Below are 144,179 nucleotides of genomic sequence, written 5' to 3' on the forward strand. Positions count from 1 at the left end.
TTCTAAAATGTTCCAAGTGGCATTTATGGTAAGTGGAATGGAATAAAGGAACTTCAAGCACTTGGTAAAAAAACAGGCTACTTAGGCTATCTCTGCAAGCATGTCACATCTCTGCCTGCCAGTAGTGTCTGCTTAAAAAGACACAATTGTGGCTGTCTGGAAGATCAAGGATAATAATGGCAATGTAAATGAATCTGTGTTGGCCTGCAAAGGGATATGCAGGGTTTTTTGCTTGAGCCAATAATAAAGTTAGGCCAGTAAATCCCCAAAGTGAATTGATGCACAGACAAATAACATCTTGGACAACTTTTGATAACCTCATGGGGCCAGCTCCTCTCCTGACACCTCTCCTCCTGCCACAGTGCTTATTGAGTACAGCTCAGCTTTGTCAGGCTAGTCAGACTGAAGGGAGTTTACTCAGTCCTTGAGGAAAGCTTTAGTTCTTTGCTCTGGGTTTATGGTTGCTGTGGTTACAGACACTTGAGCTGGGAAGTGTAAAAGGAGTTCAGATATGTTTATGTGAACTCTTATGATGTGCATAGGTAAATGCATATTCTTTAGAAGGAGAACAATAATCACAATAGAAGGGCATGTTGATGTGTTGGCTGCATTGTGGTGGATAAGTTTTTTCCTGTGAAAATATCAGATTTGATTGGAAAGGTTAAAGAAAAGAGGGATGCAACAAGAAATGCAGGAATAAAAGTTCCTGTAACACTGCCTTCTACCCCATGGAGGAAAAGATAGTGAGGTGTATGCATGGCTGCATTAGCTAGTCAGGAGTGTGTAGACAGGATCAGAATATTTTGTTTGGACAAGGCTAGAGGTAGTTTTATGTAAGTGAATGTTGAGTGCATCTTAGCTATTTGAGCATGTGATTTTATTTTCCTTTTGTTTTGTTGAGGTCTTAAAACTCTCTGCTACCCTTTGGAGAATGTTCAAAAGGCACTAAAGAGAGAAGATACGAGAAAGGACATTTTTGATGCCTATTTCCATGGCATGACCTTGTTGCCCAAGAGGAAGGAGAGGACCATGAGCAGAACAGAGCATGAAAGAGCTTTTCTTTGGGTAATAACAGTGTGAGGTGAAATCTTTGTCATCTCCTCCATCCAGAGTTTTGTTGTACTCATTTTCTGTATTTGCTTCAGCTCATTACTTGAAGGGACTGAAGACTGTAACTTGTCCTAGCAAAAAAACTCTCTAAGATGCTTCAGGTAAGTCCTTATAAGATCTTACCAGGCAGTTTATCTAACTGTTCTGATCAGTGTCTTCCTCAGTCTAAAGAGAAACATTAATGTCTTTCCCACTGAGGTAAAGTGCTCTCTGACTCTGCAGATCAAAACAGATCTATGACTCCTCCAGCATTTTCTTCATGACTGCCATTCCTACTTTGCAGCACACCTGCCATCTGAACATGCACTGGAAGATGGTGAGTTTTTGTGACCTTTTTGAGTGTTTGTGACTCTTAATAAGTTATGGATGTAACTGCAGACTTGCACAGTGCATACTTTCATGAAGGAAAGCCACTGGGTGTCCACATTTTTGCATCATAAGAAATGATATCCATTATGCCTTTTACAACACTTCTAGAAAAACAAATATATGAGTGGAGGATTTTTTCTTGTTTGTTTCACTTTGGTTGGGGCTTGTTTGTTGGTTTTACTTTGTTGTTTATTCTTTCTGCTTAATTTCAAAAGCCTAATTTAAAATGCCTGATCTGCGGTAGTCTTACACATATGGGACACCACAGAAGTGTCATTAGCTATGAAAAATAACAAAGATTTCTATTTGATTGATTAGTAATTAGCTTATGCAACTTCTTTTTCAGAAATTGTCTGACAGGCATGTTGCCAATGAAGATGCTCAGTTTCAATACCAACCTGTTTGTGTGTGGAACTCAGCTATGACAAGACAGTACAAACTATATGTTACACAATTAAAAATTTGTTGAAATTACCAGTCTATTATTCTTAGCATTTTTTCCAAAAATTAAACTAAATTGGCATGTTCTTGCATTTGATAAACTAGTCACTTCTATATTTATTGGAGCAATAATTTAGAAAGAGGCAGTGCTTATTTTAATCCATTTGAAAAATATCTTGCCTATGGCTCCTTTTCTGAGTGTCTTGAACAGCATGTCTGTCTCACAACTATTTTTCCATGGTTTGCCTTTCCTTGAGTATTAGTAGCTATATCTTCAGTTTCAAAGTAACTTCTTAATCTCTGGCTGTTTACCAAGCACAGGTGACATAATTGTCATGGGGAGAATGGGAAAAAAACAACCTGATTTGTCTAAAATCAGATGGGGAGTCCTGCCAGGCATAACTGTACCATATTCCCAGAAATTGTGTTGAGTACCTCTTTCCCTTGATTATCTATTTATTTACTTTTATTTTCCTGCTTTTCTTCCCAATCCCATCTGCAGAATGCTTTTATAAAAATAAATAAATGAAAATCCATTAAAGGATTAGGTTTCCACGATGTATTGTTAGGTGCATGTAATATGATCAAAAATCAATTTTAGAAAGTAACTTCTTGGTATGATTTTACTGTAGTTTTGCATTCCTTGAATAATGTTGTATATATCACGGCAGAATGGACCATGGATTTGTTCTAATTAATCATAAAGCTCTCTTCTCTAGTCTTTCATTTTTCTTCGTATCTCAGAGGCTGGCAGAGAAAGGGAAGAAAAACTGCTTCACTGTTAGGAAAGTTATGCAATTTAGTGGCTTTTATGGGAGTCCTTGTGGACACTGGCATAAGAAATATGAGAAGGGACAGGAAAAAGGTAGATGGTTGGCTTTTGAACAGGGAGAGGTGAGCTTTCAATGGCTTCCTCCAAAGTTTTTTAGATTTCTCTTTCTCAGTGTAACACTCAGCTGCCTTACAAGTTATGTCCTGAGCCTTGTTGGTCTGAGACTGAAACAAGCAAAATAACTCAAGGGTTTTGATTTGAAGGTCAGTTCTCATTCCTTCACGCAGGTGTACCATCTTTGTAATGCATTCTCACAACAAAATGTCTGCAATCTGGCAAAATTAGTAGAAGCTTTTGCATGGACACTGAACATAGCAGAGAGAGAGCTCTTTGTCAGCATCCCTGTCCCGCCAGTTCAAGGAACATGGCAGCCCATGATCTCCTAGAGTGTGATGATTCACTAATGAAGAAATAGGAAAATTATATGAGAGAGAGCTATTTATATATCTGTGTCACCACATGCTGCTGGGATAAAGAGTCTGTCTCTTTCACGTTCAAAGTGTAAACCAGCAGGTACTCAAGCCTACACCGAAAATCTTATTTTTTCTTACCCTTGCAGATGTTGTGCAGTACATGGCATGTGGAGATGACACAGGCATCTACATCTTCATTAGCAGCAAAGAGTTACCACAGGCTATATTGGTTTATCTTTGATTGCCTCATTAACTTACTTGTTTCTAAAAGCCCAAAACAAACTTTTAATCAGGTAAAATCCTGGTTGATTGTTCTGATTCGGAAATGGTATAACATGTACTAGTATCTTATTGTTATTGATCTTCCTACTGCAAGCCCTTCTGGTGGATTGCACCACAGCATGCACCTGTCATCTTGGCCAACTATAGCCTAACCAGCACTGTGCAGGTGTTCTGCAAAGTTAACATTCACTTCTTTGTTGACCTTTGGTTGTCATGTGTTTTTATTTTTCTTAATGATACATGTTAGAATCCTTTTGTAGTCATGGAGTTCCTACTCTCTAAAAGGAGCTTATGTTTCTACACATGTTTATGCATCCAGTTCAAGGATAAGGCAGTGATTAATAACAGCATGCTGTTCTCGTCCAGGAACAGCAAACAGGTCCTATAGCCCTCCAGCATCCTATAAAGATTGACACTTCCTTTAGCATTGTCTGAGTTCCTACAGGATAAAACTTTTGCTCCCATCAGTGTTAGTAATGCATAGAGGTAAAATTTGACTTACAAAAGATTTAAAACAGTTGGTAGATAGCATCTGAATTAGAATTCTCAGCTGTGCAAAGCTGAAAGATGTAGTCTCCAGAACAGCCACTGTCCGGCTCTTTTTTCCAGACACAGTTTTCAGACATGGGGCAGACTAAAATGAAAAATCTGCTGATACAAGGTTATGATTTTTGGGAACAGGCTGGCCAGGTGTACCTTGGTTTTCTCATTATGTTCAGTCAGGCTTCTTTGGCTGACTGCAATGCACTTTTTGTGGGTTATTTAATTTTCCTTCCTGGTATAGATTGAGTTGCAATCAGCCTGCATTCAAGCAATACACTCTGAGGAGGTGAATCACTACCAGTATTCATTTGAAAAGCCCAGTGTGTATATAATAAAGTACATTATATAATATGTGTTTGCATGTATTTTAAGTTTATTTGTATATACAGTATATTCTACATGTGTTGTGTTCAGGAAGAAAGTTTAAAATGTACACATGTAGTAGAATATATATATTACATATGTATATTACAGACGTATAACACCATGACACTGCTTCTATTAAACATCCCCTTTAATTACATTTTTCATACACTTAATATTATTTCTTATACTTTTGTAACAGTCATTATTCACCCTACTTTTGTGGCACCTTCTTCCTTCACTCCTGCCTAGCATCAATCTCAGAGGCAAAACAACTTTCTATGGACATAATGGTTTTAATATTTTTACTTGAGATAGGTGGGTTTACATGGAAAATTCTCTATCTGAATAGCTTTGTCATATTTGCAAGAGTTCATCAAATTCACTATTGTTCAAATGTCAAAACTGGAACCCAACATGTAGGTCAATACGTGGCTATTGAAACAGGCTGACGTGACGGTAGCGGAGTACGCTGTGGTGTGTTTGTGGTGCCAAGAAGCCATGCAAACCCAGCAGTGACTATTCACTTCTGTACAGTCACCTGCGGTGACTGTGTCCCCAGATGGAGGGGGAAACCTCCCTGCAAAACTCAGCTCATCAAGAGAGATATGAGCAGGACTGAGTCATCTTCTCACTGTGTCCACAGAAAAGTTGATGATACATGTCTGAGGAAGAATTCCTTTGTGGTGTGGAAACTGCTCCTGGAAAGTCACTACCAGCATTACACAAGGGGCCATTCATGGTGTTCTGGAGGAGACCTGGGCAGAAAAATTATCAGAAATCCTCAGCTAAATGAAAGGCACTATTCTGGCTCAGAGGATTAGAAGAAGAAGCAATATTTTCTGCATCAAGCAGTAAGAAAAGTCTGAAAATAACTCCAACGGAAAATGAGAAGGGGCATAGAGGGCCCTTTTTTTGCCAATCCAGCTGCTCAACACAGTGCTGTGATGGCTGTGGGAGACTCGCCATGTGCAACAGAATCTGCCTCAGACAGGTTTGGCAGTTCTGATTCAGAGCACCAGTACAAGTGCACAGGCAAACCAGGTGCTCTCCAGAAAAGCAAAGCTTGCAAACAAAATCTGGGTTACCCTGTCATCTCTCTTCAAAGCTGGTGTGCAGATATCTGTTGGTGTTCTTGGGATGACTGCCTTGAACTGTGTCAGTGAAAGCAGCTAACACTGTTGCTGGAGTAGGGAGTGGTTCCAGTGGTTCTCCTGCTGACCAGCTGTTCAAGGCTTCAAATACAGCCCCAGCGAGTGCTTGTCTCTAAAAGACTCTTAAAGGGTATAAGCTACTTGGATTCTAGTAAGACAAAAAAATATAAGGTAAAGCACTGGCTGTCACTATTCATGGCAAGCACAGTTCTTCATTCATCATACACTAGTAGTTGTGTCTTTACCATCTTGTAAATCCATTGGGCTCTCTCCAGAGTCTACGTTTATCTCCTGTCCTATTCTTGGATGGCGCATGTAGTGAACTTAATAGATTACTTAAATTTACAGTAAATATCATGTGCAGCTCTCACATGCTAAGAGCTGAGAAGCTGCTAGCTCCTCTTTTACAATGTAAATGTCTCTGTCTCTTGGTTTTCTTTGTGTGTGTAGGGCACAGCTGTCTCCTTCATGCTGCCTTTTTCCTGATGCATGTTAATGATTTACCTGCCCTGAACAGGTCAACCATTATTTCTGTCCTCCCCCAACACTCACAAACTTGCTTGATGGTTCAAATTACCTTTGCTCCTGAAGTGCATGGAAAAGCAAGGATTCTTACTGTCTTTATGGGCTCCAAAGAAAGAAAAGCTGTTGATGCTAACACTGTTGGCATCAAATGTGTTAGAGCTGTTAGTTTGCATCTGGTTGTTGTTTTTTGGCTTGCTTTTCTTTTTTGCATTAATGACAACAGCTGTGTATTTTTGAAGCCACCGGGTAACCTACTTTTTATCGCTTTGAACCCCAGTGTCACATTTTTTCTTAGCCAAGGCAGCCCTATCAGGCAGGGCAAAACAGATTTTGCAACAGAGGAGGAGTATTAGTTGCTGGCTAAGCCACATCCCTCTGGACAAAGTTAAGACTTACTACCCTTGAGGCTCCCAAGAACTCTGTCTGAGCAGGGATGTGGTGGTTCCTAAAGTTTGTTTTTTGTTTTTCTTGCCCAATATTTTAGACAAAAAAATGGGTTTGAACCAAGAAATAAAAAATGGTTCTAACTTCTGATTGCCAAAGGGAAAAGGGGATGATTTAATTTTGTTATGTGATTGTTCCCCTCCTAGGTGAGACATACAGTATTGCTCAATGGTTTATCATATTTTGACATATCCCTTTTGGCCAAACCCAATGATCTTATTAAGACGCTCTTTCAAAAGCCCAGGGATTTCATAATCTGTTATAATCCTTACAATTCCAATAGAAGCGTGAAGCAAATCCTAAAGGAAAAGATCCTCTTCCTACTCCCCACCCTAATCAATCACTCAGTGTTATGGAGCTTCTGCAGGATCTCTGTTACAAACTGTATTCCACATCCCGCCATCTATTTGTCAGCTTCTCATAATGTTTCCACACTTTTAACAAGCTTTCTGTGGTGGTTCTGCCTCTTGTTATCACAAACTTCAGGTTTGAGCTTTGAGCTTCTTGTTGTCCTCCAACTCAGAGACTCCTTATGCATCTTTGCATTGACATTGACCATGCATTCATTTCACAGCATTAGCTCACAGACCCTTCATCTTGTGCATTTCTGCACATCTCAAATGAGTTTGCCTCTTTTCTTCAAGTTGCCTTCATATTCTCTCCCTCCTCACTGTTTTTGCAGTCTTTTGACTCAAGCAATCATCTCCATGCTTACCATCTCAAAAAGCTATATTTTCTAGCCTTTTGTGGACTAAAATGATAGACCAACTTAAATGGAGCACCTGTTTACACACTAGAAATTCCCAGTTACCTTTCTTTGTGCCCCATACTTGTCTAGATGGGAGTCACTGGGGACAGTTACTGTCATGCTGAACATCCTCTAAGAGAGGAGTATATTTTGGGGTGGGAGTGTTCCCAAAAGCAGCGAGCCAAACCTGACTGGTTGTGGTTTTTTTTTTTTAAAAAGGAATTTTTACACTTTCCTGGTGTTGCCTTGGGTGACACTTAGCTGCCATGGATCCCAAAGCAACGCCAAGAAGCCAGTTTTCCTTCCTCCATGGTAGTGAGATTGAGATCTAAGGGCATTTGGAGAACCCCTTAACACCACACCAGTGGGTACCACAACAGTTGGAAAAGCAGCTGTCACAGGACCACCAAACAGTTTAGCTTGGAAGGGTCCTTGAAGAACCTATTTCCAGCCACCTTTCTGTGGGGAAGGACAGCATTCCCTAGACAAGGTTGTTCAGAAGTCCTCTCCAGGCTGGCCTTGAACACTGTCTGGAATGGAACATCCACACCTTCTCTAGGCAACCTGTGCCAGTGCCTCAACACCCTCACAATGGAGAACTTATTCCTAATATCCAATCTAAACTTACCCTCTTTCAGTTTAAAGCCATTTCCCCCTTATCATATCACTACACGCCCTTGTTAAAAGTCCCTTCCCATCTTTCCTATAGCCCCGCTGAGGCAGTAAAAGGTACTATAAGATCTCCCTGAAGACTTCTCTTCAGGCTGAACAGCCCAAATTCCCTCTGCTTTTGCTCACAGGGGAAGTTCTCCAACTCTCGGATCGCACTTGAGGCTGCTCTGGTCTCGCTCACGATGGTTCCCAACCCCTAGCCCTGAGCCTCGATCGAGTGAGAGGCGCCGGGCGGGCCGGGGCGGAGCGGAGCGGTGCAGGGGGCGGTGCAGGGGGCGGTGCAGGGGGAGGTGCAGGGGGCGGTGCAGGGGGCGGTGCAGGGGCGGTGCAGGGGGCGGTGCAGGGGCGGTGCAGGGGGCGGTGCAGGGGGCGGTGCCGGGGCGGTGCGGGCCGCCCCCTCGGCGCCCTCCCGCGGGCCGCGCGGTGTCGCCGCGCAGTTGCCGCCCGGCGGTGCGGGGACAGGTGGGGCGCGCTGCTGCCACGTGAGTGGGTCCGGCGGGAGCGGGAAAGCGGAGCGCGGCGCAGCGCGGCGATCTTGGGAGCAGGAGCCTTCGGCGTTCTTCCGCAGGGTCTGTCCCGCGCTGGGCGTGCAGGGCTGGGCGGGACGGGACGGGTCCGGGGCTGCCTCCTGCCTACCTTCCTTTGAAACTCCCTGGTTGCTCCCGTGTACCTCTTCTCTCTTCCGCAACCCCTGGCTGCTCCGCGCTGAGCTTTTTTGCTCCGCACCTTCGTCCTCTGGGTGCGCCTGCATCCCTGGTCCCTCTCCCTCTCCGCACCCTCTATGCCATACTTCCAGACTCTCAGGCTCCCTGTGGTGCTTCCTCCTCCAACCCCACTGAGTGTGCTTCACCCTGCGGTGCCTTGCCTCCAAGCATTCTCACTGTGCCCTACGCCGCACCGCGTCTGTGCTCCTAAACCCTTTCACCCGGTCTGGCACCAAGCAGTTCTTGTTCCTTCAAACCCTCTGGCTGTGCCCCACACCTCCCGGTGCCTGTCTCTCAAGGACCTGTGGCTGTGCCTCCCATGAACAGAACTCTCCTTCCTGTCATGAACAAGTTATATCGAGGCACGTGCATGATCCCACTGCATCAGGGACCTTATTGTTGAAAAATGCTGTTTCTTCCCACAGCTTTTGATCCCAAAGGGTGATCCCAGGCAGCAAGAAACGGAGGTTTTTCTCTTCAAGGGTGAAGGTTGGAGACAGTCAGGGGAGAGGTGTGGCCCATGTGCTTAAGAAGGTGATATTAAAATGTAGGGCTGGAGGGGTGATGTCTAGCCAGGGGTTGTCTGGCAAGCTGGAAGGGTGGCTATCTGGCTTGCTGCCTTCTTCGTCTTTGGAGACAGGTCACCTTTGCTGCCATGTGGGGCAGGTCTGTCCTTAAGGACTGGCCACATAGGCAGTGAGGCCAGGAGCCAAGGAGGCAGGTCCGCGCCAGCTGGGGGGGGGTTGATGAGGCTACATTGGAGCTGCCTCTTAGATTTACTTGTCCTTTGCAACTGTAGCTGTCATGTACATTGTTATAGAATTGTAAGTTTGTGGATACTTCATTTGTGAATACGTTTTGAATTGAAACTTTGGTTGGGTCTTGGGTGTCGCTATCACCAAGACAAAATAGTGTGATGCTTGAAAAGTCATAGTGAGGCAGCAAACCAGCTCTTACAGATTTTTTTTTTTTTTTTGCTTGCATAGGAAATCAAGGTATGTTAATTAAAGGTATTCAGACAAACCAGAAAACTTACAGGCATGTATGGATACTCTCTTACTTCATTGTAATTCAGTTCTTCCCAGACCCATGTGTAGGTCTGTACTGAGCCCTACTACCATGTGGGAGAAGTTCCAACAAGTTTTTCTGGTTGTTGGGAGCAGCCTGGGAACATGCTGCCTGATTTATTCTGCTGCTCAACACTTGGGGTGCTGCCCGGAACGCACTCGAGCTGCCTTGGAGCTGCCTCAGGTAGAGGTGGAATCATGGTGTATTGACATGGCATTAGGCAGCATGGATGTACCCTGGAAACACTTCCCTGAGGAGTGGGAGTGCTTGTGCTCACAGGTTTACCTGAAGAAAATGTACAAAGACCTAGAATTTGAAAACCTAGAGAAACATAGGCTTAAAGTGAGGCACTGGAAGAGTTTGCCCAGAGAAGCTGTGGATGCCCCAGCCTTGGAAGGCCCAGGCTGGATGAAGCTCTGAACAGCGTGGTCCAGTGAAAGGTGTCCCTGGCCATGGCAGGAGTTTGGAGCTAGGTGATCTTTCCAACCCAGGCCATTCTATGATTCTTTGAAATTCTTGCTAAGCAGCACCTCTGTTGATAATACAGAATAATGCAAATTTATGGTATTTCAATACAATGTGATCTTTCTATTTAGAACTTATTGGTAGAGCAAGACAGGTTCTGGTACAGGAAGCAATATTCATGGAATGTGTTGGGAAAGATGCCACAGCATTAGTCAAGTAATACAAGCCAAATAGGATTTAACTCATTATGAAACTCAGGAAATACCATGAAATGCCTATCAACTAGTGGCATATCAGTAAAAGAACTAATCAGGGGCATTTTTGTATTTTGACATGACTTGATGGCATTTGCCAAGTGTGAACCCCATGCCTTTCCAGACTTTGTTTCTCGCTGCTGCAATAAACTGGCAAACTTCCCCCCACCCCCACTGTGGACTTCTGCTCTTCTTCTTGAAACTGCTTCTGCACAGTGTGTCTGTTTCCTCTGGCGTGCCCGTATCTGGTTGCCTAACACACAAATTTCTGGAGGTGTGGGCAGCTGCAGAGTGAGGCAGAGGCACAAGCAGCACATGGGATGGGCATGGGAGGCATGTGTGGGGTGAGGGAAGTGGGTGAATGTCACCTCTGTGCCATGTTCAAGGTCAGGAGGTGGAAGGGAGCCAAGATCCCTTTATGGATCTTCATTAGCTGCTTGTGAAATTGTGTTTGTTGTACTGTGGATCTAGCTTGGCAGACTTCATGTGGCATCTCTCCCCCTGATGACTGCCTCGGCATGGCTGTCAGAGGCTGCTGCCCATAATTTTCCTGGTGAAGGCTGGTGTGCTGAAATAAGATGGTGTAGATATCAGTTATGGGTTTAGACCAACTGTGTTTTTTTGCCTGGAGTGGCTCAAGGACAACTTGTAAAATAGGGATAGTAGAGCTATAGTACATAGGCAAATATGAATTGGTAGGATGTTGACATCTTTAGTGGCACAACATATTTTATACAAATAATGTCATAGCCCAACATTCATATTCTCTTCAGGCTAATGGATGCCTGAAACTTTAAGCTGCTTCTCAAAGCCTGGGCAACTGGAAAGGAAGAAATACTTGTTCCCCTCACTATTCCTCTGTCCCTCACTGCAGCTCTTCACTATTCTGGTTTTCTTTCATGAAGTCACAGCATGTGACACATGGGCAGTGTGTCACATGGGCAGTGTTTTTATCAGTTTCTTGTTGCCCAAGTATGTGTTAAATTCAAGAAATGGCAGACTTAGGTGTGTTTTTGTCTACTGCAGTTTATGGATTGTTAACTTCAAACAGCAGTTTTGGTAGGCCTGAGTACTTAAAGGGAAGTTGGTCTTTGCTTGAAAGCTGCCCTGAAAGCTGAGTGGTTATTCTGCATTTTTCCACAGTGCTAGGGAGCAAGTCCCATGTGCTTGCCCTGGGACCTCACCCAATACTGAGGCTCATTGCTGCATGTAAAGAGCAAATACGGCCTCAAGGGTGGAAACAAAACGTTTTACTCCTCAAAAAGATGAGATTATTAGAACAAAAGAATTAATAAATCTAGTAGTTAATTTTGTAAGCCAATTGTACTTTTTTTAAACAGCTCAGTTTAAAGGGTACCTCTAAAGCTAGAAGGACATGCAGTAATTTAAGTGCCTCTTGTCACATTTCCAATTTTCCAAAAGTTTGGCAAAGTTGCCAGTGATGTAGCAATTAAAATTTTTTTTTCCATGTATATGACATTTAGTTGAAATCCAAAACATAAAAAGTTAAATATGTGAGTTTACACTGATGAGAGACACCAGAATAACTTAGGTGTTTCTTATCTTTACTTGTCTTTGGTTTCAGTGTTTAATGCTGACCATTGACATGCAAATATTGAATAGTTAGTTGGTTTTCATTTTGCTTTTTGGTCATCTTTTTCTATTTTTAATCAATTCACAAAGTAAAATGCTTTCAATGTGTCTGTCAAGATGTCTTTTTTTTTCTTCTGCATGTTTTTTGTTTTTTCATTCTGTCTGCTTATGATGGCTACACAAAGCAATTTATCACTGAAGATGTTGATTAGAAAACACCTATAAGTGATTCGTGAATGGAGTAATGTGAGATGAATAAACAGTTTAGAGAACCACAGATTTAAGTGTCTTTAAGTGTTATCTTGGTTCTCGATGAGAGTCAGAGGAATTGAATTTCAGTAGCATTTAATTTCAAAATCCTGAGGTAGCAGGATCTTTCAAAATCTCTTAAAAACTACTTGTGAAGCTTATCCAGTCCAAAGCAAACTCTGGCTTCCACCTGCAGAGAGGCACACATGTCACAAGGAGGACAAATACAGGTGTCAGTAAACTCTATGAATCACCTTATTTGCTAGGAGCAATGGTATTCGGATTGCCCCTTTACAGGGTAAAAGCAGCAAACACATGAACCCTTATCTCCACTCCACTTATGATACCTACTTGGGCTGATGCTGCAGTTTCCCCAACATTTCTCTTATTCCACCTGCTTTTCTTTGCATATGCTTCTTGTGTCACTTTTGTTTTGGACTGGAGTATTTATTGGTGAAAGCTGGTACTAAGAAGCACTGAGGAAACAGTCTGGGTTAAAAAAGACCCTTTCTTTTTCTGTGAGGCTTGCTCTCCTGTGCTGAGTCTGTTTCTCAATCTGTTTTATTATGCAGCCAGAAAAATGGTTGTTCCAGCAGAAGTCAAGGGTGACATAGGAGCAGGTATGAGTAATGGGGAGAGAGGTTGATTAAAATTACATTGCTACTATTAAAAGTGCTCTTATAATTGCAAACTTACCCTGTAAACAGCCAGACTTGCTCTGCTTGAGCAGGCTGTGCTCAAGAGAAGCTGCTTGTAGCAGCTTTATGAATTCCTACATGCTGCCTGCCTGTGTTTAATTGTATTGTGAAATTCTTTGTAGTTTGGATTATGTTTTATATTGATATGGGCCTTGCACTTTGGGCTCTGTGCCTGGAACCTCTATTCAAAGACTTTTTTTTTTTTTTTTTTTTAAAGCAATGCCTCACTGAATGCATGTGAATATGAGCATAAGTTTGTCTAGTGCACTGCAAAACCCTGTGCAAAGAAATAGGATGTACTGTGTGAAAAGCTGCTAAGTTTCAACAGGCATCTCATGGGCTGGAATTCAAGAGAATGCTCCTATCCCAGTGATGGCATTCAGGGTTTATGGCTATGCCTGAGATAAAAATATAGCTTACTCTATTCCTTTTTTTCTTTGTTTTCTAACAAAAGAAGGGGACGACTCTTGCTGGACTCTGACTCACAAAGATCAGTTTGTTGATTTGGAAATAATTTGCATTGTATCATCAGTCCTGAAATGACTTAAAGCCAAGTCACAAAAACCTGATTCAGTGGTTCTCTGTATGCTTTTAGAGTATGGGAATGGTTCACATTGGTACTGTGTTCTTTCTTTTAGGAAAGTTGTGGTGTTATGAATAGATGGAGATGGGCCTGTGGAAATGTCTGTAGTCAGTTCAGAGAAGTGGTAGCTGGCAAGGTTTCCTTTTGTACAGGTGAAAATTACTTGGATTCAAGTATATTGCAAGAGAACAGTGTGTTTTACAGTATTTGCATTCTTTACATCCACAATAATCCCTTTTGTATTTGTTTAAATGTACAGTTGGAAAAATCTAGATAAAATACATTCTTTATCATTTTGTAGTCAGAGTTCTAGCTTGTTTGTTCCGTGCTGAAGAAAAAAAAATCACTTTTTAGTCTTTAGCTCTACAGAAGGGGTGTGACAAGCTTAATGAAATTATTATAACTACTATTATTATTACTTTGGATGTGTCCTTGTCCCCTTTTGTCTCTTGTGAATGAGAATTGTAGAATATACAACTGATCAAAGCCAAGAGGATAATGAAGCAAACTCAAATGTTCACTGTCGACTTGGAAATGAAACCTTTCATAAAATTATTTGTAAGGTACTTCTTGAAAGTCTTGTTACAATCACTCTCATTATTTCTGCTGTGCTGACAATATTGTTTCTGCAGCACCTGTTGTTCTGTAACAAGTCAGGTTGTTTGGGAGTTTGCTTAAGTTTGTTTTTACATGAAAAAGGAAAACAACCTTTTAAGACAAGACTGTAAATAGCCTTGTGCCATAGCCCTTAGATATTTAGGAAGTCAACTCAGTTTAACTTCTAACTAGGAGCATGGCAGATTTTCGAAAGAGAGGAGGGAATGAAAAATACAGGTGCCATTAGAATACTCTGTGGCTCTCTTCAACTAGTCCTTTAATAACTGCTTGAAATCTTAAGGGGTAAGTATTCTCCATCTGAATTTCAGATCATCCTGAAACAGCTTTTTGTAAACTGAAGCGATCCACTTAATCAGTTAGGGAAGCTTATCAGAAAGTTGTGGAGAAAATGTTCCTGAACATTGACTGGACCATGTTGAGTTCTGATTTGCTCTGAAGTTTTTTCCAGTTTTGAAATGAGGTTGCTATTTTATTTTAAAACTGAACATCTCATATACCCCATTTGAACTGCATTTAAAAGTATGGAATGGAAAATTGCCTCTGGAGGTGTGGAAATTGTGCAATCTGGTGTTCTTGCTTTTATCCTGTAGAGAGTTTACGCATATTGTTGTAAAATGTGATATTTCATCAGTTGCTTTCATCCAAGGTGCTGAAGCATCACCCTTGATTGAATCTAAAAAGACTTCTGTGATAAGTGAGGGAGTCACTTTTAGACACCATGAAATTATATGACCTTGGCTCATTCTTTGAGATGACTGCAGCGGGAAGAGATCCAGTCTTCCTTTCCAGTCAGTGGGATGGCATCACACTTTTTGGATATGGTCAGCTGGTTGAACCTGCACCTGAATAATGTATATATAAGACAAAGAATATGTGCAAAAGCAAATTGTTTGGCTTAAGTGTGAGCAATAGAGTCATTGCGAAGTGAGGCAGAAGAAGAGTAGAAGCAAACCAGGTTTGCTTTCATGATGAGGGCTGTGGTGTGGCTTTAGGTTCAGAAAAGGGGGTGTGGCCCACTAGTTTTGCATATTAACTGGAGTATTGAACGAGCACACAACACTTTGGTTTTGTTTACAGCTTTGCTGTGTTAATTGGTAGCAGACATGCCCCTTTTTCTCTGGGGGCTGAGAACTTCATACAGAGAGTGAACCAAACCCACTGACGGATCTCTCCTGCAAGGCTTTGAAACTTGTATGTCAAAATACTATTTTTGATAACTTAAATGCATAGCTATACATAAGTCTAATTTTCTTTTGTATTGGAGACAGTCCAGTTTTATCCTGTTATACTGCTGTAGCATGCTGAGTAGACTGTTAGACACTTGTCTGTTTCTAGTATACTGGTGTTTTAAAGGAGCATTAGTATTAGGCTGAGTACTCTGCTGCTTGCCAAGCTTCTTTATTGGAAGTATTATTGTCTCCTGTGTTATTCTGATGTTGCATATCCATTGTTTAATGCACTTTGTTGATGGGATCTCTTTTTTTTTTTTAAGCTATTTGTATTTGGCAAACTTTCAGGATCGAAAAGAGGACAAAAAATGTGCAGTTGCCTTGCCCAGAGATAGCTGGTTCATCCCTACATGCTGTCTGGATGAACTGTTGTATTTTAAACTGCAGAGATGTCTTGTGATCCTGGATTGTCTCCAAGTGATTGGAAAGATAGTTAAAAGTACATTCTGTTGTGGTAGTGGAAAATATTGATAGAAGATGGAAAAATTCTTACATACCTGTGATCAAACTTGTGCTTGGATGTGTTGTTTGATTCTGCTTCTCTGTGAAGTTACTGTTTGGTGTTCCAGGCTGATTTTAAAAAGCTCTGAGTTACAAACTCATGGCCTGCACAGTGCTGCTTTTTGTGCCATTCTTGAGCTTCCAGGAGGTGCAAAATAATGAAGACTTTTAGAAATCCCTATTAGCAAAGGAACTAAGGTCTAGATAACTAGATCTGGAGCTGAGTATGCCTTCACAGCTGTGTATTTTTATTAATGTATCTTTGCCCATAATATCAACCTCTATTTTGTGTTTTGTTCTGTAAACTCTTGCATATTGATTTCTTGGAATTTGAATGAAAAATGTATATATTTTAAAGCTGAATTTTCATAACAAGGTCTGGTTTTAAAAAATCTTTGCAGATCAAACCAGTTAATGCTTTTAGGTAATGGATGATTTTGCTTTCATGAGAGCTCTTGAGGTTAGGCTGTCTTCTGAATACTGTCCATGCAACATTGTGTTGCCCACACAGCCTTTTTCTTTAGTTCCTACAGGCCTTTGCCTGCTCTGGGTCACTGTGTCTGGATGTTTCCTCACTCCAGTACTTATAGGCAAACATGAATATTCCTATTCCATACTGTTTCTTGAGTTCTGACCTCCAAGTCTGTCACAAGAACCCTTTCAAAGTCCAGCACTTCCATAGTCCTTAGAAGCTTTTCCATAGCAAGTGGAAAAGAGTATTTTTGGAACTGCTGCTAGCACCGTATGAAAGCAAAGGTGCTCCCATTCTAGTGTTCACCCCATGTGCCCAAGCTGCCAAACTGGATCTGCCTCCAACGGGTGAGTCATCCCAAAAACAAAAGGTACTGGGGAAAGTTATCAGGCAAGTAGTGTAAGCAACATGCAGGATGGCTGGAGTGGTACCCAAAAACTTACTCAAATTTTGAATAGAATCAAGTGGGGGCTCATAATGTATTAATTTCCATGCATTCATCTCTGGATTCAACATATAATCACAATGCAAGTGGCTTTGACTTCAGGATGAGCGTGTGGGGTAATTTCCTCCAGTTATCCTTAAACTTCAGATACCTATCTGCTGTCCATTTCCATTCTCCACCCCATTGTGATTCCTCCATTGAGTATAAGATATATTAGAAATATCTGGCTTTTCCATTTCAGAAACTTGTATTTCACTTTTTCCCTTCCACAGTAACTCTAGTCATGTGCAAGTGTAAGCTAATTACCTATTTATTGGGGGTTTTTTTAAGTGGAGCTCTTCTTTGGGATGTAGAAATAAAAAATTGAGTGCCATGAGAAATTGACTTTACTGCTCTGTTTAGTTGTTCTGCTTGAGAGGCCTGTGTCTCCAAACAGTGGTATAATGTGCCTTCATGGGTTGCCTGATACTAATACTCATGAGTGTGCTTCATAGTGATTAACCAAACCTTTCATCATGCTGAAGAATGTTAATTTAAACAACAACAACCTAACGCCTGTATACCTCCCTGCAAACCCTCAGTGATTTGAAACTTCCAGCTGCAGCTGTATAAATTACCAGCTCTGGACTGGGAGGATTTAGGATGTGGCAGTTGCTTCCTGGAGTGCTCCAAAAACTACATGTGCCAAGACTGGACATGGGAGCGGCAGCTTTTTAACGATACTGTCAGCATGCTTTCTTGGGTAGGAGGAGTGTTCTGAGACCTTAGTTTAAAAAGCACTTAGGACATTTCCTTTAAAGTGGCTTTTGTCCCCCCAAAGTTCTGCCACCACCTGTCACTGTGGCCGTGTCACACGTCCCCGAGCTGACGTTGCGCTGTGCGGGTCACTGCCAAAGGTGCTAGCACAGCTGGTTCCCCCTCTCTCGGAAGAGCCTCCCAGGGAGGGTGCAGTTGCTGATGTTTACAATGCTCAGCAGCATGTCCACTATGGTGCATGGAAGCTTAAAAAGAGGGGGGAGGGAAGGGAGGGTGTCAGTTCTAGGTCAGCTGCCTTTAAAATTTATGCCTGCCTACTGCAATGCAAGCAAAATAGGAGCAGAAGGAATGCATTATTTTGCTGCCTAGGATATCAGCCCAGGACCCAGAGGGTGGGTAGGTTGAGCAAGTGCAAGGCAGTGGGAAACAATGGTAAAGCAAATTAGCTCACGTCAGCATGGGAGAGTGGTGTGGGAGCAGTTCAACTACTGTAAATTGCTGCGTTAGAGGGTGTACAAAATAGTATGTTGCAACTCTGCACGGGTGTTATCAGTGTTACTACTTACTAATATTCTGGACCCAGCAAGGGTAGAGCTGGTGCAATAAAAATTCCATAAAATGGCATTGATTTTGCAATGTTGTTTTGCTATGGCAACTACAGTGACAAGAGCTGAGTGTATGCTATACACAAGATGTAACTGTGGAAAAACACCTCTTCCTTTAATAATTATGAATATTTTTCACTTTAGTTGCTTACCTCTTCTTTCTTAAGGTGAATATTGTGTTCTTAAGGTAATTATTTACTTTTCTTTTTCCATCTCCTCTTCCTATGAAACTCTTTTCTGATGTATTTTCGTGTTACAAAGACAGCTCCATCTACCTGTCTTTGTCTACTGTAAGTGAAAATTATGGTCTAATTTTTTTTCCCCTAGTGCTGAATACCAACTGGTATATTACCCTTGATTACTTGGTTATGACATGTCTTTGGAAATAAAAAAGCTTGTCTACTTTTTTTTGCATTGGCATTGGCTAGGTTAGCAAGTTGCTACCTATGAGAGGAGTCCTGTTCCCTTTATTTTTAAGGAGTCTTCTCTGGAAGCTGAAGTCTAGCTCTGCTTTTCTGTTTCTGTTTAGCTTCCATGGAGTGACCCCCACTGTGACTATTTAATGACAATTTATGCTGTTGTTCTGCTAAGAGGTGGGTAAACACAAACCAAGTCCTTGGTAGCAAACTGCTTCTATTGTGATTCATTCAATATATGAGAGCCTTATATTAAGGTAATTCTTATGCTATTCAGTTAATTTTTATGCATTAACTCTTAACTGTAAATTAGGGTAGATGATATGGTGGAGTGACTCAGTGACTCAGCTTGCTGCTAAGCGAAGGGGACACTCTCAGACATTAGACATCTTTGATCCCTTTCATTCAAAGTATTTAGTTGGCACTTGCACTCCCTCTCTCTTTTTTAGAGCTTACCTATAAACTGAGTATTAAAAATGTGCTTCTGAGGCAGCTTAAAAAAATTCAGTGTTATCTTTCGCAGTGCAGGTAAATAGCAGTCCTTACCCCTCTAGTTCAGTACAGAGCTCTATATTCTGTTTTGCTTGGTTACTAATGATGTGTATGCACTTTAGAAACACCACAGCTCTAAATAATTCTTACATATCCTTATCAGAACTGTCTCTACTATAGCTGTTTGTAGAGGAAAAACAAACAGAATGGGTAAGAGCTCTGTATGTTAGGAACATGTTGGCTTGTAGATGAACGAGCAGGGAGTGCAGGGGGTATGAGTTAGCATGGTTGCACAGCACGGCTGAAAATACTAGATTGTGTTACTGCTTTCTAGCCTTTAGTTCATGTTTTGTGAAAGTTTGCTTAAAATGACCTAAAGCTTAGTTGATGTGGTCTTTCAAGTAATTCTGAAATGGTGCTTTCCTAGTTGTACAATAAGGTAAGGAGGAAGCAGGCGAGTCTAAATCCTTTGGGAAAGGAGGATATTAACCTGGGTTGAATATAGCCCAGCTACTGAATCAATGCATTACCAAAGGCCTTTGATAAGGTTAATGATATACCACTATCTAACGGAAGTGAGGTTGCATTAGCAACCTTATTTTGACTTCTAAGTGAAGGTTGTCATGCTGTGTGTGCCTCAGGAGTCACTGTGTATGCAGGTCTAGGTGACATTGTGAGCTGGTATCACAATGAGCTAGAACAAACTCAAAACAGCCAAGGGTAAGTAGTGCACTGGGGCACCAAGGAGAAGAGCTGCTGCTCTAAGGTCTGTGAGGAGCCACTCACTGCAGTAGAGTAGGGAGGTGAGACTGGTTGGCTGAAGGATGGCTGACATTTAAATGCTCAATAAAGAGCTTTTGTTAAAGGCAGGGGAGCACTGAAAGCAAGTTGGAATCTTAGGAACTTTACATCTGCTAATGTTGTTTGTTTTCTCTGAAACATTGAAAGTATGGGGAGAGAAAGTTGGTGAAGATACAGTGATGTCCATGGTGCTCAAGTCCTAAATGAAACTGAGAACTTTTTCAGGGATGTGCCCAGAGTGTCATACTTGATTTAACCTGATAAGTAGATTCAGAATTGCAAAGAAACTTCTTTCCAGGCTATAGTTGCAAGAACTATTTAGACTTGAAAAGTCTTTCTATTGATGTAGAAGATTAGTCCCTAGGATAATTTCACATGCATCCCTGCAACCTCAGGTGATATGTTTTAGATATGTAAGATACTGGTGATGACAGATCTTTTCCTGCCTTACTGTAGCACAATGTAATTTTTGTGGTTTCACATCTCATCTTGTAGAGTGTCCTGGTGGACAGTGGGATGACTTTTTGAGGTGGAGCATGTGAAGTGTTTGACTATCAATCAAATCCAGGATTGTCTATGAGTAGGTGGGACTGGATGATGATGTGGTCTCCCTACAGGACTTCATTATCAGCTTAAAGGGATCTATGACAGGGCTGTTATTCCTACTTTTCTCCCTTTCTATGGCATTTCAATTTGTGAGTTTTAATGTTTCCTTTGCACAAGCCAGTGCAGCCTTTCAAGTCTGAGTTGACTGAGAAATAATAACTTTTTTTTTCATTCTCAAAGCCTAAGCTTTAATTTGGATTGGTGAACAGCTGTGGCTTATCTTGCAGCTGCCTGGAGCAGCCCCACTGGCAGTGATGCTGTGGGACTGGACTGCACAGGGGGCCTTCCTCATTCAGACACTGGTGACTGACAAAGCAGGGCTATACTCCTGAAATTGTTCCCATAAGAAGGGGATTTTCCATGCCTGTTGTTGCTGTTCAGCTTTGCCATGAAGTTTTCAGCATCTGTTCCTTTAACTATTTATAGAGAGGTGTGGAAGCAAATACAAACTGGTCTTTATTTTACGCAGCAGCAGAGTGGAAAATGCATTGGACAGACAAAAAACCAGTGAAAAGTGTAGTTGAAATTAAACCTGTTTTCACTAGTTGTGCTACTTAAAGTACTTTTGTCACATAGGTGAATAACAGATTTGATGCTAGTTTAAAAAGCAAAGGATTAAATAATGAGGTGCTATGTAAAAAGATCAGTAAGAGTGACTATACAAGATAAGCATTAGATATCTTATTGTATAGTTCCAATGAGGAATTTTAGAAAATGTTCTAATAAAGCTTCTTAAGCCTCAGAAATCTGGTTTTAGGATGTTCACTGTCATCTAGCAGGGGCAGTGTTTATAAGTGAGTTTATCAAAGAGGAAAAAGCCATATAATTTAAAGCAGGATGTAGCAAAATGCATGTGAGGTGAATCTCACAAACTGGGCTGAATATGAAGGCATAAAAATGGAAAAGGTGACAGAAACTTTTCTCAGCAAAATCCATAACAAGAGGTGACACCCAGCTGAAGTTTAAAACTTTGTTGCAGAACATGGGTGAGTAATCCATGTAATATAATAGGCAGTTTGTAGTTGCTTGCCATGTGACATAAGGGAGTAGTGTAGTTAAAATAACTGCAATTATGTAACACACAGCCTTGGGAAATAGGAAGGGCAGAGCTGGTATTTCCCAGGTAAATCTTAAGATACCATCTGCAAAACGTCCTAATTTAATTACCTTCTGAACTTCAAGAGCAGAATTAACAACAGTATACAAAGTGATTCTGAAACATGAAAGTTTCATAATTGTGCCTGAATATGTAAGCCAGTATTACTGCCATTTCTTAAGCTATAATTTTGAAATCAGACCTGCATGTGTCAATGTTGCTGTAGGCTCTCCCTCTCTTCTAGTGGGGTCTGCAGGGTGGATGATCCTCCAGTCATCATGGGCTAGGTGTGATACTCCAGAAGCTTTGTTTTTGAGACCCATCTTGGGTGTAAATTAGACCACTGAATTCTGCCCTGGGTTGTCATAATCTCCAGACATTTTCTAAAGGTTCACTGTAAAAGTATCTTGTCTGTCTTTTTAGAAATAAGCTTTTTTCTCTCTAATGTTTATTTTTAATGTTAAGTGTTTAAGTTCATGTGAATTGAAAATTGTTTTTTTGGAGTGACAGAGCTTATATTAGATTGTTTCATTCTGAGGGGGTTTTTTGTTTGTTTTTTTTTTTTGTGTGTGTATTTTTTTGTGAAGTTCTTTTATGTGCGTATTTTGTTTAGTAGCCATTAACATAAAACAATTTTTGTAAAATTACTATTTAAAAGCAAATCTTGATATCTGTTTTATTATTTAAAAACTATGTAGGGGGAATAAATGAGCATAAAGAATGGCAAATATCTTTCATGTGGGTTAACCAAAGGAATGTGAGAAATTTCTTGTTTTCATTTAAAAATTAGGAATATTTGAGGCATACCAGTAATTCCCATTACAAAAATCGCTAATAGTTTTGTGAGCTAAGTGAACTTGAGCACTTTCAACAGCTTGTTTCCTTACCACTTCTCATCGTTAGACATTCTCATATGGTTTGCTGTAGTATTTGTGGCATTTCTGTTGGCATAAACAATCCTATCTGCCCTTGTCTCTCCAGTAAAGGTAATGGTCCAGCCTGGAACTGGTTCTGCCAAGCTGTATGCCTTAGCTGAGCTGCAGTTACTGGGCTCTTCCAGCTGTCTGCTGAGCTGCAGGCTACCAGAGCACAGCAGAGCATTACTTTGCTCTTTAACACAAAACTTTTCCTCCTTTGCCTCACTTATATCTCCTTTTCTTACAATGGCGGAGGCACATTTGTTTAAAGATATCTTCAGAAATTATGCTGCTACACTGACTTGAACTTAGGTACACAGTATTATTTCCATTGACAAAAAAAAAAAGTAGTGCTTATTTCTTTTGAAGAGCTGAATATCTTGCATATGTTTTTTAGGTGGTTTTGAAAGTTGTTTTCCAATTGCATGTATTTGAGAGGACTGTCTCTGTTATTTAGACCTTTTCAAGCTGGCCAGACTATTTATATGACTGTATTTTTGAGTTTATGTAAATTGTTTGCAATATATTGTTTAAAATGACCCAATTTTGAAAATTAGTCTGCTTGTGTTCCCTAATTTTGAGAGAGTTTGCTACCAACTGGGCAATCTATTGTGCATTTTAATGGCATTTTTAAGTTTTGATATGAGCAGAAAGGGGAAGATTGGAAATAAAAGTGCTGATGTACTGACTTTGTAAGTACGTTAGCAGGTAGATAAATCACATGTAAGTTTTCCTGACTGAACTAGGGCTATACAAATGCATAACGGGCAGATGAGCTTATAGTATGAAGAACTAAACTCTGTATTTAACAAATGGCCTTCTCTGGCCCCAACTCATTGACCCCTTAGGTGAACTCTTTCCAGTCTCTTAGAAGATAATTTCTGTAGCCTACTGCCAAATGTTTTGGAAGATTGCATTACGGTCAAAGCATTATCAGTTTACTGCTTAACAACACAGTTATATTATTAAAAAACAGTCTTTCAGAAATGGTTTAGTTTCTTTGGTGAAGCACAAGCTAGTTGTTTATCTTGTATGTAGGTACGTGATTTCCTTTTTTTTCCACTCTTCCATTATCAAGCAGGCCTTGATCATATTATTTTCCAGTGCGTATGAATATGTGTGAAGTAAGTGTAACAAGGTAAGACAAAATATTTTTCATGCTGCAATTAACTCTCCTTTTGTAGGTGGTAAACAAAAAATTATCCTGAGAACCTAACATTAACATTCTTCTGTTCGCAGAAGTGGATTTATGAAGGAAAACTTTGTAGCTAGGTAAGAAAATAAGTAGAATTGTAAAGCAAATTGAAAGTGAAATAGTAATGTCATATATAAAAGTTGGTTTTAAATAAACCTTTTAACTGTAGGAAAATTCTGAACAGCACTGTCTTTCTTGCAGACATTGTTTCTTAAAGTAATTGGAGTTAACTTACTGTATTTTGCTTACCTTTAGATTCAGATTCAGATCAGTCACTATTGAGTGCTGAGGCTGGGGCTGCTTTCTGTGTAAATCCTTCTCTGTTTACTGAACTTATCCTTCTCTAAGTTACTGAACTCCAGTGTTACTGAACTCCAGAAACTTTCAGAAAAAGTTTGCTAACTGTGGTGGAGTTATTTCTTGCTTAACTATGAATGGAAAAGAAATCTTGAAGTCTGAGAGCCTCCCCTGTCTAAACTTTTGAGGACTTTTAAAGTAAGAGGAGCTGTGAGTGCTGGGGTCAGGACAGTTGGGACAAATCCCTCACCATCAGTATGGCAAGGGCCAGTTTCACCATTTTCATCATCTGCCTTTCTACTGGAGCTAGAAGAAATCTATTGGAAATAGATTCCAGATAAAAGTCTTGCATTTGGCCTCAATGCCTAGCAGGCATAAGAGCTGCCAGCACATTTGTCTGACTTCTGATATAAAAACTAAAGCGGAGGAGTCAAGTGGGTAAATGTAGAATTGTCTGGTGTTCAAGTGGGTAAATGTAAAGAATTGTCTATTTGTGAGTTTATAGTTGTTGAATGACAACTGTAAGAGGATGTCATGATCAACACCCCAAGCCCATTGTAGTGGGTTGACCCTGTCTGGGTGCCACATGCCTACCAAAGCCTCTCTCTCACTCCCCTTCACTGCTGGACAGGGGAGAAAAAGTTCAACAAAGGGTTCATGGGTTAAGATAAGGATTGGGAAAGATCACTCACCAAATAACATCAGAGACAGAACAGACTTGAATTAAAGGTAATAACTGAATTTACTACTAACTAAATCAGAGCATGACAATGAGGCCTGAAAACACCTTCCCTCCACCCCCCCCTCCTTCCCAGCTCTGCCTCCTCCCCCCATGAGTGGTGCAGGGAGGTGGCAAATGTGGGTTGTGGTCAGTTCATCATACATCCCTGCCGCTGCTCAGGGAGAGGAGTCCTTCCCCTGCTGCAGCATGGAGTCTTCCCAATGGGCGAACTTCTCCAGAACTTCTCTGTGAACTTCTCCAGTGTGAGTCCATCCCATGGGCAACAGTTCTCCATGAACTGCTGCAATGTCAGTCGCTCTTCCATGGATGCAGTCCTTCAGCCACAGCCTACTCCAGTGCGGCCTTCTCTCCCCATGGGTTCACAGCCTCCTCTCTGGCATCCGCCTGCTCCAGTGTGGGTCTCCTTCATGGGCTGCCAGTGGATCTCTGCATTCCAGGGGCTGCAGGGCCACAGCTGCTCCCCATGTCTGCACCATGGGCTGCAGGGGAACCTCAGCTCTGACCTCAGGAGCACCTCCTGCCCTTCCTTCTGTGCTGACTTGCACGTCTGTGGGGCTGTTCCTCTCACATGTTCTCAACTCTGATCTTCTCTGGTGGCAATTACAACTGCACAAACATTGGGTGGTTTTTTTTTTCTTCTTACATCTGTTACCACAGAGGCATTGCCACAATTTTTAATTTCTAATTGGCCCAGCCTTAGCCAGTGGCACATACATCTTTGAAAACACCACAGACTGGCTCTGTTGGACACTGAGGAAGCTTCTCAGGCTCTCACAGAAGCCACCCTATAGCCCCCCCACCACCAAAGACTGGCTATGCAAACCAAATACACTGATACTATATGGCAATTGTTTTAGTGCCAGAATCTACACTGAATTTTCTGGATTTTTAAGAGCAAGTCTTGAAGCAGATTTCTTTTTTAACTTTACTCTTGGTCAGCATGTTGAGCTAGCCAGTCTGAGTTCCAGTAATGCAAGGGTGGGAAAACTGGGTGGCAGTGAAATCAGGAAGCTACTTTTCTTACCAAAGAACCAGTTAAATATAATATGATTATTTGTACTCAGTGAATATATTTGTTGAAAAATTGAGCCATGCTCTGCACAAGATTTCTGTGGGCTTTGGCAGAATTCTGTTATAACCTCTGCATGAAGTACAGTTCAGTTTGCCATGCCTTTTCTCTTGACATACTGTTCTCATGTGCTGAACTGAAAGAATACTGGATTAAAAGGATAATTTATTGTAATCAGTCTAGCCATTTAATACAATAGTTATTTATAAAGTAAACATTTTTAATGGTTCCTCCCCAGCACCAGTCATGGCTGAATAGCTTGGCTGTCACAGTTGAGCACTCTGAAGTACCTGGTGTTCAGGACAGGGTTGGATTTATGTGTTGTTGATATCATCCATAGTTAGCTTATGGAGCAAGGTGACAATAATATTTATAATTTGCCTCTAACCGTAAAATGCTTTCTCTCATGTGATTGCTAGTGTCAAACGCAAGAGTGCTTCTTATGCTACCATTAGGAAAGAAAGAGGATGCCCCCTACTTCTTGTTTTGTCAGCACCTTAATCAGCATAGAGTGCTGAAGCAAATACTGTAATATGAATACAGGATGCATGAAAATGCTCAGCGTGAAGGAAGTGATATTGAATTGGGAAATGCTGATGCTGGAGGATGATATTTCTAGAAAATGTGAACTTAAAAGAGACTTGCAGAGGGAATATTTTCCAGGCCTGAAATTGGTGATGGTTTCAGATATTCGGAGACACAGGACAGAAGTGCAACCAGGAAAACAAGTGGGCAGCAAAATGAGAATGGAGATGAAATAGATCAGTTGAACTCTCATGGAGGCAGGCTTGTCTGTGTTGCATCTTGCAATGAAGGGTGAGTGAAGTGGCTAAAAATTCCTGTGAAATGGCGGTGAACAGGATGTACTTGTAGAGGTGGAAATAAGGGTGAAATTGTTTTTCTGGACTGTTAAGGTGAAGGTAAATGAGAAGATGATAGTGGGGAGATCTGAGGAGAGCAATGCATTACCATCATGAGGGAAGAACTGGCTCTCTCAGCCTGCAGCTGGCTTAGCTGGAAGAGATGCAGAAGGGCTGCCAGAGGAAGTGAGCTGGTTATCAAGGTGTGCTCCAGCCTGAAATAATAAATAAATACTACTAATAAAGGTGAATACAGTGTGAAGATTGTGCAGAGGTATTGAGAGAATTCATATGGTAAAGTGAGACACTGAGTGGGGTACGAGAAAAACATCATCAAATGTGCTGGGATTTTTAAAAGTTATTTTCTAAGGGAAATGAGGCAAGGGAAGGGGTGATGAGTGCTTGATTGTGGAGCAAAAATCAGTATTCATATAAGAATACTTCTCTGAAAAGTTTTACATAAGTAGGAGGTACTGCATGCAAAGTGGATGTGCTGGATAATTTTTGGGTTAATGGTGCTGCCGTTGGTACTATGACATTCCATGATTCTGGTGCGGAAACAGTTGATTCATCTGAGTGGGATTTGCATTCTAATTATAACATGGTTAATTATTGTATTTAAAAGGAGTATGCTGATATATTGGTATATACTTTATATATACAATATTTATATATATATATAAATATATATATTTTATACAATATAAAGTATTGATATATACTTTTTCTCCTTCCCACATACCTTAGAAATACTTATTATTTAGAATTTTTTTTCCAATAATAAATATTGCAAGGCTGAACTTCCTCATATATCAGCAGCTTGGACTTTAAGTGGAGATGGTAATAAAAAATAATTTAAGCATCTGTTCTTTATTCATATTTACCTCTTAACTGTAATGGTTAACCACAGCACAGTTTCTTGAGATAACACTTTATGGCATGGAAGCACCTGGTTTGTATGTAGAGATTGCAAAATCATATTGTTGTGCATAACAGCTCTGCTATGAATTAGACCCAAGGACAGTGGGATGTGGCCAGCTAATGCTTCCTGATCTGTATTTCACATATGGTGCTCTGTTAGTCTTTTCTTTTTTTTACCACTCTGCTTCCTGAAAATCTTTCCCAAAAAACTTTATTAATCTTTCTTTATTGATAAAAATCTGTATTTCTGTTTTGGCTTGTTTTCTGCAGGCAGCATCATAAAAATCAAGTGAAAATGGCCTTTAGCAATCTGACATCAAAGGCTATACTACTGTATGATGAATGGATTAAAGATGCCGGTGAGTCATTTAAATCTAAAACTTACTAACTCCCAATAATTTTGAATAGCAATGTGTAGCTATGCTAGGTGTGCTGTTTATCAGCTTAGAAGTAGTTTTGTCATCCTGTGAATATTTGTAAGACTTGCCAGGTTACCTATTAACGTGGCAGTCTAGTTTCTCCATTTTAAAATAGGGAGTAAACAAAACTCAGATAGTTCATGGAATTAAAGTCAGAGTAAATAAAGTGCATAGTGATTATCCTGTCAGTTTCTCTGGTTGCCTGAATATATAGTTTGAGTTTTTCCTATGGTGCTGAATGTATAGTTTCAACTCTCTTTTATTACCAAACAATTGCATTTTATCAGTTAATTAATGCACATTGCGTCTTGCATTTTACTTTTGCAAAATGAAAAAAAACAAAACCCAAGCCCTGATAAGTTTCAGTATTTTGAAATTAATCCTCAGAGTAATTAACTCTGTCACAGTGGTAATTTGAAAAGGGATGTTTGTTTCTTGTTGCAGTTAGTAAGGGATATTAATCACACTTTGATTTTATGTTGCCACTCTCTTATTCTGTTTGCTTACCAAAAGCTGGTAGAGAAGACCTCAATTTTGGGGTTAAGACCCATCACTCTCAGTGTTTCTCACTGTGGTAGACAGCTAGTGACAGGGATTAGCTAATTCCTAGAAAAAAATTGAGAAGTGGTTAAGGTTAGATATATATGATTACTGATTTATCTTTTCTAGCATAGCTGAACACCACTTTTCTTGTTTTATAAAAGCACAGCCTGCAAGTGAGCAGGGAGTTTAATTAGTATGACTCATAGAATGAAGTGGATTGGGAGGGAGCGAGCATTTCTGCGGCAGTGTCCATGACTCCAGAACCTGAGTTATCTCCAGGCCCAACAGCGCTTGTATTTGGCATTTTGTATCATAGTGTTAGTGGAGGAACATGGTTTTCTCAGGATCAGGCTGGGAAGAACACTGGGAAAGTTTTAGTAGGAGCAGGGCAAGGGTGGATACAACAAAAAAAAATCAGCTGTGAAGAGATGATGGTTCTCCTGCAGCACACACAAGCAGATTCCTCATGCTGTGGGTCACAGTCCTCCTTGGTCTGTGGGCAGCAGCACTGGCACATCACAAGCTGTGAGCAGCATTGTAATGCGCTCTCCTCCTCAATCTGTTTTTACACTTCCAGTGGCTGTTAACCACATCAGAAGGTCTCATGGGTGAAAGGTTGCTTGAATGCTGTGGGTTGAAAATTTGCTGACTTGAAATATTTGGCTATGAATTAAACACTTGACAAAAATAACACTAGTATAATTTTACCCTTAAAATACTGCAGCAAACCATGAAAGCAACAGAAAGCAATCAGTAGTTAAGTTTGGGACCATTCTGAGCCAAATCTTCTAAAAGTCAGTGTAAAGAAAATTACATGCGGTTTTGTAAGTTCACCTGCTTATGGAGAAATGTGGCAGTCTTTGGTGATCTGGGACTCTGTGATGAACCACAGAAGGGTGCAGTGAAATCATGGTGATGCTCAGATGAAATACCTGCCAGCCTCATCTGCAGGGAGGGGGAGTGGGGTGTGCTTAGGAGGAGGTGCCTCTGCAAGACAGCTCTCTGGCACAACTGTGGAATAACTTGCAACATTTGCTTGTTGCATTATAACTCTCTTGTCATGTGAAAGTGTGTGCTTTGTTGTGCTGTAAAGACAGAAAGTCATGTCTCTCATGAGTCTGTGTCTGCTTTTCATCATATGTGAAGAAAGAAGCTCTGAGTCCTACATGGGTTAAATCATGTTATCCAGTCAGTATGGATTTGAGGTGAATGGACTCTGTAATGTGATCGGTGACAGAAAAACGTAGACCATCAGGAATTAAATACTTTTCTGTAGCTGTTTTACTAAGTATTGTAGACACCTGATTTTTTTTCTCCCTCTACCCCCTCTAGATCCAAGACTGGAAGGCTGGCCACTCATGTCTTCACCTTTTCCAACAACTTTTATCATTGGAACCTACGTTTATTTTGTCACTTCCTTAGGACCCAAACTCATGGAAAATAAAAAACCTTTTGAACTCAGGCAGATCATGACGTTTTATAATTTTAGTGTGGTAGCCCTCTCTTTATATATGACTTATGAAGTAAGTACTATGTTTGTAATGTATTTATGTATTTCATGTATTTAACTTTTAATAAATTTATTAATATAATTCCTACACTGCAATTATAAAAAAAAAGTTATTGTCATGGCAGTAATTATCATCCTCCAAGCTGTATGCTAAACTTGTAATTCTTGGAAAAAGAGAATAAGTCATACCCAGAAAGAGAGAGCATGAAACATTTTGTGTTATTATATATAATTTTAAAAGTTTAAAGTTTTCATCATTTAAATTCTTTGTACTGCATCAGGAAAAGCAGACAATATGCTTTTCTTAGTATTTTGTAATTGTTTCTATCCTCCTAGGTGATAATGTGACAACCTGCCCTAAAGGAAAGGAACAACAACTGATATTTCAAACACTGTATAGAGTATGTCTATTATGAAATACTCTTCAGTTAGATCTGCCTTTTACATGACAGAAATCAATGACAGAGGTTAACAAAATCTAATTCAAGGCATTTTTGTCCTTTAAATGAACAAACAAAACCCCTCTGAACAAAAAAACCTCTAACCTGTGCCCCCTGCTTTCCCCTCCTAAGCCCAAATTATTAGTATCTTTAATGCTGCTTTTCCCCACAACCCCAAAATAGCAAATTGTCTTTTTTTCAAAAAGCAATGTTGAGATTTTGCTGCTGTTGGGCATTATTTGTTTGTTGGGCTTTGGTGGGGTTTTTTGAAGTGTAGCTATTTGTTGATGGTATTGTGTGAATGACAGCCTTACACTTTTGCTTGGTGAAGCACCATTGTGCTGGTAGTGACCCCGTGTGTGACTCCCAGGCCATATGGCTGGCTATTTCAGGCTTGGCAAACTAGTAATAAAACATGTCAGATTATTTTGCCAAATTGGAAGGATATGTTCCTGTTAGCTTAATTTGCATCAATCTTATCATGAGTTACAGTGAACTACCTGACATTTCTTCCAAGCTCTCTAAAAGCACCGCAGCAGCAGCTATTGGTGTCGTGACTTCATGGAAAGTGGTGGGCAAGATGAACACTTTTGCTATTTAGACAATTTTTTGAAAAAAATTGCTGAATTTCCTTTTGGAATTTGGTTCCAAGTTTGGTTTTGTTTATAAAACTCAGAAAAAAAAAAAAAAAAAAAAAAAAAAAACCCACAAAGAAACAATAAAAGAAAAAAATTGAACTTCTTTTAGTGCCTGACACTGGCACAGTATTCAATAAGTCTGCTGTCAAGGCTTCCATGTTATAATTTCATCAAAGAGTGCATGGACAGAGTGTAACCAATTGAATGTCTGCTATTGTCTGGTGGTCAGCAAGAAGCTAATTCTTCCCCTTTTTGGAACCAAGTCATTTGGTGGGTGTTCTAGTCCTGGTGTTCTAAAGAAACCTGTTTTTTTTAAGCAATCAGTTCTTCCTCAGTCAGGAAGTGAAACGGGCTAAAGCCTGCTTCAGTTAGGAGTGGTGAAGCTCTTACCATGCATGAGTGGATGATGATAATAGGAAACATCTTGAAGGTATAAAATACAATACAGATGTCATAGTGGCTGGCAGTAGAATAGGCCAACTATAATACTAATATTGTTGCTCTTGTCCAAACTTTATTATATTCCAAGAGTAAAGATTATTTTATATTTGGTACATATAATCCTTTGGTCATGTGCTCTCAGTTGTAGCTTCTGGTCACTCGTATGAGTGGAAAACTAATTGAACCATGAAGTTTAACTAAGCAGAATTTTAGAGAGTATGGTATTAAATATACATCATGCATATTGATTTGTTCCTTGTCTTTAATGATAATTAGAAATGGCTTTCTGTTGTGCTGGTTTTGTTAGAGTATTAAGATGCTGTGTTGTATTTCTTTTTGTGTTAAGATAGTTAGCTGTGATAGCAATTTTAAAAATAATTATATTTGGTTTTGTGGTCTTGCTTACACAGTAAGTTGTTTTTTAACACTGGTTTTGAGATGCATCTCTTTCTTCTCTTCAGTTACTAAAGCTGAAATAATGGGTGTAGGAAGAAAATTCTTGTCTATGGGTGTGGTCCTGGAATTAGAAATTCATTAATCTGCAACAGCAAAGGATTTTTGTGGTAGCTATCCCACACACAGGTAGATGATTGACAAAGTTGCTGATTTAAGGTGTTTTTAATATTGTTTTTCCCCTCCTGCTTAGTGATTGCAAAAGTAATCCAAAATTAATGAATTTTTCAAAAGATGTAAAGTTAATCTTAGCCCTTTTTTTCCTCCAGTTTCTTATGTCAGGCTGGGCCACAGGATACTCATTCCGGTGTGATATTGTTGACTACTCGAGATCACCGACAGCTCTAAGAGTAAGTTGCCAAAGACAAAGGTGAACTGTTATCATAGAACAATAGAATGGTTTGGGGTGGAAGTGACCTTGGAGATCATCTAGTTCCAATGCCCCTGATATGAGCAAGGACAACTTCCACTAGACCAGGTTGTTCAAAGTAGTGTGTTATACATTTACTTTAGTTTTAGCAATGCTTTTTGAACAGCCTGCTTTTTGAATGCACTCTTGTAGAGTGGAATGCACTAAATGGAAATACCCTCTTGCATAATGTAGAGCACGTGAATTAACTGGAGGGATGGTTGGTTGGTTAGTTGGATAAAGAAAGAGGCAAGGAATTCATTGGCTTGTTTTTGTTGGTTTTAAAATTCCTTTAGTTTAAAGAAAAAATAGTCAAACGGTACATTTAAATATTTCTGTCAACCTTGGAACATCACTTGGCCCAATACTTTCCTTTATATAGATACTCATTTGTCCTGCTATGACTTTTATGGTTTGACAATTTGATTTTTATTCTTGCAGATGGTGCGAACTTGTTGGCTTTACTTCTTTTCCAAGTTCATTGAATTATTAGACACTGTAAGTATTTGTAGCCTAATAAAAGAAGTGGTTCTGTTTTCTTTTCACAGCAGAAGAACTGGTACTGTTTAGAGTTTAGGACATAAGTTGCTTTTTATTTAATCCTCCAATCTTCAATTATTAGAATACCATCACAATGTTTACCCTTCTTGTCTCTTTGTATCTCATTTGTCTTTTTAACACTGTTCTTCCTTCATTATCAGGAAAAATATTCATGAGGGAACAACAATATTTAGGAAGTCTGGATAACTTGTCTAACAGCTGAGTACACTAATCTGTTATGCTTGTCTCAACACTGCAGATAAAAAACAGTTGATCACACTGAATATTTTTTTCACATCATTTTCAGATTTTATCTTCCCCATTCATGTCATCAGCAGCTCTGAATGCAGGACAAAATTGCCATACCTACTTGCTCTAAATTCCTGAGATTGTCTTGAGTGTTGTGATTATAGAGATGTTTGATGTCAGGCTGGCACTCTAACCTGTTTCGATCAAAGTCTGAGCAGCAATGCATTGAAGTAGAATGCAGACCTCGCTCAGCACCAGCAGCCGTTTTCCCAAGACTAGCACCAGATAGGACTGATGGGTACTTTCAAAACAGCTTCTGAGTCTTGGAATTAGCTGCAGTTTTTGCCCTGTTGTTTGAGATGCAATAGTGACGGTTCAGGAGCTGACTCACGAGCAGTGAGGATGTTCTACATCCTCTGAGCAAAGCTGGCTGTCTGACTTTTCATCTGCAAATGTTCATGATTCAACACTGGGAGATCTTACTGACTAAACCAAATGGAATGGTAATGGAAGTGTCAGGAATGCTAAAACTGGAAAATCCTGACATGTATATTCCTCTATTTTCCTTTATTCCCCACAGGTTATAGTGCTCCTTTTTAATTAGTCACAAGCCTAATTTTTTTTTTAAATTTGTTTTGTTTGAATACAGACAACTAGGCACTTGTTTCTCATCAGCTTTTTTGTTTTATTGCAAAGGTAAATTCTTAGCTGTATTTAAATCAGCTGATTCCAAATGTTTTCTCTGGCACACCAGACTTCTTTTCTTCTGTTTGTTTGCTTGCCATCTGATACTACCCTTTCCATGACCTGATTTCTTACATTTTTTTTGCTGTCTTCCCTTAACATTTCCCTTGATGCCTGCCCTTTAAAATGGAGCCTCTCAATATCATTTAGGAGTACCTACATATATTTTGTACAATTTTAATGTTTTCCAATGGTAGCTAAGTCAGAGTTCATAATAAAGTGCTATTTCTCTAACATAGTTTTTCTACTGTTAGTCCTTCAGGTAATTTTCTCAAATGGCCTTTCATTAATGGTTCAGGGGCTTAAAATCTGATGCTTGTAGAGACTTCTCAGTCCAGGCAAGTCCATCTTACATGGTTTGATGCACATGTAGGTGATGGCTCTACCTTTGACATTTAGTTTCAAAGCTTGCCTTGGCTTTTGACATTACACAGGTGGATTTTACTTATTGGTTTTAAGTTTTTTTGGAAACTAGTTTGCATAGCCAGAGAGTTGCTCAGTTTTCCTTCTTCTCCCAATACTGTAATTGTGAAGAACTTTTAAATGTACAGTAGTGAGCAACCAGCACTGATGTGTATATCTTTCTTTAAATATTCTTCTGCAACATTCTGTTCATTAAAAATCTGTTTCAGATATTTTTTGTGCTCCGTAAGAAAAACAACCAAGTTACATTCCTGCATGTCTTTCATCATTCCATCATGCCATGGACCTGGTGGTTTGGAGTCAAATTTGCTGCAGGTATGGAGAGTGAGTGGAGTTTAGGTTGAACATATCTTCTGGTAGTGAAAGTTACCTATGGTAGACAAAAAAAAAAAAAAAGAGAATGACACACCTTGGAAACATCAGTGTTTTTAAATTTAGACTTCTGCAGTATTTTTTGGAACAACTGAGATCACCATAATTATTTAAATGGGTGGAGATTACTCGTTTTTCCTATTTGACATCATTTTGTTCAGTGTTGATTTCTCATGGGGAGAAGAGGTGCAGAGAAGAGAGTTGGGTAAGAGAAGTCATTGAAAAATCATAAGTGCTAGCGGAGATACATGAAGTAAATAACTCTGTTGAAACTGCTTCAATGTCAGAACCCCTTCAACCCCTACAATGTTAGAATGGAGTTACTACGTTCATTTTTTTTCCTGTTTGAGAAATTACTTGGTCTTTGTTGCAGTTTCTTTTACTGGATTTAGGTAGCATGTGTGGGATTTATATACACCTGATACTTCAGCTTTCATAAAACTACAGAAATATTTTCTGGACCTTCTTTATTAAAGAAACATATTTGAATTGTTTTGAATTTGAATTCCTTGACCACTATCAGCTTACCTTCACTTTTTCCTTTCCTGCTCAGTGTGTCTTTGCATGCATTTTCCTGTGCCACATTACCCGTGTGCACCACTAATAAATACAACTTGCCATGAGGATACTCTGAAAAGCACACAGTGGAGAAATGCACAGGCATTTATGAATCCATTTCTGGGACAGCTTAGGCTTTTTTAGGAGTTTCTACTGAGAAATAGTGGGGTTTCATACATGTTTACCTAGAAATATATTTCGTGGTTTTTTCTTTTTTTGTCCCAGAAAATTTGTGATGAATTGATGAAGCAGTTATTCCACTGCTTTTCAGTCTGATCTGTTAGTGTCTATTTTATGTCTGGTTTTTTTCTGGAGTGGTCCAGAAAGCACTCTAGAAAATTTGTACATATTTTGAACTTTTCCAGTGTGCAGCTTTTCTTTGTGTATAAGTGGATATACCTCTGTTGTATTTGTTGAGTTTCTGTTATTAGAAAAGGGCTGAATTGATTATGTATTTCTCAAATCTTGCTGAGTGACTGGTATTAAGTTAACAATAAAACTGTGAATGGTTGTCTCAGCATGCACCCCAGTGTGTTTATAGGTCTGCAGAGGGAAACCTGCAGCAAGTAACAGTCCCTCCTCTTCAACCTTGAAAATTTTCCACTTATAGGTGATTAACTTTCTCCTTTTTATCTGGATGTTGGATCAGTATACCAGATACAGGCTTCTGATTTTGCATCAGATTCAAATTTCCCATGTGATAATTTGACAAATACTTTCAGCAAAGTGTGTAAGAATTGTTTTGTCCCCTGCTAGTAACAGTCCCTCATATTTATGCAGAGCTGTGCATATTCCAAAAACTCAATTGCTTATCTTTACATTTATCTTTCCAAATACTCTTGTTTGATAAGTTTAATTTTTTTCCAAAAATTTAAGTCCTGCTGATGCTTACTTTGTATTCAGTTTCATCAGTGCTTTTCCTTCTAAACAGCAGCATCTGTAAAGTTTTCAACCTGTTTGTAAAATACCAATAGTTATGGATGGAGTTGCTGTTTTTCTTCTGATTTGATATAAATAGAGAATTATAAAATGATGCTTAATGTTATTTTTGGGGCATATTTTTGTACTGTTGTGTAGGTTCTTTTTTCTCTCCTTTAGCTATTTATTTTTTCTTCTGCATATTCGCTGCACAAGCCAAAAAAAGTATGTATATTTGAACTGTAGGAACATTCAAATTATTTTTAAAAATACAAATAGCTAAGTTTCAAAGAAAGTTTGCAATCACAGCTGGAGGAGTTATGCCTTCTCAAGCTGGAAGATTAGTGTGAGCTACTAAAAACACAAAATATGTTTTATTTTTAATTAGAATGATTCTAAATGGGAAAATGGCACTCTTTTTCTCACTAAATGTCTCCTTTTATGTCATCCTGTTTTCTTTTTGATGATCATTGTTTTCATGTCCATGTTTCTTTTAAAAATACTTTGCTGTCAGTTGCTTCTTGGATCATTTTTACCTCTAATTTCTTGCATTCATTAAAATAAAGCTACTTTGAGCAGGATCATGTAGCTCCATGGTTAATTCAATGAAAAAGGAAGTATTTCCTTACTTGTTCTTTGAAATGCTCATGTGTTAATGGTTGGTCATAAATTTATCCTGGAATGGGCCCTACTAAAGTTTCCCTTTCACTGTAAGTATGTTTTGAGATTGACAACTTACTGTCTGAAACTGTATATCATTCCCTGTGAATCTACAAATCTGTATTGCGAAGAGACTTATTACTTATCCTCTACAACTTTTTGAAGTTCATCATGATGTCTAGAAAGGAGGAAAAAAACAGGAGGAATGCTTTCTTCCAACTTTTCTATGTCTCTATCAAATATAGGTTTTAATAAAAAATAATAAAAAATGAACTCAAAGAACAAAAAATTCCACTAAAATGTTTTTACATGTAATTAGATCAGCTGGGTTTTACTGCTGTTTTGGGAATGCTTAGATAAACCTTTTCTGAGACAAAAAACTGATGTGATCCATCAGAGCTGGTATCAAGGCAATTCAGGTAAAATATCTTGAATGTTAGTCAAAGTCTAGGTTTTGTGGTACATGTTTTTCATACCCTGGCTCAAGGCAATCTGCTAAGACTTCAGGGGCTTTTAAAATACCTCTTGTATTACTTACTGTGATACCTACTACTATGTCTTGTTTTTCTGCAGGTGGTTTAGGAACATTTCATGCTTTGCTGAACTGTATTGTGCATGTTGTCATGTACACTTATTATGGAATCTGTTCTTTGGGACCAGCCTATCATAAATATTTGTGGTGGAAAAAGTACATGACAACTATACAACTTGTGAGTAACTGTCTTTGACATAAACACCTTTCAAAAACCTAATTACAGCTAACATGGATTAAAAGCAATAAATTTGTCCTTTCAGTTATGCCCATGTGTGGAGCTTACAGTTGGTATAAGATTTACTAATGTTTTAATTGAAAATAACAAAAGGTTTGAGCTCTCCACAGTAATATATCTGCCAACTTCAGCATTCACTGTAATCACAGATTTAGGCAAATAAGCTTTGCAGTTATGCAGTACTTGGTAAATATATTTACAAGACTCATTGCTTGTATAAAAATTATTATTTTCTTTACACTAAGAAAACACAATTAATGTAGAGAATATACATATAACTAGTAACTGCATGTAACATGTAGTAAGGAAAGGGAAAAAGTATGTATTTACAACTTGATGTTCTTCCATAGAAAATGTATGTGTTTAGAAAATTTACTTCTCTTTAATGGTCTCTCCAGAGCATTAAAATATACCCACTCTTGCAGCGTGGGTATATGAAGTGTTTTATCCGCTTTAGGTCACTTTCAAAAGGTTGCTCTTCTGAGTGCTTTTTCATGCCCACCTCATTTATTAGGTGAATTTTCAATATTCAGTTTCTGGCTAAACAATTGGCTTAGAATGTGTGAAGATGCTGATGAAAGAGGTAAAAGAGCACCCTGTCTGCTTGCACCAGGGCTGGTTTTGGTAGAATAGTTCATGTAATCATGTGCAACTCCGAACAATGTTGCCTGAATATTTATAACTTGGTCTTTTTGACCTAGAGGCACTACCAGTGAACTTTTAACTTGGAGTTCATGTGGAGTGTATTTTTGTCACATAGTAGTGTGCAGGGAAGGTGGGAATTATTGTTCCTTAACCATGTAATGGTTACTTTCTTTTCTTCTTCTTTTATTTTCCCAGCTAATTTTTCTAAAGGAGCCTCCCATTTGTCACTGGACAAACACTGTCTGTCTCCTTCTTTTTTATATGAATTGGCCAGGGTAGAATCCTAATGTATTTCAATGAGTTTCTTAGTTTGTCCCAGACTCTCTCTTCCATTTTATGTAAACCTGTTTTTCAGTGGAATAATATTCTGGGGGGATGGTCTACAAAGGTGCATCTCTGTCATATTAGGAACTTGTATTGTTGTCCCTGTTGCTCCTTGCTTTCCACCCACTTCACCCTACTATCTGTTTTTCAACAAACAAGCTATGCTGAAATTGTTAAAATTTCTGTAGTAAGATTGTAATTTATTTTAAAAGTACTTATTTTTTTCACCTTCTTCCTCCAGGTCCAGTTTATTATGATTACAGTCCACATAGGACAAATCTACATCATGGATGATTGTCCGTACCAGTATCCAATTTTCATGTTTATTATCTGGCTTTATGGCTCCATGTTTTTAGTCTTGTTTCTCCACTTCTGGTACCATGCTTACACGAAGGGACAAAGACTACCAAAAATGGCAAGAAACGGCATCAGCAAAGATCAGTGAAACAAATTCTTGTCTCTAAAACCAAAGAAGTGTATATGTCAATGGGGAAACTTGCACTACTTGACAATCAAGATGTTTAGGTGCGCACACTACATGGTGTATATTTTGTATGTTTTCTTCCAAAACAGAATTTGTATTTTTACCGTAAGTTATTTGGGATTCAGAACATGGGAGTGGGGAAGAACTGTGGATCTCTGATTAAAAAAGAAAGATATGTCTATCTAGAAAATGCACAAAAAGATAATTGGAAAAACTAAAATGTGTATGACAAGTACTGAGTACTTTGAACACACTTTGAGGGGGATAAAAAATACTTCACTTTTAATGTTCTAAGTTGCTAAGACTGTCAGCTGCATTTTATTATAAGAATGATTCTTCAGTAAGTACTGTTGATAGAATCTAAGGCATATTAATATAGTTAATACATAAACATTGTTACATCTGTTTATAAGCTGTATTACTTTAAAGGAAGGATTGTATGTTAATCTGTTAAAACATAGCGTTTCATTTGAAGATCGCAGATTTTTGGATATAGTGTCTTTTACTAGGAGAACTGAATTCATTTCATGTTCTACTCAGTTGAACATTATCATAAAGTTTGGAAAGCTACTAATATGGGGATTATCTGAATTGTCTTGTAGCATAGTGATCAAAACATCTTACTGATCTGTTCACTGTAGTAGCCAAATATTCTTATTATTCAGTGTGTCTATGGATATACTTTAAATTGCTAGCCTGTGCTGCTTGTGAAGCTAGGTGGATTATGGAATCTTTTAATTCAATAGCCAAAATCTTAGTGGTCAAATAAAATGTAAAAAAAGTTGATTTAATGATTTAAGCTGAAATGTTGCCTACCATGATTGTACTGTGCTCTACTTTCTTCCATTTCCATTATCTATTGAAATACATGTCTAGAAAAAGTTTGTGTAATCTTGTTTTTTTTTATTATTGCGTCTTTATTTTATCAGCTGAAAGTTAGTTACTCCAGTTACCTTTCTGGAACCAGGCAAAAAAAATATGTGACATTCTCCGAGCTTCTGAAAGTGGGGCAGGCAGTGGTGACTGGGCATGGCTTCATTCTGTGTAGAATTACCCAGTATGTTGTTTTCCAAGGTTAGGAAGATTGTTAGGGTCATATAGGACTTGCTATTTGCAAGTTGCTTTTGTACTGCATGAGTTTATTAAGGAATTTGTGCATGCAACAGACCTGGAAATGAGGAATTAAATGTGTTTAGTTTAATGTTACCATTAAAGGTCCTGTTTTCTACAACACTAGGAAAAAAAGTAACTTGCAATATTTGCTTTTTACTTGATCTGATCTGTGGGATTTTCAAATACTCAAGACTTTGAGGTAGATTTTAATAGCCTCTCTGTTGCACAATTCCAAGAACATAAGCTTTGTTACCCGAACGCTTTCATTTTACTGACGTTTATGGTGCATTGTAAACTCTAAAGGAATGTAAACTTTAGGTTGGACATGAGTTGCAAATATTTTCTTCTGAGATTACATCAAGTTTTTTTAAGCAAATAAAAAATAATTTCTATTTTATCTATTCACTATTTAATCCCTGTAGCTGTCAGCTCTCATGGCAGCTTGAAAGTAGATCTCAAAGTATTGGGATGACTTGAGATTTAAATTGCAGCCCCTGAATTTTAGATGCTTGATGTTCGAATCATCAGCGTTCAGTTCCCAGCAGTTCATGTGGAGAGGTGCTCTATCACATGATCCCAAACAGCTGCGATGTGCCTCTCTTTGCACCTCTCTTTGGTGGGAAATGCAGTCCATCCCTGATTCAAAGTGTCAAGTCAGACAGCTCTGGGCTGTATGTATGTCCCTGGCCTCCAGTGTTAGGGGGGCTTTTCTTAAGGACAGAGGCCTATTGCTCTGTTTTCAAATAGCTGGAAAGGATTTGTGAGTTTTATATGGTTTTTCGGTTTGTGGGGTTTTTTTAATGCATATATATAAAAATATTTATTACATAATTAATGATGAAGGAAGTGGGGCATTACTGTTGAAGGAAATGGGACAATTTGGTTCTTTTAGGCCTTCTAGAGCCTGTGCATTCAAATGTGTTTGGGAAATACAGGCCTTATGAGGGAAAGGCTGTAATAGCTAGTCTGTGGTGAAGACTGGATAATAGTACCCTCTGCTTCTTGTGCAAGGAAGCAGGCGTTACTCTGTAGTCTTGTAGATGATTTCTGTGCAGGTAGGGAAAGTCCTAGTTATTATGGTCTCTGATTTTGCAATCATACCTCCTTCCCTGCCCATAAATCTGGATGGAGAAATGCATCCTGCAGCTGGCTGTGCAGGGACAGGTACTTGTTTGTTGGTCTGGGAGCTAGATCTGCAACTGATTTTTCAAACTCACTTGGGCTTAAATAGGAGCTGAGACTATGCACAGTGAAAACTAAGGAGTGCTGCATGTGGACAGGTGCTGAGCAGAAAGAAGCCAGGAAAACTTCCAATTCCAGCAGTTGTACACTAGCCAAAAGCTTCCAGATTCAGTTGTTTGAGATTAAGAACTAATAAGCAGGAGCAGAAACTGGAGATGCTAATCATTCTGCGGGCTGTCAGCAAGTGGCGTGTCAGATTGCCACTGCATAATATCTTGCACAGTGGTTTAGTCTTCTGGGAGTTATAAAGCATTTGGAGAGAGAGAATGCAGTGTTTCACAGTGAGTTGTATGAATGCAGCCTAAGACGATGCCAATGACATCAGCTCAAAACAAATCCTGTCCTCCTACACACAACATGAGAATCACACAGTCTTTATCTGAATCTAAAAACTGTGCATCTCATATCCTTAAGTGTATACTTTCGAGTGAGGCTGGAAAGAGGAGTCCAACGGTCAGCTAAGTCATTCATGTTATGGTGAATGTTTACTGACAGTGAGGGGAATAAGGCGATAATTTTGTTTTCCTTAGACCTGGTGGGAAAGCAACACTGGTGTTACCAGTCACTTCTCTCCTGTGAGTGTCCTAAAAATTGACAGAGATAGCTTATCTGTAATAGGCACCACAGGAGCTTCAGTTACATCCCTGCCCATGCAGGACAGGTGACTTGGTATCACAACCTCCTACCTTAAAATGGAGGTTTCCTATTTACTTTCCAAGTAACCGTTTTTACAAAATACTCATAAAGAGCTAATATACAACAACTGAATGAGTTCTGTGGCACCAGCATCAACCCCTGTCATCTGTAGGAATATCAAATGTAATTGCAAGTAATTATCATCCCACATACTGCCTGAATTCAAAACAAAATTCTTTAACAAAAAAACTGATTGGAAACAATTTTAAAATATTGAAAATTGAGTGTTTGGAGGGGTTTTTTTTAGGTTGATTTTTTTTTTTGTTCTGTTTGTTTAAGTAATGCCAAGGCTGTGTTCTCTTTATGAGGGCAGCAATTCACTGGCCAATGTTTTCCTGACATGGTTTACCTTGTTGCCACACACAGAATCACCAAATAGGCCAGGTTGGAGAGGACTACAGCAGGCTACCTGGTCCAGCCTATCTACGCGAGCAGGCCCATCCTAGAGTACAGGACTGGCACAGGATTGAGTCCAGGTGCTCCTGGCATCTCTACGCGAGGGAGGCTCCAGAACGTCTCTGGGACATCTGTTCCAGTGCACAGAACCCGCACAGCAAAGAAGCTCCTTCTCATGTTCATGGGGAACTTGCAGTGCATCAATTTTCTGCCCGTTGTCTCTTGTCCTGCGCAGAGCCCGGCACGGCGCGGCCCCGCGGCACGCCCGCCCGCTGAGGCCCCCGCACGGGGCCGCCCCCGCCGCCCGGGACGGGGCGCCACAGCGCCCCCTCGCGCTCGGCTCCCACCCCATCCCCGCCCCACCAATCCAGCACGGCGCGGGCCCGTCACGTGCCGCGCCCGCCGCCCAATGGGCGAAGGCGGCGGCGCCCGGCTGGATTCAAACGCGGCGCGGAGCCAGCGCGGCCGCGCCCATGGAGCCGCGGCTGGTGGGGCCTGGGCCGTACCGCGCCACCCGCCTGGTGAGTCCCCCGCCGCCGTCCCCGACACCGCCGCCCTCCCGCGCCGCTGTCCCCCGCGGCCACTCGCCCTCCGGCCTCCTGGTGCCGGCCGCTGCTCCCAGGCCGCGTCTCTGCGGGGCGGAGGCGCCCGCGGCTGGCGCGGGGCAGAGGCTGGCAGGGCGGAGCGGCAGGTTGAGCCTTTTGTCCCGGTAAAACCTAAGGGAGGCTAGAGCTGTATCCGTAGGTCCGCTAGTAGTATGGGGCTAAATATTTCAGCCTCCTAAACCTGGTGTTTGTTCTCGGGTCGCCACAGTTTAAATCCTGGGCTTAGGTTTCGGTGTTGTTGTGAACGCAGACGGTGACAAAAGGGTGTAGCTCTGTTTACAGAGCCGGCTGCGTTCTGGCCGCAGGAAAACCTGGGGGGAGAGCTCCCGTAACGACTGGCTTTGTTCTTTCCCAGTGGAACGAGATAATCGAGCTCTTCCGTGCTGGGATGCCCTTACGGAAGCATCGCTGTCGTTTCAAGAGCTACGAGCGATGCTTCAAAGCCTCGGAGGCAGTGGAATGTTTGCATGAGCTGCTTGGCTCTAACCAAAATTTTGGTCCAGAAGTGACTCGCGATCAAACGGTTAAGCTGCTTAAAAAATTCCTGAAAAATCATGTAATCGAAGATATTAAAGGAAGGTGGGGCAAAGAGGACTTTGAAGACGATGGCCGTTTATATAGGTAAGCCTCTATAGGGTGATAAAAAACCCCTAGTTTTTTGGAAACAGGGTATAATAACTCTTGCTCGTGTCTTAGAAGCATTTTTGTAGAATGCCTCTGAAAATTGTTGACACGTTTTCCCCTTTTCCTTTTAAAGACTTTAATTTTCTTAGTAATGGGTAGCTGTCGTGACTTCATGTTTGTCTTCAGTTTTCTTGCCTATTCTGAAATGTTTTTGAAAGTCACTTCTATTCAGTTGCATTCTTTGAATATCAACAAAAGCTTTTGCGGCTTTCAAATGGTATTGAGTTCTCATTGCTGATGGCAGACATCAGGTTTGTTGGTGCTGGAAGAGTACATATTAGGACACATAGGTGGAAGTGAGAATGCCGTTGGTCACCCAGCTCCAATTGTCCTCCTTCACCCCAACCTCCTGACTATTTTGGTTGCTATCTCCACCTTCTTCTGAGAAAAGAGAAAGGCCTACTGAATCTAAGAAATTTATAACATTTTTTTATGCTCCTTAGTTTGTAGATGGACAAGGGACAAAGCTTTATTTGCTTATCCTCAAGGTTGATTCCTTACTTATCCCTGTTGAACATCTCAGCTAGTGGCTTGTTAACAGTGGAGAAGAAATTTCAGTGTAATAAAAGCTTAGCATTAATGGACTGGATTCTTTGGCCTCTTGTGACCTCAGTTAAGGTTTGAGTGGACAGAAGTTGCAGGGTTTGAATTTGTACCATCTTCTAGTGTCCTGTTTGGTGCAGAAGTATTATAAAGATCACCATTACTTCAAGTCTAGATCTGTAACTTTTATCATGGTGGCCCTTCTTTTGAGGAAATGGGAGTTCTCATCATGCAAAACATTAGGGAAAATAGGCTAGCAATAAGTTTATGCTTCTACTTATTATAGCTATTATTACATACTCAAATTTTACATATTCATTTTAAGTAATGATTTCTTAATATTCTCTTTGGGGAAATATGTAGAACTGAATTCCCACTTGATATATATTAAGTAAATTTTTCATTTTGCTCTATTGATCTTTTTATTTCTGGTATTAATTCTTGTCAAAAGATTTATTATGCGGTTTGATAACTGCTGGTGTTATTCTGTATTTCTTTGGTTTGGTTTTGCTGTGTTTGTGTGGCTGTGGGGTTTTTTGTTTATTTTGCATTAGCATGAGTATATGTTCAAATTATTTTGTTCTTTTATTTATTTGTATTTTCAGTCATGACTTTACTGAGCTGCAGACTGTGGAAGTTGGCTGGGTGAAATATTTCTGTTCTAATTTTCTGCATGCTCTGCCTACTGATCTGCTATTGGGCAACAGAACTCTTGTTATATATTTTGTTGTGGTGTTCTTTCTCCCTCTCCCACTGAAAAAATAACTAACTGAACTTTTTTCAGTTAAAAATTTATACCTTTCATGCATCTTGAACTGGAGCCAGCTTTTTTCCTCACTGGGATTGGTGCTTGGTGCATAAATAAGCTACATACGTTATTCGCGGCTTTAAGTATCAAGACACGCTTCTCCCCTGTTTAAGCAGTTAGACGCAGGTTTTCCAGCCTATTTTAGGGCTGTATTCAATGTCCTGGCAGCTCCCTCTGGTGGGCTATCCTAATGCTACATGTAAAATACAGGGTGTTCTCTCCTCACAGCGCTGATGGAGGTAGTTGTACGAGTCAATTCTACTGACGGTGCTAACTTTGGAAAAGTTACATGCTTCGTACCTTCTGCAAAAATTTATGCGTTAACATGCTGTAATGGCACACTGTGGTACACAGTTGTGTCACTCATTTACTTCACATGTAAGTGTAGCTGTCTGCTCTTGTTCATCCACAGAGTATGCAAAAGAAATATTGCCAAAAGCTGGATTGCGTGAGAATATTTGGCAAGTATTAAACATGAAGATGAGATCTAATGTGGCTTCTAAAAATAGCAAAGACTTATCAGTGTGTTCTGACTTACTGGCTCAGCTGAGTCTACAATAATGAATGAGAAGTTACAGTTTTGGGAGCTGTTGGACTTTATACTTTTTTTGGAATCTAAGCCAGTCTATTGAAAGCAAAGGGGTTAGCACTGTTGCAATGATAGCAATCTTTCGGGAATTTTGCAGTAATATTGTTATATCTTGAACATCAATGCTAGTTGACTTTGTTCAGGATCCTTTGTTCTGGACACAAACAGGTATCTCTAGTTCCTCTTTTTATAAACTCCCCAAACTAGTGTTGCTGGCTATAACCAATTCTGATCTTGGTGTGTCAGCCTTGGAGTGTTTCTCGATCCTTTGCTTTGAGTGACATTAATCCTTCTTCATCTAGATCTTGCTGTAATGCTACCTGAGAAAGGGGAATGCACCTCCTTTTTCTGACTGTAAGAACAACTTCTTTTACTGATTGTTTGCAAATCAGGGCAGCAAATGACACAAATCTAAAAATTGTGAAGAACTGGAGAAGAAACAGGAAACTACTGAGAATAGTGTAAGGCGAAGGAAAAAGGCTTGCAGATATGTGGGTATGTTCTATTTTAACATTAAACTCTTAAGAAATAACGAATATCTGAAAAATGGTTGAGAACACTCAACAGCTGAACATCTGCCATGTAGTCTGGCTTACCATTAAAAAACAGAGTAAATCTTGCAGGATGAGAGTCAGGTACTTGCTTCGGGTTCTGGGGATTTGTCTGATGGGGGTGATATCTCTGTGTTGCAGATGTGCTGTTGAAGGGCACTGTGGAATATGCTCAGTGTGTGTGGTCAAAACAATGTATTTAACCATTCAATGTAACAGTACTGGACTAACCACACTGCAGAACAAATCTAAATGAAAAACTTATTAAATGTTTCAAGTGCCTTTAGAGGATGAGGTGACATTTTGGAGAACCTTGAGAGTTTCTCAAGCATTTTTTCTGGGAGGATACATATGTATACTTTCCAGCAGTGTGCAAGTTTTTGTTGCAAAGTCACTGATGTATCTGTCTTTTGCATTCTGTTTTAAAAAAGTTAATGAGGCTTAAGCAGTTGCTTAAAGCATCAGCAATCTCAGCATCTAAAACCTGGGTGTGCAAGTCGACAGGATTGGATCTGGGCCAGTCTGAAGAGGTGTTTCCATTGAACTGATTTGTCTTTCTGATACGCTGTCATTACTTCCTTTGTATATGCTCTGACCCGAGCTTAGCAATAATTTGGTGCTGGTCAGCCTGGATAGTTTGTTTTCCTTCTTTTCTACAAGGGCTGGTTTAGGGCTTATTTCTGCTAATTTCTTCAAGGCACTTCTTGAAATGCCTTAAGAAGTCAAATAGTTACCTGCAAAACCAGCTGGAAAAAAGAACTGCAGGATATGATCCAGAAAAGAACTGCAGGATATGATCTTCGCACAGAAAGCATGTAAACCCAGAAGGACCTGGTAATGTGGGCAAAACTTTGTGTGGACACTTGCATGCACTCTAACTAAGTCTGAGTGTTAGTCATGTGACTTAGCTATGTAGCTTTTCTTTAGGAAATGCATGCTAACAAAGCACTTGACATGGGGGAAAACATCCCCACGGCTTTTTCAGCAGAATCAACAACTCTTAGTGAAGATCTGTGTCATTGTCTATGCAAAGACCGCTTGTGCTATAAGAGACGCACTGGGGAGCAGAGATTCACCCAAGGCTCAGCTATGTCATGGGAGGTACAAAGTGCCTGAACTGTTGTGGAGCAGCAGCTGGAGGGCAAACAAGACTCTCCACGATGTTTTACATATCATGCAACACCAGTCTACAGCAAACTAAGTTGGGCTGTGAATGTCCAAAGCATTTGTTGTATTTTTGCATGTGAAGGCTGGCTACAGTTTTGCATTGGTAAATAGGGATTAGATTGGCATTCAGAGACTTTAAAAATGTTCTCTAATTGTAGATTTCCTCCTTCCTCGCCACTGAAGTCATACCCAAAGAAACCTTCATGTGGAAAGGAAGTAATTAAATTTCCAGACTGGAATGAACCAAGGGCTGGCCCTTCTCAACAACCCATCCCAGTGAAATGCGTCGCAATGGTAAGACACCCAGTTTTATTTCCCCAGACAAAAGCATATTTGGAAAGCAAAACTGAGCTGATGACCTCTGTGCTGTGTCACAAAATACTTGCTTGTAAAATTAAATGCTAAATATTTTTATTCTAAACTTTTGTGAAGTTAAGTTTTTCTTAAAATTTGCCGGAGAAGTAATATTTTAGTGTTCTTTGTGCTACACATTAAAATGCCCTCAGGAACCTGAGTTCCATATGGGTGTATTTTCCCATATTTCATTCCAGTTTGCTGAAATTCCAATAGGGCATTTATTATATTACCAGACAAAATAGTCACACTGTAACTCTTATTTGGACACTTCAGATATCAGAATATATACAGTTATTACAACCTTCCTAGCTGCTGTAAATACTGACTCAATTTCCTTTTTTATAAGGAATATGTTTTGGCTAAGGAGCAGTGGTCCTGATTTTTCAGTTATCCTTTGTAAGCTCAGGAAGTCATCTGGCCTCATACTTATGTGGATTGATCCAGCCTTTATAAAATTGTTGGAAAAACTTGGTTTTATTAGTAAACCAAATTGTATGAACTCTGTTCACCTTGACATAGTAAAAGAATAGGCTTCTGGAGTTGTGTATATTCTGAGGTCTTACTTCAGTGTATCTTACATGTGTGCGTTCTCATAATTTGTGAACTAAGGATTTCGTTGATGATTTTTGCCTTTCTATTACTGCCCTGCAGAGCAGGAGTCTAGCCTTAGTTTTTTTGATAAACCATAGTCTATTTGGAAAAGTAGCTCCTACCATTTTGCTGGATATCTAAATGTTCTGAATGAATGGTTATTCCATACTTACAGTCCAACTGTGTACAAATCAAGTGTACTCTTCATGTACAGCAAGCTTCTGAAGAGGAAAGGCATGGTCCTTAGTGCTTCAATAGTAGATAGAAGAAAAGATGGTGCCAAAGACAGGAAATGAGAATGAGAAGGTGGAATATTGTAGTTACTGAGCAAGTATCTGTTGAAGGTGTAACATATTACAGCCTCCAGCTGTGCCCTGAATTTCCATCCAAGCATCCTGGCCTGATAAGAATTAGCAAAAGTCTGCATCTGACTTGTATGCAACAGCATAGAGTTTGGCATAGCTCAAAATCTCTTCCATTGGCAGTTTGGATTAATACAGTGGACTGTAAGTGAGGCAAAGCTACAAGCTTCTTTGTGCTGCCTCTTTTATAATTAGGTCTAGCTTCCAATGCAATGCTGAAGTAGACAGCTGAAAATTATGGTACCTTGAATTGCTTCAGCATCAATCTGAGCACTTAGTGGCTGTGTGTAGATTGATGAGTGTGGTTGTATGTCATGAAATACTGATGTGAAAGACCAGACCCTTAATTTCAGAGGGTACTATTTGCTTCCAACTAGCTCTAGTCTAGTCTGCCATGGAATGAGAGACAATTAGTGCTTGGAGTATTTAAGTGCATTCCTGGAATGCATTTTGTGGTCTGGTTATAAGGAAAACTTTTAATGTGCTTTAGTGCTGGTCTGTAGTGTAAATCAAAGAGCTGGAATGATTAGGAGTTTTCCCTTGAAAAGAATGCTGCTGATACAAGCTGCAGTGTATGTCCACCCATTGATACCTTGATGACAATGTTCAAGAATAAACTTGGATATGAAGGTTGCATAAAGTATAGTGGTCTTCTGCACTCTCAGCTTTATACTTTTGTAATTGTGGACTAGATCTGACGGGTGCCTTCAGATGTAGTGATTTGCTTTTACTTTATGTATAGAACCTGTTATTAAACCTAATGTTTAGTTATTTTAGTATATGCTGAGCAAGGATTTTTTTTTTCTAATTTGTTGGTATCATAATTCTCCAGTAACTTTTCCATAAACAGATGGTTAATCTTAAAATGGCAGATGAACTGATTTTAATCATGAATAGGACCTGAACATAGGATTAAAGGCCATTGACTCCAGAACTCTAATGGTTATTCTGACACATATAATTTTTCAGCTTTGGAACAAGTTATGGAATTGAGAAGCAATGTGTAAGATTGAGAAAATATTTAATTTCTCTTAGACACAAATACTTACCTTGCATCCTGAAGACTTCATTGGAATTTAAGAACACTTGCAATTTTGTACTATAAATGTTTTATACTGTTTAACACTTGAAAAGCCACCAGTTAATGAGGAGGGTTTTTTCTGATTTCAGAACTCTGAGATGTGGTACAAGCGACACAGCATAGCTATCGGGGAAGTACCAGCATGCAAACTTGTGTTCCGCAGAGAACTAACACAAACAAATATAGAAGCGATATGGAAATCCATGACTTTATCACGGTGAGTATACTTATGAGTCATTTGCTCTTATAGTAAAATTGTGTAGTAGGTAATAGTCTTGTCTATCTTCCCTGGTAATACTTGTAATTTCACCCACTCACTTTTTATCGTTGCCTTCAAAGCCATAGTGTCTAGACTAACTCTACCACTTGTTATTTGGCTAGCAAACTCAGCAAATGAAGTCTGGAAAAAAACTTCACTGTGCTTAGTACCTTTTGACTTCTGCACATTGTGTTATACAATTCTTTGTTGTGTGGGCTTTGTCTTGTTTAATCACTTTTTTCTCTGTCTCTTTTTCTTGTTGCTAGGAAATAAAAGCACTTATGTAGAAGTGCTATGGAACCTTTCAATGGCAAGTACAATACTTTGTATGAGATAAATGGCATAGCTAATTGAGTGCTGAAGCTTTGAGATTCAGCTTAGAGATTCATTTACTACATTCAAATGGAATCTCCTATGCGAAGTTAAAGCTATTGCTTTGGACTATTTCTGCAGAGGAAGAAATAATATACACTAATGATATTACAGCATGGTTGAGGTCTTACTAAGGATGACTTTAGTGTAAACCTAGCACATTATCTGCACGTAATGCGCTTGGTGCTGAGGTGAGCAGTTTTGGTGACAGCATGATAGGCAGCAGACGGCATGTGTATTCTGGGTTTCCTGAACCAAGGAAACTTCAGGGGAATGGAGGGACACCCTGGTAGACTAGAGCGCACATGGCAGCAGCTGATAGGACCAGGACAAGTGAGACCAGGGGCAGTGGTGGCCAAGCCCTCCTTCACATAAAGCTCCCTATAGAGCTCTACCAACCAAAAGACCATGGTGGGCAAACAGGGTTGGCACAGCAGATTGTGTGGAAGGATGCTGAAACTCTGATAGCTTGATCAGTGAGCAGTAGCATTCATGTGACAGAAAGTCCTGGACTCTTTAAGTTTGATGATTGACACTGGAATTCCCACAGTTCTGTGCTGGAAAAGTATGACTGTGGGAATAGGGAGACTCACAACTGATGCTGAATTTGTTTGAAATTTTCTGCTCAAGCTGGATGTGCTTAAAGCTATGAAGCCCAATGGGATTAATCCCAGGGTATTGAAAGAGCTGGATGCTGTTGTTGCAGGATCTTTCTCCTTATTTTTTCATTTATCTTGGAATTCTAGAAAGGCCTCTGTTGTCTGGAAGCTGGCAACTATTTTCTCAACTTAAAGAAAGCAAAGAACAAAGACTTTGTTAATTACAGGCCTGTCAGTATAACTTCAGTGCCTGTAAAATTATGGAAAATTATTCTGGGAGTTAATAATAAAATATTTGAGAGACACACAGTCGTTGGTCATAGCCAGCACAGTTTCAAAAAGGGAAAATACTATGTAACCAATTAAATTTTCTTTTATGACAAGGTCACCCATCTAGTTGACCAAGGGAAACCAGTTGATGTGGTTTATTTACATTTAAGCAAAGCTTTTGATATTGTCTCTCAGAGTATCCTTCTAGATAAATTGTCCAGCATGCAGCTTGATGAGCCCCATAATATTGTTGGGTGAGCAGCTGGCTCTTGGATCAAGCACAAAGGATTGTGGTAAATGTGGTTATCTCTGGTGGGCAGTCATCAGTGGGGCTCTGCAGGGCTCCATTCTAGGGCCAGAGCTCTTTCATGTTTTTGTAAATGATATGGATGGGGGAATTGAATGTACCTTAAGTTTGTCCATGATACTAGGTTAGAAGGAACTTTGGACTCCTTCAAGGGTGGACAGGGCCTGCAGTGAGATCTGGATAAAGAGCTGTATAATCACCAAAAGCTTTGAGAAAGCTGAGGGGTGCCCTCAGTGCAGTTCAGTTTCTGGAGAGGGGAGTGGGGGGAGATGTGGAAGATCTCTGGTGACCAGATAGGACAAGGAGATGGAATCAAGCAGCTGGGGAGGTTCAGACTCCACATTAGGAAAAGGTTCTTCACTCAGAGAGTAACTGGGCACTGGAACTGCCTCCCTGAAGAAGGGGGCACAGCACCATGCCCTACAGAGTTCAAAGAGCATGTTGGCTGTGCTTTCAGTTACATGGTATAGTTTTAGATATTAAAATTACTAGACCTTTTCTAGGTATAAAACAAAACTTTTTTAGGGCTATGAAGATTGTGAAGGGTCTAGAAGGTAAGACATGAGGAGTGGTTGAGATCTTCTGGCTTCTTAACTTGGAGAAGAGGATGCTGAGAGGACATTGCAGTGCAATCTGTGATGGGAAGTAGAGTAGAATACACTGATCTCTTCTCTGTGGTGGCCAGTGACAGGACTGAGGGAATAGCTTGAGGTTGTCACTGGAGGTTTAGGTTGGATATTAGGAAAAGAGTCCTCATCCAGGGAGTGGTTGGGCACTGGAACAAGCTCCCCAGGCAAGTGGTCACAGCACATAAGCCTGACAGAGTTCAACAGGTGTTTGGACAGTGCTCTCAGGCATGTAGTATAATTTTTGTGGTTGTGCTGTGAAGAGCCAGGAGTTGACCTTTGTGGATCCCTTCCAGTTTTGGGCATTCTATAAATCTAGGCAGTTTTGTGAGAAGCAGGAATTGCACTGAATGGTCCTTATGGCTGTCATCCAACTGGAGATATTCTCTATGAAATGAAATTTTTTTTCTGAATTATATCCTAATTGTATCCTAATACCTCGTGTTTGCCTTTTCCAGATTAGATGGTGTATGACCTACGTTTATGTATTTTTGCAGATTACAAAAGGTGTTGGGTTTGGATTCTTTGGATGAAGTGTTAGACACAAAACTTGTGAATTCAAAACATATAGTTCAAAATGTATATAATGTCAATAAGCAAGGCATTGTCACTTTAGAGGACAAATCAAGTGAGTATTTTAGAAATTTTCTTTTTTTTTAAATATTGCAATCTACTTTGTAAAAACTCTAGTTGTTATAATGCTATTGTTTTTAAAATGCTATTGTTCTCCTCTGGTATCCCAGTAGTAAGAGTCAGCATTTATTGTATATTTACCCTCTTAAACAGATTCTGGCTTTAGTAGGGCTGAAAAATGAATGTAAGACAGCAGCAACTTTTTACCATTTATAAATACAGAGATAGTAATCACTTCAAGGTAACTTTCTTGGCCCTATCCTTTTAATTACCCAAACTGGAGTGTTTACATGAAGAAAAAATGTATTAAAAGTACATTGACAGATCCTAACTGTACATTGGGAGAGTTTTCAGTATTAAAAATTGTGAGAGAGCGAAGATGTGCATTGAGAGAGTTTTGAGCTTTGAAGCTAGTGCCATGTTTAAAAGTGGTTTGCACATCAGAGAAAAAATAAAGCATCTTTACTGCTCTGGTCTATCACAGTATTATTGCCACCAAGATTTTAATGAGATTTGCAGAGAAATTTAAATATGACATTAAAACCTGGTTTGGTTGTGAATAAAACTGCCTTCAGAGCATATCTGTGCTCATTTCAAAGGCAGTTGGACCATCTCAAAATATCAACTTTCTCCTAGCAGAAATGGCAAAACTGAATATATGAGTGCTTTTCGTCATCTTGAGTACAAAGTAAACACTTCATCATATAGCACCAGGGAAGGCTGTATCTAGAACTGGTTTACTCTGACTTTTTTTTTTTTTTTTTTTATAGTAGGTAAAAGATTTGTGATATGACCTGTTTTGCTGATTAAGCTGCAAGGGCAGAATGCATACCTGTATGGTAGTAGTGCAGGTACTGAAGTATAGATGTAATTCAGGCTAGATCCTGCATTAAGGTATAGCCTGCCTTTGGAGTCACTTGATTTACCGCACAGGAAGAATGTTAAATTGTTTTCAGATTTGCTTTTGTCTAACAGTTGAATATTTTTCTTGTTTTTTCTTTTTTGTCATTTTAATTTCTGTTTCTTCCCTTTGCAGAGGAACTACCTCATTGGATATTATCTGCAATGAAATGTCTAGTAAATTGTAAGTAAATTCAGAAGGGGAGAAAGATCCCACAAACAACCCACCCCCCAAAAAATAAATTGAACTGACCGTGTCTATACCACTCTATTAAATCCTGTATACAATGATTTTTTAAAAGAAAGTTGGAAAAGACTTGGCAGCATGTATTCTCCTTTCAGTGTAGCTTTAAATAAATAATTTAAATTAATTATATAAAGGTTTAGCTAGTCTATTAATGTTTTTCCTCTGCTTTGTAACTTCACTAGAGCTATTGGGAATAGATCAGTACGTAGTAGATCAATAAAGTTTCACTTATTTTGAAGAATTAATCTTTTTTTTATTTTTTTCCCTCTAATGATCCATTTTAATGGGCTGGATTAGAAAACACTGATCTGCTCAGTGGCTGAAAATCAATATTCTCTCTCTTTTTTGCTCCTTTTTGTTTTGTTTTTTTTTTGTTCTTTGTAGGGCCCAGCTGTTCAGATCTGAAGCAGCCTACGTACTCAGGCTTTGAAAGAGATGTCTTCAAAACGATAGTGGACTACTTTAGCCAGATGAAAGAACCTCTTCTCACATTTAATTTTTTTGATGTTTTTGTTAGTGTTTTAGGTAAGTAGTTTGGAATCCAATGAAAAAAAATATTCTTTAGAGTTAATTTTCTGGAGTTATTTTACCTTAAATAATATCACAGATTAATTATTTAGGGCCTGTCCTTTCCATTCTACATAGAGAACAGTTTAATATTTAAATTTATTTCATATCACACAGTGGTTTTATTTTTGTGTCTTTTTAATCACATTAGTTCAAGTCTTTCATTGCTTTTCTTTATATTATTAAAGGCCTCTGTTCATTGCTCAGCATGCAACAGATGGATTTTAATAGATTTTTCTTTTTTTACAAGTGCTTAAATGTCTTAAAAACTCTTATAAGCTTTTAGAAATTGCTTGACTGAAGTCTAGATTAGAAAGGATTAGGGCTTTAAGCACAGTTTTTAACCCTGGAAATATGATATTTAAAAGGAATTGAAATACTATGTTGCTTTAATTTAGAAATGTCATTAACTAATGTAGTGTTTAAAAGAAGCAATGTTGTAGTTATTAAATAGAACTTTCCAGAGTTCACACTATATTAAAATTGACAATTCTGATCCTACAGATGGCTTACTGAAAGACAGTAAATAGAAAGACAGTAAATAGTAAGACAGTAAATATTTGATTATATTTTGTTATCAAATTTCAGAAAGAACAATTGAGTTGAAAAGTAAACCCGCTTTGTAGCATGTTTGAGCTTCTTTCTGTGTGAACAACAGTGTTTTTAGTAAACTATTGAGATGAGAAAGGAATCTAGAATGACACTTCTGTTTCTGGAATTTAGTATATATACTTTGTGAATTGTCAATCTTGCTTCATATGGAATATAAATCAATTTTCTGACTTATTTTTTTTAATCAGCTCTTGTTTATGTCTTTAAAACTTATTCTTCTGCTTTCATATTCTGTTTCTGTTTGCTTTTCCATTTTTTTCACATCTTTCAGGTTTTACTACTATCATTTCACACCATTTTGTAAATGTAAAAGTAGAAGAAAGAATTCATGCCAGTATGTATGTGGAAGCAATGAAAATTGTGCTATGTTTCAAGAAGTCAAACATTAATTTTGTGATCTCTTTAAAAAAAAGTGAAGTGTTGATATGGAATCATTCCTTACTCTTCTAAGCATATGCATCAATATGCATGCCAAATCTTCCTTTGAAGTTAGAAAAAGCTTTACTATGAAAATTAGCTTCAGTATTTTACCCCTCTCCTTGAAATGTCTTACCTAGTCCACACTTCTTTTCCAATAAGAAACAGTTTCCATGTTTTACATCATGGAGTTTACCAGAATGGTGGATGAGGAGATAGCAGTGGATACTGTTTATGTTGAGAGCAGTAAGGCTTTCAACACTTGTGTTCCATTTCATCCTTCTAGGAAGTACAGGCTGGATAGGTGGGTAATGAGGTAAACTCAGAAGTCCGTTCAGTTGCTGGGCTCAGAGGGTTGTGATCTGTGGCACAAAGTCTGGCTGGATGTCAGTCAGTGGGAAGCATGCCAGGGCTGGTAGTGTGGCCAGTAATGATTATCACTTTGTTAATGACCAGGGAGGTGGCACATTCTGTCCTAAACTTGGGCACAGTGCCCTAAACAAGCATGCAAATTAAAATGGGGAAGAGTAGCTTATGCAGCAGTGTTGTAGTACCATGCAGAATAACCTCGACTGGCTGCAGAAATGGGTAAACAGGAATTAGAAAAGGAGAAATGTCAATTCCTCTCCTGAGGAGGAATAAGCAGAATTAGGCACAGATTTAATATCTATATCTGTGCATACCATTCAGTTGTGTTTAGTGCTGAGGTAATAAAAGAGCAAAGGACGAAAAAAATGCTGTAATTTTTAGTGTATTGTAATATTTAGATTTATTGATTATGGCTATCAATGTCTTCCACTGCATCAGAAGAAAATCTTCTAAAAACTTAAGTCCTAGTAGTCCAAATCTAGTGATATCTTTCTGGTCTCATTGGGGAATGGAGCTCTAAGGCAATCTTGAGTGAATAAGAAGGGAATTTTGGGAGTTAGATTTAGAAATGTTATGTTAAATGTTATGGAAATATATAACTCAGAAATGTTCCCCAACCTTCTGATCTCATATGAACCAGGACTGCTGCAAAAACCCAGCAAGGCTGTAGAAGCTCTTCAGATATCTTGCCTCCTACTGCCGCCAGAAAATAGGAAAAGACTACAGCTTTTGGTGAGAATGATGGCAAGAATTAGTCTAAACCAGGATTTGCCACATCTTTCTGAATCAGTGAGGACCAGAACTTTGGTATGTATAAGTGTAAGGTAAAAGGTCTGGACAGACTTTTGGAGAACAGGTTAAAGATTCTTACTGGAGAGTATGAACAAAATACAATTTGCTTGTTTGGGGAACTGGTTTGTATGTCCCAGCTATTTGGAAAGCTAATCTGGATTTGAATAAAGTGGGATTTCATGGCAATTTGTGAGCGCACAAAGAATTTGCTCAGGATTTAGAGGTTTCCTTACCTTTCCAAGTTAAATCACCACTGAATTCACTATTGAGTAGGAAAAAAGCACAAACAAACAAGCAATCCCCAAGAACAATCAAAATCAACCAAAAAAACAAAGCAGATGAAGTCTCTGGTGTTCTTTATCACTTCAGACAGTGTGAATGAAAAAGACTGCCTGTTTCAGTCATAGCTAAAAATATGGAGCTGAATGTTCTGATTGACCTGTTTTCAGCCATTCAAAAAAACTAAAATCCCACCTGTTTATTTCAGTAGTTGTTTTTTTTTCACCACACACAGAAGTGTCTTAAAATAAGCTCCAATTTTTGCTAATTCTTCTGTAGGAACATATGTAGTGATATCACTACACTGATGTGTGCAACAACACCTTATTACAAAGTCATTAGGCATAACTTAACTATTCTGATGAGCTAACAACATATATTTATTTTGTTTAATTTAAAAGTCTTTGAAAATTAAGTGCAATGGAAAACTAAGCTGCAGAGCTATTCTCTAAAAACCATATAACAGCATGTACAAATCTAAATGTGCTCCACAGCAATTAAGTTTTTAGAGAACTCTGAATAGCATTTGATTAAAATAATTAAATTTTTTACTGCCAAGGTTATAATTTAATTAACTGTAAGTGGTCTTTCATTAAAATTATTGTTGTAATTGAAATGTTGATTTTAGAAGTGAATCCTTGTAGTCTGAGTGTTTTGTACAAAGTATTAATTCAGCAATGTAATGTATGGTACATCATAAAAGTCTTTATTAAAATCTTCTGTGATTTTAATGTTATAAGTGATTGGTGCACAAACAGAAACTCTTGTAACTGAGTGCTTGAGCACAAGACTACTTGAAGTCAACTAGACCTGAAATTTTATTTGATGATTTCAGAATAGTGGTTTCAGGTTTTCTCTCTGGTGCCTAATTTCTATTAAATTCCTGTGTTATTTTTAAAAGAATCTCTAAATACATATACCCTCTTTAAATAGCCATGTGAAGTGGCTATTTGACAAAGTCTTGAGAATAAAATGGAATTCATTCATTCTATATCTAAAGTCAGGAGTGGATTATCTGTATGAAGCAGGAGCAATCTTCAGTGCACTCACATGTCACTGTACATAATACATCTAAAAAAATATTGATGTGTTTGAAGTACAGTAAGTATTGTGACGTTAAAATATTTGTTCTAAAAGTTCACTTTTTAAATGTAGCCTGATTCTCTACTCCTCACCCCCAAACATATATTACAATGGTGTGTGTATTTTCCCTCAGATGGTTCAGGCATTTTCCCGTTGTATTCTCTGCTCAAAGGATGAAATAGACTTGGATGAACTTCTTGCTGCTAAACTAGTATCTTTTCTCATGGATAATTATCAAGAGATCTTAAGTGTTCCTTCTGCTTTAAAGTCTTCCATAGAGGATCATGTTGTACATCTCCAGAGAGTCCAAGTAAGTATCTAGTGAAAAAGCCTCTTTTGTCTCTCTGTTTCTAGATTGAACTTATCCTTTGTTCTCCGAAGATCGACAGTTCTTACAAGGTTTTGTTCTGTCTCTGTTAGCTTTTGAGATCTAATTAATTTTGACTACTGATATTCAAGCACAATTATGTGTTTAAATGAAACTAAACAAATACTGAGTTTGTTTAGAGATGAGAAGTCTCAAATATGTTTTCCTGTTTGTCAGCACTATCTTCCCATGGAATGGGCAAACTATGTTTGTGGTAGTGAAGAAAACAGAATTATTATAAAGTGTTTTCATTCTTGTTCTTTTTTTTTTCCCCCTTTAGAACCATCCTTACTTGCTCAGTTTTTTCATCTGTTTCCTGATACCGTAATTTCTTTTTGTTCAAAGATGATTTTTAGTTCTTTTGTTTATTTCCTACCAGAAAAGTAATTTTGAACTTATTTCAAATGCTGAATAGGCTTCCTTTCTGTCATGTTTTTTGACTTACTGGAACTCACTCAATTAGGGCTGGAGATAAAAATTACAGTTCAAGCTCTGTTCAGTATTTCCTCTACTTAATGTCTTGGAGTGGTAAATTGATTAAGGCAATCTATGCAAGTGTTTTGCAGAAAACCTAGCCTTTTTTTTTTTTTTTTTACTGTATCTTCAGATAAAATATGCTGGGGCTGATAGTGATGCAACACTTCCTCCTCCATCATTTTGTCACCAAATCACTACAGGTGAATTTGAATACCAAAGGGCAACTGGCTCTCAAGAACCACTGGCAGCTTTGTTGGAAGAAATTGTAATGAATAAAGAAATATCTTTGAAGGATAAAAAGAAGAAGCTCAAGCAAGTAAATAAATTTTTCTCCAGAGTTTCTAATTTCAATTTGAAAATATTTATCAAGTCTTAGACATGCATTCTTCTAGAGAAATACTGAAATTTGAAACAGTGGCTACACATGGGGATGTCAAGATTTATAATACTTTAGAACAACTATGCTGTGATGAATCAACCCAAATCAGAATTACTGCCTAATTTTCTATATAGCAGTGTAGGAAGTCCATTAGAGATATAATTTCCCCATTCCAGAAATGCAAGCTTCCCTTTAATAGTTTATTGTACGTGTTTGAATAAATTCTTAATTTGAATTAATGTACTTTTCTAGTTTCAGAAATCTTACCCTGAAGTGTACAGAGTACGATTTCCTAGCCCTGAAACCGAAGCGATGCTATTTCCTGAAAAAACTAAACAGAAACCACCAATACTGATGTGGGCCTTAAAAAAGCCTTTTCAGCCGTTTCACAGAACCAGAAGCTTTCGGATGTAAATGGTTTGAAATATATCAGCAAACAAACAGAGACACAGTGTATTGTCAATGGATCTCATGCAAAAGGAGCCTGAGCAGCATGTGGTTACTCAAAAAACCTACTGGGGATACTGCTAAGATCATAGAAAATGTTGAAAGAAGAGGAGAGTATTGAGGTTGTAGTAATGTGAACCTCTATCAGTATTTTTGTAAAGCATTATTTTTTTAAATGTCTGTTACTTTAAAACAAGCAAAAAAACCAGGAAAAAAACTAAACAAACAAACCCACCGCACACTCAAGGGGATTATTCTATATATGGGTGATAGTGTACACTTGCTGTGGTTTGTTTTGACTATCATTTTAAGGCCTAAATGTATTTGAATGTAATGTGTTTTTTGTAATTAGTCAAGAGCTTTTTACCCTCCCTGAAAATGAGCGTCTTGCATAAACCAGGCTGTATTAGTGCACATATAGTGTGAGGAATTAACTTACGGTACATGCTTGAAAAAGTATGAAACACTGGATTTTGCTTTGCTTTTTGTGAGAGATTAATATTAAAAGTTAGTGATGCAATCAATTGGCTGTTTGCACCCCTCAACCACAGGGGAAGGGGAGGGTTTTTGGGTATGTGGTTATGCAAGGTTTTGGTCTGCCCAGGTGCAGAGGGGATGAGCACCCATCACCAGAGGATGACCATGACAAACCCACCTTTATGTAGCAGCAAGCTAGGGTTTGAGACAGACAAGGGAAAACACCTCCAAGAAGCATATCCTGCAATGTTGCTGGTTTGCTGGTTTCATGCCAATTTCCTCCCTTACACAACTGGCTCAGGCAGAAGATTCTCTCCCATCCTGAGAGGTACAGGAGCATTCACACTTAGGCCTGAGGGTGTTGATCCCTTCTGTTAAGGCAGAACTGGCTCAGCTAAGCTGGCATGACAGAGGTGGGTCGTGTCTGCCTCCAGACTTATTTCTTGGGCCTGCCGCCAGAGGACTGCAAATGATCCACAGCGGTGCAAGAGACATTGTAAAACTCCTCCCTGAGGAGAAATACCTCGGCATTCCCACCTGAACCTGTGGAACCGATTGGACTTTGGGTTTCAGGGATTTCCCTTGGCCTTAATGGATTGAAATTGTAACTGTTACTTCAACCACTGGACATCTAAGTTGCAACAATCAGGTTTCATAGGGTGGTGATACCTTTCCTCTTTGCTATCTGTTCTTATTCTTTCTTTTTATTTTCCTTGTATATTTTCTCAGGTGTAATCATTTTACTTTTATATTGCTCTATTTCTATAGATAATAACCAAATCTGTTACATATTTCCTCTCTGTTTTAACCAAATTGTTCCAAAATGAACCTGTTATCTGTCTGCCTGTCTGTCTGTCTATCTATCTATCTATCTAATCGTTTTATTTATAAAACCCCCACCATTCATTCAGAGTTGCATCACTCTAGTCTGCCCTGAGGGATCTGTTAACAAGAACCTCAGTTAACCTGCCTCAGGGGCAGATTGTAACATTGCTGACCCTAACTATTTTCGAAAAGTAGTTCTCAATTTCCTGATTCATATGGTGCATTACAGGTTGAGTGTACTTCCTTTCAAGTTCCATTAACTTTTTGTAATGCTGACCTATTCTGATAGGCAATGCAGCCTTTTCCTCCTATTTTCTTAGTGCAAATTGTACAAAGCTGGGTGCTTGACAATAGAATGTACTTTATCAGAAAATTTTAAAGCCTTGAGGTTCCTCTAAAAATGGAATTCAAATATTGAAGTGGCATTGTAGCATACATGCATTTATGGATTCAATTAATTTTGCATTATGAAATCTAGTGTGCCTATATCCTGATTGTACATATTGTAGTTGATTCTGAGACCACTTTTTTATCTATTAAAGCATTGCTCTTTTCCTGTACATACCTAGAGTCATGAGTTCATGCTATTCATTAGAGATTTGAAAACCAGCATTTCATAGCATATTGAATGTCAGGGTAGTCTGTGCTGGAGAGAAGACACCTGACATCAACAAATTTCTGAAATTTTAGTAGAAAATGTAATGCAGTATTGACAGCATTTGTACCTTGCTAATGTCCTGACCAGTCAGTAAGTTTCATTATGTACATCACAAGGTGGTTACTTCTTAGGCAGTGTGATATGGAACAGTACATCCTTTCATGATGTGTTCTCACAGAGATATTTGGACTTCATATCAATAATCTTAAGCAAATTTGATACAGAAAGATACACTTTTTAATTAAGAAAACATAAAAATTACTTTGAAAAATGGTCTGAGGCCATTTCTAACCTTTTGTGCTAGGTCTTCAAGGGTGAGAAAATCTTAGATATGTCATAGTATTCTGTGTATGTTTACGTGCTGTCAAACTTTGACTGCAACTATACTACTCACATGTATTTTGTTATTCAGTAATCCATGGAGTATAATAATGAGCAAGGCTGCTTGGAAGCAAGTCTTGCATAAAAGTGGAAGCCCATCCTAAGGTATCTCTGCCACCACTTCCTAAATTGCAGAGGAGAAGTTGAAGCCAATCTATCTGCCATTTGAAATAATCTTACTGCCTGCCAATAAGCCCTCTGCTGTCCTGTTGAAATTTCCCTATTATCCCTTTTAAAAAATATGTAGCCTTCCTGAGTCTATTTTAAATAGCAATTAAAGTTTACTAATTAGTTTTCATGATGAGAAGCTGAAGATAAGACTTATGATTTTATGAATTATCATTCTTTTGTTTCAGAGATCTATGACTGTGGTAAAAAAACCCCTAAAAAGTCCATTTGCTCACAATTTCCAAGGCTGTGAAAAATACAAAATATCTTTGAAAAGCTTGGAGAAACTGTAGGGAGAGAATTTTATTTGAGATCATAATCTCACAGACTGAATTTCAACCATGCTCCTGTCTTGGGAGACATTTTAGAAAAGGTTTCAAGAGCAGAAGTTATGGGAGTATGGCTCCTTATTACAGCTGAACCTAGTACAAATATGCAAGATGAATAGGGTAGGAACACAAAAGTAAGGTTAGATAGGTAAATTTGCCTATTCTTTTCAGGGCACAGGTTAGAAAAAGTAAGCTTGAAACCTAATTCAGGGAAGACTCTAAGCTTGGTAAAATATCTCAGAAAAAAACAGATTCTCTAACTCTAAACTGTAGGCAATAGAAACTTTACTTTTGATATTAGCTTCCTCAGGAATTTAGTATTTACTTCTGTGTTAAAGCCATGTGATGTCTTGATATTGCCAATACTGAACATCATGGCCTCCCCTGGATTTATTTCCCTTGTACCATGAGGCCCACAAGCCAAACTTTGTTTTGCTTCTAGTGACTGTTCTGAAGCCCCTCACTAAATGGAGCTGACATTTTTTTAAAGCAGATCAGGAGGAAGACTCAAGAAAGGCAGATGTTGCTGCTTTTTTGGTCTGGTTAAACATCTTTAAAAATAAAGATGTTTATCATCTAAGTGGAGCATGTGGTGTAGTCTTGTACATAAGTAGGAGCTAATTCTTCTTAAATTTGGATAATATTTAACTTTGTAGTACTACAAGTACTTTGTAGTACTTGTAGTACTAGTGTAATGCCACTAGTTGTCAAGGCAGCAGTAGACTTTTTGAGCAAGATCTTGCAGCAGAAACATTGTATGGGAGGGTTTTTTTGTGTCTTGCTTTGTTTTTGTTTTGTTGTTGTTGTTGTTGTTGTTTTTTTTTTTTTTTTGTTTTTTTTTTTTTGTTTTGTTGTTTGGTTTTTGTGGGGGTTTTTTGATTAGTGGGTTGGTTTGGTTTTGTTTTGGTTTTTTTGCTGTGATCTTTGCCTCCTGCAGAGCAATTTTTTTTCCCTCACCTTCTACTTCACCTTGAGCATAACATCTCTCCTGACCGACTGGTTATTAATGACATATCTGACAGTTTTGCTGCAGTACTTCCTCAAAAGGTATTTATCTTCCTTTCTTGAGAGGGGGCCGAGTCTTCGCTTAACATTACTCTTTCTCCTTCCACAAACACAGCTTGTTGCAGCTCCTAAATTAACAATCAGCCATCTGCAAAACCCTTTAGTCTAGTCCTGTGCTTTTGATTGAGTAATAGCTGCAATTCTTATTTGCTAATATGTAAGGATTATTTAATTGCTCATATTTTATGGGAGGTCTCTTTAACTCCTCATTGATGTACCAGGATTGTGGTATCAGCTGTTTACATTCATGACTACAGAGAATGATTGATGACTAATGTTATTTTCTGAAATTATTTTCAGACGTTACTTCACTTCATATAAGAGGAAGCTTAGGCAAAATCTATGTGATCTTGCCTTCGTATTCTACTATATGGGAAAAGGAACTAAAGTGAAGTAAATAGTATGTTAATATACCACGCTTTTTAATTTATTGTGGTGATATATCATAGCCTTTTCTGCCCATCTTTTATGTGAAGATGTTTTACATTGTAAGAGAATTTTTCTCTTTATCAGAGACTATGCTAACTCAAATAACTGGCTTTATTTCTTGATCACAATTTTTGGGGTTTCCTATTGCCTGAGAGCCTAGGATTCTAGCTCTAGAAAACCTCATGTCTTAGATTTAAAATCCATAAACTCACAGATGCAACCCTGTAGGGATTTCATTACTTTGGAACTTTTGGTGTACTTTATAATAGCTGTCATGCAATGACACTACTATTTTCATGAATTCATTAGTCTTGAAGCAGAAGTGGGAGGAGAGAAGCTTTTCAGGAAAAGAAAGCTTATTAAGTGGGTTATACTGCAAATCTATTTCCAAAGATTTGCAAATCTTTGAAAATAGATTTGCAATATGATATTTTTAATTGACATCTTCTGTATTAGATGTCAGTTTTGGGGCTTGTTTTTTTTTTTTTCTTCAGAATCTCATATAGAATAGTTGTGCATCTAGGACATCTTCACTTTCCATATAAATCATGTTTTAGAAGGTGAGTGTTGCATTCTACTGACTAAAAGGAATTGACTGATTTACTAAATATAATTGTACAAAATTATGTGACATAACTTCCTTTTCATGAGTTTTTATTTGTGTATTTAACTCACATTTAATATTGCCAAGCTAATTAAATAAAAAAGAGAAGACTTAGTATGTGTTTAAAAAGAAGGAAGCTGGTACATGTTTGTGAAGTCCTTTCTAAAAGTAATCAAAAGAGGCAGGATATTTAAACAATGTTGATTCCAGACAGTAATATTCAATTTCTTTGGTTGAAAAGGCTTTTTTCAAACTTTTCATATCTAAAGCTGAAAAAAATCTCTTGATTGTCCTGACAAAGTTAGAAAAATAGCAGAACAGTGTCAAAAGCATGATTTTTCAAGACAGTAATTGAGAATGAGCCCAATAGCCAATAGTAAATAAGTCTGATGGCAAAATGGAGAAAAAATTATTCAGAATTTTTGTGGGAAAACAAAGCGTAATAGTAGAACTAAAGTCTATTAAATATGTTGTTTTAATTGTTTATAGAGAACATACTCTTGCATGGCAGACTTGCTTTCCTTAGCAATAGAGCTTACACATTTCTTTTATAATGTCTGTTGGGTTTTGCTGAAAGTTTAATGAAGGTGGGTTATTTCTATAGAAGATTTATGTAAATTAACAATAGACTTAGCTCTTGTCTGTTTTTTACGAATTCCTTGGAAGAACTGATAGAGCCAAGGATATGGCCAAATATTGTGGATACAATAAGCTCATTATAGCATTTCATTTAGTAGCATTTGATTAAATTATTCCTGGATAATGCTCAGTAAGTGTTTAATGATTAAGAACTGCCTAAATGTGCAGGTAAGGGATAATATTGGAGAGATGCCTTATGGGTTTTTGCATCAAATCAATATATGTACTTTCCTATCAGTTGGTTTTCTTTGAGGATGTAAAAACAGAAATGTGTTAGCATTGTTAGCTAATCTTATGAGTGTTTTCAGACTGTTCAGTAGCAAGAGAGGCATAAATATGGAACAGCACGGGTAGAAAATAAATTCTAACACGGCCACTTCTTACTTAAATGTCTGACAAAAAGATACGTAGGTCATGTAAGAAAGAAAAGAAAAGGAAGGAAAGACTATGTTCTGGAAAATCACAGATCTATATAAAGTTTCTTTTACAGTCAACAAGGCTTCCTGACATAATGCTGAGGCAAAGGGGCTAATGTGGTTTTTGACAGTCTAAATTGGAGATTGTTATATAAAATCAGATGACTCATCTCATGGGACCTCTACTCTCAGTACTGTCTGACATTAGAGAATTGCATTTTTTGCAGCTTTTATAAAACTAGATTATGCAAAGTATTTTGAACTATTTCCTTCAACTGAGAATTCGCATTACATCAGTCTTTCCCATTTATCAGAAAAAATCCCCAGAATCACAGATCATTTCTTGAACTCTGAACTTTGTTCAGGGGTTCACTTGATTATCTTGTGGGGTACATTACAATGAAGCAGTACTTGATAAGCAGCAGATTTGAGTTGAGAAGGGAGTATAATACTCTTTGGGTAGAAGATGGAGCTGAATGTGTTTTGGGATTTTTTTATGTTCAGGCTACTGAATGATAGAATATGATGAGTATAACTCTTCCTTGTGTCTTCAGAAGACATTTTTGATAGATATTTACTGAAACCCAAGTCACTAAGCTCAAGGCATAGTGAGAAAAGGGTAAGTATAATGACTCATCATCTGTAGAAGACTGGACAAAATCTCACGGCTCATAGTCTGCATGCTATGGATTTTCATATGTGAGTCACACATCCATTTAAGTTCATTAGCTTCAGTCAGTGTCTTGATATTTAGTGGATATTTAGTTTATTTTTTCATTTCTCTCTTGATTTTTGAGCCACCTAAAGAAAACAACTACTTTTTTTTCTTCAGTCAGATCCCAGTGTTTATGGCAAATGAGGATCACATTTTGAGTTGCCATGACATGACTAATTCTGAGGATAATGAAAATCATCTCTGCTCTGCCTAGTAGTCTGGTCAAGGAGGACAAGGTATGTCTCTGGCATGCTGCAGTTGTGTTGCCTGGGGTTGAGGCAGAGAGTAAGATACACAGAAGCATGATCTGGTGGCTGGTATGAGTTATAGTAACATAGATGCTAATTTAAGGCTGTCTAAGGCTATGTACTGCTGCTTCTTTTTGAGAGTTTTTACACTTTATAACTGTGATTTGAAATCACTTCAAAGTTTTCTGAAACTTCAGTGGTGACTGAGAGAGAAGGTTCTGGGAATCATTAATGGGCTTTCCTGCTGAATAGAGGAAGAACTGACTTTGATACTTCTAGGCAGACTCCAAAGCCACAATGTAATGTATTTATAGCTTTTATGCTTTACCCCCCCCCCTTTTTTTTTTAACCTGAGTACTTATTCATGTGAGGATCTGGCCTTGTGAATGACTAGGACTTGTGTGATTTCAAGGATATTTACAGTGCTAATTTTTAAACTTAATTTCATAAAAAGCAGTAGTTCTGAGTCCTTTAGCTGTTTTTATATTCAAATACTGGTGAGCGAATAAGTAGTGGGATCATTAGTTTCTTGTTTATTATAATGTCTTGCAGCATATTAATTTCCTGTAAGAGATTGTGAAGAATCACATGTCCTTTTTATGTTGAGATCTATGAAAAATATTTTGGGAAACTAAAAAATTCCTGCTTTTTCTCATGCGCAACGAATTTTTAATACTTGTGTGCCACTTCAGATGCTTGATAATTTGTGACCCAGCAGAGGTCAGCCTTGTGGCATTTTTCAAAACAAATGCTCAAAGAAATTTAGTAGAGCCAAAGTTCTTATTGTAATAAGTCTTTGGAATTTTATTTCATACAATAAATTCCTGCAAATTAGAGTTGATGTGATATTCCTGTGTTGTAGCTAGATGTATGACTTAAACATCTCAGAGAAACTTCTATTTATGTAATAGGGATATTAATAGCTTTATAAAATTGTTACAAATAGTTTAAAATATTTGCCTTTTTGGTATTCTGAAATAGCTACAAAGACAGCATTTTTTCTTTTGGGATGCTTAAAAAATTGAAATTTAAGGAGTTGAGGGAAAACATTGTTCAAACCCTACTCCAGCTCAAAAGCACTAATGATTTGTTTACATTGTAAAACTCTATTCCCATTTTGTATCTCAGTGACGGCTTCTTTAATACTAATAAGGGTCAAATATTTTATAAAGTTGATGACTCAGATCATAATTCTTCTCAAGAACAGTGGCTGTCCTGTCTTAAATTGGATTACTGGTTTGTAAGTTCTGCTTCAATAGGCAGTCTTGGGAGTGCCTGATTTAATTGCTCTTTGCTCTGCCTGGGCATAATCTCTTTACCTTGAACTAACACCAGAGTAGTTTTACCCAGGTAAACAGTAGAACTGAACATAGAACAACATCATTGTCAAGGCTTCAGCTGAGTTTTCTGCAATAGAAGATGATAAAATGACTTGAGAATTACATTGGGAACTGGGAAAACATGTTGTTGCCTTTTGTTTAGCCAGTTCACTTTCTGAACTGCTCAAAGATGTTTTACTCTTTTATTGTTAGTACATTTTTTGTGCACTCTGAAGCTGGTTTCCAGATGTTAAAAATCCTGTGATAAGAGCAATATTTCGAGGCTTTGCAGTGGCTGATAGCATATTCTGTGTCTGTTGCAGCAGCTAGTTGGCATATGAAAATCAGTCTCAGTAATAAAGACTCTGCTTTTTAGTGCTTGCTTTTCTTTAAGAACCTCTTCCACTCCTCTCTGGTTTTTTTTTTTTGGTGTGGTTTTTTTTTTTCTTTTTTTTTTTTTTTGCCATCAGTGAGTCAAGGTCAGCTTGGAGCAAGAGCAGCTACTATGTTTATCTTCTGCAAAAGCTAGTTACAAATCACTGAAAAACTGTCAGAATTATCTTACAAAAATCTTCTCCAATTAGAGAGAGAAAATAATAATTTTAAAGCAAAAGACTTCATTAATTTGCTGTGACCAGAATATTGGAATACATTCTTTTTGAATGTGCTTTTTGCTGGAGATTAGAAAACCACACTATTAACACAAAGAATCCTATTTAAGGTTAATCAGCAACAGTGATGTTGTTCTTGTGCCTGTCCACTCTATTTAAATGAAAATAGTGTTGAATGCTTGAATGCTTTGAGCAGCCTGTGCACTTAACTGTCTGTGCTTTTGTAGTTAAGCCCTAGCCTTAATGAGTGTGCAAAAGAAAGGACATTGTGAAATAATTTTGCATTAATAACTATCATTTTATGTGCTTCCTAGCTCTTGGCTCTAGTAGCTTAATATGTCCTGTTTTTTCCACAGCACAATGTCTGTTGTCCAGTGCTTCTGTTGTTATATAACCCTCAGGTTTGTGAGAAACTCTTCAATTTAATATGCCTTCCTCTAGCAAAAAGAAGCAGAAGTAGGTACAGGAGCAGGTGCTCTTAACTGACATAGCTTGGGTCCAGGTGAACTAAAATTAACACAATTGAACTTAGACTGTCTAAGCAGAAAAGCACTGAGATATTTGCACCGTGCTGCCCTCCACACCTTTGCAGAACACAATGCAGAAATGCCTGATACGTTTTGGAGTGAGAGGCCTGCTTCTCAAGGTGTCACACCAGTGTGTAAGCCTCAGCTAGCAACCTTTCAAATCTGCATCCAGAAAGGCTGTGAAAACTAACCTCATCCATACACTTACTTCAAACAAGAAATTTGTGTGAATGGAAATACACAGCTATCTTTATGTTCTTCTGGGATGCAGTCAACCAAGATTTTCCTAAATCTTCAAAAGATCTAAATACTTTTACCCAGTATGTGTTTCTGAATTTCCACACATAGAATTAAACAGAGAAAACATAAATCCATATCTGTTCTTAGCACCAGAGCATGGTAGATTGTGAGGCAGATAAACAAAATGGCTATTTTTCTGGCAAAATTCAGTTTCTTTTTTCCTACTTTGGGGCAAGAAGAGGGTGTGGTTGGTTGACCCTGCCTGGTTGGCAGGTGCCCACCACAGCTGCCCTCTCTCTCTCTCTCTGTCTTCTACACTGGGCAGGGCAGAGAACATATAACAAAAGGCTCATGGACCAACATAAATCTGGGGACAGATAACTCACAAATTACTGCCGTGGGCAAATGAGCCTTGACTACAGAAAATTTATATAGTTTATTACCAATCAAATCAAAGCAGGATACTGAGAAAAATAAAACCCAAATCTTGAAACATCTTGCCCCCATCCCTTCTTTTTTTCAGACTTAGCTTTACTCCTAAATTTTCTGCCAACTCTTTCCCAGTGGTGCAAGGGAATGGGCAATGGGAGCTGCACTAGTTATCTCTGGCACTCCTTCCTCTTCTCACTCTTCCCCTGCTCTGTCATGAGGTTCCACCCATGGGAAACAGTCCTCCATGAACTTCTCCATTGTGGGTTTCTCCTGTGGTGATACACTTCTCCACAAACTGCTGTAGTGTGTGTCCCTCCCACACACTAGAGCTTCAGCGTGGCTCCTCCACCAGTTCTGCCAGCACATCTGCTGCAGAGTGGGCTCCTCTCTCTGTGGCGCCACAGGTCCTGCCAAGAGCCTGCTCCCATGTGGGTTTTCTCATTCACACCCTGCTGCAGGCATCCACCTGCTCTGGAGTGGGGTCCTGCAGGAGCTGCAGGTTTCATATTGAGTAGTGTTTTTTCTGTAGCCAGCTAATTTGTGATGATGTGCAGCTGCTTACCGTGGTACTACTCACTTTCTTACAGTGCTCTCACTTTCTTAGGAAAGAAAAAGGAGGGAGTCAAGGTTTGAGACAGCCATCCTGTTTTACTGCCTGATTTCCCAAACTATTCTGCATATTTGCTTGTGTTTGGTTATACTCATAATATTTCCAAAATATTAACTGATCTAAAACAATGAATGATTTATTCTAGATTACCCGTATGCTTCTTTTACAGGTATTTAAGAGCATAAATAAAAAATTTTGTCAGGTTTTATCTGCTTTTATGTCAGGTAATTGAACTAAAGGAAAAGAAGACTTTTAATGAATTTCAATGTCAAATGTATAAGGAAAGACCAAAATGGATGTACTTTATAACATCAGAAAAAGTTTTCTTTCTATAAAGCTTTATTTATTTTCACATATAGAAGACAAAGACACAAATGTGAATCATCCACTTTTATGAACTTCAAGAAGAGCTTTGGATTATTTTCTTGAGCATATATTCTCCAAGGTGTATACTTTTGGTGGGGAGGATTTTTCAACATATGTAACTGTCTTTGCTTGGGGAACAAATTCTTTTTGTTTGTAACCACAAACTTCTCTCACTGCAGGCTTTAAGAAATTGGAAATTGCCTAATCATAGCATTGCAGAGTTTAATTGCATAGTATTCACATTTTTTTCCTGATGCTAGTATATCGAACACTTAGACATGCTCTGTTATCGGAATAAGGACCAGACTATGACCTCTATAATTCCATCTCCTGACTTGTTTCTCATGAATCAAGTTCTCTAAGTAGGATTCTGTGATTGCATTTGATTGCCTACGAGAGTAGCAAGACTATTAGTCTATGTATGTAGAGTGTTAGCTTGAAACATTGCACAAACCCACAGGTCAACAGCTGGAGAAAGGTCTAGAAAGTGAGTCCTGTGAGAAGGAGTTGAGGGAGCTAGGGTGTTTATCCTGGAGAAAAGGAGGCTCAGGGGAGCCTTATGGCTCCTGTAGCTGCCTGGAAGGGAGTTGTGGTCAGGTGAAGGTCACACTCTTTTCCCAGGCCAGAATGGGGGGGCACAGCCCCAAGTTGTGCCAGAAGGTGTTTAGATTGGACAGAAAGAGGAATTTCTCAGTTGGAAGGGTGGTCAAGTGTTGGAATAAGCTGCCCAGGGAAGTGATGGAGTCACCATCCCTGAACATGTTCAAGAAATGACTGGACATGGCACTTGTGTTGTGTTCTAGCTGGCAATGTAGTGTTTGGCCAAAGGTTGCACTCAATAGTTTTGGAGATCTTTTCCATCCTTAATTATTCTGTGGTTATGCTAGTTTGGAAGAATAGGTGAAATTGTTGAGGTTAATGCAAAGAGGGGATGAGGGGGGGAAGCAGGTGCATATAGAAAGGTGAGGCATAAAAGTAGATATTGTTTGGACCAAATAAGTGGGGTAATATTGGAAGGAGCTGAGCCTTTTCTCACTGTCAAGATGTCTGTTATAGTTATGTGGGAATTCTCTGGCACTGTTAGTATGGTTTCATTCAGCATTATGTATGAACGTATGGAAAACAGAAATTAAAATAATACACAAGAGGGTTATCAAAAAGACTCAGTAATGAGACTAACTGAGTTTGATATTCTCTTAATGAGTATTAAATTAAGAGAAAACCTGCAAAGCAGAGACGTTTACCGGTGGGTAGCTAGGGATTTATCAGGAAAGAGGAAAGCCCATTATCTTTTACTTCTTTTCATAGGTCTCTTTGAAGGCCAGAAGTTGGCTGAGTGGTTTTCACCTGGGAACATGTTTCTGTCTTTGCCAAAATGAAATATAAAACTATGGGAGGGAAAAGGTGTCCAAGAGTTCTTTGTGAAGACCTGCTGAAAGCTAACATGTGCCCTGGAGGCATCTTTCATGCAACTTTTTAAAGGACTGTTAATTTGTGATACACAATAATAGAACCATGTGGTGTTCTATTACCAGAAAAACCCTTGCAAGTTTACTTGAGAGAAGTAAAAAATCTACTAAGCATTTTCAGGAACAAAGCTGAAGCTATGAATGGTTCTGTGTTACCTGTTAGGATTAGAAGCATATCTCCACTGTTTCAACCTTTCTAGTAACACACGCATTTCCATATCTAAAGAACAGGGAAGTTGCAAAAATATGCCATCAAGAGTGCTTTTAGTCTTGTGTTTGCCTTTCTATATATTGCAGAAAAGCCTTTCTATATATTGCAGAAAATATTTTCTGTAAGGATGCTTGCTTTGCAGTACTACGCTGCAATATGAATTGTTTGACTGCTGTGAGTTTCAAGAAAGGGATTGATGGGTAGTCTGCATCTGCAATACCTCCATGAGCAGAGATGCCTTTCTATTTTGGATCCCATTTTAGAAATCTTTGAAGCAGTAGGACTGTTATTTCCTCAGATTGCCTTAAAAGCTTAACAGGCCCTAATTGGTATGTTGTTTTTGTGAAAGCTTTTTTGAGAGATACAAACTGGTGGGTTAAATTAGGAGCTTTTTTACTACTAATTTTTCATAGTCACCTATCAGCATCTGTGGGGAATATTTTGCTGTTACTCTACAGCTGCCTCAAAAATGTATGGAGAATAGGTATGCTATCATCTAAGTAATACATAGCAGGTTTTCTGTTCCTGGAGCCTTGACCAGGGCAATATCTTTGCTCATGAGGTCTAAGGAGTTTGACATTCATAATTGTAACTGATGGATGCAAATTCTTATAAAAAACCAAAAATCAGTCCAGGTCAGGTTCTAACTGCCATTCTTTTGCGGGGAATGTGTGATAATGATGTTTTACTACAGGTAGAAGTTCAAACTATATGAAAATACCAGCAATTTTTGTTTCATTTTTTATCAAAGAAATATCTCTAGGATGATCTGTATATGAATAACAAACTGCACAGGATTTGATAATATGTTTTATTTCTTCAAAATATGCTCTATTATTACTGTAGCTCATGCAATATTTTAGTATTGTGGATTTTATTTTCCTTTTTATCCACCCTATTCCACCTTCTCTTTCTCTCTCATACCTCAAAGATGTTTCTTTCAATGAGCCTATGTCATTGCCTTTGGGAGGGTCTTAGAGAGATCCTGATATTTTGTGCAATTCTAATCTTCTCAATGCTGCTGAATTCAATCTTATGTTTGGAATTCTATTCTGTTTCACCTTCTTTTTTCAGGGAAGTTTTAAAGATACTGTGCCTCTTTTGGAGGGTCACTGAATCTTTGAGGGATTGGTAATGGCACTATAATCCTGGGAAAACAATCATTTTGCTGCAGGCTGTCCTGATTTTACAGGAATTTCTGAAGCATTGCCCTACATGGTAAAGAAGCAAAATGTTGTTCTTTTTTTTAAAAATCTTACACACACACACTACTAGTAGTGCTTGAAATGTCTCACATTAATCTTCCTTTGGATTTTTACTGAAACGTGGGGTTCCTTTGCTTGGAGCAGTTTCCTGTGAGTCTCACTGATTGGCACGATGCAATTGCCTTTGTAGGGCTGCCAGCCCTCCAGTATGTGCCACGCCTTTGAAAAGCACAAGAACATATTTCAAAGTTCTGTTTCCAACTGCATTTCTTTCAGTTAATAGGTAAAGTTTTATCCAGAGCTGCACACCAGTGAGATTCTTCAGGCTAATGTCCAAGCATCAAAACTTACATGGGCTACAGCTGTTCAGCATTAACCCCAGTGTGCTACATCTCTCCCCTTGCAGCAAGGCTTTTGCTCCCCTGCCACCCCATGGATTCTTTGTCTCTCCCATCTTAAAAACTCAAACTGACTTCGCTTCTCTGACTACAGCCTCTTGAATTATTTCACTCTTCCTCTTTCTTGCGAATACTTCTTAGTGACTGGGTAGCTTGTCCTGAAGATTGAAGTGTGTGTTCTTTGAGATGAAGTTTCAAAAAAAAAAGCTTCTCTCCTTTACTATCTAAAAGTTGAGAATTTTCATCTAGTATGCCTAAATGTCATTATTTCCTTCTAGATTTGTCCTTTTTAAATTTATTGTATAGTTTGTAATGATGCTCCTAACAAAAGATTTGCATAACATTCAGAGTATTTCAAGAGACAACTGCATCATTATGAAGAGAGAAATTTTAGTAACAGGATCTCATTGTCTAAGAGATGAAGCATAGCAAACTAAATCAATCAGAAATCCAACTCAGACAAATCTGGATTAGAGTTTAGAAGCCAATTATTTTTTATAGTAGTGGAAAACAGTAACTACTGAAAATGCTTACAAAGGTGTTGAATCTTAAACAACACCTTAAACAAAAGAATCTTTAAATCAGTATGAAGTAGTACTTGAAACTTGTCTTTTTCCCCAAAGGTCAATTTTTTCCTCTTCTGAGTCAGCCAGCCAGCCATTATTCTTAATTAAAACAATATTTTTTTTACCTATATTAGGTGTTGCCCTCTATAGTGGACTACCTAGGTGACTTACATTAATGAAACAGCCGTTCTGCTTTCCTATTGCATGGCTCATTAGTAAGATTCAGTTTCAAATGTCTCTCACATTGGATAAATCCCTCAGCAAATAGATATTAAGATATTGACAAATACATTCACTAAAACATTTAAGAATTTGTCTCTAAAGTTTGTAGATAATTTTCATAGAACAATTTCTTTATTTATAAATAAAATTAAGCATGAAAAATTAAGTATCTCTTTATTTAGGCCCCCTACAATATTAATCATGTGGATGTTATTGATCTAAACCCCCTACCTCAAATGTATATTTCCACTGGCTTATCAGGGCAAGACAAGTTCCAGCTGTTAAGTTCTTTTGAGGTAAAAGGGAGAATATACAAAAAAGTGGTACTTTCTCCAGTCCATTTTTAGCCTGGGAGAATGAGAATTCCTTTGTGCTGGGGTTTGCTGGCATTAAGGTGAGATGAATGAAACTCAGTAGATAGAAAGCTGTGGTTCAGCCATTGATAAGTCTACTTTTTAATGGCTGTGGTTTGACACTGTGGATTCATTTTTTTGTTTGCTTGACCTTAGGGTTTGCTTTTTTTTTTTTTTTTTTAATTTGTGGGGGGGTTTTTTTGTTGGTTTCTTTTGGGTTTTTTTTTTGTGGGGGGGGGCAGTGTGGTTGGTTTTTGCTTGTTTGTTTGTTTGTTTGGTTTTTGGTTTTTTTTTGTGTTCAGTAGCTCCTGAACTTCATCATATGTATTATAGAAACAGGAATTATGCAAGAATGTGTCTAATGCCAAATCTATACATATTAAAAAGTGCCTGATAGTCAAGTAAATATGCTCTAAAGGTCAGCTGGCTAGAATACATTGTCTAACATTTTTGTTTCCAAGGAACTTGAACAATATTTTTAAAGAGGAAAAGATACTGTGCTCTTCCACTGTGACACCTAAAAAGGTTATAGTATAAATTATATATAAATATCTAGACACATTTCAACACTGATGATTTTGTCTCATTTTTTTAAAGGACAAGTAATACCAAGTGAAAAAAACTTGTACTCTCTACCAGAAATGAAAGATATTTCTAAAGGAACTTGGAATCCTATTAATTACCTTGTGGTTTACCTGTAAAAAAATCTCCTCCTCCCTGGTGTATTTCTTGAAGAACCATTTTCTTGAATATGAAAAATGGAAAATTATTAAAACTTTTACATTGGACATGAAATAACTATTTATATTTTTACATCCTTAAATATGTTGGATTGGGGAACAAGAAGCTGTAAAGATGAGATGTGGAATGGGACCTGGGGGTTGAACATGAGCCAGCAGTGCCCTGGCAGCCAGGAGGGCCAAGCGTGTCCTGGGGGCATCAGGGACAGCATCAGCAGCCAGGCAAGGGAGGGGATTGTCCTGCTCTGCTCTGCCCTGGGGCAGCCTCACCTCCAGCGCTGGGGGCACTCCTGGGTGCCACAGTATAATCAAGTCATTAAACCATTAGACAGCACCCAAAGAGGGACAGGCACTGATCTCTTCCCTGGTGAGCAGTTGTGAAGTTGTGGATGGCCGGAAGTTGTGTCAGGGGAGGTTTAGGCTGGATATCTGGAAAATGTTCTTCCCCCAGAGGGTGGTTGGGCACTGGAACAGGCTCCCCAGGAAAGTAGCCACAGCACCAAGCCTAGCAGAGCTCATGGAGTGTTTGAACAATGTTCCCAGGCCTATGATGTGACTCTTGGGGTGTCCTGTGCAGTGTCAGGATTTGGACTTGATGATTCTCTGTGTCCCTTCCAAATCCCAATAAGTCCCTAACAGCTTCTGCGATTCTAAGCACTTAACTTTGAATATGTAATAACAAACCACAAACCAACTTTTTGAGTTTGTTGTCTTTTTAGTACGTGTCCTCTAGTTCTGGGGTGTTTTTTTGGGGGAAAATGTTTTCTGTTATCCAAAGGGAGCTTATATCATGGTTTTCCTAAATCACTTTTTATATATAGAGTTCTCAGCACCTCTAAACTCTGTGGTAGCCCTCTCCTACTTCCCATTTATGATGTATCTTCTTGATTACTGAGTGGTCAGAACTGAAGAGATGAGAAAATAAAGTGGCACTGTTCTCACTCTGTTTTTCCCAAAAGCAATTTAGCGTTCTTTCTGACATTTGGCAGCTTGCACATTTTGTGCCAATTGTTTCATTATGTTGTCACATTAATAGATTTTTAGGTTACACAGATGTGACCACAAACTGGTTTTGACTTATGACTGGCTGAGCCTATGGAATGCAGTTGGGGCAACATACCGCTCTCCATTTGAATAAGGTGATTTGCTTACTTTCATTGCTGGCTGAATATGCAAAGAGGTTCTTGTGGATGCTTTGCAAACCCTTACTTGTGGCTTGCAATGTACTTTATGGGCAATGTGGTCTCCAGTGAGCCATCAACCACTTTGAACTCTAATAACAAATTCATCATTGTTATCAATTTGTATACTTTTCTCAAATTATCATAAAACCTAATCTTGCTCAACAGTATTTACCAGAGTTGCTCTGTAAATACAGCTTTCTTAGAAACACAGGACAGTGAATTAAATTTCTCTTTTTAATATCTGTGTATTTCAAAGGTTGCCATATTAGTATTTTTTCTTTTTGTGTTCGCTCAGAGGATGGACAATAACTGCCTAAGACTACCCACTTGTCATTTCTTGCCTTGTCAGACAAATCTGTGTGAATCTGTTAAAAAATCAAGGTCATACAGTTTTTCAGTGTGATATCTACAGCTTTCTTTTCTACAGATATCTGGTTCTTTGTGTGGTTGGTTTTTTTGTTTGTTTTAGACTCTCACCTCTTCCTCCTGACCCTGGGTATTGTAGCTGAGGTGCTTAAGGCACAGCCTAAGGATAATTGAGCAACATTCTGTATAAATTTATTTTTAAGGAGTCTATAGCAACAGTCTTCTGTTTTCCCTTGCTACTGTAAAAAAACTGGCCACAGAAAGATGGTTGAAATTTTCAGTGATTACAGAAATTGGTCTTTTGTAGTACAAGATAATTGACAATCACGGATTAGTATGAAAATTTCTCATATTGACAAGAAATTACAGTATGTTATTTCTGTGTCTATGTGTATGTAGTAACATGTTTCCTCTGTTAAGAGGAAAGATAAAGATCCACTCAAGACTATATGGCTTCTGCTCATCTTAAGTGCATAATCTTCAGAATAAGTTATTTTCTGTTGCTTTATACAGTTCTCCAGTGTAGTAGGTTGACCCTGGTTGGATAGCAGGTTCCCCTCAAAGCCTCTCTGTCACACCCCTCCTCAACTGTATGAGGGAGAGGAAATATAACTAAAGTTTCATGGATTGAGATAAGATCAGGGAGAGATAACTCAGCAATTACACTCACAGAAAAAAGCAACTGGACTCAAGGCAATCAATTTAATTTATTACCAAAGTAGTGTAATGAGGAACAAAACCAAATTTTAAAATACCTTCACCCCCAGCCCTCCCTTCTTCCTGGATTTTCTTTACTCCAGAATTCTCTACCTTCTTCCTCACAGTGATGCACCAGGAATGGGCAATAGGAAATATGGTCACAAGCTCTGCAGCTCCTTCATCCTCACACTCCCCCCCCATTTCCCATGTGCATCCCTCGTGTGGGATTGCAGCTCCGCATGAACAATTCCAGCATGTGTTCCTCCAGCTAGGTGCAGTCCACCATTAACAGCTTGCTCCAGAGTGGTTTCCCTGCAGAGTCACAAGTCCTGACCACAAACCTGCTGCAGCATGCGCTCCTCTCTCCACAGGGTCACAGGTGCTGCTGGGAGCCTGTTCCAGAAAGGGCTTTCCATGGAGCCACTGCCTCCTTCGGGCATCCACCTGCTCTGGTTTGAAGCCCTCCATGGGCTGCAGGTTGGATCTCAGCTCCACCATGAATCTCCATGGGTTGTGGGAGAATCCTGTCTCTGACACCTGGAGCACCTCTTTCCCCTACTTCTCCACTGACCTTTATGTCTGCAGGGCTGTTTCTCCTTCATATCCTGCTCCTCTCTCCTAGCTGCTATTGTGCAGGCTTTTTTTCCCTTCTTAATTATGTTATCCCAGAGGTGCTACTACCATTGCTCATGACCTGAGCCTTGCCCAGCAGCAGTTCTGTCTTGGAGCTAGTGGGCAGTGGATTTCTGGGACACAGGGGAAGTTTCTGGCATCTTATAGAAACCACCCCTGTAGGCCTTCACTACTACAACCTGTCCCTGAAGAGCAGTACATCCAGAAACTTTAGATCTCCTAAAAGTACATGTTAAATCTTTGGCTTGTTTGCAACTTTACACATGGTTTAATTTGTAATCTGTTGTTCTTCCCTGTTCACTGACTAAATATCTATATGTGAATGACACTGCAGGACACTGATGAACTGCTTTTAAATACTGGGCACTTGATTTGGCCCTGAAATATATTTTAGCCTGGAAGACAACTGATTTTACTTTGCTAACAAAAATTTATCAGTTACATTATTCTCAAATCTTTAGATAAGTTGTGTGTTGAGAGGAATTGTCTCAGAATGGAAAATCTAAAAAAAGTTCAGAGTATTATTGGTATTGTGATAATTTGTGAAAATTGAAATTTCTTTCTATTCTCCATCTCCAAGTAACCACTGCAGGGAAACATGAAATTGGAATATACACTTTGTGTTCTAGGATATTTGATCTTTGCTTCAGAGATCTGGCAGAACATAATGAGCAAGAATGTAATGGGAATTTTTCTTAAGCACTTTTATCGCACGAAGCTAAAAGATGTACAAAAGTAAATGATTGCTATTCCAAGTGTGTCATAATTTTTTTAAGCAAGAGAAATTATTTACATATATTTACCAAGGAGAGAGAACTTGCAATGGAGCGATACCATCTTAAACAAGTCAGTCAGATATATAGTCTTAAAAGCCAAAGAACTATTTTAAGTGGCAGCTGATTCATTAAAAACAGCAGAATTTTTAAATTAATATGTATTAATTTATTTTCTTTAATCAAGTTGAATGCCTTGTGTTAGTTACGTGAAATTGAAAGGATTTTCATCACATCCCTCAACTTGTTTGTTCTTCAACTTCAAGTAAGAGTTTGAACTAGTAATTTTTGAACTCATCCAACTCAATAAAGATCAGACTGGTGCCTGCACTTTCAGTGTCTACTGTCAAATAGCTTATCATGCTATGTGAAACAAGGTTAAAGGTTTAGTACCAGACTTAAACAATGGTCTTCCTTACTGCTAAGGCTTCAGATTTCATTTAGGGGCTGATTACACAGATGCCCTGAAGACTAATTTCTCCCACTCAACCTGTGCTCAAATGCAAAGGTCAAGTTTTCGTTGTATGTGACAATAAAACAAAACTAGTCATTATTCTGTCTCCCAAGTGGGATGAACATATTTCAGTTCCAACAGCAACTGAAGAATCTCAGAGAATTCAACAGTTTTGCAAGGCTTTAGCTAGTGCACTCTCTCTAAAATGAACAGCACTGAATCCAGGAACTTAATAACCTTTGATGAATTTAATAACATCTAAAAGAGAAGTTTATCACAAGCATGGCTGAGAAACTGATAGCACAAGGAAGACAACTATTAAGACTGCTGCCTTGCCTGCCAAAGCAACCTACACTAACAGGGAAAAATAATAAAAGTGCTGAAAAAGATCTACCAAAAGGATCAGACTGAGCAACATTAACAGTAGCATTACTGTTTATTACATTAACAGTGATGTAGCCGGTAAATTACTAATTCCAATCTTAAAAAGAGAAATACATGGAATTTCTGGAAGTGAACTTCAGTTAGAAATAAAGGTCCTTCTATCTGTGATTCATATTGCTGGTCCTTTTATGTAAATCAAAAATTCTGACAGATACAATGTGGCAAGAGGCTTTTCTGTTATTTTACTGTTATGGAAGAAGGTATGTCCTGGTTTTGGCTGTCCTACTCTGATATAAGCAGGAAGAGAATGAGTATGGATGGGAACCTTTTTCAGTTCTAAGAAGTGTACAAGTAGATGTAAATTGTTTGATGGATAAGATATTTTTTCCTTCAGTATAAGATACATAGCAAATTACTATGAAAAGAATATTGTTATGCCAACATAGAAGTTGGTAGTGTAACCATATAGAGAATATTGGGATGGTTTCCACATGAGAAATGACTAAAGAGATCAGCAATCATCAGAAGAATAGATGATGGAGGAGTAGAATTGATGTCTACAATAAAGTGAGAGAGTAAGAATAAGGAACAATTATTTGTTACATCTTCAAATAGAAAAACTGGGAATCATCAACTGACTAATGGGCTCTAGTTGAACTGTGACCTTCTTTATAGCAAGTTCTGGTAACTTAACGCTTATGTGGATTTAAAGTATGACAATAAAATAATGTAAGAAAATAATTAACTGGGAGTTATTATAATCTCTGCTGATTTGTCTCAGTGCATTGTTGATCCACCACTTTCTGAAGTGCTCAAATGCATTCTAAAGAGATGTTTTTCACCTTTTCACTATCTTATTGGCATTTTCTACTTGCCCAGGTGAGAGAGGATCCCAAATTCTTTGAAACTTAAGTCTGACATGTGTGGCCATTCTTACCACATAGCTGTCCACTGCTGTGGAAACCCATGAAGCTTCAGTCTAATGCGATTTCAAAGCTTTTACCTTCTGCAGAATACAGACTGTTACAGCTGGAAGGAACCTACAACTCTAGTGTGGCGTCCACTAGGGCTTAGTGTTGTGCCCAGTCCTGTTCAATGCCTTTACTGATGATCTGGATGGTGAGAGGATTGAGTAAATTAGTAACTTCAAAGACAGCACCAAGTATGGCAGGAATGTCAATCTGCTGAAGAGCAGAGCTGTTGATCTGCAAATGGGGGTGGGGGAAGCCAGATAGATAGGGCAAGATATAGGGATAGATAGGGCAACTGTTGAGGTTCCACAAGACCAAGTGATAAGTCCAATACTTTGGCCACAACAATGCCAGGCAACACTACAACCAGGGGGAAGAATGGCAGGAAAGCTGCCCAGCAGAAATTGACCTGGAGGTTCCTGCTGACAGTGGCTGAACACGGCCCAGGGTGTGCCCAAGGGGCCAAGAGGGCCAGTGGCATCCTGGCTTGGATCAGCAATAGTGTGGCAAGCAGGACTAGGGAAGAAATTTTCCTGCTGTACTTGACACTGGTCAAGCCACACTTTGAGCCCTGTTTTGGGCCCCTCAGTTCAGGAAGAACAATGAGATACTGGAGAGAGCCCAGAAAAGGCAACAGAGCTGTGGAAGGGTCTGGAGACAGTCCTGTGAGGAGTGACCGAGGGAGCTGGGGGTGTTTGTCCTGGAGAAAAGGAGGCTCAGGGGGGACCTCATCACTCTCTACAGCTGCCTGAAAGGAGGAGTGGGGGCCAGGGGGGTCAGTCTCTTCTCCCAGGCCACCAGTGCCAGAAAGAGAGGACATAGCCTTAAGCTGTGCCAGGGGATATTCAGGTTGGAAATTCAGGAAGAACTTCTTCACAGAAAGGGTCATTAAGCACTGGAGTGGGTTGCACAGGTAGGGGTGGAGTCACTGTCCCTGGAGGTGTTAAAGGAAAGACTGGATGTGGCACTCATTGCCATGGCCTAGTTGACAATGTGGTGGTGTTCAGTGGGACTTGATGATTCCAGAGATTTTTTTTCAATAGAAATGATTATGTCATTTTGTGAAAAATCATCCAGTCCCACTGCCTGACCACTTCAGGGTTGACAAAAAGCTGCAGCATATTTTTAAGGGCTTTATCTAAATGCCTCTTAAACACTGACAGGGTGAGAGCTTCAAGTAACCCTCCAAGAAGCCTATTCCAGGATTTGAACAATCTCCTGCTGATGAAATGCTTGCCAATGTACAGTCTAAACCGGTCCTGGCTCAACTTTGAAGCATTCTCACAGAATCACAGAATTGGTAAGATTCAAAGGGAACACTGGAGATCAACTAGTACACCTTCTCTTCTCAAGCAGGATCCCCCAGGGCCCGTTACCCAGGAGTGTATTCAGATGTTTTTGAATATCTCCAAAGAGGGAGATCCCACAGCCTTTCTGGACATGAGGGAGAAGAGATCAGTGCCTGTGTTTCGAGTTCCTCTTCTCAGGAAGAATAGACAGCAATGAGGTCATCCCTCAATCTCCTTAATCCTAAACTATACAAGCCAGAAGTCCTCAGCTTCTCCTTGTAAGACATTCTTTCCAGCCCTCTCACCAGTCTTCTCTCTTTCTTCTGGATGCATTTGAGTACTTTAATGTCCTTAAATTGTAGGGCCTAGAACCACATGCAGCACTCAAAGTGATGATATTTACAAACTTAATGAAACTTATGAAGACAGAAAGACATTGCCTCTTTTTGGGATAAGGTTAAGAAGACACAGGATGTTCAAGTGTTCTCTCTAAAGTTTTCAACTCTATATGAGTTGAAAACCTCCAGAAAAGGTCTGTATATGATCTATGTCTAGACAGGGAATACACTGTGATGACTTTAAAGAAGGGTGAATTGGGCAGAATGTGCTCTAAATCATAACTCAGCTTGCAGGCTTTTGCTTTTTATGAGCAGAGCAGGAGAGAATAAAGGTTGAAAGGAAGAGCCAGCATTGTTTTAGCTGTCACAGACTTAGAAAATTTGATTGTGGTTTAAAGATGACACTCATAGTTCTTAAAAACTATTTCATGCTCTTCAGACAATTATTTTCAGTTAGTGTTTTGCAACCAATGGTGTGACCTGCTCTGCTTACAACTTGATTGCCTAATATTTTCCCACCAGAGAGAAAACTCTTAAATCTCTTACGTCCTTGTTCACAACATTTGTTTGAGAAAAAGAATACCAGGACTGAGAAAACTTTTGTTTAGGGCTTTTTTCTCTACTCGCTCAAATCTTATCCAGAACCAGCTGAGCTATCCAAAGTATTTAACTTCCAGGGTTTTTTTTTTTTTTTGAGAAGAAAGAAAAAGGCAATGTGCTAAAATAACTGCACATGTGAACTCAGTGAGCTGGGTTCACACTGCTGCTGCCAGAGTGACAGCTGCTGCTTCACTGAGAATATCTGAGACTGCCAGAGGGGGTGAAAAGAAAGACTGGGGCAATAGTCCAGCCCCTTACAGATTTGTCACTACCATTGAACTTGTGGGGCTCCCAAAAAAGGTAAAGTGCAGACTATTTTTTATTCCACTCCTCTTCTCCTTTGACTTGTAACTTTATTTTCTTACTGACAGACTTGAACTTCTCCCTTCTCTCTCACAGTGGATTAGTGGGGGTTTCAGAAAGTATTTCTTTTTTTCTCTGCTGCTAATATGACTCTGCATGCATCTCCTGACTCATACCACCTCTGGGAATTGCACTAGGCAGAAAACATGCTGGTTTAATCTTCCCCACTCTTTTGTACCTGGTTCTATTTATAGGAGATCAACATACAACAAGTAGTTCAATACTTCTATTTTACCCAACTGGAAGCAAGGAAAGAAAAGCCTGATATTCCCAGCTTAAGACACGGGGGACAGATAATGGCAGGGTTAATTCTACAGTATTCAGTGTCACTCCTTGAGTGGCAGTGCTTGGCCTCAGTGATTCAGCCATGCCAACAGGCTACCAAGTTCCTGGCCTTGCCAGTAATATCTTTAAACGGTGACTGTGCTTCTGTGCTTACTCTGCTGTGTACACCAGCAACTGTCAGAGCTCCCTAACCTTGATGGAAGTTTTAGAGTGGCAGATGTAGTTCAGAGTGGTTTTTTCTGAGCACAAACATGGGAAGTTATGTACACATCACATTCCTCCTATTAAGAAAAGCCTCCCCTGAAAATCCTGTACAAAATACTACTGTTTCTGAAATCCAATCTCAGAGTTGGAAAGGACAGGTTTTATAGTTTTATATCTAATTTCTAACACTGCTGCAATGCCTTCCCAAAGGACTCCAAATTTCCTTCCTTCTGGGACTTGAACACATCAATTTTGTGTGTAACTGTACAGCTGTCATTTTAAAACTTTCTAGTGCCTAGATTGGTTGTCAATGCAAAGAAGTTCTAGTACAATCAGATTTCTCTGGGAGTAAAAAAGTAGAAGCTTTGTAGGGCTTCCCCGGCTGGATATTTACAAGGTTTGTCAACAGGGTGGCAAACAGATTGGGTCTGCTATGTTCTGAACTTCAGTTAGCTGCTTTCATAGCTTATCTGGCATATGTCTGAGCATAAGATTTATCATTCTTTTAAAGACATGCTCTCTTAGTATCTTGGAGACAGTTTCTTCATTCTTGACCAGCTGTTACCAGTTACTATGGAGAAAATTAGTCCTCCAGATTATGGAGTTTCTCTTCCATCTCTTTATCTTTATTTCTTACCTTTGTGAGAGAAAGAATATGTCTAAATGAAACAATTTTTTTAATACATATCTGTCTTCTGTGACCTTGTCCCTTAAATCAAGCTTCCTGTGGATCTGGAAGCTTGACAGACTCTTAGTCTGTTTTTCTGTAGCTAATGAGACTTCTAATGTTGTCCCCATACCTTCTTCTCTTTCTGGAATAGTTTTATTACTTTAGTCCCTTCATGTAACAGCCTTTGTAGGTGAACTTATTTCCCTTGCCTCCAGCCTTTCATTGGTCTAAATGTGACTGCTTTCCAGCAGACAAATGAGATTTAACAGTCTTTCATCATTGCTACTCTGGGATATAGGTAATACAATTTTGAAAGCATAAAGCTGGTCTTACACATGCAGGATGTTCAGTCCTACAGAAGCAGTTTATACAAAATCATGGCCTCCTAGGTAGTTTTTAAGCTATAACTTGCTGCAGTACGTAGGGATGCAGATGTGTATCCTGTGGCTTAAATTCTGGAGTAAGAGTCAGAAGATGGAATTCAATTCCAGAGTCAGTGATCACGGGAAAAGTTGCTTAATATTGTGTCTCCATCAACATATGTTAAATTGAGAGGAATTCTACACTTCTATAATTTTTAATAGGTGTAGTATAGAGTGTGTGTGTTTCAATTCTCTGGAATTTTATACCTAGGATTTATTAAAAGAAAAAGTATGTTTATAATAAAACCTATTTGCTTTCTTTTTTATTCTTTTCTATCTGTTCTTTTCTATTTCTTGGAGACAGTGGACATGTGTTCCACTAAGTATCCCATATAGCTCACTTTCAAATCTGGGCCACTGGGCAGAATTACTCAGTCTGACTTAGTGCAACTGTTTTATTATCAAAATCAGTAATAACTTGTTGGTTGAGCTACTGAAATAAGAGTATTTACTGAATACCAAGTTGGTTTAGAAGTTTTTTTGAGTCTTAAAATATCTCCATTCTGAGCAAAATACAAGCACGTGTGTATAATAGGATATATTTTATGCAGGCTTAAGGTGTGCTGGTAATACAGCCAAACTGTACAACTCTGTTCTCCCTCTATGGAGAACTCAGAATTGCTTATATTGTTTTTATATTGAATTTGCCAGTTAACTGGGCATCTAGTAGTAGCTTTGGCACTAGCTGAGCTTTTCCATGTGCATGTGAACCAGTAGGACAGATGAATACCTGGTTTCTTAAGTGAATTTATGTATATTTTAATTAGCTATTTATTAATTTATTTCCCAAAAAAATTTGCTATGTGTGCAATATTTCTTCAGCTTGTTTTTTGTAGACACATAATGTAACCTGAACTAAAGGTTGTTCTTGTTTACTGTAAGCAGGAGTTTCACATTCTTTTGTATACTGTCTTACTAAATCTTTATAGAGTTATATGCTGGGCGAAGTCCTTCTGCTTCTGACGTAGGATGTGTATTCATGGATCATACGTTCCATTCCTTGCATATTTTCCATGTTTCATTGTGTGCAGTTCAAATTATTTCCTTCACAAAACTGCCATAAAGAGTACAAAATTATTTTATGATCTGGTATTTGTTGGCATTGCTGCTGTATCAAATAAAATCAGCATCTGGAGACATGAACAGCTTGTTTATTAAACTACTGTATGCTTGCTTATACATCATTCAGAACACAATGTTTGCTCCCAAATAGTATCAGAGCAACCTTATTCTTCATGTAATATTCACTAGCAGATTATCCCTGCTGATTAATCAGATGAATAAACAGTCACAATTTCTCTTGTAGCCCATCTGTAGATCTCTACTTCCATTGTTCATATCTGCAATTACTAATATGCCCTAGCATGTAGAGTTCTGCTGCTTTTAGAGCAGGGTGTGATGGCAATATGCCTATCTGTCCATATATTTTATGTATGCATTACAAGGGGTGATTTTGTAACTTATATAGTTAGCCCACAGAGCTAAACTGGTAACAATTACTTCTGTGTGAACTTTATGGATTACAGGTAACCCAAAGGAGAGCCAAGCCCAAATGCACTTTGCGAGAGGAAGTGCATCTGCAGATGTTTAAGCTTGCGAATACCTTGTCATCAGTAAGACACTTTTGGAGCTGTAGGAATAAAGGCATGTGAAACCTAAGGGATGAGCAGCAAAATTCACAGTGGTGTTGAAAGTGGGTTGAGAAAATATATATATATATGTATATATAAATGTAATTTTTATGGTTTAACAGCAGCTGGCAACTAAGCTTGGTCACTCATCCGCCACTAAGATGGGAAAATCAGAAGAGCAAAGATGAGAAAACTTGTGCGTTGACACAAAGGCAGTGTAACAGGGAAAGCCACTTTCCAAGGGCAGACAGGCATTCAGCCATCTCCAGAAGAGCGGGGCCCCATCATGTTTAACAGTGATTTGGGAAAACAAACACCATCACCCCAATCATCCTCCCCCTTCCTCCTACTGTACCCAGCTTTATATGCTGAGCACAATGCCATATGGAATGGGATATCCTGTGGGTTAGTGGAGGTCAGCCTTCTCAGCTGTGTCTGTCCTGTAACTCCTTGTGCCCCCCAGCCTCTTGGCTGGGGAGGTGGTGAGTAGCAGAAACATTTTTGATGCTGCGTGGGCCCTGCTCAGCAATAGCTGATATATGTCTGTGTTGCCAAGAATATTTCCAGCAAAAATTGCACATATAAACACATGCCAGGCTATTATGGAGAAAATTAAACCCAGTCAAAACCAACATGTTAATTTAATTATGCGTTCTTGTTTTGGAGAACCTAATTGCCACTAATGAAAGGAGCCTTTTTTTCACAGGTCCCAAGTTAGCTAGGAGAGATGAGGAATGAAGTGCTGTAGCTATCAAGCTGTCTCACTCATACCTAAGCTGTGCCTGCCTTTTCTAGCCAGATCAGCCTACTATGCCCAGACACTTTAATGTATGAAAATGGGATTCCCCTTCAGTTTGCCAGAAAGATTAACCTCCAGGCCAATAAGTGCTGAAGTTCCTGCTTGGTGTTTTCCCTTTAAGCCTTATGGTACAGCATTTAAAAAAGTTTTCGTCTACCAAAATAATTTCAAACATTGGCAAAGAAAAATAATTTGTGGATGAACCATTTAAAGAAATTGTTGCTGGCAGACAAATGCATGACTTTTAAGGGTGCTGACTTTATTAGTTGATGTGAAGTTGATATCAGTGCGGCAGACTGAGAAACACAATAAATCAGGCAGTTCTGAAAGGCAGCCAAGTACAGAAAGAATGAATTACATGCAGAAAACTCCTATTATGGAGATGAATAATTTAACAAGATAGAAAAAGAGGATATGTTATCTTAAGTACTGAAGGATTAACTGTATTACGTTACCTCAGACAATCCTGTTATTCAGTGAAGACTTTTCTCAAGTGCAGATATTATTTCAGTTAAGTTATTTGATTTTAAATTGAACTACAGTAAACTGGCAATGTGATACAGTCCACAGTTATACAGCAAATAAGGGAATGGTACCAATTTCTTGTGGTGCTCAGTGGATTTTGTTTTCAAAACACTGAATGTGGGTGTCAGGTTACATGTAAAATCCTGTGCCAGTGGAAATGGTAGTAGTTAATACTCTGTGATCTTGAGAAGCAAAACGAGACACTGCCACTCTTTGAGGATATATCTGAGAGTTGTGGTAGGTTTCTTTGTTAAAAGACTTAGAGCTAACACATTTGCATTTTATTTGGGAAAGTTACTAAAAGAAGCAAAAGGTGTAAAAAGGTTGTTTTTGACATGGATGTGGGGAAGACATTCCCCCTCCTATCCAAAGCCTTTCATAAAGTCAGTGTCTGGTGGGATAGAAGGGACAATTCTGAAGCCTGTTTGGGGGGGAAGGCAGACAGCTACTTGAATTAATCTGAGAAAAAGCACTTGAGCATGTGTGTATATTCACTTGCTTCTTTCATTAGCACATGCTTTTCTTTGGAGGAGGTTATTTCTCAGTCATCATGGAAAAAAAACCAGTTGGTAGTTGCTTTATTTTCCTTACATTTGGAAAGCAGGGAGTTGAAATTGAAAATTATAAGGTTTTTGTTTTCAGATCAGAGACATGGCTTGCAAAGGTAACTCAAGTTCCAAATCTGTGAAACTATTTTTTTGTCAAATAACATATGGGCTGGTGGCAAGGTGAATATAGAATGTTGAATATGAATATAGATAACTGACAATTTTGTATGCATCCCATAGGTGTGACTGGAATATTTTCAAATTGATAGGTTAAATTTTATAATATTATCCCTTAAAAAAATTATTTTTATGCTATCAATTTACCTTTGCCCTTTGATTTACAAACACTGTTCTTTGGAGGTGGCTGCTCTTTAGTCCTAGTGGAATTGTAGAATCTTGGAATGAAATTATTCCTTTCACATATTGCTCAAGAATCTGTGGAACATTGAGAATTTTTCCTAATTAATAGAAACAGCACAACTGAATAGCACTTTCAGCGTCTGTTACAAATCATTCACATTCAGGATGCTGTGTTTTTTTCTTTTTGCATTGTAAGTGTTTATCAAGACATATTTAAAAGGATGCAATGCTGAAAAAGTCGTGATTACTACAGTAGACTGTAAACCTGGGGAGGAGCCTGCCTTTGCCTACGTTTGCAAAAAGACATGATTCATGAGATTAAAGGCTTTTGTCTCCCTAATTCAAGTTATGGTGCCTAGCATGACAAAGTAGTTCAAGTAGTCATCTGTAGCTACTAGCTGTCTTCTGGGAAAGAATCTAAAGCTACAAAATATCTGTAGAATCTATTGAATATGTTATCATGACAGGAAATACAACAGTCTGTTTTATGGAGCACATTTTGCCCAGGAGATTTCGGAAATTATTATTGTATGGATTGGAAGAGGAAGAAGAAAAGGAAAGGAATATGAAGAAGGACTCTACCTAGAAAGGATTTAAGAATGGACAAACCAAACCTACATGATTTCCATTCTTGTCAAATTCATGCTAAGTCACCCCAGGTTATCCATGTTTTCATTCAGTATCAATAGGATTTCTTTATAAACATGCCAACAGCTCATTTCAAAAACTGTAGCTTTTTATGTATTAAGTATAATTTCTTATCTCTTTAGTAGTAGAAATTTTATCAACACAGAGAATTCAGTGGACAAATTTATAGAAAAATAATTCAGTAAGGTCCAAATTTTTATCTTGACAGATTTATCTGTGTTTTTCATTAGATGAAGGTATACATTTTATTTTACACTACTTTATGAAATAAACAATAATAATAAATATTTCAATGTTTATTTGATATTAAATATCTAATATTAATTTTAAAAAATAAATTACTTTCTCTTAATCTAAAGCACTTCATTAAAGGTATTTACCAGAAAAAAACCAAAGTAATGTTAGTTTCAAACTGGTCAAACCCAGATTTTGAAACCATGGAATGTCCCAGGAATAACAACTTTGGCCCCATATGCCATAATATACAATTTTTGGTCTGTTCACATTGTTTAAAATGTTTTTTTTTCTTGCTTATTAATTGAAGACACATTCTATTGTGCCTCTTTCTTGTAAATGATGGCCTTTTTAATCTTAAATCCTAGGACCATGCAGATGGCTTTGCAGGAAGGATGGCTTGTTAATACATTGAAGCCACCTGCCATCTGTAAAAAGAATAATCTTACTCTAATCAGATTTTATGGAAGGATGTTTCACATACAGATGTAGCATTAATTAACAGCAGCAGAACAGTGAAACAATTGCATAAGAAATATAAATCCAGTTTTATAGCTTTTTGTCAGTATTGTGAAAAATAATCACTTCTAAGGAAGATGGTGGTCCTCTGAATTGTTTTAGCAGTTGCTCCAAATGTTTGACTACAGTAATGGCCATCTAACTGCAATGGGGGATTTTCATGTTGACTGGAATTTATTCTGTTCTTTTAACAAATGAAACTCTGATTTTTCCTTTTTTTTTGCCCTCTCCTTTTTACATGCTTCCCTCCCTCTACACAGAAGGCAATCCTAGATAAGCAGATTAATATGTGGGATAGCTCCTCTTCATTGTTCTGTGCAGCACTTCCAGCTTTTCATAGCCAGTTGGACTTGTTAGGAGAAGCTGAGCGATTGGTTGTTTCCTGGGCTCCGTTTCATAAATTATAGCCCAGCATGCATGAGCATGATTCCTACGGTTGCTGTAATCCAGAGGCCTGTCAGCTCCTGACTTTATGCATGTTTATTTCTACTCGTTCTATAATATTGCACTGGAATTTCCTGTCTTAGATAGTTTGCTATTGCATCGCCAGGACTCTGTGAGTAATTTTGACTTTTTCTACTCTGTTAATTACATACCGTAAACAAGAATGCTTGTGTTTAGGAAGTAGTTCACTGGCAGCTAACATTTGAGATTCTGTGCTGTTTAAGATCAGGTAAGCAAACTTTGTAGCTCTTCTCTTGTAAGGTTTAAAACATGATGTTACATGTGGTCAGTGCCTTTGGTGTTCATGCACGTCTGAAATAGACTGTTTTGTCCCATAGTTTTTATTCTTCTACAATAAAATATAGTGGTGTTGCATTACACCTCATTTGTGCCTAATTAATGCATGTGGCATGTCTCACATTTTCAAGTATACTCTATACTAGCAATTGTGGTAGAACTAATGAAGAAAGGCACATGATTCTGAGCTTGTAATATGATAGAGAATCCCCATTTCTTTCATACTCCCCCTTTCTCCCCTGAATAAGAACAGGCATCAGTAAAAGGCAGGATAGTGGTAACAACTAGTCTGTTAAACAATTGCAAGGTTTAACATCCTCCCCTGTCCCTCCCCTGTTCCCCCTGCCTTTTTAAGTGCTGTGATGTTTTCCTTAATTTGTAGAGATTTTTTTTTTGTGGCAAGCAAAATAACAGCATGTTGGAGTTCAGACTTTCAAAAGCAAATTCTACCCACAGTGAACTAGAGACCTGTGGGAAATGCTGTATAGGACCTGTGGCTTAATCAGATGGAGTTATCACAGCGAATCCCGTGTTGGTTTCCTGAGATTATCAAGTGTTACCTCTGCACAACCCAGGTTTAAAACAATAGAGCAACAGATTGAAGTAAAAAATCAGAAACCTACTAAGGTAACACTCTACACTTCTCTCATAGATGCTATAAGATCATTCATTGCTATAAACACATGTCTACACAAAGAACTTTCCAGGTTGCTTTTTTTTCCACTGGAAATGTCACTTTGCTGTGTGTTGTAATAAAGCTAGTGTTTGCTGGTAAATATCTTGGGTTATACAAAAAACACAGACATTCTGCTGGCAATATATAAACCTATGCTCTTTCTTATTAGTTTTCATTTTTGACTTAGCTTTTCAGATAGAATTGTGTGACTAAATAATTTTAAATAGTAAATATTCTTCAGACAGCTGCCTTGCTCTTTCTAATATATATTATTGCTCCTGGGTATATAAAATACCCTTGCAAAACTTCTCTGGATATCTTTTTTTGCTAGCAAAGAAATTATTTTTCTACCCTGAAATAGAAAAACAGAAATGTAATTTTAGCAATATTGCTGCTTGCATGTCTTGCATTGTAATGCCCAGATGTTTGCAAGATTAAAGTGGCCATCACAAACTGAAAGTGAACACTATGTTGATTCTGCCTCAAATATTTTTGTTAGATGTGGATCAGCAAAGTGAATAGCTTAGCTCCTCTAAATGGCTTTATGAAGTTTAACAAGGGGTTTGCTTGCACAGATAATGGTCATAAAAAGCAAGTAGATATGCTACTCCATTTGGTAATATTAAACCTAAAGCATAGTGAAAATCAGTTTGACTGAAATGATATGCATTAAATAAGATCATGAACTACACTATAAATTAATAATTCCTATGATATTTATGAAAAAAGAATCCAAAGTTTTCTTAGACATGTAACCTGGTCTCAGCAGAGTTCCTCTGAAGTATGTGAAGCCCGAGGAATTAAGTTGGTGAGACATTAAACTTGGAGAATGTGGTATTGTAGTCTGAACAGCCATATGACTTGTCATGTCTCATCTGAATGGAAGTTATTTCTGCCAGGATAATTTTTTTCATATAGACAGGCTCTTTAGCTCTGAACATTGCTACTCCTATGTCTGTGATCAACGAAAAAGCCAGACTGTGGAAAAAAACTTGCAAGTTTAAGTGAGTTTCCTATGATGCTGTGTTTGCTGTGATTCCAAGCCGAGCCATGTGCTGCAGCCGAGCACATGGACTGCTAACAATTCTGTTACCATGTTTCCAGCTGAACTGTATTGAGACAGAATTCTATATGTGCTATTTGGAATCTAACATATCACAAGCAGTGCCTTCAGGCTGGATCAGAGTCCTATTGTGCTGGATGCTGTTCAAACAAGTAGTGAAAGGAAGTCCTTGCCCTTATGAGATTATAAACTAAACAGGGTGATAGGCGCAGGATGGGTATGTGCACAACTTAAACATAACCTTGGGCAAGTCAGAGCAAGTCAGCAGCTAAAGAAGGAATGAAGTTCTGGAATATATTTGCAATATCGTGTTGTATTATTCATATCTGTAGCAAAGGCCTGAGGTAATGAAGGTCCACATTAGGACACACGTTTGATCCAAGAAACAGTATAGGTGCATTGTGCCAAAGCTAATTAGACCAGAATTAGCTTGCACTGAACATTTTACTGCTTCTTGTCTAGAGGCTCCCATAATTCATAGCTCAGGGCCTCTGATGGTACTTAAAAGAAACTTTTTGCCTTCTCTTAAGTGAAATGATTCTTGCAATATTTTACATCTACTTTAGGAAGGCTAGATATTTAGAATTTTAGAACTCTTTGGAAAAGTTTTCTCAAGTGTTTAGAAGAGAGTCTCAGATTTGCAGCCTTGTTTAAAACATGCCAGAAGCTCTTCTTTATAAATCTAAGGGAGTTTACCTTTGAAAGGAAGACACAGAACTTACAGCTTTTACATAGTATCTAGCTTGTGTCCTTCTATCTTTTTGTTTGTATTGGTGTTTAGCTGAAGCAAGTAAAATTCATGTGTGTTAGTCTCTTTAAATTTAAGGTTGATATTAAGACATGCTTTACATAAAGAAAGAACTTATAAAAATAAACTCCCCCTTAACCTTAAAGATCTGGTGTTTTCAGTGTGAGAGCAGTGTCCGTGTCAGCAACAGTTAGCCCATATTCAATAATTCATGGCAGCCTTGGGAATTAAGCACTGGTCAAAGTTAGTAGAGGATCAGAGAGGGCTTTCTGTTGCTATTGCTATATAGCTATGTAATTTTGTTTGCAAATATATGCTATATAGCTATGTAATTTTGTTTGAAAATATTAAGTGACTTCGTGTGTGGCATTGCTTGTCTTTGAAACAAATATTTCTGCATACTTAAATTTAACAGATATAAAATACTTTTTGTTTAAAGAAGAATGTATTTATGTGACTGTATTGTCATGGTTCTATGTCGCAACCTGTCATACAAAACGTTATAGAAATTTTGTATTTACAAGAAACGATAAAGAATTTTGCTAAGCCAAATGTATACTGAACCTTTTGTTCTCTCATTTACAGTGATCTCTTAGAATTTCTAAATTAACTATGCACTCTATAAAGATAATTCCAGAGCTTGAAAAAGAAATAAATACGTTAAGATTTAAAAATACTTTTTTTTCTTTTTTGCTGGAAAATGTTTTGCCCTTTTCCTGGATGATCATTAAGCATTTGAATGGTTGTGGAAACAAGCAAGAAAGTGTAATCATGGTGGTACAGTAATGCCTTGTATCCTCTTAAAACAGCATAAACCTACATCTTTGATAGGTCATCCAGCAGATTGGCAAGTGTGACGAGGGCAGAGAGAGAGAGAAGAAAAAGGAGAATTAGAAGGAAAACCAAATGAGTTCCTATCACATTTGGAAGAAACCAAAGGGAATAACAGGGAATATTGAAATGAAAATTAGCTGTTCCAACCAGTACCTTAAAAGTATCTTTAAAATGTCAATTTATAGTATTAAAGTATGTGATGCAATGTGAGGAGGAAAGAGGGAAAAGAAAAAGTCTCTAAGTCATATTAACAAACCAGCTCTTGGCTTCTTTCTGTAATTTTGACTTTGTTGTCACTTTCTGTATGATAGTTATGCAGTGAACTTGCTGATAATAAAATGCACCTCAAAGATGAATGTGTGGATGTTCATAGTAGGTGAGAATTTACATTTGTATAGACATGGAAAAAGCCTTATTATTTGCAGGTATTTGCATTCTCAGGATCAAGGACAGAATTGCTTTGGTTTTTTTGCATCAAGATTTGAGTTTTGTGCATCTGAAAAAGTAATTCTCTGTTCCTGTGCACCCGCTTGCTCTTCTTGAATGAAAGTATTGTTACCCAAAGTAGAATACAGATGTATTTACATTTTCAGGCAGTAACACAAACATTCTGCCCAAGTAGCATAACTCCTGGCTTGTGTGCAGAGAACATGCTGTTCACTCAGGGCTCGCTGGAACTTGCTGTTCTCTGCATGAGAAATGACGGTGTCTTTTACATTAAATAATATGCTAGCAAGTTTTACCTGTCATGATGAGTTGGAAAGCTAGCAATGCTCAACCTTGCTGTAGCCTGGAATCTGAATTTCAGCCTGTAGACAGTCTGTTAGCTTTCTTGATGCATCATATTCTAAATAAAATCTCATTTATATCTCCAGTTCTGACAAAGCGGACCAAAGTATTTTTGAATATTCATGGTCATAGACTCTTGAGTAAGGACTGTAAGTCTATATTTTGTAGTTTGCCAAAATAAAAAAAAAATTGAAATTATTTTAGTTTAGTAATTGATTTGAAAAGCTAAAGGGAGAAAAACAGCTTTTTGTGTATTATACGTATTATATGTACAATATTAGCTGTGTATAAGATTTTTATTGAAGTGTGGATGACAAAAATTGTATTTGATGTGTGTTTGGATGTGGTCTGAGGGTAAGATAGGGACTGAAGTGGAAGAAGGTGGAAGGTGGTTTTATGGCCTGTGACAGAAAAGGATATAGATGGAATAAAGGAACTCTGTTGTATAAATCGAGCTGACAAAGCTTGAAAGCTGTTTTATACTCCGTTTCACTGGTAAACCAGAATTTTGAGAACATAAGGGATGTGCGTGCTGTGAAGTGTGATTAATCAAATCTATGTTTGTCTGCAGTTGTAGCTATCCTGAGCAGTTTTCCCAAATCTTTTCTGGTTAGTTAAGAAAAATTGCATTTGACTGCAGTACATAAATGTCTGACACAGTAGGGGAAAGCAATTCACAGCTGATCTTGCTATGAAGAATTTCAATATGTGACTCAATCAGTATTTGTGATAACGATATTTACCATAAGATAGCACATTTTGCAAATGCAATTAAAAATAAAAGTGTTTTGTTAATTTTATCTTAGAAATTTGAACACATGGGCCCTTTTTTAAACTTAAATGACCTAATATATTTCTTTCTACACTATTTAAAGTACTACATATGATAATTTATGAAGATTAACACCCAAGTCAGAGTTAGTGTGTGGCGGTACATGTATAACAATTTACATGCACAATTAAAAATTGAAATTTTTGATGCTGATTTTGCTTGCTGTTTTTAATCCTTCAATATAAAATTTCATTCAATCTGAATTAAAAAAAAATTAAAATTTTCTTTAAAATGAATATGTAACAGTTAAGATACTCAAGTGTAGTCTGTCCATTCCTTATTTTATTATCTAGGTATCTTCTCCCTAAACTCTTTGAGTGATATCAAAGTTTGTGGTTTCATTAATTTATAGTCAAGGAATCTGGCACTGATTCCTATTTTTCTGTCTCTTCTTTCTGGCTTCATGAGTAAATTGATATAGAAAAGAAGGTATATTTGTATGAGAATGAATTTTCTACTTTCTTCGCACTCAGTACATGCTTACATTGATATAAAATTAGTGTGGTGATTAGATATTTATGAGCACAAAACAGCACTTACACAAAGAAAATCTATAAAATGAAAATTATACTTGAAAAACCTCTTAAAAATTAACACAAGGGCTGAGGTTTTTAATATTTGCACTGTTCATAATCTGAATACTGTATGCAGCTTCTGGACTCAGCTCATGTGGAGGTTTGAACATCTGTGGCTCATCCATGCAAACAGATGGTGAGATCTGTGATGTCCCAGGCACTTGTGGTGAAACGTGGTGTCTGACAGAAATGTATTTGTACATTCACCTATTTCTGACCATTAAAATGACTGGCCTTGCTCCAGCCTTTTTGTATATGAAATTTCTAGAAGTGTGCAGCCCTTGATCTTCAGGAACATACTGTTATTTGCCTCTGTTATCTCCATATGGATGCTTCCTATCAAGATATTTAATTACGAAGAGAGGGGAAGTTGTTAATCACTAACCTTTTATTTAATAGATTCCCATTTAGTGGATATAGCACAGCATGTGTGTATACACTAAATAAAACAATTAGCTGAGACCTGAAAACACCAGTTATCAATAGGCCTTGAATATAATTAAAATTAAAAGTTATAGGAATATATACCTAATGCCCTGTTAATTGATATTGTGGGGTATTTTTATTTAAACATAAATCTCTCCTTTGAAAAAGCATCTGTTGCTCTGAATAATCTCTTCAAGTTTATTTTGGATGAAGGCAGTTGCTTCCAATGGCAAAACAAAATCTGAAAACAAATTATGGTCATTACAGTCATTTCCTGAAGACTTCTCACAGAAATAACTCTAAGGCCCTTTATTCAATATTCAGATTGAATTGCTTTTTTGTGTGCATAGCCATGGGAATTCTAATGTATAGGAAAACCCACAGGAAAAGACAGTCATAATACTGGTGTTTGCAAAAAATGCAATATGATCAGCAGTCTAGTGATTTTTCTGTGCATGAGAAATAATGAAAGATGACTTTTAAAATATAGGGAAAATGTTGCACTAAAAAAGAGTTACTTCAGTGGGATGAATACAGTCTTCTATGTCCAGGTTGCAGTGCAATAGGAAAATTCATCAAGAGTAGAAAGGGAAAAAAGAGTCTCCTGTAGGCTGTTTAGCAACAGTCATTGGCATACTTGGTAGGGTAGGAAAAGAATAGGGTAAAAGGTAGAAAATAAACCAGGAAATATCTATTTTGCAATGTGTTAGACTGAGAAATTTGAAGGTGATGTTTATGAATAAAAGACCTGACTTTTCTTACATTATCTTCTTTCTGAATGTGCTGTTTCAACAAAGGAAGAATTGCTTATTTCCTCTAGCTTCAGCCACTGATTCTTAATTCTGCCTCTTAGTTAGTCTTACTGCAGCTAAGATTAAAATATCACCTTCAAACTCTGCTATTAACATGTGATAAAATCATTCTAAGGACTTCCCAGTCCTGGCTAAGATTCTAAGCTTTTAAATATAATCCCTGGGTTTAGATACTCTTGGTCTATTTAAACTATGTTGAGCATTATTTTAAATAGTCATCTCTTCATTGAGGATGCTCTTCAAACTTAGAAGGTTTTCATGGCTCATTGAAGTTTCCACTTTCAGAGATATGAAGCAATATAGCATGTCAGTTTTACTAGTGTTAGGATGCCCTGTTCTGGGAAAAAAATCATACTTATGCTGTCTGGAATTTGCTCTTTCATGGTCATGATTTGCTGCAAGTGGACGACTTAAGAGTTATAATGGTACTTTGCTGACAGAAAGCAAGGTCTGTTTTGCTCTTGTGACTTTTCTTTTTCTTTTTAAAGCTGAGAGCTGTTTGCAGAACTGCAAGGTTAGAATCCTTAATAATTCAGGTATGAATTATAAACTTAGAACCATGCACTCACCCATGTTATGCAGCTCTGTGTCTTGTGGTCCTAAACCAGTTCAGGTTTCATTTGTTTATTTATCTCTCTCCACTTCCCATATTTCCCTCCCCCATGAAAAGTATCTAAAATTATTTTGAAAATTATGCTTCTGTTCAGAAAATTTCTTGCATGTGAAATATGATCAGTATGAAATCTGACACGTCCAGTATGCTCTGGAGTCAGGTGATGAGGGTAGTTAAAGGTCAAACAACAGCCAGTAAGAGCTGGAGGAGACAGACACACTGAATATTTGTCTATTCTTCCTGCTGGGAAGAGGTCCCACCATGTCTCACCTTCCAGACCATGCTAGCTGGCAGGGCTAGTACAGTGCCAGGAAACATGTTTGTAGGTCCTGTAGTGGATCATATGCCCAGGATTCAAACTTGTGCCCCAGCCACAATTTGCTTAGCTTTTGGGAGTTCAGGTCTGTCCGGTGTGTTTACTTATAAAGCTGCTGTGTTGCCTTTTGTCTGGGTAACTTCTCAGCCTGCTTCCTACACCAGCTGACCAGCTTCCTGGTCAGCTGCTCTTTGCTTGCTTGGAAAGGCAGGTCCTCCCCAGCCAGGAGCCTTCTAGCTGTCCAAAGAAGGGCATGTCCATGAAGAAAACCCCACAGGTAAGAAGAAATGCTCTCTCCAGAGCAGGGACTGCACATGCAGGATGCACACTGCCAGGGGAGCCTGCTGCATGCTTTGTACAAAATTTGTATGTGAGTGCTTTGGGCGCAGTCTGCAGCAGACCTGAGAGTCACCAGAGGTGTGGCTCCAAAACAACCTGCTCTGTCCTTCAGTTGCTGCAAGTTTGCTCCAGGAGTTTTGTGTAAAAAGACTTAAGAAAACTGTGAGTTAAACACTGAATTGAGACTTTGAGCAGGAAGCTGTATATGAGCTCACTCGTTGTTTATGCTTACAACATACAAATAGCAAAAAAGGAAACAGTGCAAAATATTTTAGAGTTTAAACAAGAAGTTAAGTTAATGGCTTTCAGTAGGATTGTCTGCTTGGAATTAGGTACTAATACAGTTCCTTGCTGTTTTGGGTTAGTAATGCATTTCAGATACTCACAGTGAAAAGTTTGAAGAATGCATCTTCTGCCTGCTTTTGTACCTTGCAGTATATTTATATTAAAGTCTGCAGGTTTTTGCCTGTTCATCATAGGGATAATCCATGACAACTTAATGTTCATGAATTTTTTCAGCACTTTGTATTTTCTTAGTCTGTTATTGATTTGATTTACACCATTATATGTCTAACTATTCAATATTGCGTATGTACTTTAGTTTGGATAAAGTTGTTTTCTCATGTGGAGAAAAATATTATCATTCTGCTTCATATGTCATTGTTTGACATATGCAATAATAAAAATTTAAAAATTTGGATTGATGATTCCTTAGAAGATCTGAAATTATGTTGTTTGAGTGTTATACCATGAACAGACAGACTCTAAAAATGTAAATATATACATACAAACATACAACACACAGACATATCACTGGGTGAGAAAAATCTGAGCCCAAATCTGAACCCTACTATTGAAGAACCAAACCTTACACCAATTTATGCGCCAATTCTTGGTGACATACACTGAAAATGTTTCAAAGTAACCTGTACTGTGATGATCAGATATTCACTGGTGACTGAATTTAAGGACAAGTGATTTGGAAGGCATACTATGCCAGACAGAATGACAATTTATAGTAATTTATAGGTTTCCTTATTATTATTTTTCCCTATTGCTACTTAAACTCATTTTCTCATCATTCATATTTCTAAGTCATCCACTGTCAAACAGTAATTTTGGAATTCAATTATATTTTTATTAATAAAATTCAGTGAAATGGCTTATACAAAACCATATAAATTATCAAATTGCAAATAGTCTATTTTAAAAGTAGCATAAGGCTAAAATAATTTGTAATATTAATCCAATAATGAAATTCACTTGATAATTCTAAATGTTTGAATGAAGCCAATTACATGACAAGATTTTACATGGAACTAGATGTGAAGAAGTATAAACCAGTGTTGGATTGTGGCATGTTGCGCAGCCAGCCCATGCTAATTCAAATTTAAATCTTTGAAAGCAAAATGCAGGTAAAACATGAGACTGGAGCAAAATTTTAGGACTCCTACTGTAAGTTACTCCTGTGTGGATGATTCACGAAGGGAAAAGAAGGGAAAGAAAGCAGATATGATCAGCAGTTTCATCTGTATTTGCTGCCTTGGGAGAGCGTCTATGGGTTTATTTTCAGGTTTTCTTCTGTGTTATTGTTCAGCCTGGAGAAGTCTCTTGGGGGAACATTTTATTATTTAGGAATATTTGCAGAGATAGTTAAAAGCACATTCCTATGTGCTTCACTTATGGAAATTTTCTTATTGCTTTTTCCATATTAACTGAACTCTTTGGCTAACCTGTATCCCAAAGATTCAGTTTGAAGTACACATCTGTTAAGGGAAATTTCACTCCAAACAAATGAAGCCTCACAAAATTTACCAGCAACTGAAAATATGTTTGTATAAGGAGAAGAGTAAAGGAATTTTTATCTAAGAAGTGTGGCCAGAGGGTGCTTATCAGTCCTTATCACACAAGCCTTCTGTGGTAGCACCCATAAGGGTGACAAGGCAGTAATCTCTTCAGACAGCAGTGGGGAAGGGGAGCCCGTGGTGCAGCCCAGAGTCACAGCAGAGTTGGGGCAGGTGGCAGCAGCTCCACGGTGAGGAACCCTTGCAGCAGTGGCTGTGTCAGTATTTGCTGCCTTGCTGCCTTCTGTACTGGGAAGTGCTTCACACAGTCACCCCTGAACCAGGACAGGCGTGTGTTTGCTGTTGTCTGACAAAGCATATCTGTGTACCAGCATTAGCCGAGCTTGAGATGCAGCTGACCATCTGGACCCTGAATTTCTAAAGGATTCTTTCCAAATCAGGCTTAGCATTCCGCTCTGCTCCATATTCATCTGGTTTTAATTCTGTTTCTTGGGAAATACGTTGCTGATGCATACTGAGCAGACCCTGTATAGCAGGAAGTTTTCACCTTCATGTTTTAAAGAGCAAATAATAATTTTGAATCTAAATTTTTGCAGATTTTTGTGAGATTTTTTAGACAAACTTCAGTAAAAATGTGGTTGTGATTTGAGAAGAATTTTTAAAAGCTTTGCACAGGGTTTTCAGAGGAAATTAATGTTTTAAATTGAATTCTTGAGTTTAATTCCTCACAGCCACTCTTTTACATGTAAATGATTACATTATTGAGATGATGCAAGTACTACTATTATGATACTTGTATTAGTTTAGTTTTTAAAAACCACTGAGAAAAATACAAAATAATATTTTCTTTTTCCTGGTTAAATATTAGGTGAATGATGAAAGGAAACTGTATAGATAGTTTGGCCAAATGAAGACAGATTTATGAATACAGTTCCCTAGATCCAACTTCTCCTTTCCAAAGCAAAGTCAGGAATGAATCTTCCTGTTGAAATAAATGCCAAAGCTACTGAAAGATAGATAAAATGCATAGGGTTCCTTTAGCACCTTAAGAGAATTTATGTATTGCTGAGCAACTGACTAACACTTAAAACAATTTAAGTTGCATGTGCAACCTAAAATCATACATTCTTTGTATCATAGTTTGTGCCTAACAATCTCCTGTTTGCTTTTAATTGCAATAGAGAGAATCACAGAGTTGTCATGGCTGTATGGTTTATCTGGAGATCATTTAGCCCAATCCTTTTGGTTACCTAGACTGGGTTGGCCAGATACATGTCCAGTCCCTTAACATTTCTGAGTACTTTAGTTTCTTTTGCCTTTTTAGTTTTTTTAAAATCAAGATATTTTTCCAAGTTAAGTTCAGCACACGAAAGTGGCTGTCAGTCTGTATAGAACAGACTTTCTTTGGTGGAAAAATAACTTCTTTTGGAATATTTTTCTCTGTAATATATGTCCTTCTTTCACAATGGGAACACAAAAAGCTCTCAATCTATGGAAACAGGAAAGTTTGAAAATTATTTTGAAAGAATATTTGGAATGAAAGAATTGCCTTGAGGCTCACCCAGTTATCACAAACACAGAAGTATGTCTACAAAATAATCAAGGTGATCTACAACAAATAACAGGGAATCTTGACTAAGGAAGCAAAAACTGGGGGAAACAGGAAAGAAAAAGAACCTGTATCCAAGTTTGTCCCCAAACAGTTTGTAGATGAAAGGTTATTTTCATTAAGGCACGTACTTGTGGAAGGAGCAGAGTTGCTATTTGTTGACAAAAAGATAAAAGGCCTTCAGGTCTTCATATGTATTTCTATAGTAAAAATACACATTGACAAACTGAGAAGAATGGAGCAGTAAATACTTGGATATTTACCTATGGTGGAGTGTAAGCGCTGCCTGTCCTAGTTTGTTCTTTACTTGTGTTCTTCTTCCTTTACTGAATGTTTGTGTATTGCACAGAAGTTGGCATTTCTAACTTTCAGGTTAATCTCAATGTGCCCTTTGTCTAACTCTTTGTCAATGCAATGGAATGGGGATTTAGAGGTAGAAACGCATGGGATAAATCTCTTGTACAGTAACAGGTAATGTAAATAGAGTATTTTTTACGTGTTTACCTTAAAAGTTAGAGGCACTTGGAATCTGGTATAGTGTAAAATAGGAAATCAAATGAAAGACTGAGCATCGTGATCTTTTTAGATGTCTTTGTCATGAAAAGAACTCAATAGTTGGGAGGAAATCAATGTCCTTCAAGTTTGCCTCATATCATCAGGTAGTCTCTTCTAAAGTTTAGGAGTTAATCCATAATATTTGGCACTGTCTGTGCTTCAGCTGAATTTTTCCAGAAAGTTTTGCAAGATTTTTTTTCTTTTGTTAGGCCGCTTCTCTCACTGCCAAAATGTCTCAGAGAGCTTGCTATACTGCTATCACAATAATAGGTAGGATTGTCTGTGTGTTTCGATGTATTTGGACTGATGCTCCCCTCAGCAGAATGGTATTCACAATCTCTCTGGGCCATCTCTGCTGGTGAACAGCAACTCTTGTAGTGCGCCTGCTGCCCCTTGCTGGTATTGGCTGTGGCAACAGAGCTGCTCTGCCCCCGAGCCTCCTCAGCACCCCCACCTTGTCCTGCCAAAAGATGCAAAGTGCCTGCCTGAACTTTCCTGGCATCAGAGGCAAAAGTTCAAAGAAAGCCCATGAGGACAGTGGGAGATGGGATGTAAGGGCCTCCCAAGGGTGTCCCTGAAGGTTGAAAAGTCGCCAGCCAGCCCCAAAGGCCATCTCTACTGCCTTTATCATTCCACTGGAGAGTCAGCATGACTTGGGATAGCACAGGGTACCTGCATGAGGGGTTAGGGAGAGCAGAACAGGCCAGAGGTGCCACTGATGCCCACAGTTTTGGGACAGCCACTCTGAGGAACCACAGCCCTACCCAGCCAATGTTCTCCTCAAATGCAGCACTCTTAGTGTAGGGCCACAGGAACACATCATTCCTTTGTGTGTGCCCACAGGGCTTTGGACTAAAAACCACAGTAAGAGCAGAGAGGGCAGTTCCATGGCAGACAATTCCCAGAGATGTCACAGGGTTCAGGTGCGGACAGCAGATACCACAAACCTGGAAAGACCCTGCTTCAGAGAATCTTGTCTTCTTTTTGTGACCTAGTGGGGATGGTTTACCTCAGGTCAGATGCCTTGGTGAGAGGCCAGTGACTGTGAACACAAGGGCCTGGCAGTGGGATCATGCATATGAGGAATCCTGCTGACTTCCTTGGTGCAAAGAAGAGCCTTGATACAGTTTCTCTGAGGGCTGTCATGGCACAGGAACTCACCTATGATGTCCACTGGGAAAGCCCCACAGAACACAGAGAATGATTGAGTTTGGAAAGGTTCTGTGGAGGTCACCTTGTGCACCACCTGCTCAGGCAGGGCCTCCTAGATCCAGTTTCCCAGGATCATGAACAGAGCTTTTCCAAGTGTGTGCAAGGAAGGAAACTCCACAGATTCTCTGGGCAACTTGTGCCTAACATTCAGAGGCAGCCATCTGTATTTCAGTTCTTATCCCTTGCCCCTTCTCTTGTCACTGGGTAACACTGGCTGACCATTGCCTCAGCTGCTCCTCCTATGTGGGTAGTCCATTCCCTGGAGCGCAACCAGTCCATCTTATTGACTCACGAGGGGAGTGTCTTGAGTATTTCCTTCCATTTTGCTGTCAAATGTTTTCAAATTGTAGTTTCAAAGATGTTTGAAGCTTTTATAAAGTGTCAAATAACAGTAAAGGAAATCAAATTTAGTCCCCATGACCTAATAAGATATTTGATAGGATTGGAGTAATGAAGTAAATTTGCTGAACGATGTGACTAGGATAACACTATTAACAAGCAGTAATGTTTCAGGCTGTGATTATAATTTGAATAATTAGTTCTTCCTCTTCTTTCATAACTCTTTCCAGGCCTCCCCTTTAAATATTCAGGAAAGTATGTTTCTTTGACCTGTGCCAGCAGTAGGCCTCAAACTATATTTATTAAATTCTTTGAAGGGTCACAACCTCCAGGATGCAATAAAGAGCTGTGTAATATTGTGCTGCAGTGCAACTCTTACAGCTTCCTGTGAGTCCTCTCGAAGTGTGAAACCATCTTAGCTGGTATTTATTTAGCAACAAAAGCACCTGTGGAAATGAAACTAGGATTTGGCAAAACTGAGAATTATGGAAATGTTTGCCTTTGGATGACAGATTCCATCAAGGCAGAAATTAATTTTCAGTTTATATACAGAGTGTTTTTGTGAACTGATTCTCAGTATTATAGTTTTTAAAAAATATATGAATGTATCTTAAATATTTTTTGTTATATGCAACAGTGTTAATCGTGGCTGTATTCTATTGGAGGTTTTTGCCATTTTATTCTTTTCAGTTTCAATAAAGAATGTGAGTCAGAATTTTCTCGTTCTCTCCAGGGTCCAGATAAGGCTTCATCTACCTGATGCTTTGGGTAAAACAGATATGCCAGAGAGAAAGAAGTAGAGCATATTCTCCTTTTTCTATTAGTGGGATATTTCTGAAAAATGAAGTAATTGTTGGCTTGGGAGAAATTTGTTAGAGAAGAATGTTCCTGTTTTTTCAGATTTCTTAGTGCTAATAAGTACAACAAAAGTAACACTATTTGTAAGAAAATTTTATAGCATTTAAATGAGCTAAACTTAAAGCTCAGAGGGGATGGTGAATACCTCTTTTGAGAGTTTGTCCTCAAAATTGTCAGATACAGGTTTTGCTGCTGGGCATATAGAGGGTTCCAAGCCTCACAGGCCCTGATAAATGTATTGGCTGGGGTTGAGTTCATCTGCTAAAGCCATGCACTGTAGTACTCTGGGAATTCCAGACATTTATTCATCTATGCATGATCACCTCACTTCTTATGAAGTAGCGCCCGAAGTCACTTAAGTGCTCTCAGGATCAATTATTTTTTTTCCACTACTGCCTTCTACTATAATGCACTGAGAAGGAAAAACACTCAAATAGGTTGTTTGATAGAATCATTCTTATTTTCCCCTTCTTTACAAGAACTGCCTACATATTTAGACTTACACTTGGATGATATATTCTTAGAAACAACATGTCTGAAATACTTCCTTGGTAAATTTTCTATTTTCATCCTGCAACCTGGCCTTGAAGATAGCACCTATATGACAGCCTGAAGAGAGGGGTGAAAACTGGACAAAATATGCCAGTGGATGAATAGCTAATGCTACAATATGGAAAATGAAACAAATATATTTCAGTTGGAAATGTGGATTTCAAGGTGATTCTTCTGCTGACTGAGAACTGAGGGGTTTGGGCTTCTGTAAAATACAGTGAAAGTGACAGTAAGTCAGGGAAGGTGAGTAATAGGCTCTTTCTGAGAAGAGAGTGAGTAGCGTGAGTACACACACATACAGGACTGTATGTTTAATATATAGTTTAAACATATTATAGATACGTGTGCAGGGCTTATTCTGATGCTGTCCTTAAAAGCTGTATCCATGTAATAGCCAAAAGTGAGAAATCAAGGTAGTGCTGCAGAGAGATCCACGAGGATATGTAGGTAATGGCCCAAATACATTTTGCAAAAGCAATGTAAAACTAATAGTAGAAAATATCCAGAACAGTACATTTGAACTGAGTGAGAGTATTTAAGAAGATGAAAAATACAGTAGAAAAATCAGGGATTTTTAACTTGTGAGCAGTAGCTGATTACATAGAGAGAACTTTCAGGAAACAAAGAATCAATAACAAACTGAGTATGCCTTTCCAAGATGCAAAATGGACCCTGCACATGCAATTCAGACGTCAAGCAGCATGCATAATTGTAATGAAGCTGAGAGGCAATAACACCTTTAAATATGCTTCTAAAATAAAAAAGACCTTTTTTTTTCCATTTTTTTTTCTTTTTTTGACTTTCAGTATGAGAAAATTAAAAGAAGCAGGGAATGAAAACAAAAATTGTCTCAAATTAATTGCAAGGTAGAAATCAAATATGACTCATAAGCTAGTAAAGATGACTCAGTTGTCAGTTTCCGCACTTTCAAAGAAAGGGTGATATTTGCACGAAAACATAGCTGTGGATTTTGTTGACCAAAAATGAGAATAAAAAGGTTTGAGTGGTGGGAGCTTGCAATTTGCAAAGTCTGTGTTCCCTGACTTTGCATTTCTTAGTTTAGCTATGCTTCATCCAGGAAATTTTATTATGAGTGGGCATGCCTGCCAGGATGGTGCCATTTAGGGTTAAACAAGAGAGCCTGGTGTATAAAGCTGCTCAAGTACATGAATGTTTCATGCTGATTTATTTTCCTAATGGGGCAAGTTTTCTAAACTTGGCTTTAGCTAAGTACTGAAGGATGATTTCAAATGTCTAAACATGGGGACCCACACAAGAAAATTTTAGACCAACTTTTATACACTTCAAGGTATCTGAAGATTGAAACTACAAAGGGAATTTATGCTTCTGTTTCCTTTGAAAAACTTATTAGTTGTGTATTTACACAAGTAAGTGACTGGCTAAATTTTAAATGTGTTTTTATTATGACAGTCATTATGTATATTGGGAAAAGATATGCAAGAAGCTAAATAGGAAAAGTGCCCTTAAATTGAAGATATTTCTCTTCTTGACAGTTCAAAGTTTTTGTTATACATCTTTCACAGGAAAATCCCTGAAATGTATTAATAATTCATCTTCAAGTGCGTCTGGCTTAGCTAGCATTGCTCACTGACTTTTCAATGTATCAGACGTGAATAAGAATAGTTCAAGTAAACTTGGCATTCTGCAGAGAAAATTTGAAAATATTTATTTACTTTCATGTGCTACCCTTCACACAAAACGGAGTGCAAATACCAATAAGGAAATGATTTACAGCAGGAGGCTGGCAAAATTATACCTCATCTTCTGTTTTTCCTCAAAGGAACTTAAAATTGGCATTTTTCAGAGAATATGCTCAAGCTGTTTATGGCCAAGTATGACAAATCTCACAAATTGGTAGAACACATCTTCTAGCCAATAAAGCATAATTTTATATTTCAGTAGAAAATCAAACCACTATTTAGAGTAAAAATTTAATGAAAGAAATATTATGTCTTTCTGAATGGAAGAGCTCTACAATAAATGACACAATCAACAAAAATAAGATTGCTCACTTATAAGGCTTCCTTAATTTAAGGTTGTTTTGTGATTTGAAAGCAATTAATCTTCATTAGGTGTCCTGTCCCTACCCATATTTGTTAGTCCTAAATTAACCAAATTGAGGTACATCATAGTTAAATTATTTGCCTGAGTTAAGAAAAAAACTTTCATTTATATAATAATCATAGATTGTATATTTCAAGCCTTGTGAGGTTGTATAGTGTCTGTATTTTCGTATGGGCATTTAAGGCCAGTACTTGGGAAAATAAGCAAGAACACCATATGGCATTAGAGCTCAGACTGATTTCTCCCCTTTCCTCTGTACCAAGAGTAAAGGTCCTCAATTTGATACAGGTATAGTAGGGCATGAAACTGGGGTTGCACCCAAAAGGCTCCCTACTGCTCTATGGGAGACACATGGTTAAGGTGATTGTACATGTTGAAATTCAATGGTAGAGATAAATTTCTGACAAAAACTTGATGCTTACAGGGGGACCATGGTGTTTAAATAAAAGAAGTAAGAACAAATACAACCTTTTGGTGCAATGTAAAGGTGAAGAAAAGAAGAAATCTGTATTTCTAATCTTAGATACTAAGAAGTTTATTCTCTCATGTCATTATTTCTTGTGTCAGCAGAGTCCTTTATTCACTGTAAAATGGGACAGAAACAGATTTTAGATGTTTTGTCCGTCTGATATTATCTGATGTTTATTGACTTGTTCTACTTTTCCTAAGATAGTTTGGATCCTTATGATTTAAAACTTGTCATAATTAGGGCTTTTGTACTGTCCTGCCTGGGAAGTCCAGTGCAGACTGTATATGGCATTTTCAGGCATCTGATAAGAATCAAGGGAGATGCAGGGCAGAGGACTACTTTATTTAGAAGTGTATGTAAAAGGAAATGCCCTATGAAAGTTGTTTAGTTGGAACAAGATTTGCAAAAGTAAACATGTTAGTTCATTTCAAAAAAGTACAAGCCTTGATAATAAATGTGTGTACATAAAGACCCTGAAGCATCATTTTAAATTAAGGTCTCTCACACTGCCCATTTAAGAGCTTGAATAAACTCCTTTTTATTTTTTTTTTATTTAAACAGATTCTCCTCAGAAGCTAATGTTTAGTGGTAACTCTTAAAATTATCACTGTGAACACATTTGTTATTGGTAGAACCCCGCTCAATTCTGGCGGACAAAAACAAGATTCTGTTTTAATTTGAACGATATATGTGAAATGGCATTCCCTAGATGTACAGGAATGCAATAATGAAAGCTCCTGCTTTAATTTGGTTGTGATTTTGAGGGGTTTCTGGCTTTTAGATCCAGAGTTCTCTCAACCTGGAATGGCCTAATGCAGAGTTCTGCTGTCAAAGCTGCAGATATTGAATTTGGTTTTCTGAAGTGACTGGAAAGAGGGCTTTTTGCTGTCCTTCTCAATGGCAGACTTGCAGTTTCATTTTATAACAGTCAGTTTCTGAGCTTTTTGCGCCACCAGTTGTTGGGTAAATTTTGTCTGGATCTGTATTTTTTGACCCCTTTGCATGAGCTGATATTAGCTCTTGTCCCATTAGTCAGAGTTCAGCAGAGATGCAGACCATTTCTCAGAATATCATTGTCTGTCTCTCAGAAAGGCTATGAGTTTCTTGAAGCTGGTCATGACATTCTTCCATCCACCCCCTCAGGGTCTACAGGGTAGTAAGGAGCTGAGAAGTTTTGACAAACTAGATAAATATATGTCTTAAAACAAAGCAGCTGTTCAACTTCCTCCTTCTCCCTCACTGTGCAGTCCTGGGAGTGCAGCATTCCCATCACTATATTCCCACACTTCAGTGGTCAATATCACCCTGACTTGCAGGACCTCTCTTCTAAGGATTGGTTTTTACTGTTTATTTCTTTTCTGGGTAAAAATGTCAGCTGATGCCTTACTTCAGAACAGACAGGAAGGGCAGCTTCCTTTTTTTTCTGTGATGAGAGCAGACCCATGATGGACATGGAGAGCAAGCTCTCCAGAGTTTAATCACATGCTAAATGTATTCCATTACAGGAATGTGTTCCATGCGTTCCACCCTAGCAGGAGGAGAGCTGGCCCCTTTGAGAGCCTCTGAAACACTGGAGCACATTGATGTGTGTAAGCCTGTGCAGCAGCTACCTGTGGTCAAAGCTGCTGGCACAGCCTCTGTCTTAGGACAACTTTAACACTGAGCATCTTTTACTGCCTTGCGGTGTTCAGATGCCCATCACCCTTCCAATCTGATGTAGGAAGAAAAGTGATCATCTAGCTGCCTAGGAGTTGAAAAAGCATTCAGAAACCAAGGCTGGGCAATCAAACCACAAGAGTTTATGGGTGTCCATAAGCAATATGTACTGTGATACTGCAATCTGCATGGCTGTAACTATTAAACATCACTCAAACCTTCCAGAGATTTTTCCCATCTCTCCCACTGCATTAGTATTCTTTTTATTCTTTTGAGAACAGATGAAGCAAGTAGCAAGGTGTATTTGTGAAGCAAATGCCCTTTTCTTCAGGAAGTACAGAGCAAATAGGCAGTAGTTTGTGTAGGTACAGAAGTCTAGTATGGCTCTCTTTTGTGCTGCTGGAATCAGTGCAGTTGTTATTAACAGCTGTTTGGAGTATTGCCTTGTAACAATGTACATGAGCTCAGTTTGGCTACAGGATGTAAGCAATACAAGGAATCATTTCCTGGCCATTTCTGGTCACAGTTACCTCTGAATGTTCAGGTGGTCCTGGGGATTTGGCTCCATGGGCTTTTTTGCTAGTTCTCTTTTTCCCAGCAAGGTGTTTCCTAGTGGCTTTTGTCCTTATTGCTTTGGCTGCTTCTAGGGTACCAGCTTCCTTTCAGCTTTGCTGGGAATTATCCTGCTTACCAAGAATCACATGCATCTCTGCCTTCCTGATTTTCTTACAGTTTTCATCATTAAAAGATATTTTTTTTAGCTAGATACTTTACTTTACATTTTGGAATTTTCCATTCCTTTGACCTGCCTCTCTTCTTCCTACCAGCAGAATAGGGAAGAATGGATTTCACCAAGATATAACTTACATTTCAGGCCAAGGCTCTTTATGCACTAAAAGTCTTTCTCTCTGTTACTAAATTTCCTTATTTGGAGTAGGTATGCATAGGCTAGCATCCTTGTCTCTTAAATTCCAGGAATGTTTCTGGCAAAACAAAGTCTTGAAAGCAAATACCTAGAAATTACTGTGAACTGCTACATTAAATCACACTTTTTTATAGACTCAGCTCACATATTCCCAATGCTTTTTGCATGTTTTACTACTGAAGGAGTTAAATTCAAGTTAACCATTATTTTCCAGAAACCTTAAATATTGCAGAAGTGAGGTCCTGTAAGAGAAATGTAAACTAAAGTAAAGCAATAGTCTTGTATATGGGTAAGCAAATGGTATGGCATTTTGCTTCAGTAATTCATGCGAACCATAGTTGTTTCATGAATTCTGAGCCAGAGTTACTTTACTGTCTGCAGTCTGACCTATGGCCACCCCTATGCAGCAAGGAATGCAAGTGAGTAGCACCTACTTAGGATCCTTCTTCTAATATATGCCATGGCTTCATAAAGCAGCATTAAATGTCTGTTTCTTTATTCATCCTCTGGAAAGCAAGGGGAGGATCCTTAATGCTTGGAATACTGGTATTGGGTATTATATTTGCAGCTTCCCTCATCAGTGTATTTTGGCACAATAAAGACTTGAACTATGTGGGATCTTGGTTTTTATCTGCAAATGCACAGTAAGAAAAAGGTCATGTCTGTCACCAAATCTAATGAAAACAATATGTTTCAGTGTTCTCAGTGAAACAAACCCTAGAAACTCCTTTCAGGTGACACAAGATGTTTTGTTTCTGTTTTAATGATAATTCTATGTTCTCTAAAACTATACCAATATGAGTTCTGTTGAATGGCAGATAAAAATGTTCCTTTTCTAAAAAGGTCAAAGCAATTCTTCAGCTATATCAAAGTGTATTTTAGCTCTGAAAATATTTTTCTGAAGCAAACTTACTTTGAAATGAATAAATTTCCACATAGTCAGTTTTCCTTGATGAAATACTGCCTTGAAAATTTCTTACTAGTTTAGTTGATACCTGAAGAAATGCCTCAGTAATAGCTCATGCTTTTTAGGCCTCTGGATGGGAGTTGTTTTCATCTGTAACTATTTTCTCCTCAGGTCTGCACTCCTGGTTGTTTCAGTGATGAGAATAAAAATGTATTTTTTCCTTCAGGTTCATTTATTGATGCGGTTGTGTGATGTGCTGCCAAGATTTTCACCCAGTCTGGACTAAGACTTAGAAGGATCCAACTGGGGTGTCCTCTGTGCAAAGCAACCAAGCTTCTCTGTCAGACAAGCACAACCACAGGCCACATAGATAACCAAGAAATTTTCTGTACAGCAGCAAACACAGCCAGAAGTTTAGAAACTAGTTTGGTAGCAATCTTAGAGTATTTTGATGTAGATCAGGAGAAAGTCAAGAATGGCTGCTAAGCCTGTTTCCAGTGCAGGAAAAGGTTTACCTGCATGCTCAAAAGAAAAGGGTGGAGTTAATTTGTAATTGGTAAGAGAATTTTGTAAGGAAATTTGCCATCTTCAGCTGAAGAGATAAAGTGCATTCTAAACAAGGAAGGAAACTGAGGCATGACAGTATCCAGTTTGGAAAAGTATGGCGATTCTTGATATTGAAGTCTCTTGGTGGAAGTATGCAACAGGAAATGCAGGCGAAAAAATCAACACAATAATGGAACATATGGAACATATGGAACTGAGAGTAGATCTACTACAATACAAGATTCTGAAAGAAAAAGAAAACCTTTAGACACAATGTTTTGTTTTGATGTACTTGACACATTTAAAAATTCCAGAACAAAATTAGCAATATTTCTTTCCAGAAGAAAATTATGCAAAGTTAACATAATATTGCTAAGCTGGACTGCCAGGCCCACTGGTCTCTCACTCCTTATTTCCAAGTGATTGACTCTAATTCTTTTGATCAACTGAAGTATATCTAGTGGATGATTCAATTTGCCATAGTGTAATGGTAGAAGCAGGAACAGTCTCTATAAATATTTTTTATATTTAATTGAAATTGGAAATGATGGACATGGCTCTTTAGAATTTTAAACGGTAGTTTAAATTGGTAGTTTTAAAATGTAGCTGCAAATGTAACCTTAAATATCTGGTTTGAAATTGCTTCATTATAGAACTGTAAGGAACATGTAGGGAAAAGGCAGATGAAATTAATGCATATGAACAATCACCCACACGCGTACTGATTGCCTACTTTAATTTCACTTTTCCTGTGTGCTGATGAGGTAGTTACTTTGTTTTGATCTTTGAAAGCTCATTAAGAACACTCATTAAGCCTCAGAATACTCAGTGAAGTATAGCTTCTGCTGTTACATGCAGGGTACAGTTCAATAACCTTTTCAGATTATAACAATTTGGAGGTAATCAGGAATAGTACCCCAGAGACTGAGTTACTGAAACATGATATAGATAAAAACAAACATAGAGATGTCAAGCTGATGTGTTGTCTAGGCTGGCACCACTATCATATTTTAAGATGCTCAAAGTTAAACTTTGTCACAAATAGATTGGAAACCAAATGAAAAGTACTGACACTTCAACTGTACTTTTGCAAATTGGTTATTTTGATATCATTCTCTTTCCTGCTCTTTTTTTCTTGTTAACTTGAATTCCTTTGCACAATTATTCTTCATTAAGGTCTAAATTTTATCTATGTTGTTGTCTGTCCCCTCCTGCTCTCCAGGGAGGAAATCTTTTAGGCCCTTTTCTAAAGGGCCTTTTCTTTTCTTTGTCCAAACTACTTGAATTATTAGTAATGCATACCACATCACTGCTGCCAGCATACTCAGATTCTTCCTGTGAGGCTGGGGATCTGTTGCTTGTGAACTGAAACAGGATAAAATATTGCATTTAAATGTATGACAGCTCATAGAGCACTCAGAAAACAACAAGAGTAGGAGTGCACAAGCAAACTTCAGTTTTGCTGAGGGATGAAGCTCATACAAAATTCTGTAGGGTTAATTTCCTTCTTCGTGTGTTAAGGAAAATCATGCTTATCCCTAAATGAGGAATGTAAAACTTTATATAAATTATTAGCTGAGAATTATCAACTGCAACTTTTCTTGCACATAATAGACCCTTTAATTTTAGTTCAGTCTTATCTCTCAGTCCATTGCTATCAGTTGCTCATGAGGCATCAGTCCCTTTTCCCCATGATGCTCTGCTGTGGGCAATTTTCTTCATTTCATAGGTTTCATGCTTTTTGGCGCATTCTGCAGTTAAGATGGTTCCTGTCTCTGCCATCCTTTCTCCTCCCTTCTCCAAATGTGCTCAACAGCTGTTTGCTTTCTCTGTTGCACATTTGATTCTCTGACTCATGTATCAATAAAAGAACCTGCCACAGATGAATGGGAGCAAAGCTGAGACGTCTCTCAAAATGATTGCTTTAAAAAGTCTGCTTGCTTCATTACACCTGGAGGGCGTGACAAGTCCTGGTAAACCTGTGAAGGTTTAGGCGGTCCAGTGACTCGAGGAGGAAGTCAGGAAGCAAAGGCATTGGGACTTTCTGTCTGCAGTAGCCTAGAGAGACTCAGAGGGAGTCTGTTCAGTTCGGTCCTTGGGCTGGGCAAGGCAGAAAGGAGTGCCCTCCTCTGTTAGCAATCCTGTGTTGTCAGAACAGGGAATTGAGTGAAACAGAGGCTTAAACAGGGACATGGCTGAGTCTTAGTGTCGGCTGAGCACATGGTTTACTGAGTCTGCTAGTTAAAATATGAGGAGTCTCTCTTTTTGGCAGTATTGAACTAAAACATCAGCTGAGGTTTTATCTCTGATTTAGCCTTTCAAAACGGCTATTTTGTTAATCTGGAGCAGGTATATATCTCATAGATTCGTTGCTGGCACTCCATTTAATCTTTGAGCCAGCAGCACTCAGAGCCCAAGGGCAAATGAGTCACCTAAGGCAGAAGGAGCTGTGGCAGAGCTGGGTTTGAGCAGGAAGAGATCATCACAGGACATCTCTATCTGATGTAGATAGACTTTCCTTAACCTTAACCAGAAGACCTGCCAGACCAGTGGCATGATGCTACAAGAATTATCTTAAATATTATTAGGCTCTACCCAAGGGCAGTGAATAAAAGGCTCCTGTACAGTTGTGAATCAATGAATTAGAAAAAAAAAAGTTTTGATATCTTTACAAGCATAATGTTTTTATTTTACCCTGCTAATTACTTTTCCAATTTGGAATAACAAGTAATTAATTTAAAATAATTATATTCAACCTCAGCTATAATGGAATTAACTTTTGTTAATTGCCAAACGAAATAAAATTTTGGTAGTCAGCATGGCTTTTTGAGGGGAATGAGAGATCATCAAAGTAAATTAAATTAGGAGCACAATTGGAAAAAAGGAAGGCTTTTCAGCACACAGATAATTGCAATAGTCAACATGTTTATTATTTGAGGATATTCTGTTTCAGATTCAGAATAATCTAAGTCTTTAATATCAAATCAATTCCATATTAAACCAGGCTTTCCTGGATGTTTGAGTTATTGTGATTCCACTTATTAGATTAGATCTTAACATGACCTCTACCTTGAGAGGACCGTTCTTTAATTTAGCAAGCCAGTGTCAGAAAGGATTATACTGTACCACAGAAGGCCATTTAGAAGAGAAGTCTGATTCACCCCAGATGGGATTCTCTAGAGAAATAAAGTATAACTTCAGCAGGAAATTCAGATGCTGGAATTTTGTTGAAGTATCAGTAGTGGCAAAGGTCAAAGGCCCATTTTTCCCTGTAGCACAGGACCATAAAATGTTTTGGGTTGGAAGAGACCTAGCTAGCTCCAAAATCCCTGCCATGGGCTGGGAACCTTCCATGAGACCAGGTTACTTAGAGACCCTCACTTAGAGCCCCATTCAGCCCAGTCTTGAGCACCTCCAAGGATAGGGAGTCCCCTGCCTTTCTAGACAGGCAGTTCCAGTACCTCAACACACTTATAGCTAAGAATTTCTTCCTGATATCCAACCTTATCCATCCCTACCCTCCTTCAGCTTCTCCTGTGTCCTGTCCCTACATGCCATTTTCAAGCCTTTTTGTAGGCCCTGTTTAAATACTGGAAGGTGCCATAAAGGTCTCCCTGACCTTCTCTTCCTCAGTCTGAACAACTCCAGGTTTCTCAGTCTCACACAGGGAATGTGCTCCAGCCCTATGACCTCCTTAGTTGCTCTCCATTCATTCTTACAGGTCCATGCCTTTCTTGTGTGGGGGACCCAGAGTTGGACACTGGGTGGGGTCTCACCAGAGCAGAACAGAGCGGGAGAATCCCTTCGCTTGACCTGCTGGCCACACTGTTTTTGATGCGGCCCAGGATGGCTTCCTGGGCTGCAAGGGCACATTGTTGACTCATACTGAGCTTTTCATCTTCAAGGCGTGGCCTCAGCCCATTCTCTGCCCAGCCTGTATTTGTGCTTGGGACTGCCCTGACCCAGGTGCAGGATCTTACATTTGCCCTTGTTAAACTTTATGAAGTTTGCACTGTCTCACCTCTCAAGCCTGTCAAGATACCTTTGGATGGGATTCCTTCCCTTCAGTGTGTTAACTGCACCTCACAGCCTGCTGTCATTGGCAATTTGCTGAGGTTGAACTTAATCCCACTGTCCAAAGTGCTGGCGAAGATGTTGGAAAGATCTGGTCCCAATACTGACCCCTGGAGAATGATAGATGACACTGGTCTCCACTTGGACAGTGAGCTGTTGACTGCAACTCTTTGTCTGTGACCATCCACCCAATTTTTTCATCCATCCATCAAAATCTGTGTTTCTCTAGTTTAAAGGCAATGATGTTACGCAGAACAGTGTCAAATGCTTTCTCAAGTCAAAGTGGATGACATTTGTTGCACTTCTCTTATCCCCAGCTGCTGTAACCTCATCACAATAAGCCAATTTTGTCAGGCATGATTTGCCTTCAGTTGAATCATGTTGGTTGTCACCAGTCACTCATTATTTCCCATGTGCTTTAGTGTAGTTCCCAGAAAGATCTGCTCCTAGATCCTGCCAGGCACTGAGGTGAGACTGGCTGGCCTATAGTTCCCTGGGGTCTTCCTTGTCTCCCCTTTCAAATATGGGGGTTATGTCTCCTCTTTTCCAGTCAATGGGAACTTCACCAAGCTGCCATGACTTAAATATGACAGAGGGTGGCTTAGCCACTTCTTTGGCCAGTTCTCTCAGGATTTACAGATGTATCTCCTTGCACTTGTTTACTTTCAGGTTCCTTCATTCTCCCAGTCCCTGCTTTCAACTTCTGCAACTTGAGCAGTGTGGCTGGAACACTTGCTGGTAAAACACTGAGGCAAAAAATCATGGACTACCTTGGCATTCTCCATGTCTGTGTACACTGGTCTCCTATATCCTTCCTGAGAGGAACACATTTTCCCTAGTCTTTCTTTTGTTAGTCTTTGGCCAGGTTTACTTCTGCCATTGCTTTATCTATCCTAACAATCTTCCAGATATTTGGGCTATTTTTCTGTATTCCTCCCAGAAGGAGGAATTCAGTCCCTTCTTTCAGCATACTGTTTGTCCAGGAGTTCCTTGTTCATCCATGCAAGCTTCCTGGACTTCCCTGATTTCTTCTTTGTATCTTTGTAGGGATGCATTGTTTCTGAGCCTGAAGGAGAAAATAATCCATCTTGAATATCATCCAGCTCTCTTGGGTTCCCATTTCTTCCAGGACACTATCCCATGTTACTCTACCAGGGAGACCCTTGAAGAGACCAAAGTCTGCCCTCCTTGGAGTCCAGGGCAATGAGCTTGCTGTGTGCCCTCCTCACTGCCCAAAGGATCTCAATCTCCACCATTTCATGGTCACCACAGTGCAGGCTGGGCTTGAGCTTCATGTTCCCCACCAGCCTCTCCTGGCTGGTTACAAAAAGGTCCAGCCCAACACCTCTCCTCATTGGCTCCTCTATCACTTGGCAGAGGAGGTTGTTATCAACGTGTCCCAAGAACTCTGGGGTGGCTGAAGCTCCCCATGAGAACCCAGATATGTGAACATCAGGCCACTCTTCTTGAACTGTAGATCACATCAGCTCAATCTTTCTGTTCAGGCAGCCTCAGAGACTTATAATAGAATCATAATTAATAATCAGAGACTTACTATAGAATCATGCCCCTGCTCTCCCTTTAATCCTGACCCATAAACTCTTTATTCAGCTCATCATCTATCCCCAGGTGGAGTTCCATGCACTCTGTTATCATAGAGGGCATCACCACCTTCTCATCTTCCCTACCTGTACCTCCTAAAGAGCTTGTATCTTTCCATTCTGACACTCCATGAGTTTTTGTGATGCCAATAAGATCAGGGCCCTGCAGGCAAGTGCAAGTCTCTAGTTCCACCTGGGGAATCCCAAGCTGAGTGCACTATGACTCTGTCTGGAGTGTCTAGAATTCCTTGGTGCTGTGCTTCATGTGTTTTCCTCTGGACCTGCATAACCCCTACGGACTCTAAGCATCTCTTGCTGTCTCTGGCTCACTGGTATGAGTGGATGGCCTGTCACTCCATGCCTTATCACTGTTAAACCTGATGATATCCATCTCTCCCATCGCATCTCATTTAAAGCCACAGAAACAAATCTTGGCCAAAGATGATTTTTCCCTTTTGAGAGAGGTGAATCCTTTTGGAACTCAGCAAGTCTGGTGCAGTGTAGACCATCCCACTATCAAAGATCACCAAATTTTGGGGTCACAAGGTCATTTATTGGTAGACTGAGTCCACCTGTTTTCTGTCTGTGCCACCACTTGCACCTGGAAGACAAGAAATAAGAATAACCTGAGGTTCTGATTCCCTCAAAAACTGTCCAAGTGCCTTGAAGTAACTTTTGATCACATTTTTACTATGTCTTGCATTTTTATGGCGGTGCATAAGTAGGACCAGCAACAAGTAATTGCTGAAAAAAGGAAAAGGAATATTCCTAAAATCTGAATCTTAGTTTCCCATCTGTGTTTTGGTGGAAGAGTGTCTGAGAAGGATGCAGAACTAGAAAAAGCACATGCTTCCCCTAATGTTCTTCTACTTGCAACACACTCCAAGATGTCCCTATGCTGAAATAGATGTAGAATTTCCTGAATCAGACATGTTTTCTGTTTGGGTCTGTATCGTACAGATCAATTTTTCATGTGAAAACACAGCTGTAACAAGCTTTGTCTTACCCACCTCTTTCCACTGGCAATGAATGAGAAATTAAATTTGATACTGGACTGTTTTAAAAGAAATGTTTTGCCTCTTTCCAGTTCTTCCAGAATATGCTCTGTTTGTTCAAATCAACCAGAACTAAATAAACTAAGTGCCTATTTTTAGCACTTTTTTTTTTTCTTTTTAAGATTGAATTTTATGCTGTGTGGAAATAGAAAAGAAAATCTTCAGTAAAGAAAATCTTAATTATCTGCCATCCTGCTCTTGAAAACACTCCCAAAAAAGAGAAAGTAGTGATTTTTCAGTAACCAGTTCTGAGTTTCAAATAATAAATCAATAATCCTTGAGCAAGATTGAAGTCATTTTGTTCTTTGTTATGCTGGTTTGTCACAACTTGTTAGGAGGATTTATTTCCCTTTGGGACCATGACACTGCTGCCATGACAACAGTAATTCACAAAGCCAGATTCATCCCATGATATATAAAATTATGGAAACTGTCTAGTATGTTGCTAAGTATTATATATTTTCTTTTCTTTTGTTAGTAATTTGACTTGGTGGGTGGATAATAACACCACCAAGTTTGGAAGCTTTCAGATGCCTATTTGCCTATTTCATTCTGTATGGAAGTTTTCTTGCAGAAAGTTCCAAATCTAATTCAAAATCTGTTTTGCACATGATGAGCCTTCGGTAAGATGCAACAGCATTAGCAGAAGTCCAGGTAATTTAACCAGATAGGTTTAAGTGTGTGATCTTCATAGCTATTTTTTATGACTCGAGGTCATTTTCCATTACATTTCGGGCAGAAAGGGAATGTTAGCACAATTTATTCACCACCATATGCTTGTTCTCAGGCTATATTACAAATAGAGTCTATTTCCTAGGCATTACAAGGGGCTTTCAGCAGTCAAAAAGTCTGTTTTGAGCGCAGGAAGCATCAAAACAGGTCCCATCCAAGTTTTCTTTCTGTAGGAGAAATAGTGCAATTTCCATGCAAGCCTGATATCAGCTTGATAAGTAATGGTGATTTTGTCAAGCCCTTTCCATCACATCTCTAATTTGTCAAAGCAGAATAAGCATGATTTGCTTGCATTTCATCTGTTCTCATTTTCCACTTAATGGTTTTTTTCCCCAAAAATGTGTTAAGTGACACTTGGCAGTGCTGGCACTGTTTCCCAAGTCTTTTAAAAAGTAAAACAAAGGAAAAATGTCCTTTGCCATTACCAAAATTTTTCATAAGGATTAATTTCACCTTCCAGTGTCTTGTGCAGGATTGATAAGTGAAAGCAATGGAGTCACTGGTTTTCTACTCTCCATTTTCCACATATTGCCTGCCACATTGATAGAGAGAATCTTTTAACTTTCTCCTTCCACTACTCTGTTCAGGCTGTTTGGGTTCTGAGCAGGTAGCCATGGTTTGGGAGTGGTTAATTGGCTGGTGGTAACACACTAACTGAGTAAGATCTCTTCCTTACTGATCAGAGAAAAGACTGAGCTGAATGATATTTTTTTCAGCAAGGTGGGTTCACCCATTTGCTGTCAGTCAGAGCATGTTAAAATTAAAACAGAGTTTGTGCTGTCTTGCAGTTCTGCTCAAAATCTCCCGGTGGTACTTTGACCGGCTGCTATTGTGTCTGCAAGCTGCATGCCTGGAGTTTTAAACTCCCTTGGGTTTTGGATCAACCCCATAGGTATGAAATCCACAGTGACCACTTTCCCCTTGTCCTCTATGAGTGGAGTCTGTTACATCCCTTCCTGAAGTGGGACCAGGGGCAGTGAGCATTGTGTTGTTCCTGAAATATACCTCTATGAGAATAGGTGATCCCACTGAGATTGTTCTGGTTTGTCTTTTTCTGGAACACTAGACTGTTAAATGAAATAAATTCTTTGCACTGAAGTAGAGTGACTCATTTAAAATATTTCAGATTCATTTTAGACTGGAAAAAATTACATATATGTCCGCCATTTCTTATAGCTATTTGGTTCAACTTTCTGTGTGCCCTTTGGACTTTGAATCAGGATCCTTTCAAATTTTCAGGGCTTTCATGATGTGTGGAACAGTTCTAAAACATGACATTCTTCTTTGACCTTCTCAGTCTCTGGAATTTCCTTTTTCCCCCCCTCCATATTCCTGCATCCATTTTCTTTTTTTTTTTTTTTTTTTTTTTTTTTTGTGAATAGACTTCAGTCCCTTCAGGAAAATTCTACTGCACTCCTCTTTCTGTCCCTCTCTGTCCTTACACGCAAGACAGAACAAACTTGGTTTCATAGATTATAGGTTTTTGGCTTTTTTGTGTTGTGGCCATCCCAGGAGCCATTACGAATGAGTATCCCATGTCTCTATCTTATAGAAATTTTGCAGTCTTTGCTTTCTAACCTTATAGCAAAAATAGAAAAATTGTATAAATGCTGTGATTGCTATTCAGTATTGCAACAACTTCCTTAAATCAACCAGAATTAATAGGCTTTTGTGAGATAAATTTCACAATCATTCTGAAGGTGCTGTAGAAATCAAAAGTAAAATACTTTGGATTTCACCTCCATACTTAGAACATATGATTACTTCAATTTTCTCTTAACTATTTACTGCTTCCTTACTTCTGCTTCTAAGTACTTTCTCTGTGTGGGGTCATGGTGACAGTAAGTTAATATGGCATCTTCCATAATGCAGGCTAGGGATGCTTGAAGTGAGATTCCCTGGGTACAAATCTGTGGCTATTTCCTATGGATGTCTTTGAAAACCTTTCTCAAATCTGAGCTGCAGTTTGTAAGTTTTTTTAAAACTGTTACATACTTGTTTATTACTTCAGCCCCTTACCCATTTTCTTGGATACCTGTGCTGCTTTTTTAAATTTGGTTTTGATCCAATATCTATGTAACCTGCCTGTGGATAGCACAGCAATCAATCTTTCCCCTCATCCTTTACAAAGCTGGTACAACAGTGGCAGCAGCAAAGGTTACTGTTGAGACTTGCCTACTGAAAAGGAAAAAGTTGGACTTCCTGGTGAGAGTATAATTAATATTAAATAAAATGTCTCCCTATCCCCTTATAATGTGGGTTTATATGATAATGCCTTCTTCCCTTGCTCTTTCTGATAATTTTCCCCTTTTATTTTTCAGGGAAAGAAAAAAAAAAAAAGCTTGCATTTAATTTGAATAAAAATTATTTTGCTACATTAGAAACATTGGGAATAGTCCGATTTTCAACCCATTCTAGGCATAGCTTTATTCTTTGCTTGTTTGATTAGCATGATGACTTGGGTTAGAACATTTTTTTCTCAAATCCTTTACCTACAATTTCTGCTGTAGCCACAAACTGTTTTCTGGCACTTTGAATGGCTCAGTGAGCTGAGACTCTCTAGAAGCTGGAAGTTGAGTTTAGGACTCCAGAGGCAGTGAATATTTAGAACTCTTGTTTACTGTAACACATACAGTAATATGACAGTCTCCACTTGTTTGCATCTCTTCTAGGGAATTTCATTTAAATTCATTAATTTGCATTCAACAGTGAATATTGAGCATTGCCATTTCTTAATACATGACATGCTGCCTTGCATAGCCTCCATTGCTATATTAGTTAACTTTCAGCTAATTATTTTTTGATTGCAGCGTTATGTGAAGACTCTTGTCTTCACATTATTAACATGCAAAGACAGAGACCTGCAGGTTAGTTTTTTTTTAACTTTTTGAAAGAAGGAACTGTTGTAAGAATTGTTGTTGATGGAAGAGAAAGTGGATAAAAATCAATCAATAATATATATTTTAAAAGTGTTTTTCCAAAGGAGTCCTAGAGACAAAAGTTATTTTAAAACCTGTATCTGTCTCCTTTCTTCCTACCTCCTGTCTGGATATAGCACTGTGATGATTTTGTAGCAAGGAGGAGAGAATATTTGTAAAACTCAGGAAGAATACGGAGTAATAAAAATTTTTGCTGGATTATTCATGACTCCTATGTGCTACACACAACTGCTTGAACTGAAGTTAACATTCAACTTGTTCTAGTTAGGATTAACACCTTTGCCCACTGAAGTACCATTTGAGCTGAGTATCAAAATCCTGCACTCATTATTTGAATATTAAATACCAGCAGTTTGATATGGCAATTACTGTTCAATTCAGTGCAAGTAAGGGAAGGATAAAAGTATGTGGTATCTCTTTCCAAGGTAAAGTTCTCTTGTGGTAAAAATTTATAATGTGAAGCCAGAAAGACACTTCAGAGTAGAACTTCATTAGAGATCTGAAACGTAAAGATTTTAATTTATAAATTGAAAACTTAATTCGTTAAGAATGCTGAATCAGAAGACTCAAATAATGTTCAGATTAATTTGTTTTAAAAATATAGAAGAAATCATAGAACAGCGAAAGCATAGCTGTACTTACACTGGTTGATGTGCTATGACTTTGATATATATATATTCAGAAAATACACAGAATCCTGTTTACCGTTGGATTTAGCTTGGTAAGGACTGCATTTTTATCTGTATATCTGGTAGTTGTTTTCCTTCAGTAAACCAACACGTGTTTCTTGGTAAAATCACTGTGAGGTCTGAAGTGCACCATGAAATATGTCAACATGTACATGAGTGGATTTTTACTGTGCTTCATGAACAGTCTTTAGTTGCTGCCTTTCACTGAGAACTTTTATCACTTAAGACATCATAAAGGTTGTAAAATTCAGCTATTTTGAATACATCCCATTGCCTATTTCTGGCAATTTAAAAAAAACTATTTCGTGTTTTATTTTATTTACAAGGTAAAACTATTCTGACACTTTTCTATAATTGGGCTTTCTTCTAAATGTAAAAACTGGAAAGATGGATTTGCTGGAAAGATGGATTTATTAATCTCTAGTTATTTTATTAAAATATTTTAGTTGGATGGATGATTTTAAACTGTACTACTTTCATTACACTCTTCATAGAAATGGATATCAGTATCAGCTCACACTGAAAAGTAGGTGCACAAGGGATGTCTTAACCAGATCGTCTGTGTGGGGAAGGCATATGTGTTTTCTATAAGAGAAGATAAAAGCTGTTGAACTGCCAGAGGAATGAATTTATTTATTTCCCTGAAGTCTCAGCTCAGATTTCATTAAATATTTGAGCTTCTAAGGTGCTGGTGTATATTGGATTTTGAGAGAAGAATGTGGAAGAAAGTCTGGGGCAAGTCTGTCCCACACAGGTTACCTTCAGCTGCTCAACTTTACAGAATCAGACACAGATTCAGAGTCATTAAAGTAAAAATTTAAATGAATAAATAAAATTTCTTAATAGAACAACTCTTACTTTTGGTACTGGGTTTCTAGCTGTCATCTCTACATTACACTGAAGTTACTAACCAGCACCTGTCAGCACAGGACTCTGCTACATTTCATGCTGAACTCTTGGTGAAATTGATCGGAATTCTCATTCTTAAGATTACTAGATAACCATGAAAAGGTTTTTTTGTTGTTGTTTGGTTTTTTTTGTCGTTGTTGTTTTTTTGTTGTTTTTTGTTTTTTGTTTTTTTTTCTGATGCTGAATTATCAATTTATTTCAAATTCAATTCAGCTGAAGAAGTTGTGGAGGTAGTTTTTTTACTACTCTCTTTTCATACATGTAATCTTGTTTCCATGGAACTGTTTGTTCCTGTTACTTATTCTTCCTTCAGAAACATTGTTTTGCTTTGGAACATTAGAGTGATAATAGGTCCAGGGAACTCTGTTAAAGAAGTAGAGGAGAAATAAGCTAAAAGGTTGTTAGTCAACCAACAATTAGCAGGTTGAGTACAAAACATGTAGGCCAAGGACTCTCTTAGTTGGGGCAGCTACCTTCTTGTGTTTTCATTACTTCAGACATGACATAAGCATGGTGCAACACTGAATGGCTCCTGAACTGCTTGCAAGGCATTTGATTTTCTTCTATTTGTCTGCCTTGTCTCAATGCACCTGTGGTTCCCATTCTTCCTGGCATAGTCCTGAAGGTCAATGGTCAGAGGAGCATGAGTGCCTAGGACATGTGAAAATGCTCGATTAGGTGCTTCTCAGTCTTTAAAGATTACATCAAATACTTTTGTTCTAGTGTGAATGGTTGTGAAGGATCAAAGTTTAAATGTGAGAGCCACAAGACATGCACATATGGATAAAAGCACTGTGCGCTAATATAGATAAATCCAACTATTCCTACATGTATCTGCACTTGAACATGCATTTTTTGGACTTCTCTTTCATCATTCTTCTGTTTGATGAAGAATTGTTACTTGTGCAATGACATTTGACAGCATAATTTCATGGCTGACAAAGGAGCGAGCGAAAAAGCAAACTTAATTCTATACAAGATACTCAGTTTGCTGTTGAGTGAATGTAATATAAGGGAAGCTAATCTACATAAGGATAGTGAAGTTATCCATTGAAACTGTCCATTTATCCTCTTAGTTTTTATAGAATTTATTTCTGACAGAGTGAAAAAACTTCAGCTTTAAACTTGTAGTATTTTATGAAGATTCACCTAGTTAATGATAATGTCAGCTTCTGGAGGAGGAAAAATCTTAGATGTTCTTCAGTTTTAGTGGTGCAAGTGTATGTTCAGCTTTGAGTAGTTCAGCTGATCACGAAAGGTGATTTTGTGGAATGCATTTAGAAGTCCAGGAATAAAAATAATAAATATGAATTTATTTTCCTGGTGTTTCCTCCTTATATTACTTTTTACTCATTTGTCCTTTCCCTCTTTTCTCTTGTGTCAGTGGTGCTACCTGTTCACCACAGAAGTCTCTGTCACCCTAAAACTCTGCTGACTGCTGTATCCTGACAGTGGCCTGAAGTGGATGTTTACAGAGGAGTACAAGAGGGCATGTACAGAACAATGCTTTCTCTGACATTGCCTCCCAGCTTCTGACATAGAGATATGCATTGCAAATTAAGCTAGGAGTTTGTATTCCAAATAAATGATTTGTTTTGGGTTGATTCCAGAAAAGCCCAAACAAGGGGAATCGTAAATCATAAATGAGTAGATTTTTCCAATTCTAAATATAAAACAAGTCTTTTGTTGAATAAAGGACTGTTGCTTTGCAGGAACTATTAACTAGTTCTTAATATGTTGTAAATATTGTTTCACTTCATAATCTGTTTCAGTAAGATACTATCTTCAGGAGAATATATATATATGAATTAAAAATTATATATATTTTAAATATAGGTTATATATAAATATATAATATTTATATAATTTTTTAAATAATAAAATGTGTTTTAGTACTTTATGGGTTGCAGAATAACTTCCCAGTTGCTTCATGTAATTAGAATTTTGAATGCAGTATGGACAATAGAGTCTTTATTTCTGATGGATGAAAGTAACGTGATTTGTTGTATTATACTTATTAAAATATAGAATTTCATGCCACTTATTATCTGATATGTATGCTCATGCTACTTTTTTTTCTGCACTTGTATGTAGAATATGATTAAACATGTCCAGTTTTGAGACTTATCATGCGTATTTCTTCCCAAAATGTGCAAGAAAACAGCTAAGATACACTTGGCCTAATGGCTTGAAGAAAACATCTCTGTTTCAAACAGTATAATAGCAATTGCTGAGATATGCTGCCATAGCAGTATGCCTGCAGCCTATCATTGGTGGAGCTGTGTAATTGTTTTCCATGTGTCCTAAAATAGTTCCTATAATATCTTTGTGGGCATGTTTACTTGAAAATCAATAAAATTCTTGCTAAGAGTAAAATTCCTTGTAATGAATACCTACAGGTCTGGATTTTTCCTTATGAATTTGTTAGTAGCTAGCTTAAAAATTGGTTTCAAAATCCATGCGTGTAGTAACCTGTGTATGCCCTCATATTTCATATAACCTTCTTTATTTTTGTAGCCTCTAGGTTTGTCTGGACAAGTAGCATGGAATATTGTGGAGAGTCTGGTTCTAGCATGGCTTAAAGAATGAGGCCTACAGTATACAGTTGAGGGAAAAGTAAAAGGTAGTTGTAAAGCATTTCCCAGGCTTGATTCTATAAATAATTAGGCTCTCTCAAGCACCACTTTATAAACAATAAGGTTCTCAGACAGTCTTCCCATAACAGGCAAAACACTCTGTCCTTGGGCTCTCTGGGAACAGATAGCTACTCTGAGAACAAATATGGAGGTTTTGGGAACTTTTCATATCACAGTGAGAACGCTGGTCCTGTTTTCAATAAACAAACCACAGGTGTTGTAAGACAAGGGGAGGGGTTAGAGTTTTCTCTGTAACCTATCATGAGCTTAGATTTTGCAATATGCATGAAGTTAATTAACACTGTTATATAAAGTGGCTGATTGATCAATAAATGGAAGTCAATGCTGATCAACGACAAGGTGGGTTGGCTTCCTTCGCTTTCAACAGAATATCTAAGTTTTGTGGATTTTGATTATCACCTTTAGCTCAAAGAATTTAGATGGCTAAACTCAGAAGGAAATGTAAACTTCAGGGACTAGTTTCTGAGTTCTTCTTTTTTAATATCACTTGTAAGTCTCACCACACACATACACACACAAAAACACCCTGTCTCCTTCACCCCCACCCTCCATCCCCAGTGTTTGACAAAGAACAGATTTAAAAGAGATTTATAATTCTGCACCATCCTTTGCCTTCAGTGGTCTTGAATGAAAACCAGCTGGCCTTTTTTCCTGCTAGCTAATTTGTGTCAACTATAAAACCAGAGGATGATGAACTGGATTAAGGTATTCCACACATTTCCCAGAGGCCACCAAACAGCTTTTATTTGATAGTATAAGAGATGTGAAAAACTATGCAGAATTAGACCCTAAAGCCAAGCAACAAAATATAACAAAATTTTCTTAATATGTGACCATTTATCTACCTTGTTCTGCAAAACCCCTAACACCCCACTTCTTCCCAAAACAGAATGATAATATAAAAGCATGAGGAAGAAAGATGTAGCAATGCAACTAGTTGATTTATACATAGTAACATTTAAAATTGATTTGTTTTTAGCTGTCTTGCTATCACTTTTTATGTCTAAACTGTTGTAGCATTTATTATATTTACACACTTTTACTAAATTGTTATTTAAAGGAAATATTTTCTATGGTAGTTCTGAAGGATGGTTAAGCTAAATGAAAATAATTGCTTATTTTCTTGTTTAATTTTTCCTGCATATGAATATGACAACCTTATTCAGGCAGTGGGTAGCTAATGGTAAAGCAGCCCTGAATTTTCAGTCCAGTCCTCAGTACTGGAGGGTTAAGTCTACTGATGTTCCTCTTATTTAACCTCACATATGTCAAACAAGTCAGGTCCAGAGCATAGATTTCCTGGGGGACAGGATGAGGAATAAGAAGTTGCATGTGGCTGTGGTTTGTGATGATGACTTTCTGCTGCAGATGCAGGTTCTGTCCCAGTTTGCTCCTGGCTGGTGTAAGGGTTTCTGTGCCAGCAGGCTCAGTAACTGCTGAAACTAGGAGGAAACCTCCCAAATGACTAGCAAGCTTATTTGTGTGAGAACCATTCAAACAGAAGAAGATAAATTTTAAGTATGTATTTCCAAGGTAAAGTAGTCGTATTTCTGTACTATAAAACATCACTTGGTAAATAGCATCAAATTCTTTTCTCCTAAAGTGGTGACAATAATTACTGTTGTTTACTGACTTTTTTTAATAACTGTATGTGTATGCCTTGCTGTAGAGAAGCTACTTAAATGAAGTTACCTTCTTAGCACACACTCTTAAGTCCACATTCATGTGATTTTGTGATGGTAATACTGGCCTCGATGCAGTCATGAATATACTTTTATTTTTCCTTAGCAATTGGTAGCAGAGGAGAAAGAAGTCCTCTAAAGGTTTGTAGTGCCTGAAGATTCTTCTTATTTTTCTCCCTCCAGAAAAGGAAAAAGTCTTCTCAGCAAAAGGGGGAGAGCATATGATTATTCAGGTTTCTCTTCATTTACTTTCAGTTTTGACTGAATGCTCTAACCAAAGTTAAGAAGGAAATTCCAGCAGTCTACTAATCTGCTGAATCACTCAGCCTGAGACTGAGACCAAGGGTACAAAGTTCAACAGGCCAAGTGTTGGGTCCTTCACTTCAGTCCAAACAACCCCAGGCAGTGCCATAAGCTGGGATAGAGTGGCTGTAAAGCTGCCCAGTGGAAAAGGAGCTGGGGGTGCTGGTGACAGCAGCTGAACATGAGCTAGGCCGTGCCCAGGGGGCCAAGAAGGCCAATGGCATCCTGGCCTGGATCAGCAATGCTGTGGCCAGCAGGGCCAGGGCAGGGATTGTCCCCCTGTGCTGGGCCCTGCTGAGGCCACACCTCCAGTGCTGTGTCCAGGGCTGGGCCCTCACTGCAGGAAAGGCCCTGAGGGGCTGGAGAGAGCCCAGAGAAGGGCAATGGAGCTGGGGCAGGCTCTGGGGCACAAGTGCTGTGAGGAGCAGCTGAGGGAGCTGGGGGTGTTTGTCCTGGAGAAAAGGAGGTTCCAGAGGCTCCTACAACTGCCTGAAAGGAGGTTTTAGCCAGGTGGGGTTGTTCTCTTCTCCTGGGCAATCCATGACAGGGCAAGAGGAAATGGCTTCAAGCTGCACCAGGAGAGGTGCAGGTTGGACATGCAGAAGAATTTTTTCACAGAAAGAGTTGGTAAACATTGGAAGGGTCTGCCCAGGGAGGTGATGGAGTCTCCAATCCATGGAGGTGTTCAAGAAATTATTGGATGTGGCACTTAGTGCCATGGTTTAATTGACATGGTAGCGACCAAAGTTTAGACTTGACTGTAAACATCTTTTCCAACCTAAATGATTCTGTGATTCGGTGAAAACTCTGAGGGATACTTCTTAAGTAACACAATCAAAGTTCATCATGTAGGGCCTTCAATGTGGTGTCAGCTTACTGCAACCTGTGCACTTTCTTTTAACAGCCAACCTGTAATAGATGCAAGCAATTAGACATCCCAGGGTGTTGAAATAGAGGCTCTTGTACTTCTTCACAATAGACCATAAGGCACATGAGGTAAACCAAGGTAGGTGAGGTAGTAAAGTGCTGGTAGTAGATAGATTTTCTTGCTCAGTGGGCCCGAAGCACTGTAATCTTTCTGTATCCATTAGATCAAGAGTATTAAATATTTCCTATGAATACTGATTGAAAATGCACTGTGTCAAGTGCTCTCTTGACTTCTAGAAAATCAGCACTACTGTTCCTGAATATTCACTGTGATAAATATACCAGCCACTGGCTTTTTGCTTTTGCTTAACTTGTATATTTCAATACATTCAAAGTAAGCATTCTGTGTTGATATCTACATTAGGCTTGTGCATTTTCAAATTATGTAGAAAATATGTATGTTTGTTTGTGAATTTACAAAATTAAAAGAAAGATAACACCTTTTTATAACTTTACTGTAATGCAGAGTGATTTTGGCTAGAAATACTTTGAACTATTTATAAATAAGGATAAAAAATTGCTAAGTGTGCCTTCCTTTAAAAAACTTATATAGCGGGACAATAAGAAGAATGAAATGAACTTTTTATTGGCCATAGTCAGTCTGGGAATGACCTGTCACATCTGTAAAAGGTGGCTATTTTCAAAGATACTGGTGTAGGGGAGGGAGAGAAGCAGGGTACCTCAGGGATGGGGAGGGAGCAGAAATCACGTTGGTTTCCAGGCAGCTAATGTTTGAAGAAGTCACATATTTAGCAGAATAAACATTATTTTTGTAGACAAGAAGTATATCATATAGACATCAGAAAATTAGCTCTAGCAATTTAGCCTTCTTGTGAAATCATTTTAAGTAAGTCAAGGTGAAGTATCTAAATTTTTGAAAAAGCAGTGAAGAAGAGAACGGCACCAATTCAGACTCATTTCTCCTCAGTGAAAGGAAGTAATCATTCAGCCAGTCTTTGCAAAGAAAATGGAGGAAGCACTAAGCTGTCTGAAATCAGAAAATACAGCAACTTTGAAAAGAAATGCTATTGATCAGAAAAATACAGCTACAGTTATATAGGTTACTATTAAAGTGCATTCTTTCTTGTTACCTTGTCCTACACTATTTCCAAGGTATTTTCACACTGATTTGTTGGCTGCAGAGTGAGATTTTTCCACTGTGTGGGTGCAGAAGAAATACCTGAGTTAGAAAACCTTTTGTAAAAGAATGAAAAGTTTTGGAATTGGAAAAGAAAAATAAAATAAAAGAATTGTTGCCTGTCTCTTGACCAAGATGGCAAGAAAAGTATTTTTATGGATTCTCATGATCACAATAATTGAAACAAATCAGTATTTTGAGACAGACATTATTAAATACTGCAAAATTAGTTGAAAATGAGACAGAACTACTCAGTTGCACTGTGCTTTTTTGTCTTAATTATTCTCACGGTTTTATAAGCATGTTATTCTTGATAACTTTAAAGACATTAAAGCATGGAGATGAGTAATGGTTTCCTAAAAGATTGAAGTTGAGAAGCTATCCCAAGCTAGCCACAAGGCACAGTTGAAAAACTGCATACTTGTAATCTTTGATAATTTTTTAATGGTGACAATTTAGCATCTTGTGAGGAAAATAAATAACATGGATCTTTTGCATCCCAGTGCCCAGCATTTGAATTTCTCCTCTTTGGTGAAACAGATATTACCTGTTCTTAAATGATTCCATCAAGAAGAGTCTTAATTGGAATAAAGTACTGAACATAATCTGTACTGAACCAGATAGAAAGTTATTTGTGATTTCTCCCTCTCTCTCCCTCCCCCCTTCTCTCTTCCTCTTTCTTCCCGTTCTGCTCAGGAAGATTTGATTCTTCTTGTCTTTCTTTTCTGGCATATTTTTCTCCTTCTTTTTTGTCCCCTGTCTTTTTCCATGCCAAGCTAGGGAAAAAAAAAAAAAAAGGGTGGGGAGAAAGAGAGAGTTGAAGGAAACATAAAAACACAGAATCCATTTTCCTGGATTATTTCCAACCTTGAAAATACTGAAAAGACCCATAATTGTTTCTGTGATGTAGTATGGCAGAATCCACAAAGTCCTCCACGTCCTGTCAAAGTTGGGCTTCCAGTGAGTTACTTTGTCTGTAGTTTGAGAGGTTTCTGGAATACAAATGTAGGTCCTCAGATCCTCCTGAAGACAATCCTGCTGTGTTACTCATCATCTTGTTTCCTGTACTGATCAACAAGCCTGCCTCTGAATGGAAGGATTGTAAAACTGCTTCTTATATTCCTTCAGGCAGTCATTTGGGCAAGATAAAACACACCTGGTGAAGGTGCTCTGAGCTACCTCACTTGAATGGTGAGTGCCCCACAGCCCATCCCTTCCACTGACAAAACCATTGAGATGTTTGGTGAGGTTTAGAGGATGCTAAAAATGTTTAGATGGATAGTAAAAACCAACTCAGAGACAGGTAGTACCTTAAGTTATGACATATATTTGCTAAGTTGGGTATTGATTCATCATTAAATGTTTAATAATTCTTCAGACAGGTTAATAGCATTTCAACCTGTCCCACTCTCACATCCAGAGGCTGCAGTGTGTAATTTATGCTACCAAGTGTCACACATGGTATCTGCTTCAAGGTTCATTTTAAATTGTACAAAAATAATACACACCACAAGTTGAGAAAACATGCAATAATAGCACACAGTCCTTATTTTTTACCACATTGTTTTACACAAATTTCAGTTTGTGTTTGTGCTTATCAACTCTACATCTGATTGTAGTTTTGCTTTTTAAAAATATGTTCTTTTATTTTGCTGCTATTCTATTGGTCCTGTTTTGATTATTAAACACTATAACTAGGATATTGACACTTCCAATCAGTTTTTCTTTTGAATTCAGACATGTTCATGTTTCTTTACAACATGAACACCTCAATTTCCTACCATTCCTACTGTGTTAGGTTTTTGAAACACCAGCCTATTTTAGGAGACTGGTCTACAGCTCCTGATCGTAGAATCATAGAATGGTTTGGATTGAGAAAGTCATGTCCAATTTTCCTGAGATGGACAGGGACTTAATCTAGTTAACATCGCTTTGAGCCCCTTTCAGCCTAACCTTGAATGACCCTTGCCTCTGAATTCCCTTACCCAGGGGTGGGGCATCCCCCATCTTTCTGGGCAAACTGTGCCACCATTTCACTGCTCTCACCATAAAAATTTCTTCTATATATTTATACTGAATATATCTTCTTTTAGTTTAAATCCAACACCCCTTGTCATATCACAACAGACTCCATTAAAAAGTCTGTTCCCATGTCCCTGTCATTCCTATTGGCCCATCCAGTGCACACTGATAGATCAGGTCCAGTTTTTCATCCACCAGTACCCTGAGACAGTTTTGGCAGGGCTGCTCCTGACCAGTTCATCCCTCAACCCTCTGTGTTGATTACAGAGTTGCTCTGACTCAGGTGCAGCACCTTGCACCTGGCCTCATTAAATCTCCTGAGGTTCACATGGGCCTCATTCTTGAGCTTGTTCAGATCCTTCTGGATAGCACCCTGTCCTTCAGGGCGTCTACAGCACCACTCAGCTTGGGTCATCTGAAAACTTGCAGAAGTTTTCTTTCAACCCCTCTATGTCATCAGTGAAGAAGTTAAATAGCACTGGTCCCAACCCCTGGTACAAACCCCTTATAGCACCACTTGTCACTGATATCCACCTGGTGACCAGTACTCTCTGGATGTGACCATCCAGCCAATTTCTCAACCACTACTCCATTCCATCCACCAGTGCACTGGGTAGTCCATTCATTGAGACCATCTCCTCCCCAATTTAGAGAGAAGGATCATGTCCAAGGCTTAACAGAAGTCCCGATAAATGGACTACATCTGTAGCCCTTCCCTTATCTCATGCAGACACTGCATCACAGAAGGCCACTGACTTGGCCAGGGCTTGCCCTTGGTGAGGCCATCCTGGCTGTCCCAAATTGCCTCCCTGTCCTCTCTGGGGCAGCCTCTGGGAGGGTCTGTTCCCTGATCTACCGGGCGCAGAGGGGAGGCTGGCAGGGCGGCAGCTCCCTGGGTACTGCTTTCTAAAGAGGGATGCAACGTTTCCATCTCCCCAATCTCTGGGGACTTCACCTGACTGCCGTGATTTGTCAAATATCTTGGAAAGTGCTTGGCAGCTACATCAGCCAATTCCCTCTGGAATCTGGGATGCAATGTTGTTTGTTACTGCTCAGCAGTGCCTTTCAGACTCAGTCAAGCGGCTTCTATAGAGTTGTCTTTGACTGTTTCATCTTTACCTCAGAAATGTGATGGAGACTTGTGGAGTAAGAGCGTGAGAAGGAGAAATGCTTTTAAGAAAGGCTTTTACTACCTAAAATGCACCTCAGCACAGTGCCTTTCACCAGACTGTTTGGGGTATACGCTTTGTCTGATAATGATCTACCTTATTAGTACGGACTTTCTGGGAGAGTCTGACAATACTAACAACTTGTTGTAAACCTTGTAAAAAACCAATTTTTACAAGGTTTTTGAGACACATTTGCAAGCACTTGATGCTGCCTAAATTGCTATTTAACCACATTTCCTCCCTTCCAAAGCGACAAGTCAAAAAAAAGATAGTGCTCGAGGGGACCCATTTCTGACAATCACGGCCAGCATGAGTCAGTCTCTTAACACCAGATGGAGCTGCTGTTATGCAACCTCATGTGTCTATAGGTGAATTGAGGAGCAACCAGAACTCCTTCCCCCCAGGCCTCAAGTCAGGTGCCAACTTGTCTAATGCCCTTGGTAGTCCTCTGGAAGTGCTCTATCTCAGAGCCATTTGCTTATTACAGGAGTGGCGGTATTTAAATTTTTAAAACATCCCTCTGAATTGTTTTAAATGGCACCATGAGAACTTGAAAAAAAAAATGAAATCATATTTTGAGGAGAAGGGAGAACAACTTTTGTCCTTTACCTTTCTCTCCTTTAAGAGAAGGTATCTAGAAAACTCTGGCTGTCATTCTCTGTGCTTTTAGTACAGGGTGGGGGTGGAAGTAAACACAGATTTTCTGCAGGGTAGAAAGGAAAGGCCTTGCAGTCTAAGTTGATGACTGAAGTGACAAAGCATTATAATAGTGCTGCAGCTGTTATCTTGTCATGAAGATAAAGAAAATTCCTGTTATGAACTTGTGTTTGGATAGGAAAGCTAGCTCTGCTTCTGTGCAAGAAGGAGAGATTACACTTCTAGTTAAAGTGGCACCCTTCCCTTTTTATTGGCTCGAAGTCTCATTTGGTGGTACTTTTGAAAGTACTTTTTGCAAACTATTTGAACTTGAGTTTTTAAATACCAGTTTTAAAAGCAATAATTAAAGGGTATTTGGACCATTAAAAAAAAGGTAAAGAAAATAAAAGCAAATAGTTGCTATCTGAACTGATTTGAATGTCCCAGACTAAAATTTTGTTTTACTTGCATGCAATGTCAGTGTAAGTAGATAATGATGCAGTTACATTTTGTCAGAAATCATGTTTTAATGAGTATGTTTCAAGGTGGATGTGAATGAAGAAGTATCAGCAAATAGGCAGTGTTTAGTGTCTGAGGAGACAGGTAGCTGGCAACTAGACCTGCTTCATCCTCTCTGTGGTCACAGAAAGGTGAGATGGCTAACACCAGGGTGCCTCTGTCTTAGCATGGCCCTAAGCCTCCAGAATTAAGGAAATACATTGCACATAATGATTCCTTTCTAGTCCCTGAAAAACTCATTATCTGAGGAGCTGAAGCAGTGGTAGTGATTAATTAAAAAAAAAAAATTTAACAGGTGGTTGTAGTTTATTAAAATGCTGTGGAACCTTCATCTTACCACTAAAATCCATGTCTCTCCACTAAAATCCATGTCTCTGATAGTATCAAAGGATATCTCCTATTTCTTTAACCTGAATGACTGCATTGATGTGAATTCACAGATAATACTGATCCTACTGAAATTCTTGATGTTCACTGAAACTTCCTGTTTACTGAAAGATTTTCCCTCATCATGGTGGTGAGGGCCATGAATATTAATCTCAGTGGCTTGAAGATTTGAAATATTTCTATAAATGGACTTGCTTGCTCCTTCTAGTTCTCTTTTGCCTAGATTTTTTTCTCTTTGGCTGTCACTGTGTTACTCAGATTTGAAAGTATTCAAATTCAGGAATTCGACTGCCATTGAAAGTGTTTTCTATTTTGCACTGACATTTCCTTCAGAGTTTAACAAAATCTTCGAAATGTTCAGGCATCTTTTAGCACCTGATATGAGTTTCTACTTTCCATCCATGACATACATTAGTCTTGGGTTTTGTTGTGGTGTATGTGTCACTTCACTACTCCTCGACTGGTAGATTCAAGAAAAAGTTAAAAGTAGAGATGTGTTTAAAGGGTACTCTCATACATTTTCTATGTAAAGTGTGTATAATTTTCATGTCTGAGAGATAGTATTGTATTATCTGGATGAATTGAAAGGGAATATTGTTAAAATTACTTTCAGGTTGTGTCTATGTACCTTGCCTTATCAAGTAATTTTTTTATACACTTGTTCAATAGTAGAGCTATTGAACTTCTTTGTGTCAGAATTCTTTCTTCTTCGGAATTCAGAACCCATTGAATTTTTTGCTATAAAAATATTCACAAACAATCCATTCCCTCAATGAATTTAGAATCTACAGCATTTGGTTCATTTTTTTCTCACTTATGGCTAGTGGAGCAATCCACAAGAAAATGTTCTTCCTTGAGTCATTCAACCTTGTATGTTGGCAGAATGGGATATAAAACCTTTACTATGATGATGATTCAGCTCAGAATATGCACATTTGACAGAAAAGAGGCTGCTCATGTGAACTGAGAGTGTGGTTGTATGATCGTGGATTATTTCCAATGTATTCACTTTAACTTCATGCAGCAGAAGTGAAAGTCCGTCATTTGTTGTCTTCTCTATCTTCACTTTTAAAATGTATTGAGACTGTAGCAATAGAATAAAAGATTGCAGATTTCAGTGTTTTCATTTACTGGGAAGCTATAAACACTGCAGAAATTATCTCTGCAGGATTTGTGTCCCTTTACATATAAACCTTCATTTCTGCTAGGTGGAAATCGGAATTTAGTCCAATCTTAAACTACTCTACACTTTTCACTTGTCTATTTTCAAGTTATCTTTTCCTTTTGGCCACCCATGAGGCCTCTCTGGTGATTTTTCTTTGGCAGCTCCCTGCTGCTCCAAGGCACTCCAGGCTGTTATGTAGCAGAGAGATACTGGCAGAGTGTGGGTGTAGAGCAGCAAGGGTGCTAATCAGCTGTGTGGCCTTCATTATGTCAGAAGTGACCCAGAGCACACATCCTCTACCATCTAATCCAAAAAGAATATAGAATACTTTCTTGAAGGACAAGGATGAAGGGTAAATCTGGAAACACTTTAATGAGCAATGTGCTTTGCTAAAATAGATTGCAATCACAAATACTCCATCAAGAACCCCACCAAAACCCCCCGAAACCATGTCTAAGTAGAGTGTTCTGTGATATTGCAGACTTTTCTTCCAGAGCTTTCCCTTGCACCAGACAGCCTAAATGTACAGAAAGCAAATGTGGGTTATATTAGCATATTGTGGTTTCTTAAGTGTGAAAGAATAATTGTTACCAGATAATCAGACAATTCTCTTGCCACAGATTTAATGAAGCTGGTGCGATCTGCATTATATTGAACATGTGCAGTTAAAATTCTATTCTTATAAAGGCTTGTACTAGATGATAGAAGTACATATGTGAGTCCTCAAAGTCCAGGACAAAGCATCAGAAATGTACTGGTTGTGTTTTATAACTGAAGAGTCTGTTCATTTTTGCTCCCCTTAAAGATGTCACTTTTTGGTTAACCACATCTGGGTACCTAATTCTACATATTTTCCTGTTGCTTAGAAATAGAAAGAGGGATTACAGAAATTTCTGAGAAATTTCTTGCCAGTGCAACAGCTCAGGAAAAGATGATGCAATATAGTCTTGCATAAAAATGTGTTAGTTACTTTACTGTGACACAACCCAATAGTTGCAAAATATAATTGCCAACACAGAACTACTTTCAGGCCACTTTGAAATGAATTAATAGTTTTAAATTTCAGCTTTGCAGGTCTCAGTGCTGAAAGCAAGTCTAGCAAATGTCTTTGGGTTTTTTGTAGCTATTTAATGAAAAACTAAGGAGTGCTGCTCCTCTGTGTGCAAAAATGATTGCATTGATTTTGAATATGGGGCAATACTGCAGTCAACCTGAATCTTTGATGTCATGTTTTGCAGGACCTTGGGCAGGACAAACATCTCTTAGGTACAGTTGGAATTCTGAGAACAAGAAAACTAATCTTGCTTTACGATTTTTGGCTAAGGAGCTTCTGGAGACCTCAAAGAACCCCAAAGATTTGTGAATAAACAGGACTGGATACTCTGGAAAAGCATGGGATATGCTTTTTGCCAAAGAAATCTGGAGTTTACCTGCCAGAAAAAAGGAAGCCTGCCTTCCTTCAGGTGAAATAAATACAAATGGAACTGTTGTCAGCTCCATCCATCCTCTGCTAAAAACTATGGAGCCTTTCCCTCACTAAAAAATCTCTTTAGGCATTCTAGGCTTATCTGCAGTCAAATTTAGCAGCATGTATCATCAAAGGGGACAGTGTGGTGAGTGTTTCAGAAAGCTGCTAACAGCTGAACTGCGGCTCTTCCCCAAATGTCACACCACAGATAAATCAGAGCAGCCAAGCACATGCATCATAAAAAACTAACCAACCACCGAACTAACCAAATCAATACAACAAAAAACCCCAAGCCAACAACAGCCACAACAACAACAACAACAAATCTCCACAAAATACCCTACACCTCTTTTTCAAAACATTTAACAGGAGGACTATGTAATGCAGGTTTCCAGGAGCAAAGCTTCAGTGGTAGGAACTGTAATTGATTGGTGCAGCAGAGCCACACAGGCTGTGTGGAGAGTGACAGATTGTACTGACCTAGGTACTTCATAGTAAAAATTTATTTTTATCCTTATAATGAAAGATAAACCAAATTTCACAAAAAGCAGCACCCTACAAAATTGTAATTCTTGGAGGGTGTGCTTGAAATTCTCCCCATACTTCTTGCTAGTTTTTTTTTTTTTTTTTTGTAATAGAGATTAAAGATGATTACTCCTACTTAGCTATGTCTCTTGCAACACTGGAACAACAGTATTTGCCTGTGGTATAAGTGATTCTTCAGATTTAGCCTTGAATAGATTTTTGGATTCTGAATGCAAGATTCCTCCTAGCCTATCCATCCAGGGCACTATGGTATGTCTGGAATACTTTGTGCTCTCTGATCTAGGTGTAATTTATTTATCTATTCTGTTGCTGTTTTAGTCCCAAGTGTTTCAAAGCATAAAACCACAAAGTTCATGCTGAGAAAATAATGGTGAAATGAAAGGTCGAACCTTTTAGTAGAGTGGCATGAAAGCAGGGAGTTTTGGCTGCCACCTTCAAAATTGTGGTAGATGTTATTTATGCTCTCAGATGCTCTGCTTCATCACCACTTGCATTCTTTTCTGAGACAGTTTTAGACTGGTTTAGAAGGTGTTTAAGGTATTTTAGTTATAACTGCTCCCTCTTGTGCTTACACTGCTCTGCTCACTTCTGTTGCATGGCCAGACAGATCAGGCTCTTGGATTTTGTGCTGAAATGGAAGAGATGCAGTAACTAGCTGGGTCAGAGCTTGGTCTCGGTGATTAAATGTCAGATGATGTGAATCACCATCCAAAGAACAGCATATACAGGGCGTTCAGCCTCCCAAAGGACGGCTGACTCACTTCTATGTCCTGCTCATCAGAGGGCTGGAATGAGAGCCAAGGCTGTTTGAACAGTCTGTGAGTTATGGATAATGCTTGGACTGGACAAGGAGGCTCTAACTAAGCGTGCAAACCCAGCCTGTTCCTGTGCAGCTCTGCTCAGCTGGCAGCCTGCATGGCAGGCCTTTGCTGTGAGTATTGCAGTGAGATGTTTGAAAAAAGGAAAAGGAATGGTGCGTGGAACGAAGGGTTAATGGTTGCATGTGAACTAGAAAGTGCCTTCAGGTGTAGGCAACAGAGTGGGAAGTGAGTAAAGATGAGCAGTGAAATATGCAATGCTGAGAAATTATGGAATTGTACCAGATCATTATGTCAGCATAATTCAATTCCATCTTTACTCGATTAACATACTTATCTGCCTCTTCACCAAAAGGAAGATCATATGGAGTTTATATAAAGGAAAAGTATTGACTTTAATTTCTATTTACACTTGTATTTCTATTTATACAAAGAACAATTGTATTTCTATTTTTACACTTTAATTTCTATTTACACTTTAATTTCTATTTACACAAAGAACATATACAATATATGTATGATTAGAATGCAAGGGTTAAAGACTGCTGCTGACATCAGTGCATTAGCAGAGGATCAGTTTGAACTTTGAAAACAACACCTACCAGGGTCAGGAAAACTCCTTCTTACCTCTGGAAACTGTGCAACAAGGATGCCTGTCCTCAGCTGAGCGGTGGTGATGCAGTCACCTGGGAGTGACATGTTGTGGTTGGCTGTTTCTGGGGAGGAGGCAGTGGTTTCCTTCCATCCCCTTGTCCGCCTTCTTTAAGAATAGACTAAAGGACTGGGAAAGGGTTATGCAAGTCGGGTGCATACACCTCACCTTGAGTGCTGTGGGCAGTTTTGGGCAGGACAATGTAAGAAAGACCTGAAAGTGTTAGAGAGCATCCAAAGGTGAACAACAAAGATAGTGAAGGGTCTGGAAGGGAAGGGAAGTTTTAGGAGGAGCAGGTGAGGTCATTTGGTTTGTTCGGCCTGAAGGAGAACAAGGGGAGACCTCATTGTTGTTTTCATCTTCCCAAGGGGAAGCAGAGGGGCAGGCACTGATCTCTTCTCTGGTGAGCAGTGACTGGACCCAAGGGAATGACCTGGAGTTGTCCCAGGGAAAGTTTAGGTTTGATATCAGGAAAATCTTCTTCCCCCAGAGGGTGGCTGGGCACTGGAACAGGCTCTCCAGAGAACTGGCCACAGCACCAAGCCTGGCAGAGTTCAAGAAGTATTTGGGCAATGTTCTCGGGCACAAGATGTGATTCTTGGGGTGTCCTGTGTAGTGCAGGTTCAGGAGTTGAACCAGGGATGGTCCTTTTGGGACCCGTCCAACTCAGCATATTCTATGGTACTGTGACTTTCTCATATCTCACTCATTATCTTGTAGATGCTAAAAACACTTAGTTCATATTGCATTGTACTTTTTTACAATTATGTTGTGAACCAGGCAAAGACAGGATAAAATTCAATGTATTGTCCCTGATTTTTTGGTAGTCTTGGAAGCAGATCTTTGCTTGCTGTAACTGAGTGCTTCCATTATTTTCTTGAGAGGCTCTGCAGTTGCGTGTGATTGTAAGGTGAAAATAAAACTCCTATGTATTAAGGTTGAACACTGTTAATTTTGCTGTCTCCATTTGTTGGGCTGTACTTAATGTGTAGGGAATTTCCACTGCACTGGGCATTTATCCACCCAGGGTTTCACTTGCTCACAGAATTATGCTGTAGTCACTGGGTTGGAAGAGAATTTGTTTTCTTTTGCTGCTGTCCCATAGCACAGGCAGATGTACCTATATTTCCACTTGAAAGAGGTTTTCCAGGAGCTTTCCAAAGAGGAAGGCCATGGTGTTTTCACTTAGTGTATTTCATTACACTGCCTTCTGTGCTGTCAAAGTTGCCCCAGCCCTTTATCTTTCTAACTGAAATAGATGGATTCAATTCTGTTTGCCATAACTGGCTGCAGTCTTGAGATGTTCAGCTATTTATATTCCATTTATTTAAAATATTATTTATTAGTCGAATACGGAGGCAGTAGACTTGAAGACACAAGTGGGCCATTCACTGTTGTGGCTGGCGATTTCTTTGCAAGTCGGAATAATGCAAAACTAAAAAAGACAAAAAGACTTTTTGCTTATGTCTATCAAATTTTGATGTTTATATATTCCTAATTCATAAATCAGTCTCGGGAGTTTCACTCTCTGTAATGGGAATTTAGGGTCCAGATAAGCCATGAGAAAAAATTTGTGAATAAAAGGCACTCTTGTGATTCCTACTGCATAGAGATAAATGCCCCAGATACTGAAGGTTATTTAGATGATCTTGGTAATGTCAGTGCACTTGTTGTGGAATTCAATTTCCTTTTTCCTATTCTCTTCCTAATACCATATTTATGAATCAATTCACTAAATCCAGAGAAAATTCACTCACATTTAAGTATACTCAATTTACGAGTCACAGTTAAGCACACAAAATGGTATTTTGCCAGTGGTTGTCTTCAAGAACTGTGAAAAGTCCTCAGATATTAATAATTTAATTAACTAATTAAAAAATTAACTTTAAATTAGGTTACATAGATTTGAAACTTGACGCCATGTATTCAGGATTTGATTTGCCACGAAATATTGTTAAGATCTTTGAATTGTTTAGTAGTTATTTGATAGAATTATTAACCAAAACTTTTGAGGTTTTTGATCTGCAAGTTTGTAAGGTAAACTATTGAGAAAAAGAATTAACATGCCAGCAATAGGGGAAAAATTTGTCTCAGTTTTCCTTACATAATTTTTGTGTTTTGTAGTTTTCTGTCCTTTTTTTGTTTGTTTTCATTTTTTTGTATTTTGTTTCTTTCTTTCCTTGTTTGCTTTTTATTGGTAAATTGTGCACTTTCCATGAAAGTTGGCTCATGTCCTCCAATATATTATACTACATTGTATTACATCTTTTCTCCTCCTCACACCCATTGCATTTTAAGAAAAACGGGGTAGGTACTTTTGCTTTTCAGGCAGGTACAAAGCACAAAATCATGTACAAATTTAATAATAATACTAAGTTGCCGGCATTTTCAGCTTTGCATGTTGTAACACAAGGAAGCATTACTTTTGACATATATTTTTCATTTTCTAGTCTTACGGTACCTGTTGTACAGGTATATGTCTCTGCTGCTGTTCATTCTAACTCTTTGTAGATGAAAGCTGTAGAAGGGGCATCATTGGCACCTCTGCAGTTCATTATATTTTAAACACTAAAGTGACTCATTAAGAGCAAATATTGTATTGCTTTTACTAGACTGTGTAAATAAGAAGTATTGAAAACCATCTTTCATTTTTAGTCTGTCAGCAGATTAAATGTTAGATCATTAAACCAGTCTATCATGTCTATAGCTTATCATGTTACCATTTAAAAGAAAAATTTTTATTTAACTCAAGTAAATCAGAAAACAAAGTTAAAGTAAAACCAAAACATGTTTTCTAGATATCTCTCCAATT

The 144,179-nt window shown here is 38.5% G+C and overlaps 2 protein-coding genes across 4 annotated transcripts; both read left to right on the plus strand.

Moving 5' to 3' along the window:
* Positions 1 to 8,297: 8,297 nt before the first annotated feature.
* Positions 8,298 to 39,969, plus strand: ELOVL7 (ELOVL fatty acid elongase 7). Of its 2 annotated transcripts, none has more exons than XM_059493019.1 (8): positions 8,298 to 8,465; positions 27,819 to 27,907; positions 29,843 to 30,033; positions 32,262 to 32,342; positions 32,843 to 32,899; positions 34,567 to 34,672; positions 37,439 to 37,575; positions 38,846 to 39,969. In XM_059493019.1, exons 2-8 carry the CDS (start codon positions 27,844 to 27,846, stop codon positions 39,047 to 39,049), a joined length of 840 nt encoding a protein of 279 aa, XP_059349002.1. In that variant the 5' UTR covers positions 8,298 to 8,465; positions 27,819 to 27,843; the 3' UTR covers positions 39,050 to 39,969. The 2 variants fall into 2 exon arrangements, with proteins under 2 accessions (XP_059349002.1, XP_059349003.1); XM_059493020.1 differs by lacking the exon at positions 8,298 to 8,465 and adding an exon at positions 26,333 to 26,583.
* Positions 39,970 to 43,008: 3,039 nt separating this feature from the next.
* On the plus strand, positions 43,009 to 61,737 carry DEPDC1B (DEP domain containing 1B). 2 transcript variants are annotated; one of them, XM_059492288.1, is made up of 11 exons: positions 43,009 to 43,056; positions 43,496 to 43,761; positions 47,641 to 47,776; positions 49,963 to 50,090; positions 52,804 to 52,934; positions 53,976 to 54,023; positions 54,471 to 54,611; positions 56,692 to 56,858; positions 58,339 to 58,515; positions 59,180 to 59,365; positions 59,681 to 61,737. In XM_059492288.1, the coding sequence occupies exons 1-11, from the start codon at positions 43,009 to 43,011 to the stop codon at positions 59,840 to 59,842; spliced, it is 1,590 nt and encodes a 529-aa protein (XP_059348271.1). In that variant the 3' UTR covers positions 59,843 to 61,737. The 2 variants fall into 2 exon arrangements, with proteins under 2 accessions (XP_059348271.1, XP_059348272.1); XM_059492289.1 differs by having other exon boundaries at positions 59,250 to 59,365.
* Positions 61,738 to 144,179: the final 82,442 nt, after the last annotated feature.

The sequence above is a fragment of the Ammospiza nelsoni genome, chromosome Z, assembly GCF_027579445.1.
Source record: "Ammospiza nelsoni isolate bAmmNel1 chromosome Z, bAmmNel1.pri, whole genome shotgun sequence".
Classification (NCBI taxonomy): Eukaryota; Metazoa; Chordata; class Aves; order Passeriformes; family Passerellidae; genus Ammospiza; species Ammospiza nelsoni.

Bases quoted from the DNA above. Each gene is read 5' to 3' on its own strand.
- ELOVL7 (XM_059493019.1), top strand. From the start codon at position 27,844: ATGGCCTTTAGCAATCTGACATCAAAGGCTATACTACTGTATGATGAA. The intron at 27,908-29,842 runs GTGAGTCATTTA...TACCCCCTCTAG, and splicing joins TGAATGGATTAAAGATGCCG to ATCCAAGACTGGAAGGCTGG. The intron at 34,673-37,438 runs GTATGGAGAGTG...GTTTTTCTGCAG, and splicing joins TGGAGTCAAATTTGCTGCAG to GTGGTTTAGGAACATTTCAT.
- DEPDC1B (XM_059492288.1), top strand. From the start codon at position 43,009: ATGGAGCCGCGGCTGGTGGGGCCTGGGCCGTACCGCGCCACCCGCCTG. The intron at 54,024-54,470 runs GTAAGTAAATTC...TGTTCTTTGTAG, and splicing joins AATGAAATGTCTAGTAAATT to GGCCCAGCTGTTCAGATCTG. The intron at 56,859-58,338 runs GTATGTATAAGT...ATTTTCCCTCAG, and splicing joins CAGTGAGGACCAGAACTTTG to ATGGTTCAGGCATTTTCCCG.